This window comes from Prunus mume, linkage group LG2, assembly GCF_029339155.1.
Source record: "Prunus mume cultivar Tortuosa linkage group LG2, ASM2933915v1, whole genome shotgun sequence".
Classification (NCBI taxonomy): Eukaryota; Viridiplantae; Streptophyta; class Magnoliopsida; order Rosales; family Rosaceae; genus Prunus; species Prunus mume.
Window position 1 is genome coordinate 10,872,827 of NC_142699.1, and position 134,331 is coordinate 11,007,157.

Consider the following 134,331-nt stretch of genomic DNA (forward strand, 5'->3'; position numbering starts at 1 on the left):
GATCATTAGCATCCACAATAGGTTGAACATTGTCCACTCTTGTGGCATTTGAAGACGAAGCATGTTCTAATTGTTCCCCGTGAAGGTTCCAAATGCTATATGTTTCAATCATTTCATTCCTTACTAAATGAAATCCAACATTTTCAATTGTCTCCCATAACGTGTTGTTGCACCTCCTACAAGGACAACGGATTCTAGTTGCACCCGGGTTGTGTCTACGTGCTAACTCAATAAAATCCTCGATTCCATCCAAGTATTCGTTTGCGCATCTGTTCGGGTTCTGTATCCACCTTCTCCATAATTCCTGAAACCAGAATCACAACACAACAATCACAACAACTTCATACGAAGTTATAATGTCACCTTATGCCTCCGGTAAGGGTCCTATCCCATTCGGGAATACATACTCCTGCCACGTAACCTACGACTACATGAGATTAGATTTCGACATGGATGAATTTGCAAGATCTCGCCATAGTTCTTGAGGTGGCCATAGGTATAAATACCTACATACCACCCGAAGAACGTACCGAGATGACAACGAAATATCCACAATCGAAAGCTAATCCTGTAGCCATAGATTACGTGACAATACTATGCATTACCAAACTGTCCAAATAATGGGACAATTCAAGAATTAATTGGACCGCAGTCATGCATTACGCATCCATGCACGAAATCCAACTAATCTCGAACGGGAAACTAAGTGTTACTAAACATAAAAATAAAAGCACGAAGTTAATTTCAATTAACTTCGTACATCACAACAGATTGTACTACGTTACACACAATTTAACAACATAATATAAATATAACTTCACAAGAACATTTTAAACATAACAAATTAACATTATTAATATATAAAACGAATAAAATACATTCTCAATCGTTCTCCACCAATCGCTAATTACAAATATCCCTAACGAAAACAAACTAAAAAACCTTAGTACGAACTTAAATTAATACTTTTAAACTAATGACGAAAAATACTTACCCAATCAATGTATTGAAATCCCAGCAGCGGCAGAGAGGTTGAGAGAGAGGCGAGGCAGAATGCTTTGTTTTTGCATTCTGCCTCTGCAATGGCAGATTTCTAATATGAAGAAGAAGGACTTTGCGCGACAAATACATACATTCGTCGCGCAAACTTCCGTTGCAAAAAACCAAATCGTCCGTCGCGCAAACCGTTTTTCGTCGCGCAAACACCTGCCGACATCTAACTTTTGCGCGACGCTGGTACTTTCCATCGCACAACCTTTCGTTGCGCAATATTGTCGCGCAAAAACAAAATTCCGTCGCGCAAAACATGTATTCGTCGCGCAAACGTGGAACTTTATGCGACGAAGAGTACTTACGTCGCGCAAAAAAAATATCCCAACCAGGTCATTTTGGTGCCAAAAATAAAATATCCCTCGTTCTCTTACGCGACGAAACATCTTCCCGTCGCCTAAATAAGGGACCCACTGGTATCGTTTTTTGCGCGACGAACCAATGTTCCGTCGCGAATGTTGCCTTTAGCGAATGTTTCGTCGTGCAAATGTTTCGCGCAAAAAAAATTCCCCGCTTTTTAACTCTTTTGCGCGACGAAAAATTATTTTGTCGCGCATATACATTTTGTGCGACAAAAAGTTTTGATGGCGCAAATTTTCAGTGGATTGTGCGACGAATAATTTCTTTCGTCGCACGTATGGTTTGCGCGACGAATTATTCTTCGTCGCGCAAATGGTGAAACGTAGTAGTGAATATGGCAATCAAGGCAAGCGGTCATGCCCTTTATAACTTGGCATGTGGAAACCTCGATGTTTCCAAGAGCCAAGGAAAGTGTTGTGAGCTCCCGGTACTAGTCCTTTGAAAGCTCACTGTTGGTCTCACAGAAACAAATGCAAATTTAACTTTAAGAAAATATAGCCAAATTGCAGACTATAAATACAATGATATGAGATCACAATTCATGTGTGTGTGTGTGTGTGTATGTGTGAGAGAGAGTGAGAGAGAGAGAGAGAGAGAGAGAGAGAGAGAGAGCTTCAATTTCCATTAGGCTAGTTGGAAGTAAAGAAACTTTATTCTAGTTGCATTCTTATTCAACGCATTCAATCATCTAAACCGGAAAGAACTTTGGACCTTTGGTGGTGGTGGGGTGGGGGAGCTCTGACTTTAAACCATCTTGACATATTTAGTGCGTTTGTGCCATGACCACGACTCAGAAGGCGACTTGGGCAGAGGTGGAAGCAACGCAATCTTCCGGCGTTAAATAACTACGAATGACATAAAATAGGCTCTTTAGCTTCATTGGTTTTGTCTTCTCTTCTTCCTTTTTATTTCTCTTTATGATCAAAATAATCTCACAATCAGTTCTTCAATAAAATATCTTCACAATTAGCTTGAACTTGGACAAATATATATCTTCATCTTTTGACTTTCCAACTTCCTACAAAAGATAAATTCACCTAAGTTCACCAAATTAAATAAGGATTTCTGCAACTTACACACAACACCCTTCTTGGAGGTTACAGGAATACCAGGAGGAAGATCCATGTATATTTCTTCCTTGAGGTCACCATGTAGGACTGCAATTTTGACATCAAACTGCAACAAGGGTCAGTCACGATTAGCAGCCAGGGACAAGAGTACACGCACAATATTGAGCTTTGCTAGTGGAGTAAAGGTCTCCAAGTAATCCACTTCATAGGTCTGAGTAATCTGGCCTTGTAACGGTCAATGAAACCGTCAGCCTTATGCTGCAAAGTAAACACTCATCTGCACCCAACAACTTTCTTCCCTCTTGGAAAATGGACTAAATCCCAAGTTTCATTCTTGTTCAAAGCTTCCATTTTAACATTCATGGCATCCATAAATTTAGGTTCAAAAAGAGCATCCTGCAGTTTAGTTGGCAAACATACACTAGATAATTGACATAAATATAATGCATATGACTTAAATAAACGATGAGTTAACACATAATGGCTATGAGATATTTAGATTTAGCATGTATATCGGGTGAGTATTGTACTTTAGATTTCCCACGAATAGTACATGGGGGCAACTGGTAACTTAGCATAGATGATTCATCAGTGATTACCTCACTGGGCCTATTATCACTACTTGACAGGAGCAATAGTAGGGCAGAAGGGGGTCTTGCATCGAACTCATCTACCCAAGAGTCACAAGAATCACTATCACATTCTTCAACCATGGGCGACTGGTCTGTTCGTAAATGTCGACCGGTTGTTTCATCACAGAGAGCATTTTCTTCATCTTTAGCTACAGACGACCGATCGTTTCATCACTGAAAGCAATATCTTCACCTCTAGATCTTGGTAACCGATCCCTTTCTACAGCCTACTGGTCATTTGCTTCCCGAGAACAATATCTTCATATATAGTATTTTGGCCATCAAGTCCAAGATCATCCAATTCAAGACTCTCCAATTCACTCCCCATTCTTCCCCTGAATTGGAGAATAGAGAAAAACATAATATGACACTTCTTCATGGAAGGTTACGTCCAAAGTAACATGCACCTTCTGGGTATGAGGATGATAACACTTATAACCTTTCTGAGTAGAAGAGTAGCCAATAAAGACACAGCACAAAGCACAATGATCAAGTTTACTCCGTTGATGAGAGTAAATATGAACATAGGCAACACATCCAAAAACTTTTGGAGGTAACTTGAAGATGAAGACATGAGAAACATGGTCACCAAACACATCATGCGGAGTCTTGAAATCCACAACTTGGCTAGGAGTACGATTAATCAAATAGGCAGTAGATAGAACATCATGCCCCCAAAGATAATGGGGAATAGACATATCTAATATGAGTTAGTGGGCAATTTCAAAAAATTGTCGGTTCTTCCTTTTAGACACATCATCTTGTTGAGGGGTAAAAGAAGTTGTCGTTTGGTGAATAATACCTTGAGCATGGAAGAAACACATCAAAGTATTATTCACATATTATCCTCCGTTATCAATCCAGAATACTTTGATCAAAGCCTGAAACTGAGTAAACACCATAGTACAAAACTCTGGAATAATGGAAACAACATCATGTTTATTTTTCATCAAGAAAACCCAAGTGAATCAGGTACAATCATCAATAAATGTGACGAACCAACGAAATCCGTTGCAATAACTTGAGCCGGACCTCACACATCAAAATGCATTAAATCAAAAGGCTTTGCAGCTTTACTGTCACTTAAAAGAAACACAATGCGATGACTCTTGGCCAAAATACATGTCTCACACTTAAAACTTGACTCATCACAAAATCTGAATAAATATGGAAACAAATGCTTAAGGTAGCCAAACAACGGGTGTCTGAAACAACGATGCCATAACCAAATTTATTGTTTGTCTTTGACACTACAACTTTGAACATTATTAACAACATGATCACAAACTGGTGCGGCAGACAATGTCAAATAATATAACCCCCTATCCGTTTACCATGCCCAATTGTCTCGTGAGTCTTGAGATCCTGAAAAAAATGATGTGTGAGATAGAAAGTAACAAAAGCATTAAGTTTATCAAGTAATTGACCAACAGATAACAAGTTACAATGGATATTGGGAACTAGTAACGCACGAGACAAGGACATAGTATGAGTGAGGGAGATTGTGCCCTCGCCAGCAATTGAAATGGCAAGCCATTAGCACTAGTTATGTATAAGTCATGGGTGTTACTAGACAATTCATTAAAAAATTTAGCATCATAAGTCATATGATCAGTAACACCAGTGTCAATTATCCAAGTACATGAAATAGAGTCAGAAACACACAAATTTGCAGAAATAGCAGCAACAACACCAACAATAGAGTTATCACCCATGATTGCAGTGGAAACTCAACATATCTCGGCAGAGCACATAGTGGAACACAGCAGAGGCACAAATACGGTAGATGTATGAAGACGGAAATGGCATAAACATAGTACAGGGACGAGCACACAAACCCATGAGGACACACATGGCACAGGTAGAAAAAAAAATGGGGCTAGAACATGAGTGGGCACAACACACATGTCATCAGAAAGTCGGCTCTGATGCCAAGTCAAACAATATGGGTTATAATATTTTCTGATATATTTTCATTCTCCAAAAGGAAGTATTTATAATACAAGTATGTGAACCCTAATAGGGTTATACAAGGCAACAAATAAACTCCTAATTATACAAAATTTATACAAAAAAGAAAGAAATAAAATCGTAATAAAATAGAAAATAAATCTCCTAATCAAACTAAAATCTCGCAAACAAAAAAAATGCTCTTGGAATTAAAAGTTTCTGTTGAGTGTTGGTTTGTAAACGAGGGGACTAAAAGATATCTACAAAACTAGTGTTAAGTTGGACCACTTCTGTCAGACTTCTCTAATTAAACACTGCATTCGTGTGGACGTGATTGATTATCTGAAAACAACTCTACTGAATCTTCCCCGCCTACTATACACAATAATAGTCAACATATATGGAGACACCAAAATTTATTCATCGAAGACAAAGTCTCATTGATTCAAATTTGGACCCATTTTAAACCTTAACAAGTAAAATATTATTTGTTTTGTGAATAAATTTGGTGACTCAAACCTTAACAAGTAATGCTTATAAAATAAAGTATGAGGAGAAGAGGTTCCTTCAAATGAAATGAAGAAGCTTCTTTTTCTTTATGTTGAGATATAATTTAAATATATGTGAATCATTGAGACAGGGTCAAGACCTTTCACAATCAGTCCCAACCCAAGTCGTCCAAAATAGTAAACACCATGGAAACTTCAGGAGTGAAGTGACCCATCCCCTAGCTAATAATTCTCTCAAAAAAGGTTATTTGCAGCAATGGTCCCTCAACTATACTCGTAGTTACAGTTTGGTCACTCAATTCAATTATTAGTTGCAGAGGTCACTCAAGTAGGTGTTTTGTTGCACCATTAGTCCTTCCGCCAAACTCTGTTAAATTTTCTGTCAAAAGTGAGGGTAAATGCGGAAATTCATTCACAATCCTCCCTTTCCTCCACAACCCTCAATTGCCGCAACCCAATCCTTGGAAACACCAAAAAAGGTAGCCATGAAGGACTAATTCAAGAGCATTTGAGAGACAAATTCAAGAAGGTAGCCAGGAAGGGTTCCAGGGGAAATTAATGCTATTAATAATACATATATGATAAAATTAAAATTGTATTGTATGTATTTTTTCATCCAAATGGACAGGGGAATGTGTTCATTTATTCAATTTTAGTGGTCAGTTTTTCAGAAATTGGGCTTGAAATTTGTTTGGATTTCTATCAAGCCTTGATGTTTTTTTCTTGTAAGAAAAAAAGAAAGGAAAAAACGTGTTGAATATTTTGATGATATGTATGACGATGATCAAAAGTTTAAATCTATCGAAACTTTTGGGCAATCCTAAATTAATAATTAATCCCCAAACATAATACTAATTAACTCTAAAGCCGACCCATATAGCCAACCTTTATTGGTTATGTATAGTTAGTAAAATACGGAACGGGAAAAGTATGGATAAAATATATATGTGTTTTATTCGGCAAAGGATTTAAGTTGTTAGTTGATCTAGGTATTTTTTCAATTGATTTCCATGCATCACTTGAAGCCTAAAGTTTCTGATACTATAGGGATGGTTTGATAAGTATGAAGAGGCTCCTTCAAATGAAGATGCTTCTTTTTCTTAATTTTGATAAGAAAAATATGTGGTAAATTAATTCAGTCAAAACTGGTCCATAGTCAAGACCTGTCATAATCAATCATATTAACTTGTTTAATTAGTGGGACATTAGTGGTTCAAAATACTTGTTTAATTGTTTAATTAGTGTTTAATCAATCAATTTACAACGTGGGATATATGTTTAATTTGTTTCGAAGTTCATTGCAATGCTTCAAAAAGAAAAAGAAACACTCTGGTGCGTAATAGCCAAATAAATAAAGAATATGAAGGAAGGAACATATTATACGTACTGCTGATTATTAATTACATCACAACCAACCTGTTAATTGGTATTTATTGGGAGAAAAATAAATTAAACAATTTCTTGCTTACATTGGGAGAAAATAATTTCAGTACTGAATTACATGAAGAAATAAAATAAAATAATTGACTTAGCATTTCATCATGACTTTGATGGCCTTTTATTTTTCTTGAAGATTAAACATAATTAAAAGGAATTTTATATATATACGTATGAGAGCAGCATATTATTTCTTTGGTGGTGCTGCTGATCATGTCCTTTCACGAACGACCTTGCTCCTCTGAGCCCTCTCCTTAGAGAGAACGCTCGCTATCCTACACATGCAAATTAATTAACAAAACAAAAGTCATTAGTGTGTTAATTTATTGAATTTACATGATCATGCTACAACTTAATCATAATATATAATAGAGCAAATACCTCACAAGAGCCTCTGCGTTTGTAACCTCAGGACGAACAGGCTTGGATTTACCAGTATCAAAATTCAGTCTCGAAACCGGTTTCTTCAACAATGCCTCTCCAACTTTTACCAAATCATTCAAGTTTTGTTCTGTGGCAATATCCACAGAAGCCAATGTTCCACTTAGCGTATCATCCTGCATATTCATTTCCGAGTACTTGTGAGCTTAGTTTCTCTACGTAATACCTTTTTTTTCTTTTTCTTTTTTTCTTTTTTGTATATAAAACGGTCATTTGATCTAGTGATATTTATCTCAATTTTATTGCACATTCTTTTGTTACCTGAATTCGAAGGTAATTGTCATGAGACTGAAGGGCTTGAAAAATGGTAGCAAGGTGGAAATCAACCATGTCACTACCTGCGTGGGTGAATATATCCACCAATGGAGCCGAAAAATCGGATCCGATAAGCCACCCAAAAGCACCCCACTCAGCCGCTTCCTTGGCGTCATACTTCTCCTCAGACGTTGTACCAGTCCCTAGTGATATGACTAGGAACCGCCCATACAACTGTTCATTTTCACCCATAGGCAGGAAGTCAGGGTTGCCCTTGTGGATTTGTTTCGTCACTTCGCTCATAGCAACCAAGGCCTAGAAAGAAAGAAAAATTAATACACACATATTAATGATGATCATATATATGAAATAATTCAGATTATGCAAATTAGGTTTTTGCAATTTGATCAATGTATACCGGGTTATTGGCAGCAACTCCACCGTCGGTGAGATTGAATTCTCTTGATTCACCATTTGAATTTGTGGATTTAAATTGATAGGTTGGAAGATAGTATGGGGCTGCTGAAGTTCCAATGCATATATCCGAGAGCAAAGCATCCAAGCTGGGTTTCTTTTTCAACTGAAATCATGACAAACATATATATACAAAATCAAGAAATGTTCATAAAAAGAGCACCATTAGAATTAAATTATGTAAATATATGCATGTGTTTCAATTAAGAGATAATTAATAAACAAACCTCATAGTTGGAGAAGATAACTGGTTGCAGCCGCTTTATATCAAAAGTTGGGATTACAACGTTAGTTAATGTGTCGCGCAAATGTTTGTCTCCTAATTTTTCCTTCAATATTTTATGTAAATACTTCCCGTCATATTTTGGTCTCCCTAGACCTTTCAAATTCTCCTCGACATTGATGAGTGGAGAACTGTTTGTACGTGGATGAAAATTAATTATCGCGAACAATTATGTATACAAATGTGTAGTACAAAAATCTATGAAGAATTAACTATACCTGGATTGGGGGAAGATTTTAGGGCAGTTTTCGAGATAAAAAGGGTTGATATCTTTAGCAGCATACAAAGGACGGTTATTTTCATTTGGGGTAGTAAGCATGGCTGTCACAAGGCCACCTGTACTAGTCCCTGTAATCACATCAAAATAATCTGCTAGCCTTGCATCCTGACCATCCAGTTTCTGCATATAGCAAACAAGTAAAGCGAAAAGTTAGTTGCATTAGATTTTTTATTTTTTATTTTTTAAAAAAAGAATGAGAAACACCAACAAATTATAAGAAGTGGAGCAAACATGTTCGCTAGGTGTAACATCATGTGATGGCGTGACCAATCCACTTATATTATAACACGTGTATTTATTTAAAGTTTTGATTTGATCATTGTTTTACCTGAAGCTCAGACTCTAAGAAGTTGAGGATGGTTCCTGGGATAATCCCTCTTATTCCACCTCCATCAATACTAAGAACAGTAATGAGACTTCCATTTGTGGGAGAGTGAAGGGATGATCTTGTTTTCTCCATTAGTGATACAAGAGAAGGTTACGCACAAGACTTAGTTTAGGAACGAAAACTCAGAGAGAGAGAGAGAGAGAGAGAGAGATTAATTTGAAATTTGAAGAATCTCAAGAGGAAGGCGTTGTAGGTTGTAGGAATTAAGCTTTGGTTGTGGGGTTTATATAGAGCTCTTTTCCCCCAAATCTTGACCCCAAACTTATGTATATCTTGACCGAGTTGTTTCCGTTTACTTTGTCTTTTGAATAGTCCTTATATTGTTATTAGACATGCTTTCCTATCGTTTCAAAGTCCACGACATAACATTTGTATTGTGATTATTCATTTGAACATCCATGTTATACGTAGTTTGCCAGAATAAGTTTATGTTCTTCGCAGTGATCACATAAATCTTCCTACACAGAATTTTCTATTTTCTATTTTCTAACTTGTACTGCTGCAAATGCATTGATTCCTGCACGTGGAAATACTCATCACTATTTATACCTCACATGTTAAATAATAAACACACCTTATATATCCCACCATATTTACCTATATGTATCTGTGTACGTGTTATGTATATGTATGTGTGTAAATGTACTTACATGTGTCTATATGTATAAATAATAATATTATTATTATTATCATCATCATCATCAATATTGTTGTTACTTGTTAGTGGATCGCTAGGGTTAGATAGACGACTATATACGTTAATATAGTTTTCAACACGTCTTTTCAATGCATTGTATGTATCGACAAGTTGCAATGTCTTTAGTGTGAAATTTCATATTTAAATGTAACTCACGATGTTAAAATGTAATATTGATTTAAAATCCCATATTTCAATTCACTTCCGTTGAGATTCACACATATGCATGTACGTCATCGTTTTGAAGCTTGAACATTCAAACCACGATGAATTGTTCATCCTGCTTTCCTGTGTTTTGAATTTTATTTACCAATACCAGGTCCTCTGGTCTGGCCCAGCTTCTTAATTTGTCTTGTACAAGCTCTGGCTCACTTGATTGCGATGGTCCAGCATGGCTGCCTCCTCCTCGTGGGAAATGCTTACTTATGCCAACAAATTTATCAGATAAACCCAATCTTTAATGGCATGTTTATAACAAGTAATGACAGCCGCTCCCATTGAAGGATATTTCAGTATTTAATAATGTGATTGCTGATAAGACTCACTCCGATTACAAATTAGTCGACATATTTAGTAATGTAAACGAAAAACCAACAAGGTCTATCCCGATAAAAAAGGGTCTTGACTTGCAGACTCTTATGTTCAAACTCCAACAACACCTTAGTAGTGTGTGTGTGTGTATCACAAACCCCCGTCCCCATCGCACCTTAAAAACTCTCACAAATTTATTAGATAAGATTAAAATGAAACCATCACTATCTCTATGGTCGGCCTTAAATGTATCGTGTATAATGTTACAACTTACAACAAAGTCAGCCCCAAAACAAAACATTTATTACAGGAAAGATTTTGGTTGAACAAGATATTGCACAACTGGACAGTACGTACACTAGAAAGAGTGATGCATACAGCTTTGGGATTGTCTTGCTAGAGCTTATAACTGGCAGACCAGCAATAATAACAGATTTAGAACCTGTACATGTTAATGTATCTGATTGGGTGAGGGCCAAAGTTGAGAGAATGGAAGTTGAAAGCATTCTGGATTCGAGTGTACAAGGGACATACAAGGATTCTTCTGGAAAAACTGCCCAGGCTTGTTGTCTAAAACACCAACCGAAAGGCCAAAAATAAGTTGTGTATGACAGATTGAAGGAATGCTTGGAAATTGAGAAGGCCTCTGAAGAATCAGCGATTGCGAGTGGCGATGGGGAAGATTGAGCAGTTCAAATCAAATGAACACCATTTAACAGATGTACCGTTTAGTACTAGTCCTTTGAGTGTTGGCGTTCTTCTTAGGCTTCAGGTTTGGTTTCAGTTTGTCGCTCTGGGAGTGTTTTCTTTTGGCTTGCTGGGTTCTTTGGGGTTTCTGCTTTGCGTTTAGTTTTTTCTTTCTTTTTTGCTTTTTCCTGTTAAGTTGTTTGCTCTTGGACAGGGCCAGTCCTAGAACTTAAAAGATGTGTAAAAATAAAAGTTTACGATATAAAGTTAGAAATTGGGTGTTATACATTTAACCTTTCAATATGAGAAAACCATAATATGGCAATCAAGGCAAGCGGTCTTGCCCTTTATAACTTGGCATGTGGAAACCTCGATGTTTGCAAGAGCCAATGAAAGTGTTATGAGCTCCCGGTACTAGTCCTTTGAAAGCTCACTGTTGGTCTCACTGCAGAAACAAAGGCAAATTTAACTTTAAGAAAATATAGCCAAATTGCAGATAATAAATACAATGATATGAGATCACAATTCGTGTGTGTGTGTGTGTGAGAGAGAGAGAGAGAGAGAGAGAGCTTCAATTTCCATTAGGCTAGTTGGAAGTAAAGAAACTTTATTCTAGTTGCATTCTTATTCAACGCATTCAATCATCTAAACCGGAAAGAACTTTGGACCTTTGGTGGTGGTGGGGTGGGGGAGCTCCGACTTTAAACCATCTTGACATATTTAGTGCGTTTGTGCCATGACCACGACTCAGAAGGCGACTTGGGCAGAGGTGGAAGCAACGCAGTCTTCCGGCGTTAAATGACTACGAATGACATGAAATAGGCTCTTTAGTTTTATTGGTTTTGTCTTCTCTTCTTTCTTTTTATTTCTCTTTATGATCAAAATAATCTCACAATTAGTTCTTCAATAAAATATCTTCACAATTAGCTTGAACTTAGACAAATATATATCTTCATCTTTTGAATTTCCAACTTCCTACGAAGGATAAATTCACCTAAGTTCACCAAATTAAATACATAAAATTCATAAATTCAATTGGTGAGAATGAAATGTAATAATAAGTGAAATTATCTTTATTAAACCAAATTTATATAATAAAGTCTCCAAAATAATATTAAAAAAACTACGTAATTTGAGACTCTCATCAGCCAGCCCTCACAACGACAGAATTGCTGAATTATGGACTGCCAAAATCTTTAAACTCAATCCCATTAAAGCTCGAACAACGGGACAAGCTTGTCTTGACAGAAAGAAACACATCTCTACTTGTGGCAGCAGTTGAGCAGCAAGAGATGCAACTTTTAACATATAAAAATTCTTCTACACCATTATCCTTTTTGTTTTGTATTCCTTTCTGGCTTATGAATAAATCTCCTGATTTTGAAGAGTAGACAAATGAAAAGCTATCTGTCCAACTGCTAGGCTTCCGTCTCAGCTTTTCCATTGCAGAGCTTCGAATTGCTGATACAATTACCTGAGAAAAAACACCAAAAAACTAAAAGCAACCTACAAACTCTCATGGATTTAACAAGAGAATGAAAAGATCATATCTAAATATTCATTTGGGTGGTTAGTGAGTACTTCCTGATCAAAGTCACTTGTTAGGTACTGATCCTCAGCTGCTGGGCTCGAAGTTAGAAGCCATCTGCCAATATGGCAATTGGAAAATGCTTCCGTGAGACAAGCAACAAGAAATTTGCATCTTTTGGAAGGATTTGGTGGCTCTTCTTCGTTAAAAAAAAGTCCAACAATATAGGGTAGAATATTTTCTGATATATTTTCATTCTCCAAAAAGGGGTATTTATAATACAAGTGTGTAAACCCTAGTAGGGTTATCCAAGGAAACAAATAAACTCCTAATTACACAAGATAGAAAAGAGAAATAAATAAAATCCTAATAGAATAGAAAATAAATCTCATAATCAAATTAGAATCTCGCCAACACTCCCTCTAAATTTGAAGCAAAGATGTCACTTATTTCTGACTTGTCAAGCGAGTTGAGAAAGATGATAGTAGACACAACTTTCGTAAAAATATTTGCTAGAATATTTGCTAGCTGATACTCGGATGATATGAACGGAAAATAAATAATCTCAGCATCCAACTTCTCTTTAATAAAATGTCGATCAACCGCCACATGCTTTGTACAATCATGTTGCATAGGATTATGAGCAATCGCAATTGCAGCTTTATTATCACAATACAAATCCATAGGTTTCTGGGGCTCAAACCCAAAATCTCCCAACAATCTCCTCAACCAAAGTAGCTCACACACACCTTAAGCCATCCCATGATACTCGGCTTCAGCACTAGACCGAGACACCACTTTTTACTTTGTAATCCTCCAAGTAACAAGATTATCACCAACAAATGTGAAATACCTAGACGTAGAACGTCTATCAGTGATTGAATCAGCCCAATCGGCATCTATATACCCTTCCACATCCATATGACCATACTTGGAAAACATTAACCCATTTCCATAAGTTATTTTCAGATACCTCAAAATATGCATCACAACACCTATATGATCTTCACTAGGAGAATGCATACACTGACTCACTACACTCACTGCATATGCTATATCAGGACGTGTATAAGCCAAATAAATCAATTTTCCCACAAGCCATTAATAACGCTCCTTATCAGTAGGGGCTTGATTATGATATAACCCCAACTTATGATTTTGTTCATTAAGAGTATCAATTGATTTACAAAAACATTCCAATCTCTGCAAATAAATCCAAAACATACTTCATTTGGGACAAAAAGATACCATGCTTAAATTTGGAAACTTCAATCCCAAGAAAGTATCTCAAGTCACCTAATGACTTCATCTCAAATTCGGAAGCCAGATACTTTTGAAGATTTTGCATTTTTGTCTGATCATTTCCAATCACAATCATATCATCAACATAAATAATTAAAGTTGTCAATTTACTTTTATGATGCTTTTGAAACAAAGTATAGTCCGAATTAATTTGTGCAAACCCAAATTTCTTCATTGACGCAGCAAATCTCCCAAACCATGCTCTTGGAGACTGCTCTAATCCATATAAGGATTTCTGCAACTTACACACAATACCCTTCTTGGAGGTTACAGGAATACCAGGAGGAAGATCCTTGTATATTTCTTCCTTGAGGTCACCATGTAAGACTGCAATTTTGACATCAAACTGCAAAAAAGGTCAGTCACGATTAGCAGCCAGGGACAAGAGTAAATGCACAGTATTGAGCTTTGCTAGTGGAGCAAAGGTCTCCAAGTAATCCACTCCATAGGTATGAGTAATCTGGCCTTGTAACAGTCAATGAAACCGTCAGCCTTATGCTTCAAAGTAAACACTCATCTGCACCCAACAACTTTCTTTCCTCTTGGCAAATGGACTAAATCCCAAGTTTCATTCTTGTTCAAAGCTTCCATTTTAACATTCATGGCATCCACAAATTTAGGTTCAAAAAGAGCATCCTGCAGTTTAGTTGGCAAACATACATTAGATAATTGACATAAATATAATGCATATGACTTAAATAAACAATGAGTTAACACATAGTCGCTATGAGATATTTAGATTTAGCATGTATATCGGATGAGTATTGTACTTTAGATTTCCCACGAATAGTACATGGGGGCAACTGGTAACTTAGCATAGATGATTCATCAGTGATTACCTCACTGGGCCTATTATCACTACTTGACAGGAGCAATGGTAGGGCAGAAGGGGATCTTGCATCGAACTCATCTACCCAAGAGTCACAAGAATCACTATCACATTCTTCAACCATGGGCGACTGGTCAGTTCCTAAATGTCGACCGATTGTTTCATCACAGAGAGCATTTTCTTCATCTTTAGCGACAGGTGACCGATCGTTTCTGTGAACGTATGGTTTTTGTAATTTTCTTTTGGCTTCCCTTGACAACTTTGTAATAGGATTTGTATTGTTATTTATCAAGCTCAAGTTTAGATTAAGAAAAGCTTCTCTTGGTGTTCTTATCTAACTTCTGTTCTATGGAGGTTCAAGCAAATTGATAAAGGTAAATTGTGCATTGCATATCATTACATTAAAGAGTCTTCATAAAATGATGACTAGTCATCCGTTTCTCATTTGACTAGTCATCCTTGTTCTGTAGGATTTCTAGCTGGATAACAAACTGTTTTGTCCTATTCTTTTTTCTCTCTCTCTCTGCTGCCATGTGGGTTTCTGACCTAAGGAATTTTTTGGTCTGTAAAGGCTACGATTTTGCTCATTTGGTGTCTGTCTTTTTTGGGTGGAAGTTTTGGAAAGTTTGGCTTGCCATCTTTCGCTTCTTCTTTCTCGAGAGAACCATCTTATTTCATCTATGAGTTTTTCCAATTGATTTCTTTTTGAAAAACTGCATTTGAAACACGAATCTACATCTAGCTACTTAAATCATTCTCTCATTTATATGTAGGTCAGATTCAAGACTGATTTCTTCAAGAGTATGGTTTCTTGAAGAAATTGGTCATTCTCCTTTGAATCCAAATTTTGGTTTCGGTTTGTGTTGGAGCTTGCAAGCTAGTGCCATGGGATGAAAGAGCTGGAGAAGGAGCTGCCATTGCCATGAAGAACTGAGCTTCAAGCTTTGCTAAGTTGGAGAAGAAGATTGCACAAAGGAGGTATAGCTCATCTTCCTAAATAGATTTAGGTTTTTCTTGAGCTTGCTTGTGTTCCTTTGTAAGAATCTTTTTCTACTTAGTGGATTGCCTGGTCGGTTGATGACCCCCAGTTTTTCCCAATGGTGGGTTTCTGGGTAAACAGTTTCTGATTTCCATCTCTGTAAATTTTCTGGGTTTGTGTTCTTGATAGTTGACTAGTCATCTGGGTTTGTGCGGTTGACTAGTCATCTTTTTCTGCTGTTTAGTGTTTGCTTGATTATGTTGTCTTCACACACTTTCACCAAAGTTGTTGCTAGCACAGGGGATGCCTAGATTGACGGGTCCTTCTAAGTGCCTAGGTTGTCACTAATAATTCTCTAGGCTTTAGGTTCATCTTGGTATGCTCTGTGTATGTTATTGTTTGGTATAATTCATATCTGACAGTTGACTAGTCATAAGAGTATGAGTATTTGGTCAAGGTCTAGAGTGTGTGAAGTTTATTGCGTTCTTGGTTGAATATCTTTTAAATTTATCCATCGTCACCTAAGTACCAATTTCAGTTTCATCACTGAGAGCAATATCTTCACCTCTATATCTTGGTAATCGATCCCTTTCTACAGCCTACTGGTCATTTGCTTCCCGAGAACAATATCTTCATATACAGTATTTTGGCCATCAAGTCTAAGATCTTCCAATTCCAGACTCTCCAATTCACTCCCCATTCTTCCCCTGAATTGGAGAATAGAGAAAAACATAATCTGACATTTCTTCATAGAAGGTTACGTCCAAAGTAACATGCACCTTCTGGGTATGAGGATGATAACACTTATAACCCTTCTGAGTAGAAGAGTAGCCAATAAAGACACAGCACAAAACGCAATGATCAAGTTTACTCCGTTGATGAGAGTAAACATGAACATAGGTAACACATCCAAAAACTTTTGGAGGTAACTTGGAGATGAAGACATGGGAAACATGGTCACCAAACACATCATGCGGAGTCTTGAAATCCACAACTTGGCTAGGAGTACAATTAATCAAATAGGCAGTAGATAGAACATCATGCCCCCAAAGATAATGGGGAACAGACATATCTAATATGAGTTAGTGGGCAATTTCAAAAAATTGTCAGTTCTTCCTTTTAGACACATCATCTTGTTGAGAGGTAAAAGAGGTTGTCGTTTGGTGAATAATACCTTGAGCATGGAAGAAACACGTCAAAGTATTATTCACATATTATCCTCCATTATCAATCCAGAATACTTTGATCAAAGCCTGAAACTGAGTAAACACCATAGTACAAAACTCTGGAATAATGGAAACAACATCATGTTTATTTTTCATCAAGCAAACCCAAGTGAATCAGGTACAATCATCAATAAATGTGACGAACCAACGAAATCCGTTGAAATAACTTGAGTCGGACCCCACACATCAAAATGCACTAAATCAAAAGGCTTTGCAGCTTTACTGTCACTTAAAAGAAACACAATGCGATGAATCTTGGCCAAAATACATGTCTCACACTTAAAACTTGACTCATCACAAAATCTAAATAAATATGGAAACAAATGCTTAAGGTAGCCAAACAACGGGTGTCCGAAACGACGATGCCATAACCAAATTTATTGTTTGTCTTTAATACTGCAACTTTGAACATTATTAACAACATGATCACAAACTGGTGCGGCGGACAATGTCAAATAATATAACCCCCTATCCGTTTACCATGCCCAATCGTCTCGTGAGTCTTGAGATCCTGAAAAAAATGATGCATGAGATAGAAAGTAACAAAAGCATTAAGTTTATCAAGTAATTGACCAACAGATAACAAGTTACAATCGATATTGGGAACTAGTAACGCACGAGACAAGGACATAGTATGAGTGAGGGAGATTGTGCCCTCTCCAGTAATTGAAAATGGCAAGCCATTAGCACTAGTTATGTATAAGTCATGGGTGTTACTAGACAATTCATTAAAAAAATTAGCATCATAAGTCATATGATCAGTAACACCAGTGTCAATTATCCAAGTATTAGACCCAATACATGAAATAGAGTTAGAAACACTCAAATTTGCAGAAATAGCAGCAACCACACCAACAATAGAGTTATCACCCATTATTGCAGCGGAAACTCAACAGATCTCGACAGAGTACATAGTGGAACACAGCAGAGGCACAAATACGGTAGATGTATGAAGACGGGAATGGCATAAACATAGTACAGGGACGAACACACAAACCCATGAGGACACACACGACACAGGTAGGAAAAAAAATGGGGCTAGAACATGAGTGGGCACAACACACTTGTCATCAGAAAGTCGGCTCTGATGCCAAGTCAAAAAATATGGGTTATAATATTTTCTGATATATTTTCATTCTCGAAAAGGAAGTATTTATAATACAAGTATGTGAACCCTAATAGGGTTATACAAGGCAACAAATAAACTCCTAATTATACAAAATTTATACAAAAAAGAAAGAAATAAAATCGTAATAAAATAGAAAATAAATCTCCTAATCAAACTAAAATCTCGCAAACAAAAAAATGCTCTTGGAATTAAAAGTTTCTGTTGAGTGTTGGTTTGTAAACCGCGGGGACTAAAAGATATCTACAAAACTAGTGTTGTGTGTGTCATTCTTACTCGACTTTATGTCCAAATTGACCTGTTTATTAGAAATGGAGAATATTGCTTTATATCCTATGGGGTAAAGACAAAGCTAAAAAGAAAGCATTAGACGTTTTAACAAAAGTTCAAACCCCCCCTTTGATGTTGCAACGCTTACTTGTTCCATTGAAGACCCTTCACTTCATCCGTTTCTTTCGTTCTTCCTGCATTTGGTGCCTCTTCTGTAGTTTTCAATTTTACACTTAAAGTTGAAGCCATGGTGTCTTACCAAACTGAAATGGCTATATGTGAAATTTGCCAAAAGTGAGAAAGCCTGCCCCTTATTTCAATAGAAGACCATATAGGATCAAGTTAACACACCCAAATTTCATTTTCATTAAAAGCAATCAAACTAGTTAAATTTACAGTGATTGCCCAACAAAAAAAGAGGTAAAACAACATGACATTGAGTTCTGTGTTTTTTAAGATAAAGACAATATATTGTATTTATAATTCAAGCACAAAGGACCGTCAACCACAAGAGCCAATATAAATAGAGATAACCATACAAGGTTATTACAAATACAGTAACGCAGTAATCACAAAGGGTTTTTAAACCCTTTATGTGAAAATGGCACTTAAAACCCTGGAAAGTTCATATGGTGGCCACATTAATAAGCCTTTGTATTCATCAAATACTAATCAAACAATTACACCGAGGTTTAAACAAAAGTGAAGGAAATTATGTACCCAATAGGCTAATACTAGGAATTAACCTCATCTTCAGCTGTAAAGCTAAAAGCTATCACCTTACTTACCAACCAGCCTGATTGAATTTTGTCTCTCTTTTCAAAAGATTGACTTTCTTTTCTTTTGAATTCTTTTTTTGTTTTTTTGTTTTAAGAAAGTGTGGCAAGAAACTGGCAAGAGAAAAGGAGAAAAGTAAAAGAAAATTAAAATACTTTGATTTCTAACTCAAATAAAGAATGAACTAAATACTGCTGATCACAACCAACATGCTGGTTGGTATTTATTGGGAGAAAATAATTAAATAACAATATGAAATGAATTAATTATTAGCACTAATTTCACCATAAGTTGGAGTTGCTGGCAGCTATAGCCTTTCCATGTGGTGATCTCATTTCACGGACCTTCCTTTCCCTGGACAGAATTTGCGCCACCCTACATACGTGCAGATTAATTAAGAAAATTGTTTAATCAATATAACATATTTATGATCATGCTAAAAAACTCATATTAGATTGGTGAGTAATCAAATATACATACCTTATGAGAGCTTTTTCATTTGTTTCCTGATAAGCAGGCTCATAGATACCGGTTTGCAAATTCACCCTCGAAACTGCAGAGAGAATAAAGGTTGAACCCTAAAAGAAGGCTGATGATGATGGGATTAATTGAGTTTAGTAAACTTGAGCACCTAGCTATGCCTTATATAGAGATCTTTTCCCCTTCCAACTTTGACCCCAAATTTGTTTGCATGTCGCTATAACAAGTTTTAAGTTGGACCACTTCTGTCAGACTTCTCTAATTAAACACTGCATTCGTGTGGACGTGATTGATTATCTGAAAACAACTCTACTGAATTTAGTCTCGATTATATATATTTTATATATTTTATCAATCAATGAGCTACTGTCAGACTTTTCTAATTAAACACTGCATTCGTGTGGACATAATTGATTAAGTGCTTCGACCTAATTACTATTCACAATAATATTCAACATATTACATACGCGTACTGCTATATGGAGACACCAAAATTTTAAACCTTAACAAGTAAAATATTATTTGTTTTGTGAATAAATTTGGTGACTCAAACCTTAACAAGTAATGCTTATAAAATATTATAAGTATGAGGAGAAGAGGTTCCTTCAAATGAAATGAAGATGCTTCTTTTTCTTTATGTTGAGATATAATTTAAATATATGTGAATCATTGAGACTGGGTCAAGACCTTTCACAATCAGTCCCAACCCAAGTCGTCCAAAATAGTAAACACCATGGAAACTTCAGGAGTGAAGTGACCCATTCCCTAGCTAATAATTCTCTCAAAAAGGGTTATTTGCAGCAATGGTCTCTCAATTATACCCGTAGTTACGGTTTGGTTACTCAATTCAATTATTAGTTGCAGAGGTCACTCAAGTAGGTGTTTTGTTGCACCATTAGTCCTTCCGCCAAACTCAGTTAAATTTTCTGTCAAAAGTGAGGGTAAATTCGGAAATTCATTCACAATCCTCCCTTCCTCCACAACCCTCCATTGCCGCAACCCAATCCTTGGAAACACCCAAAAAGGTAGCCATGAAGGACTAATTCAAGAGCATTTGAGAGACAAATTCAAGAAGGTAGCCAGGAAGGGTTCCAGGGGAAATTAATGCTATTAATAATACATATATGATAAAATTAAAATTGTATTGTATGTATTTTTTCATCCAAATGGGCTGGGGAATGTGTTCATTTATTCAATTTTAGTGGTCAGTTTTTCAGAAATTGGGCTTGAAATTTGTTTGGATTTCTATCAAGCCTTGATGTTTTTTTTCTTGTAAGAAAAAAAGAAAGGAAAAAACGTGTTGAATATCTCGATGATATGTATGACGATGATCAAAAGTTTAAATCTATCGAAACTTTTGGGCAATCCTAAATTAATAATTAATCCCCAGACATAATACTAATTAACTCTAAGGGAGACTTATAAATAAACCCAAAATGGGTACAGTATTTATAAAGAAGGACAAAATTAAAGTGGTTGGACAATAATGCCCTTATTCATATCTAAATTTCCTAGGGAATCCTTCTGCTTCTGCTAGCCGGATGAAACCAAAATGTTTCTTCTTTTCATATGTTGCTTTGTACTGGCCGTATGGAGCCAAAAAGTTTTGCGACTATTCTGCTGGATGGATTCTTCACGTGGTCTTCATGCATCCATCATGTTATCTATGTTGTGTAGCTCTTCTTCTCCTAAGCTATTCCAATATGAGTTGTCATTATTTTCTGCTGTAATCTGTTCGCTATCCGATTGTAGATTTCATCAAAACTTTTGCTCTGTAGTGCTGATCCTGTATTCATATATATCATCTGGTCTCCTGGATGTGGATTCTGAATACACCTTGATAAATTTAGACTGGTACAGGAGGGTCAGACGATCATCATTAAATAACTGTTGCTCGGCTATTATTGCTCCTCTGTATTGTTGGATGTCTTGTTTGGTAGGCATTCCTGTTTGTGCTGATTCTCCCGGACTAAGTAATTCATCAAAAGAAATAATAATCCTATGTTGTGCTAAATCTGGGTAAATGCTATCTTTAAACCACTCTGGGGGTATACTAGTGAAATCTAATTTTATATTTTTCCAGAGAGGCAGATAAAAACTTATAATTTCTTTAAATTTTTCGGGGAATGAATCTAAATGCTTACTACTTTCAACATAAAGTTGATCTAGATAACCAAATTTTGCTAAAAATGCTGGAGTAACTATGATTGTTTTTTGTTTATGCTCTAAATGCAATTCTCTATATTCAATCATGTTAATCCTTGCTAAGTAAATAGTGTAATGGGAACAGTTTTTGGTAATAATGGTGATGCCAGGATGTGGATTACTTTTTAAATTGAAAAGAAAAGATTGAATGTACAGTTGAAGAGATGTATTTTGCTCATATTCTAATTCAATTATGTGACTCTTAACATCTACTGGTAAAAACTTATACCTTTCTCTAGCTAGAGTTTGAAGAAAATAAGGATTTTTAGATTTTTGCTCAAGAGAAAATTCACTATTATGCTCAAGTAAGTTGGGCTTCTTAGCCTCTTTTTCTTGTAAATTATGCTCAATTACGGTGGGCTTATTAGCCTCTTCTTGTAGAATTTGACATCTTATATTAATAGTTCTAAAATGCCTAACTATTGTATCCTATTCTCCTTTTTGCTCTGTATATTTTTCCTGCAAAAAAGAAAGGTGTTGTTTTGCTATTTTATAATCATAATTATATGCTAAAAACTCTTGCTCAAGTGCTCTAATAAGCTTTTCATGCCCTCTTCTCATGCTTTCAGTATTTGTTCTAATATTCCAAAAGTTATCTAAAAGAACTTTTTGTTTTTCTGCTAATGATGCTTGAGTACGATACTTTAAAGAAGGATTTCTAACTTCTTGTACTGATATTCCATTATAAAAATAAGTATTTGCTACTGATCGTGCTTGATTACTTATGCTTAATGGGTTACCACCAGGTGATGGTATACCATTATTTTTGCTGCCAGATGAGGATGGTCCAAAATACTGCATACCTGTTTAATGAATAATACGAGATAAGATATCCGCTAATGCATTATCCATACCTTTAATATGCTCAAATATTGGCCTAAATCCATTTCCTGTAATAGAATCAACAAAATTCACCCATCTTCGGGCTGCTTGTTTATTAGTAGTAATTTTATTATAATGAGAAACAATATTTTGACAATCTGTTCTAATAGTAAATATTTCATTATGTAAAAATAATGAAAATGCTTCAAGAGAATTAATGACTCCTAAAATTTCTAAGTCAGTGGCTGGAAGTCTAGCCTGTATATCATTAAATTTTCCTGATGCATATCTACAAATTTTTTCTTCTGATTTTGTTTCTTCTTTATGTTTCTTTTGATATAAAATTCCTGCCCATCCTATTGATGATGCATCTGTTTCAACTATTTTGTAATGATTATCTAATGGTAATGCTAACGGTTTAAGTTGAGTTATATCTTGTTTTATGCTTTGAACTAACTTAATATCTTCACTATTAAAATATTTCTGTCCTGTTTTACTAGTTTTGCTATGTAAAGCTGCAATTTTCCTTCCTAAATCAGGGACAAAACTTCTAGCATAATTTAATAAACTTAAGAATGCTTGTAATTGCTTTTTATCCTCTAACTTATCTGGAAATTCTAACACTTTTTTAGCTATGTGCTCCTGTAATTGTATAGTTCCTGATTTAATATACATACCTAAGAATTCTATATCTTGTTTTTCAAGTTCTACTTTATTTCTACTTATAATAATACCATTATCAATAAATTCTTTCAAAATAATTTCTAAGTGTTTTCTATGTTCATTTTTATTCTTACTATGAACTAATATATCATCTACATATACACTACAAAATTTATCATACTTCTTAAATATTTGATCCATCTTTCTTTGAAAGATTGATGGTGCATTTTTTAATCCAAATGGCATTACAAGCCATTCAAAATGTCCTTCTGGACAGGTAAATGCTGTCCAATGGATTGATTCTTCTGCTAATCTAATTTGCCAAAATCCTGATTTACAATCAAACTTACTAAAATATTTACTTTCTTGAATTTTATTCATAAGCTCATCTTTATTTGGTAATTTATAACTATCTTCATAAGTATTATCATTTAATCTCCTATAATTATATACTATTCTAGCTTTACCTCTCTTAAGTTCTGAATGTTTTCTAACTACAAAGGCTGCTGATCTATGTCTAGATTTTGAAGGTCTAATTACTTTTAAGTTTAAAAGTTCTTTTATTTGTTGTTCAAATTCTTGCTTATCTAACAAGTTACAAGGCATATCTGCTGTTTTAATTGTTAAGTCTGGATTGATAATGTCTAATTTTGCTAATATCTTATTCTTATTCCAATGTAATTGGGGATCTTCTCCTATAATTCTAGTTTGTTCAACTAATTGTAACAATTCTTCTAAATTTTTTGGTCTATCTATTTGCATAATTTCTAAAGGTTCTAGGTTTCCTATAAGTGGATACTCATGATCAAATATTATGTCATCATATTCTAGATTATTTTGTTCACTTATTTCTTCTTTACTTATTTCTTCTAATTCTTCCGTATTATATTTAAAATTTTGTTCGTCTATGTTAATACTATTGTAAGACTCTAATATATTACTTTGATCTGTTGTAGTTATACCTTTCTTAAAAAATGTGATGTCTGGAGGTGTATATAAAAATCCTCCTTGTAAACTTTTTAAGAAATTTAATCCTAAGATAAAGGGATATGATCCTACTGGGGATATAAAGGTTAAGGGTAAATTAAACTGTTGTCTTTCTATCCTAATTGGTATATTATTAATACAATGTGTTAAGTATACAGGCCTTGTATCAAACTGTATGATTCTTACTGGTCTAGCTAATTTTTGCCTATATTGTTCTGGCACTAACTCTTCTTTTATTACATTTTTTGTGCTTCCTGTATCTATCATGGCTGTTGTTTGAATTTTATTTTCTTTTGATAATTCTAACTCACAATTAATTGTTATTAATGAACTAGTCTTCTGTTTTTCTATACTAGGGCAATTATTCTTTTGACTATCTATTTCAACTGTATTTATTTCTATTGATCTATTATTGAAACAAGGTTTACAATAAACTATTGTCTTAGTGTAATATTTTTCTACCACTACTTTCTTACATTGATTACATTCTTGAGGCCATCCTAAATTAACATATTTAAATTCTTCATGCTCTGTTTGTTCTTCAAACATACACATATGTTCATCTAATTCACTATCGGAATTACTAGAGTAATCTAATTCTGATTCTGAGTCTAAGGCATTAACACTATAAATACTTTCATTATCACTTAAATTGTCATCTATACTATAGATTGATTCTAAGTCCTCATCATCTTCTAATTGAAATTGCTCAATTAATTGTATTTTTTCTCTAGGTTGTTTTCCTAATTTGGGACACTTAGGTCTAATATGTCCTACTTCACCACAAAGATAACATTTACATGTACTTTTATTAGGTACTTTGTACTTTCTAATCCATGGTTTATTTGTTCTTTTCCTAAATTGCTTAGGGATATATTTTCTTTTTCTAAATGTTTTGGAAGGTTGTATTCTAAAATTTTTATTTTGTTGTTTATAAGGTTTATATTTTCTATAGCTTTTTCTATATGGCTTCTTCTGCCTAAATTTCCTATGACATCCATATTGTTTTGGTAAATCTATGTTTTTACAACTCATGTAAAACTGTTTTCTAATTTATCTTTTTGCTTTTATTTGACTACATTCTGACCGTAATATATCATATACATGTTGTATTCTTGCACCTATAGATACATCTAATTTCCTAGGGTGCTTTTGCCATTCATTCCAAATTCTTTCTCCTATTGGTCCTTTAATTTTTGTCATATAAGTATCTAATATATTAAGGTCATCAATTCTACCTGTTCTACCTAAATACTTGAAAAAGTCTGAAGTATATTCACTAATATATTGTAAATCACAAATTTGTAATTGTTCTAAATTTCTTATAGCTCTAATTTGTTCTTGTTCATTTCTACCATCTAATCTATTATGGTCTAGAAATTCATATTTAATTAATTTAACAAAAGCATCTATATTAAACATTTCTTTTGCTGCTTGGTGTTCTATTGGATTTTTAGTTTTCCATGCTTGAAAATAATCAAAAACCATTCCATCTAAAGTATGCTCAAAGTAATCTAACATATCTTTATTATTACTAAAATCTAACATTAATGCTGCATGTACACATCCTTTTTCCCATCTTTCTATAGTTTTTTCCCAATCCTGTGGGTCTACATGATCTAAATTTAATATGTTTCCTGCTAAACTAATTTGTTCAATTCCTTTATAAGGGATTCTATTTTTTCTTATTCCAAATGCTTCTTGTTGAAAAGCATTTCTACCTGTTTCTTCATTATTTTCTCTATATGGTTCATTAGTTTGCCTAAGATTTTGCTGATCTGTTCTACTTGCAGGGGTTACAGATGGTCCGGATGAACTATATTGGTCTTCTACTGGCATGCATTCTACTTCAATTAACATATTTTGATATTCTTTTTCTCCTAAAATATGTTCTAATCCTATATTTAAAATTAAATCTTTCATTTCTTTATCTGATAATCTATGTAATCCTAACTCATAAGTTTTATATTTTTCTATATATTCTTCTTCATCTAGATTATCTATGTCATCTATGAGTTTATCAACTATATTATCAAAATTATGCTCAATCATGTTTATTTCTAAGTTATCAAATGCCATATGTATTTCTTCATCTAATTCACTTTCTAAGTCTTCTATATCATTTATTTGTTTATAATTAGTAAATCTTACTACTGCTTCACCTATATGATTTTCAAAAATTTGTGCCTTATCAGGTTGTTTATTTTTTGCTACTTGTAAATTAGGTAAAATCCATTCTGTTCCTTCTAAAAAACTATTATCTACTGGTTTTGCCTCTATCATATTAACGTGTTTACTACCAAAAGTTTGTACTAAATTTTGGAATTCTACATTAAATTTGTAATTATAAGTATCTGAAATTTTTCCTACATACATGAGACTGATGCTTAAATTTTTGTACTCTCCTTTCATATTATAATTTTTTGTCCTTATGCTAATTTTTATGTGTTTACTAAATTCTCTAATATTCATGACATAATTAGGAATACATCCTATGACTGCTAAGTTTGTACTAAGATCTACTTCTGCTGTAGCTATAGCTGCTTGCTGATGGTTATCCCATCTGTCATCATATATGTATACTAGTGCTTTGGTTCCTACTTGTGCTCTAGTGAGTCCAGCTATTCCTATCATAATTGTTCCTATATGGATTTGTTGATAGTGTGATTTTTTAAGGTGTTCTATTGCTGTGTTACTAAGTAAATTAAGAGTTACTTCTTTATCTATACAACTAACTTCATGTTGACTGATACTACTTACAATACGATGCCTATTTTCAAATCTTCCTAATTGATATAAATTATATTTATTTTTCTGTGATTTTTCAAAGCCTTTTCTAAGAAATTCTTGTGCTTCTTGTTCACTAGGGTATATATCTTATGTTCTAACTATTTCTTTTCCTTTTCTTCTAAAGAGTTCCATTTACTATTATCAAATGGATTTATTCTACTTTTTCTTTTATGAGGATTATTTCCTAAGGTTAAGTTTTCTAATTTATCAACTAAGTCTTTGGGTAGTGTAAAAGTGGTATTGTGTACTACTTGATTAATTTCTGTTATTTGTTCTTCTAATTGATCTACTTTTTCGGCTAAATTTAAAATTAATTGGATAAGTAAATTATTTTGTCTAATAGGGATATTACTACTTGCTACAGATGTTGTAAATTCTGTAAGACCTACTGGTTCCTTATCTAGTTGACCAACTTCTTCTAATGCCTTTATATATTTATTGTTAATTTTAGAATATGTCATTAAACTAAAAGTCTATCTATTTTACTATGTAACCTTTCTACTTGTTCAGTTAATGTTTTTTGTACTAATTGTATTTTTTGCACTTCTAATTTTAATTGTTCAATAATTTCTAATGACTGGAGTTCTATTTGTTTTGGCTTACTATCTATAAGATCTATGAGTTCTTTTATTTCTTTCTTACTAGGGAATCTTTGGATATTCCTATTATTATCTTCTAACTGGGATGTTATATAGTCTAAGTTTTGTCTAATTGTTTTCAAGGAATTTTTCTGAAAATATTCTAGTAACTGTTGAATTATTCTATTATTTTTGTTATGTTCACATTTTACACTTTCTGCTTGACTAATCAAAAGGTCAATAATACTATTTTCTAAGGGATTACTACTACTATGTAAAAGATGTTTGTGTTCTTTTTGTGGAAAATAACAAACTAATGTATTATTATCTAGAGTTAATTTTTTCTTTTGTTGTTCACTGATTTCTAAATTGAGGTATTCTATCATAAAATTTATCTAAGTCTACCTTTTTCTTTTAAGATGCCTAAATGCTCCTGAAAAGCTTCTATTGATTCTTTACAGATTTCTAAATGATATTGATTTCTTGTTATGCTATTCTGGACTTCTAACTTTCTTCTAGGATAATTATTTACTTCTGGTGATCTTATTAATTCTTCTAGATTCCTAATTTCTTTTTGGTATTCTACTTTCCGTTTCTTTAATTCCTGCAACCTTTCTTTTATTCTAATAGGTGTCCACCAAGGGCCAAACATGCAAACGGTTTACTGGTTTCAACTAGTGATTCTGGTAATTAACAAAATTTTAACAGGTTATAAAACGTTGGTTTTTATCAATTGTGTTGACTGACTTCTGTCCTCAAGGTACTTTACTGGTATAACTACTTGAGGTACTTTACTGGTATAACTATATTATTAAGGTGCTAAACTAAAGCTCTGATACCATTTCTCAGCGGAGTCTCGGTCACGGTTTTCTAAAGGCCAAAATAACAACCAGACACCATGCCTAGAACATGGAACTAGAACATGGAACTGCAAAGACGCCAACTTAAGGGCTATGGAGCAGAACTCAGAGGTCCTCTGAACTCAGAGGTTCCCTGACAGACATCCAATTATTGTTATGGCAAATATCAAACATGACCAAGTGCTCAAACACAGTACTGATCGTCAGTTTAGCAAGATAATAACATAATTATAAACAGCGTTTCCCTATTTTGGACAAGAAGTCTATTAAGAAAACCAAAAATAAACGAGAAAAATGACTTACTTAATTGCTTATGTTGCTTTGGAACTACTGTTATCACCGGGTATAAGCGATGTCGGAGATATTGTGATGATAGACGGTATTAACAGTGGTCGGAATATGTATAATAAATGGAAAAGAGAAAGTATATGAACAAAGGGAGTTTTATTGATTGAAGGAGGAAGTCTGAGATTTTTTCTTCTCTGGTGTTCTGTACTTCGTTCTTCGGAGTTACAAACTATATACACAAATTACACCGACCTCTACCATGGCTAAGGATGAAAAGAAAAGAAGAAGCTAAGGATGAGAAGATGAGTTCTTCTCTTTCTGAAACTTTCTATCTCTCTTACTCTCTGAAGTTTCATATGAACTTCACATGCACACACTATACAAGCCAAAGAATTCACATGACGATTGTACAAGCAAACAAAGTTTAAAATTATGGACTGCTACATTGTTGCTGCTGCTGCTCTTATTCTGCTGCTGCTGAAAAAGACAAGGACTTCACATGTTGCTGTTGTCTTTTGTGGAGAAGAGAGACCTAGGGCTTGCATGTCTTTGTTATTCAAGATAAAGGGCTTTCGTGCCATTTTGAAAATGTTTTGGATTTTTTTGAAAGCTGCTTGTTTCCTTTGGGTTTTTCTCTAAATTTCGATAACTCTAAAGCCGGGTATAGCCAACCCTTATTAGACTCATGAGATATTGGTCAGTTTGAAACCAAGTAAGATACTCAGGATTGGGTGTGGGAGCAGAAGAAGGAATGTCGGTTGCTTTGGTGGAATCAGAGGAAGTATCAGGAGAGAGGTAAGGGGAGGGGCAGACATAAGTGCCATCAACGAAACGCCACCAATTTTGCCCAATAAGAAAGGGCTTGAGTTGACTTTCCCAAAGTAAAAAGTTGGATTCTGAAAGTTTATAGGAGGCAAAGGAGGAGATGTTAAAGGGGAGAGTGGGACCAGTGAGAGAAGAAGACGAGGAGGCTATAGTAGAGGCCATGAGAGTAGAGGAAAAAAAAATGCCTAGGCTCTTGATACCATGTAGAAAAGAGATACTTTTTCATATATGCAATTCACGGGTACAGGCCTTATATACAGGCATAGGAGGTAGCTAAATGGTTTACAATGGTAGTGTAGTAATTACAATACAATAAAGCTATAATTAAGATACAATAACAATGTAACGGAAATACTCCTTGAATAGGTATAACTATGATTGAATGTCATGATGGTGGTGGTAACTCCCTAACAGTTATGTATAGTTAGTAAAATACGGAACGGGAAAAGTATGGATAAAATATGTATGTGTTTTATTCGGCAAAGGATTTAAGTTGTTAGTTGATCTAGGTATTTTTTTCAATTGATTTCCATGCATCACTTGAAGCCTAAAGTTTCTGATACTATAGGGATGGTTTGATAAGTATGAAGAGGCTCCTTCAAATGAAGATGCTTCTTTTTCTTAATTTTGATAAGAAAAATATGTGGTAAATTAATTCAGTCAAAACTGCTCCATATATAGTCAAGACCTATCATAATCAATCATATTAACTTGGTTCAAAATACTTGTTTAACTTGTTTAATTGTTTAATTAGTGTTTAATCAATCAAATTACAACGTGGGATATATGTTTAATTTGTTTCAAAGTTCATTGCAATGCTTCAAAAAGAAAAAGAAACACTCTGGTGCGTAATAGCCAAATAAATAAAGAATATGAAGGAATGAACATATTATACATATATACATACTGCTGATTATTACATCACAACCAACCTGTTAATTGGTATTTATTGGGAGAAAAATAAATTAAACAATTTCTTGCTTACATTGGGAGAAAATAATTTCAGTACTGAATTACATGAAGAAATAAAATAAAATAATTGACTTAGCATTTCATCATGACTTTGATGGCCTTTTATTTTTCTTGAAGATTAAACATAATTTAAAGGAATTTTATATATATACGTATGAGAGTAGCATATTATTTCTTTGGTGGTGCTGCTGATCATGTCCTTTCATGAACGACCTTGCTCCTCTGAGCCCTCTCCTTAGAGAGAACGCTCGCTATCCTACACATGCAAATTAATTAACAAAACAAAAGTAATTAGTATGTTAATTTATTGAATTTACATGATCATGCTACAACTTAATCATAATATATAATAGAGCAAATACCTCACAAGAGCCTCTGCGTTTGTAACCTCAGGACGAACAGGCTTGGATTTACCAGTATCAAAATTCAGTCTCGAAACCGGTTTCTTCAACAATGCCTCTCCAACTTTTACCAAATCATTCAAGTTTTGTTCTGTGGCAATATCCAGAAGCCAATGTTCCACTTAGCGTATCATCCTGCATATTCATTTTCGAGTACTTGTGAGCTTAGTTTGTCTACGTAATACCTTTTTTTTCTTTTTCTTTTTTTCTTTTTTTCTTTTTTGTATATAAAACGGTCATTTGATCTAGTGATATTTATCTCAATTTTATTGCACATTCTTTTGTTACCTGAATTCGAAGGTAATTGTCATGAGACTGAAGGGCTTGAAAAATGGTAGCAAGGTGGAAATCAACCATGTCACTACCTGCGTGGGTGAATATATCCACCAATGGAGCCGAAAAATCGGATCCGATAAGCCACCCAAAAGCACCCCACTCAGCCGCTTCCTTGGCGTCATACTTCTCCTCAGACGTTGTACCAGTCCCTAGTGATATGACTAGGAACCGCCCATACAACTGTTCATTTTCACCCATAGGCAGGAAGTCAGGGTTGCCCTTGTGGATTTGTTTCGTCACTTCGCTCATAGCAACCAAGGCCTAGAAAGAAAGAAAAATTAATACACACATATTAATGATGATCATATATATGAAATAATTCAGATTATGCAAATTAGGTTTTTGCAATTTGATCAATGTATACCGGGTTATTGGCAGCAACTCCACCGTCGGTGAGATTGAATTCTCTTGATTCACCATTTGAATTTGTGGATTTAAATTGATAGGTTGGAAGATAGTATGGGGCTGCTGAAGTTCCAATGCATATATCCGAGAGCAAAGCATCCAAGCTGGGTTTCTTTTTCAACTGAAATCATGACAAACATATATATACAAAATCAAGAAATGTTCATAAAAAGAGCACCATTAGAATTAAATTATGTAAATATATGCATGTGTTTCAATTAAGAGATAATTAATAAACAAACCTCATAGTTGGAGAAGATAACTGGTTGCAGCCGCTTTATATCAAAAGTTGGGATTACAACGTTAGTTAATGTGTCGCGCAAATGTTTGTCTCCTAATTTTTCCTTCAACATTTTATGTAAATACTTCCCGTCATATTTTGGTCTCCCTAGACCTTTCAAATTCTCCTCGACATTGATGAGTGGAGAACTGTTGTACATGGATGAAAATTAATTATCGCGAACAATTATGTATACAAATGTGTAGTACAAAAATCTATGAAGAATTAACTATACCTGGATTGGGGGAAGATTTTAGGGCAGTTTTCGAGATAAAAAGGGTTGATATCTTTAGCAGCATACAAAGGACGGTTATTTTCATTTGGGGTAGTAAGCATGGCTGTCACAAGGCCACCTGTACTAGTCCCTGTAATCACATCAAAATAATCTGCTAGCCTTGCATCCTGACCATCCAGTTTCTGCATATAGCAAACAAGTAAAGCGAAAAGTTAGTTGCATTAGATTTTTTATTTTTTATTTTTTAAAAAAAGAATGAGAAACACCAACAAATTATGAGAAGTGGAGCAAACATGTTCACTAGGTGTAACATCATGTGATAGCGTGACCAATTCACTTATATTATAACACGTATATTTATTTAAAGTTTTGATTTGATCATTGTTTTACCTGAAGCTCAGACTCTAAGAAGTTGAGGATGGTTCCTGGGATAATCCCTCTTATTCCACCTCCATCAATACTAAGAACAGTAATGAGACTTCCATTTGTGGGAGAGTGAAGGGATGATCTTGTTTTCTCCATTAGTGATACAAGAGAAGGTTACGCACAAGACTTAGTTTAGGAACGAAAACTCAGAGAGAGAGAGAGAGAGAGATTAATTTGAAATTTCAAGAATCTCAAGAGGAAGGCGTTGTAGGTTGTAGGAATTAAGCTTTGGTTGTGGGGTTTATATAGAGCTCTTTCCCCCCAAATCTTGACCCCAAACTTATGTATATCTTGACCGAGTTGTTTCCGTTTACTTTGTCTTTTGAATAGTCCTTATATTGTTATTAGACATGCTTTCCTATCGTTTCAAAGTCCACGACATAACATTTGTATTGTGATATTCATTTGAATATTCATGTTATACGTAGTTTGCCAGAATAAGTTTATGTTCTTCGCAGTGATCACATAAATCTTCCTACACAGAATTTTCTATTTTCTAACTTGTACTGCTGCAAATGCATTGATTCCTGCACGTGGAAATACTCATCACTATTTATACCTCACATGTTAAATAATAAACACACCTTATATATCCCACCATATTTACCTATGTATCTGTGTACGTGTATATGTATATGTACGTATATGTATGTGTGTGTAAATGTACTTACATGTGTCTATATGTATAAATAATAATAATAATAATAATATTATTATTATTATTATTATTATTATTATTATCATCATTATCAATATTGTTGTTACTTGTTAGTGGATCGCTAGGGTTAGATAGACGACTATATACGTTAATATAGTTTTCAACACGTCTTTTCAATGCATTGTATGTATCGACGATGTTAAATGTAACTCATATTTAAATGTAATATTGATGTAACTCACGATGTTAAAATGTAATATTGATTTAAAATCCCATATTTCAATTCACTTCCGTTGAGATTCACACATATGCATGTACGTCATCGTTTTGAAGCTTGAACATCCAAACCAAGATGAATTGTTCATCCTGCTTTCCTGTGTTTTGAATTTTATTTACCAATACCAGGTCCTCTGGTCTGGCCCAGCTTCTTAATTTGTCTTGTACAAGCTCTGGCTCACTTGATTGCGATGGTCCAGCATGGCTGCCTCCTTCTCTTGGGAAATGCTTACTTATGCCAACAAATTTATCAGATAAACCCAATCTTTAATGGCATGTCTATAACAAGTAATGATAGTCGCTCCCATTGAAGGATATTTCAGTATTTAATAATGTGATTGCTGATAAGACTCACACCAACACCGATTACAAATTAGTCGACATGTTTAGTAATGTAAACAAAAAACCAACAAGGTCTTGCTCGATAAAAAAGTGTGACTTGCAGACCGTAGTCTCATGTTCAAACTCCAATAACATTTTAGTAGTGTGTGCGTATGACAAACTCCTCTTCCCACCACACCTTAAAATCTCTCACAAATTTATTAGATAAGATTAAAACGAAACCATCACTATCTCTATTTTCAGCCTTAAATGTATCATGTATGAGCCCATATCCAACTTCCGGAGCAATGTTTTAAGCTGGACCGGTTACATTTGGGCTGGTTTTAAGCTGGACTGGTTATATTGGGCCGATTACATTTTAGTGTTCAGCCCAGAGTGAAATAAGTTGGAAATATTAGGAATTTAGAGAAACAAAAACAAAAACGATGTCAGACCAAAAAAAAAACAAAAACAAAAACGATGGAGAGGGATTATAATATAAAACAAAGCAGAGCTGTCTTGCTTGAAAAGAAAGCGGAGCTGCCCAACCCAAACACTGAAAGAGAAGAGAGAAAGAGAGAAGAGCGAAGAGAATGTCAGGCATGGAGAGGCTTCAGAGGATGTTCGCTGGTGCCGGAGGAGGTTTGGGCCACCCACCTCCCGACTCGCCGACTCTCGATTCTTCCGAGCAGGTTTACATCTCCTCCCTCGCCCTCCTCAAGATGCTGAAGCACGGTGAGCTCTCTCCTTCCTCTTCTTCTTTCTTTTACTTCGCATCTTGTCCAGTCTGATCGAATTTCAGTTCCTAACTTGGGGTTTGGGGGTTTTGTTGCTTTCTTAGCTATTGATTTGACGTATGGACTTCGAAACCCTAAGTAGGCGACGATGTTTGTAAATCTTGTCGAAATTGTGCATTACGGATCCTAATTAGGGTTTTGAAGCTTAATTGGAGCTTTTTGTAATGTGATTTATTTATTTAATGCTTACTTGTGGTTTGGGATTTGGTAATTATTAGGAAGGGCGGGAGTTCCAATGGAGGTTATGGGATTGATGCTCGGAGAGTTTGTGGATGAGTACACTGTACGTGTGGTCGATGTGTTTGCTATGCCGCAGAGTGGTACTGGTGTTAGTGTCGAAGCTGTTGATCATGTCTTCCAGACTAACATGCTTGATATGCTTAAGCAGACTGGACGGTATGCCTCTTTCTCACTTTGATTTATGAAATGTTGAGTAGTTGTTAAAAATGCATTAAGCAGGTTGTTTTAATTCAATAAACATGGCATTGCTACTTCTGGCTTGCAAATAGATTACATTCAATTTATTGTTTTCGGGAAATGACTGAATAAATAAGAACATTATGATTCGATTGGAGACTTTTCTGTAAGGAGCTCGTGCAAATATTTATCTTTGTGTTGCTGGTTTTTAAATTGTGTATCCCTTTGTGGGAGTTATAATCAGTATTTATATTTTTGTGTTTGCATTAATAATTATGAGTGAAAACTGAAGTTTGTGTGAGGTGATAAGTTAGAATAGCTTTTTAACACCTTCATTGTTAATACTTTTACGTTTGTGTCACAGTTCACTCTCTGTGTTCTCAAATTATGTGGTTATAAATGAGCATCTAAGCTGATGCCTTACTGTAACTTATGTTTTTCTTATTCGTAATGCAGACCAGAGATGGTTGTGGGGTGGTACCATTCACATCCTGGATTTGGCTGCTGGCTATCTGGTGTCGACATTAATACACAGCAGGTTGTGGTTTGATTTATATTTCCTATTTCATTGGACACAGGTTTATTTTTTCTCCTTGATGTCATATATATTTATGTATGTTGGTGCATGCATACTGATGTCTTTGTTATGATGAAGAAATTGGTGGTTGTAGGCTCTTTTTTCTTGACTACGGTTCCACATTGTCTGTTCACTTCTGTCTGTTTTATCATCATAGTCTTCTTCTTTGGCACCCTAATATTAGATTAACTATTACACCCAAAATTCTTTAAGTCCAAATCTAAATCTTACTTTTGCAGTCTATGATATGTCAAAAATCTTAATAGTTAATCAAGATCATGTTTATGTTTGTGTACAGCATTCTTGTTTATCCTACTTTCATCAACTAAGATTGAGTCTTCTGCAGCGTAGAATAGTTTGACTGTTCTCAATGGATGTTGTACTGTTATTGGTGATACCCTTGAGTAGAAACTTTGTTGTTGCTTAGCATGGTCAGAAAGAGGGGGCCAGGGGTTCTGGCAATTAATGTTCATTCTGTTATTTACCCAAATGCAATATTGTCTTACACCTTTAATCTTTTGTAGAGCTTTGAAGCATTGAATCAACGTGCTGTGGCTGTGGTGGTGGATCCAATTCAGAGTGTGAAGGGAAAGGTGGTCATTGATGCCTTCCGTCTTATCAACCCACAAACTATGATGCTTGGCCAAGAACCACGCCAGACTACATCTAATCTTGGACATCTTAATAAGCCATCCATTCAAGTGAGTCCTGAACAAGTAATTTTAACTCCATTCTTTGCAATCACAACTTTTTGACCTCTTGTGCAATTTCCTCTGCAGGCATTGATCCATGGGTTAAACCGGCATTATTACTCCATAGCAATTAATTACAGGAAGAATGAACTTGAGGAGAAAATGTTGCTTAACCTTCACAAGAAGAAATGGACTGATGGGTTGACACTTAGGCGCTTTGATAATCATTCAAAGACAAATGAGCAAACTGTTGAGGTAAGTGAAGGTTTCATGAACTTCAATTTATAGTGGTTTGCACTAGTGACTTCTTATAGCTGAAGTATAGACTACGATTATAGTTTAAGAAAAAACCATTAAGTTTCCATCTCAGTGTAGTTTTCCTGGTTAGAAGTCCATTTCTCACAAAATAAAAACTAAAACCATCTGCCTGAATTAATTTTCAAAAGGGTTAAAGGTTATGCCCCTTTGGACTATGGGTTTTATCCTCTCCCTCTAGAGTGACTGTTGGAATGTTTTTATCAGCAAGTTTAAAATGTGAGCTGGTTTTGATTTATTATAGGTCGACTAAATTTACTGCTTGAAGTCGTCATTAAATTCCTTTGCATCTGGATTTTGCAGGAGATGAAGAACTTGGCTGTCAAATACAACAAAGCAGTCCAGGAGGAGGACGAGTTACCTCCAGAGAAGCTCGCGATTGCAAACGTTGGAAGGCAGGATGCCAAGAAGCACCTTGAAGAACATGTCTCCAACCTGATGTCCTCAAACATAGTCCAGACCTTGGGAACAATGCTTGATACGGTTGTGTTCTAGAGAGTTCGAGGTCCAAGTCTGGAAACTGAGGTTGCATTGCTGTGTGAGTGGGGTCACTGATAATCTTTATTGCTTTGAAACAGTGTTGGTATGCAAGACTAGTTTTAGCTGAACTTAAAGATTTCCATGAAAGTTCAACCATGTGGACATAAATTTACTTATGGATTGTGTTTTACAGTAAATGAATATTCAACTACCACAAGATTGTATTCCATCACCATCACCATCACCCTCACCCGCAACCCACTTTCCTGTGATTTCTTGATCAAGTACTTGGTGCTGATCCATACGACTTTCACATCATCTCTACGACATTGCGGAACACAGCACACACACATGCAAAAGATATATATTTTAAAACTATTAAACATCACACACCACATCTCATTGTCGGAAATGAGTTGTCCTTATAGAGAGAGCCAAAGTCTGATCTATTTGGCGGAAAGCTAAAGTTCGATTTGGACCTGGTAAGGATTCCTCTGTGATACTAAGGCGATAATAATATTGGGTTAATAAACCCACTTACATTTGTGGTTATAAAAGGTTGTCCAATTTGCTTCAGTTTAAGCCGGTCTGATTTGGTTCGGTTCAAGCCCGCGGAGTATACAAGCTCGGCACTCTAGTATAATCCTACTGAAAATAGCTTTTGCCTATTCAAACAGCTTACATATGTAATGCAACCTAAAAAGTAAAGACAAGAAATAAGTACAATAACATTAATGACATTGAAAATGCCTAATACAAGATTGACAAAGGAAACCCACCACTTTGTCAATTTCCCCACATATAATATTGTCCAGAAAGCAACCTTTTTCATGGAATTTGCACTAATCTTGGTTTATGAAAGAAGCCAAATGCTTAATCAAGCTCTTAGCTTTTTCACAATTGGGATTAAAGATGTGAAACACATGGTCCTCGCCTTCTGTTTCAGTCAACTCCTTCCTCCCTCCCCAACTGCTCTTTACCAGTTCATCATAATAAAGCCTCCCTCTGTCCCTCAATATGTCTTTTCCCGCAACAAGAACAAGCACTTTCCCACAAGCCAACCCCTCAACACTCGGAGCTCCATCCCCAAAGGGGTTAATAAGCGGGTCATCCCCCGCTTTCTCTGACGGGCAAACGAACTGCCACCACTTGTCCACCATTGACTTCCTCACCAAATCCGTCACCTCTCCGCCAATTGGCTCCTTCCCCCAAAAATAAGGATGGACCAAACCAATCCCAGCAATCTTCACCTTCGGATCCGGGTCGGATGCCTTCACCCGTAAGGCCAAATGGTGCGCAATATTAGCCCCTGCACTGTCTCCAACCAAGAACACCCGCCCAAAATCTACATGCTCCTTAACCCACAAATCACCATCTTCTCCACCACCAAACACCCAATTGAGTGCAGCCCAAGAATCTTCATATGCAGTAGGGAGGGGGTGCTCAGGGGCCAACCTGTAATTTACTGAAACAGCGATGGCTTTTGCTTCAGCAACAAGCATGTTGAGGCTGTTGTGGTAAAGCGGGTCGGCGGCTGAAGATATGAAAAAGGCCCCGCCATGGAAGTAAACGATGAGGGGAAGCTTGTGATCAGTTTTGGTGATGTTGTTGGGTCGGTAGAGCCTGGCCGAGACTCCGGTTTCGGGTATGAGGACGATGTCTTTGGATAAAACTCCGGTCTGGGGGTCCAGGCCGGCCGGGACGACTTGGGTTCCGGCGATTCTGTCAATTGTTCCGTCTTTGAGCACTCGCAGGTAGGGCAAGACTTCAAGTGAGACTTCTGGTGATGTGGTTGAAGCCATTTGTATGGAAGAAGAAGCAGAAGCAGAAGAAGAAAAGGTCACGTATGACTTGAATTAGAGGGGCAAGAGATTTGGAGAATTGGCATGCAATTTATTTAGGGAGATGACATAAGTGTGGAATGCACCAAAATTAAGTTTTGTAAGGCTATGAAGTCAAAATCTAGCAACTATATTTTAATACCAAAAGTTATGGTGATTGGTTGGTACAGTTTTTTGAATTCCTGCAAGACTTTTTTGTTAAAGAAAATTGTTGTAGCATAATAAAGTAATGAAATGAAATAAAATAAAAATCTTCCTGCAGCACCTCCTAATCAAATCATATACAAATCATTTGTTTTGAAAGGAGGAGAATGAGCCAAGCAACATTTTCTATACGAATCATATTATATGAACAAGATAACTGAACACATAACTTCGATGTAAGGGAAAATACTCGTAACGAACTTTATTTCTTTTGATTTTGTTTTTTCATTTCACTATTCTTAATTCAAAAGAAAGAAGTCTCTTGCATGCTAGGTAACGCTGCTAAGCCATTCTTTTATTCAAAGTTTAGCAGGAAACTCCAGCAGCATTCGCTATCAAGTTGCTGGTGTGTGTGGATGTATACATTCTTTGCGGTACCAAAAATCTGTAATGATCCGATGAAAATTATAATAAGATGATTAAAAATCAGTTGAAAGTTAAGTAAAGTCTGTTATGTATATATATATATATAGCACCCAACAACAACATTCTTGATTGACAAAGTTAGACGTGTGTATTTCAGGAACGTGAAAACGTGCCAACCCTCGTGGTTGGAGGAGGGAAAAAATAATAATAATATTCAAAACACCAACTTTTTAAATTTATATTAATTGATACGGTAGAGATTCATTTGTTTCCTCTGAGCTTTACTCTCGGATTTATTTCTTCACAATAAATAAAAAATTGTTGAAACTGCATACATACATGCCTATCATTGTCCCAACAATTTTGACTTTTCACAGTTTGAATTTTGACTTTTCATGTAGATTATATAAAGTATGGTGTGGTGTGGATTAAGAAAGCTTTTATAAATCCTTAAACCAAAAGAAGCAGCTAGAAAAGCTAGAAGCTTCGCTAAAGGATAGTACACGCTCATATAGACTTAGCTTTGAAGAATTTCCTTCATCATTACAAGTATAAAATTGAAAAAATAATGATCAACATGTTGACATGTTTGAAATGGGAGAAGTCGTGTACGGGGAAGAAGGGAGAGAAGGAATGAGCATTGGATTACCAATTGTAATTGATATTCACATCCTTTTCTATTAGTAAACACATGTGAAGTTGTAAATCAAAATAATTCAAATGCAAGAACCACATTATTATAAAAACACATAACCAGAATTAAAAAGTAAAATCCTATTCTTATTTTCGTTTTTGTCACATCCTCCAAGTTCGATTCTCTCTTCGTCGTTAATAAAAAAGATTGGAATAGTTTTGTCCGAACGGGCCAAAGGCGATTCGGGTTGTCTGCCAATGATCACCCATCAAAGCCTTGTTTTGAGGATGCTGGCCCATCATTTACGGCTTCTTGTATTAACGTTGAAATGAAACCCAATCTTCATAGGCCCAACCCAATCTAACCCAGAAGCCCAAAAGTGATTTCCACCTGCGACGCTAACCGGCGTTGTCAAAGGTGTCACCTTTAGCATTTCACTGAATCAACTTCCCATTCTACGACCCGTCTCTCCTCTCCAGTTCTTCCCTGCCCACTGTTTTTGTGGTAAAAGTCCTTAATAATGGAGAAAATGGTAGCTCTGAGATCGCTGTATCGCTCACTCTCCTCCAGATCTTATCGAGTAGCAGCCCTCAACCAGCAGCTGCTATGTCAATCCCAGCCTCACCACCACAACGCTGGCGCTGCTCGAACCCTCTTCAGTTTCTCATCCCCCATGGCCAAGGACCTCTTTTCTGGTACTCCCTCTTATCCATTCGACCTCAATTTATTTTTCCAAATACATATGTTTCTTTTTCTTCAGACAAGCAGAAGCGTACTTTTGAAATTCAGATAGTTATGATGTAAAATTGAAATGGGTTATTATTTGAATCTCATTATCAGCACTATAAATGCATATTTGAATCTGTTTGATTTAAAAATATTTGGGTTTTGTGTCATATTGAAGTGGGTGCTTGGCACAATTTGTTTTTTTATTGTTTAAATCCCATGTTGGCATGTTGCAAATCCGCAGATGATTGCAGGTCCCCTCTTTCAACCGGTTTGGGAAGTAGGCGATTTTATAGTGATGATTTGAGTCACATGCCTCCCATTAAAGACCCTGAGCTGCTCAATGTTTTCAAAGATTTGATGGCTGCAAGTTGGGATAAGCTACCTGATAGTGTTGTCCATGATGCAAAGGCTGCAGTTTCTAAGAATACTGATGACCAGACTGGCAAGGAGTCTGTCACTAATGTTTTCCGTGCAGCCGAAGCTGTTGAGGAGTTCGGTGGGATGATTACAACATTGAAGATGGAACTCGATGACAGCATTGGTTTGAGTGGGGAGGTATTATAATTTGGTTGCTTAGGTAGGGACTTTGCAGTTTCAATCTCATTTGTCTCTGCAATTCTTTTGATATCATGTTTTACAATTGTCTGTAGAATGTTAAGCCCTTGTCAGATGAGTACGTGAATGCACTAAAGACAATTTTCAACCGCTATACTGCCTATTTGGATGCATTTGGGCCTGAGGAGACTTATTTGCGGAAGAAGGTGGAGACAGAGTTGGGAACCAAGCTGATATACTTGAAGATGAGATGCAGTGGCATAGGCTCTGAGTGGGGAAAGGTATTAATATTAACCTTGGACATGCTTACTTTAACATTATAGCTAGATGCGATTCTTCATGGATAATGATAATTTTTCTAATTCATGATATTACCCCATGAGAAAAGCCATAACAAGTCATCAGTGCAGTTCACATTTGGTACTTTTCTTATCTGTATAAGCAGCATTCAATTCAAGCAATATTATCCTCATCATTTGGCCCACTTAGGAGTTAGGAGAAAACAAGATCAAATTTGACCTGTGTGAGGCTATTTATTTGAAGTCTAGTGACTATATTCAGCCCTTGTTTTCTATCTCTCTCGCCACATGTTTTTATTTTTTGTATGTAATGGGAACTGGAAAGGGGCTGTCAGTATATAGGATGCTTTAGCCTCTCTAGCTTTTCATTTATGCATTCGTGGCACATGGTTTGTTATTATCCTGCAGTGTCCTAATGCACATTGACATTTGGTCTGTGAATGAATGCAAATCTATTTGCTTACTTGCTCATGTGGTCTTGTATCCTGATTGCAGATCACTGTTCTCGGAACTTCTGGACTTTCCGGGTCATATGTTGAGCAAAGAGCTTAGCCTCAGAATTTCAGAGAATGTTGATGTAATTGGAAACTTTCTGGTTTTAGAATCATGTTTGTTGGATATTTGAAAATAGGCCAATCAGCCTTCTCCTGGAAAACCTCGATGTGTAGGTTCTGCTGCTAGTTAATAAGAGGTGTATTTCTTGATCAATTAATGGAATAATGTAGCATCTTCTTGCTTTTGTGATAACATATAATGTTGTAAGTTCTGTTCCTTTCTGTAATTTCAGTTTGATATGTTTCATTTGCTTCTGTTGAGTTGACAATACATGGAGCCCTTGTCCACAGTATGCTACAATCATGTTTTGATCAAATGTTAATATCATCTTGATTATATTACTGGGGGGAAATCTAGCAGTCATCAATCAAATGTTGTAATTAAATGATTGATTTCCAGCCACAGGCATTCCTTTATGTAAAGGGGTTTTACTGATTCATATAACAAATTATGTCAAATGATTCCTACAACAGAGTTGCAACCAATGTTATTGCATCTCTTTTAAAGTTTGAAATTCGAGACACTTGAAAATGTTGTCTAATGTTGAAGCCGGACTCAATGAGGGTCCATTTCTTTCTAAGCCCAAGTCGTATTTAGCCACTCCATATCTCGAAAACAAGGTGTAATGTATTTTTTTTAAAGTACAAGCATAGTCTAAATTACATATGAGGGGGTTACTCAAGAGTCACATACACACAACTAAAATGTCATGGGGTTGAGCACCTGAGACTTGATATGTAAGTTTAGGTCCTTTTCCATGAGATTAGAGCATCTCCAAGAGAGTCTTCAAATTTTAGCCAACTTCTAACTAAAATAGCTAGAAAGCTATTATAGCAAACCACTTAAAAGGTGTTTTCTCTAGTAATGTTCTCTATTTTGGCTAACCTGAAATTTTGTATTATTATTTTCTCTCTCTCTTTCTTCTTTCTCTTGCAAATCCAATATATTAAATAAAAAAGTAGAAACCCAACCCCACCAACCTCCCAAATGTCTCTGTCTCTCTCTTCCTTTTTCTATCTCCTCCTAGCCAAATTCTCTCTCCTCCTTGATATGAGTGAGCCAAAAGTTGGTTCTCCAGAGAGCCAAGTAAGGATTCTGCTGAAGGAGAATTTTCCTTCTTTTTAGCCAAAGTAGTTAGGAATAAGAGGATAGAAGAGTCTGTTAGGAGATGCTCTTAGACCCTGTTGACAAGTGTAATGTTTTCAAAAAGACTATTTTTTTTACACAAAGGCGATAGTGTTCAAAAAGACTATTAATGTGTCAACATCATCCTCTTATTTATATCATATGAAGATTATGGGGACATTTTGGAAAATGCTAAAGGAGAGAGAAATATTTTTAAAAGAAGCCAAAATGGACAAAAATGCCCTTATTTATTTTTGGATTTCCTAAAAAATCATTTACATTTACATGTCTTTGATTTGAAAGTTGAAAGGTTTTTCTATCTTTTTCGTAAAAGTTTTGGCTTTTTCCAAAAGTGAAAGTTTTTGTGTGGCTAAAACCTAAATTTACTAAGATTATGTCAGGCTATTTGCTATCGATATAACGGAATACTAATACGAGATGAAAATTGACGCATATTTACCATTTCTTTATCCTTTTTGTAGGATGTTGTTAAACGTACCCTAAAATTAACTGAGTACAACATATGATCTAAGTGCACCATAATATTTAAATCAAAATGTAAAATTAACTAAGTACACTCTATTTAACTACCAAAAATATCCATGGTACACTCTTATCACACAACACAAAACTCATTCCACCTTTCATAGCCTTCAGTTTCTCAGTCCAAGCGATCGATTTAACTGTGAATTTGTAATTATTAGAGTAGGTCTTGCTGGTGTAAATAAAATGAATGGGTGGCTGGTAATGGTGAGGTACTGATTGCTGAGCTGATTCTGATGAAACGTTGACTGACTACTTGGTGGCATGTGTATATACCTGGAAAAGTTTAGGTAGTTGGGCAATCTTGGGGAGCTGTACAAAAGAAAGATGGTGAAGTTTAGATGGATGGTTTGCAGCACTTTAAACATGGAAGTAGTACAAAGCTGTGCACAGAGATCTTGGCTATTGCAGTTATGCTTTTGGTTGCAATGGAAAATAGTTTCCTCTTTGGGTTATGGAATTAGTTAATTAAATGGTCATCTCTTTCCAATCAATACTTGTTTTGCCAATTTCTGCCTTTTAATTTCCATCTTTAACACGTTTGCTTGGAAATTCTTCCTATTGTGATGTGATAAAACCACATTGTAAATGCATCTGGTTCTGCACCCAAAAAAAAAAATAGTGATCAAGATGTCTGTGAGGAAAACATTGTAAATTTGTATCAAATGGAAGAAATTTCGGTCGATTTGAATATGTTTCCAGTTTTGGGTCATTCCTGTTTAGTTTCAAAATCGACACTTCTTCGAGCCAAATTGAAAGACTTTGGTGCAATAAACAAATAAAATTTGAAAAAGTTTGACTCCATAAATATGAGGAGGAGCTTACATTTGATTAGTATTGAATATGGTGAGTATGGTGTACTTATAAAAATTACATTTATTTCACGATTCAGTATATATTTTTTTGGTCATTTTATATTAAGATAAATTAGTAATTCAATAAATAATTAGTAATAGGACTTACTCAATTAATTTTAGAATTCATTTAATAGCACCTTTTTTATACGTGGCTACGTCATTGTATCAATAAGAAGAAAGAGAGAAATGTAATATTGCAATCATTTTATACCATGTCAGGAAACTCTTTCGTTGAACTTTTTGTGGGAATGAGTGTGGAGGTTTGATCAAGTCCAATAACAAAAGAATTGTAGATATGGTAGTTTGATCAAGTCCAAGGATTGTGATGCGTGAGTTGACTTGGTTGTCAAGTTTGAAAGAGAGTGAATTTATATGTGGTTTCCATGAACCGGACAATTAAAAAAATTTAGACGGAAGATGACCTGAGTGGAATGGCTTTGTATGAAAAACCCATTATTAATAAATTACAAATTATTCCAAGCCAAAAAATAAATAAATTAATCATTTTCTTATTTTATTGTTTAAAAGAATAAATCAATAGTATGTAAAAAAATTCATTTTAGCACCATTGACCCACCTCAGTCATCAGCCATATATTTTGAGTTTGATAGTCTGATGTTGATCTGATCTGATGCAATATGCCGACTATAACTATATGTATGTGATTCGATGCTTCACAGAAAATACTTAAAATGATTAATTAGTTTAAAGAGTCTCCTTCAATGCTAGAACCAATAGAACATATGATCAAAGTCAATTGTATATATCAATTGAAAATGTACAGAAATTGTCATTTAACTTTTGTATTTTAAGGTAGACTAGCTAGCATGTTAGCCATGCATCCGAGGCTATGTGTTCGAATCTCCTCTCCTAATATCGCTTGTTTTGTGATTAATTAGTATTAGAAATAGAAGAGTGTATCAGAAGCTGCTGCTGCCACGTCTGCTAAAACTTTTCATCCTTTATAAAATGACATTCTTTGGAAAACAAATTTGCATCTTATTTGTTTGCTTCCCAAGTATAATTAATGATGTCGCATGCCCACAAGCAATTCCTCTTTGCAGTGCTTGTTGGTTTTGCTCTTGCGGCCTTAGTCCATTCCCAGAACCAATCAGGTATGAAATATGAATCACCAACACATAAAGCCAATTAGGCTTCTCTCTATTTAATTATTTTATTACGCGTTGGTCACACTGAAAAATTTCTCCTATGCGCCTCAGGCTTCATTAGCATAGATTGCGGTCTCCCGAATAATTCCGGCTACACTGAAACGACAACAGGCATTAATTACATTTCAGACTCGACCTTCATAGACACCGGTGAAAGCAAGTACTTATCGGCCAATCATGATTTGAACTATTATCAGCCATACTGGTACGTAAGGAGCTTTCCTCAAGGAGTGAGGAACTGCTACAAAATAAACGTCACATATGGCACCAAGTATTTGATCCGAGCTGGTTTTCAGTATGGGAATTATGACGGCGAAAATAAACCACCCGGATTCGAACTGCATCTCGGAGCTAATTTGTGGGATAAACTGAATTTCTCGACGGAGTTTAATCAGACAACCAGAGAGCTCATACATGTCACTCTGCAAGACTACATACATATTTGTTTGGTGAACACAAACAAAGGGGTTCCATTTATATCATCGATCGAACTAAGGCCTTTACTCAATACATCTTATAAACAAGGACCGGGGTTTTTGGCACTTGTCTCGCGGTATGACACTGGTTTGTCTACAACTAATGATACAGGATCCAGCAGGTAAGTTACATCTACGATAAGGCTCACAAATTAATGTTGATTAAGTATATATATTTATATATTGTAGAAGGGGGAATTTGCACTTAAAAAATGAGTGGCGGTGGTTGATAAATGTGTTAATGACGGTGATGATATCATGTTTGATGCTGGTGTTGGGGTTGCCAGTGCTAAGGTGGCGATGATGGTGGTGGGGCGGTGATGGCAGCGGGGGCTAGTGGTGGCCACGATAAGGTGGTAGTAGAAGAGGTTGTGGTCCAGGTGATGGTGGTAGAGGCAGTGGTGTTGACGGTCATGATAAGGTGGTTGTAGTAGATGTGGTGGTTGTGATGTCCATGGAAAGGTGGGGGTAGGCTGGTAGCTATTAGAGGGGGCGGCGATAGTGGTGGAGGTGGGGTGGTGATGGCCATGTCAAGGTGATGTTGTTGGTGATGGTGGTGGTGATATAGTCATGACAAGGTGATGGTGTGCTGAGGTGGTTCATGAATTATTCTTTTTCTCTTAAAACTTTCATTGTCTTCAATTTTAGAAATGACAATTATTTAAAAGGAATTTGAAGTTGGAAATTAGTATCGCCAAACTCCAAGTTTCCACCTGTTTATCTTTGTTTATGAAACAAAACAAGGAAATTGGTGTGTGTGAATTTAAAAATCATGATTCATGACATTTGTTCACTTATATATAGTCTAAAATTAATCTAAGTGAGGGGATTCAAATTTGGGTATAAGGAGAACAAGCTTATTACTCTGACTAATTAGGCCTAACCCACATCTTTGTTGTCTTTCAGTCTAAAAGCAATCAAATAAGCGCATTCCTTAAGGCTTAAGAGAGTTGTCCAATCTTTTTCTTCATTTTTTGGCTGGAATCTCTACATTAATGATTATGTTACTACTAATCACTAGTAGATTCAATATATTTGACTTAATTTTTTAATGAAAAACTGACGAAACATCTGTCCAAATTAATGTAGGTATCCAACCGATATTCATGATCGCATCTGGGAGCCCTATTACGTTTCTGATGAGACAGAGTTCCAATTAAGAACCTCAGCCATCATGAATGAATCTTATCAAAATGTCTTCGAAATACCATATGCTGTGATGAGCACTGCTGTGGCGCCAAAAAATGCAAGTCATGCCTTGGAATTTTACTGGGATTCTCCTGATAACAATTCGGAATATTATATCTACTTTCACTTTGCAGAAATTGAAAAGCTTCGGCCTCCCCAGCATAGAAATCTCTCTATGATTTGGAGCGGTGGATGGTTTCCAAGCCTATTTGTTCTCCCTGATTACTTGAAAGCGGTAACACGTTTCAACACCCGGCCCTTTAGTGGGTCCACAAAACATTCTTTTTCAATCCTCAAGACTGGCAACTCTACCCTTCCACCCATCCTCAATGCCTACGAGATTTACGAGGCTAAAAGGTTCCTAGAATTGGAGACAAACCAAGGAGATAGTGAGTAGCTAGCTAGCTTTTCACTCTCCATTTTTATGATTGATTGATTGATTGATTTTCATTATGGAAAATACTAGAGAGACCAACTTTAAATACCAACTTGTATACATCTCTCTAATAGAGCGTGGAACTCATTGTATTAGTAGGCTCCACCTCTATTAGAGAGATGGTACACAAGTTAGTATCAAAAGTTGGTATCCCTAGCATGACCCATTAAATATAAATGTTAAATAATTTGTTTGCATACGAAAATATCAATTAGTCGAAGCAATCGAAAACATCAAGCTACATTACAAAATCAGTAAGAACTGGCAAGGAGATCCATGCAGCCCCCAAGCTTACAAGTGGGAAGGACTAAATTGTAGCTATCCTGAATCCAGGCCCCCAAGAATCATATCTTTGTAAGTATATCTATGTCACTCTCAGACCAACTTATGGAGGGTTTCAGTATAATCCCATTTGAGTCTTGGCATTTGAAGTTACAAAAATTACATGCATTCGCGCAGGAATTTGTCCTCCAGTGACTTAAGAGGCCAGATATCTCCTTTTATAGCCAATCTCACAATGATACAAGCTTTGTAAGTGTGTTCGTACAGTATCAATGGTCAGAATTCCATTTGGCATAATTACTGTATAACCGATGAGTTGAGCTGCTCGAATATTTCAGGGATTTATCAAACAATGACTTGACAGGACCAATTCCAGACTTTTTGTCCCAAATGCCAGATTTATATGTCCTGTAAGTTATTATTTGGTTAGTTATGCATACAAATAAAACTAAACTACAAATCCTTTCGTTACAAGTTAAGCATGGCGATAGAGTATCATGACTTTACTTTTGCAGAAACTTGGGAAAGAACAAGCTCGCGGGCCCAGTTCCAGCAGGGCTTATTGACAGAAATAAATATGATGGGCTATCATTGAGGTGTGCTTTCTTCTTTTGGTTAGAGCTTAAACATTCACCCTAAACCCAGTTCGAGCTTGAATTAAGTGGTTAACACAGATGGCAGCACTTTTATATGTGTATTTTCAAGTTTGTTTCTTTAAAGGAAAATATCAATGATCAGGTAGCTCCCAAATTGAAAATATTATACAGGAATATACTATGTTGATGTCAATATAATTGATCATATTTTTACTATAGTTGCCATCAACCTTTTTATTTTTATTTTTCAGTCTGTGTGAAAATCCAAATATATCCAAATTAGGACACATTTCTTGCAAATCAAGAAAGAAGCAAAATGTCGTTATTCCTGTAGTAGTATCCATAATTGGAACTATGTTCCTCTTATTAACTGCAGCAGCTATCTGGTGGAGATGTAAAAGTGAAAAGAAAGACGGTAAGACTTCCAAATACTTGTTAAATGGCAGTTTTGTTCTTGTTCTATGTAAATATTCTTAATTATATTCATAGTGATGATATGAGTGTAGAGGAGATTAACAATTTTCATCCAAACAGAGCCATTCAAGATACAGGGTCGAAAATTTACAAAATCAGAGATCGACAAGATCACCAGCAATTCTACACTAATTGGAAGAGGTGGATTTGGAGAAGTCTACCATGGCACTCTGGAAAAGGATACTCAAGTTGCCGTGAAAATACTCAATTTATCATCAAGACAAGGGTCAGAAGAATTTCAAAATGAGGTAGATGCCGTCCAACTACATACATCTATATGTATTCAGTCATAGCCCTTTCTATTCAGTTTTCTAAAAATGTAGTAGCCACATGGGATTGCAGGTTAAACTATTGATGAGAGTTCATCATAGAAACTTGGTTTCTTTCATTGGTTACTGTGACGAAGGTGACACTATGGCACTTGTTTACGAATACGTTGGGAATGGAAATTTGCAACAGAAAATATCAGCTGCAGGTATATCGCTTACTCAACCAATAGTATGGATCATAAGGAGATAAAAAGAAACGTGAAGAGGGGGGGATATGAATTTGGGACATTCCCAACATTACAAAAAATAATAAGACTACCGACAGCTATAAACGTGTGATAGTTTTTCTAGCGCTTATAAACTTTGTTTCAATACAATTGGGATTAACTATATATTCACTAATCATTTTATCAAAACTTCACGATCCATCTATGATTCGGAATGTATGTTCCATTTGATTTACCTCATTTTTTTACAATTAAACACACAACACGGATAACTCTCTCTCAGGTGCAGATATAGGCTTGACTTGGAAGCAGAGACTTCAGATTGCAGTAGATACAGCACGAGGTAAACTCAGATCATCACCATCGTGTTCACAGACATAAACTTTTTTTGTGGAAAACATGTGTTAAATGAGACATTGCAGGATTGGAATATCTACATGATGGTTGCAAACCGCCGATACTACACAGAGATTTGAAGCCTTCCAACATCCTGTTAAATGAGACACTGCAAGCCAAGATAGCTGATTTTGGAATTTCTAAAGCTCTTGCAACTGAAACTGCTACTCATGCATTAACAGACCTCAGAGGAACATATGGGTACCTGGATCCTCAGTAAGTACTTTCAACAATTCATGATAGCCATTGTAATCTAAATATGATGTTACAACAAAGTGGTCAGTCTAAAAACAAAATATTAATTGCAAAGATAATTTTTTTTGTTGAACAGATATTGCACAACTGGACAGCTCACTAGAAAGAGTGATGCATACAGCTTTGGGATTGTCTTGCTGGAGCTTATAACTGGCAGACCAGCAATAATAACAGATGTAGAACCTGTCCATGTTAATGTCTCCGATTGGGTGAGGGCTAAGTTTGAGAGAATGGAAATTGAAAGCATAGTAGATTCAAGAGTACAAGGGACATACAAGTATTCTTCTGCACAGACAGCTATAGAAACTGCTCTGGCTTGTGTGTCAAAAACACCAACTGAAAGACCAGAAATAAGTTATGTGTATGACAGATTGAAGGAATGCTTGGAAATTGAGAATTTTAAGTAGCTTTAGTCAAATGAACTCCCAAGTTCAGTCTAAAAGATCAACTGTATATTATTACTAGTCCTTTGAATGTTGGTGTTCTTCTCAGGCTTCAGGTTTGGTTTCAGTTTGTTCCCTCTGCGGGTGTTTTCATTTGGTTTGCTGGGTTCTTTGGGTTTCTGCGTTGCTTTTAGTTTTGTTTCTCTTTTTTCTTTCTGTTCAGTTGTTTTTTTGCTCTTGGACAGGGCCAGTCCTAGAACTTTAAAGATGTGTAAAAATAAAAGTTGACCAGAATGAGTAATTTACATTCAACCTTTCAATCTGAGAAACCATATTTTATTGGTGGATTTAGCATTATGCTCATACACTCTAAATGTGAAGGGGGAATACAATGTAACAGATTAAAGAAATAATATAATTTTGGAGATGTGAAGCCCGAAGGCTACACAGAGCTCCTACACAAACTTACTTGAAACAAACTTCAATAAGATTGATACTCTTAGATTGATACTTCAAATGCTCCACTACAACACACACTCTTGATACACTTGATACACACGACATAGAGTCGATACAACACCTATTTATAGGCCATAATATTAACTCAACATTAAACATAATCATAACCATTATACCCACTAAAACTCACTTTTACTTCAACTCATAAACTAGACATAATAGCTAAACCCTTTATATTCTAACTCTTTATTTCCTTAACTCCTGACCTTTGAAATTACCCCAACATATTTGTTATGGCAATCAAGGCAAGTGTCTTGCCCTTTACAACTTGGCATGTGGAAGCTCAATGTTTGCAAGAGCCAAGGATAAGCCCTATGAAGCAAATCACTACTCACACATCACACTGTCTTAGAGGAACAAAGGCAAAACTTAATTTGAAGAAGATGGCCAAATTGCAGATTATAAATATACGATGTGAACACGAAAGAGTTTCAATTTCCATCAGGCTTTACTTCTCACAGTAATATGGCATTACAAAGAAACTTGATTCTAGCTGTATTCTTATTCAACGCATTCAATCATCTAAAGATAGGAAAGAGCTTTGGACCTTTAGTGGTGCTGGCACGGTGAATATTTTACGCAATGGGTTTGTAACTCAAGTGTTTTCCCTCTATCCCCGAGTTCATGTGTAACTGTGTTTGATCTTCCTCTCCCCATGTAATTCTTGTATATATATACAAACATAAAATAAAATTCCGCATTTTGCTCTTTCTTTGTGTAGTTTGTAAGTCTTCTCTTGTTTATTAATTATGACTTGTACAAGAAGGAAAGAGAACTGATCAATGCCTAAAAAAATATTGTCGAATGTAGATATAGTTTAATATCAAGTTGCCAACGATTGTGAGTTTGACTGGGTTGCAAAGTGAGAGGGACGGACGACAGTGATTTCCTCCAAATTAATTAATATTTTGATTTCTTTGGTATTATGTTTTTTCTCTGATCTTTCACTGAATATAACTTTTAATGTAATTAAGGTAGACTTACATGTTTTTAAAATTAATTTCCACCACCGTCTCTTAATAATAGTCTTTAATTATCATTGAAAACATTTTACTAAGGTTATTGAGTATCATGTCTCTTTGTATATACATTTCAGAGTCTTGCTTTTTCAAGATAATAAGGTTTAAAATAGGCAGGCAACTTGGTGAAAAAAGCTTGCCAAGTCTGCTAGGACGGTCAATGGTCATCATCTTGTATAAAATGTCATTCACTGGGAACAAATTAAATTTGCATTTGCTTCCCTCCCAAGTTTAATGATGTTCCCAGCATACAAGCAATTCCTCTTTGCAGTGCTTGTTGGTTTTGCTGTTGCGGTTTCAGTCGATTCTCAGAACCAAACAGGTATGAAATATGGATCCCTCAAAATATATCTCCCATCTACAATTTGACTAACACATGCATATCCAATTAGACGTCTCTCTGTTCATTATTTAATTATGTGTCCGCCACACTAAAAAATTACTCGTACATGTCTCAGGCTTCATTAGCATAGATTGCGGTCTACCGTATAATTATAGCTACACTGAAAGGACAACAGGCATTAACTATATTTCAGACTCGGCCTTCATAGACACCGGTGAAAGTGAGTACTTATTGGGTGAGTCGAAATTTTATCAGCAATACGGGTGCCTTAGGAGCTTCCCTCAAGGAGTGAGGAATTGCTACAAAATAAACATTACAAGTGGCACCAAATATTTGATCCGAGTGGGTTTTCAATATGGGAATTACGACGGAAAAAATGAAGCACCCGAATTCGAACTACATATCGGACCTAATTTGTGGGAAATAATGAATTTCTCAATGGTTGTTTATGAAACAACCAGAGAGCTTATACATACCCCTCCGCAAGACTACATACATATTTGTCTGGTGAACACAAACAGAGGGGTTCCATTTATATCGTTAATAGAACTAAGGCCTTTACTTAGTACATCTTATGCAGAAACAAATGTGTCCTTGGCACTTGTCTCCCGCAAAGACACTGGTTTATTAGCTAATGATACAACATACAACTTCAGGTGAGTCACGTCTACTATTTGAGTTAAATCAGAAATCTTTTAACCATTTGATTATTATATATAATGAAATGTTTTCATTATTTATAGAAAGTATTGTGCTCCTCTATTCATGTATTTACAATTAGATGACTAAATGTTGTTCTATCTGACTAATTGTGTTTGCTTGAGTACATATATTACTATCGATATTGGTCCTAAATTTTGCTACAAAAACTAATGAGAAATCTATACTAATTTTTAAGGTATCCAACCGATATTCATGATCGTGTGTGGGATACCGAATCCGTTAATGATGAGGAGTTGCAATTAAGTACCCCAGCCTTGGTGAACAAATCTTATTCTCATGCTGATTTCCAAATACCTTCTGCTATCATGAGCACTGCTGTCGCCACAAAAAATGCAAGCGATCCTTTGGATGTTTACTTGGATGCTGTTGATAACAATCCAGAATATCATGTTTACTTGCATTTTGCAGAAATTCAAAAGCTCCCATCCCACCAGCAGCCCAGAAATTTATATATTGTTTTGAACGGACGGCCTCAAGAGCCGTCATTTGTTCTACCTTACTTGTCCACATATACACTTCACACCACCTGGCCCAGTACAATATTTTCTTCTATGTCAATCCTCAAGACTGACAACTCTACCCTTCCACCCATCCTCAATGCCTATGAGACTTACAAGGCTAAAAAGTTCTTACAATTGGAAACAAACCAAGGAGATAGTAAGTAGCTATAGCTAAATATCATCACTAACTGTCAATTTAATGCCTTGTATAATCGATTGATTTTGATGATATATATATATGTTAACTAATTTGTTGCATATGAAAATATCAATTAGTTGATGCAATTGAAAACATCAAGTTAAGTTACAAAATCAGTAAGAACTGGCAAGGAGATCCATGCAGCCCTCAAGCTTACAAGTGGGGAGGACTAAATTGTAGCTATCATGAATCCAGGCCCCCAAGAATCATATCTTTGTAAGTATATCAATGTCACTCTCAGACCGGGGTTTCAGTTTAATCCCATTTGAGTCTTGGCATTTGAAGTTACAATGCACTTGCGCAGGGACTTGTCCTCCAGTGGATTAAGAGGCCAGATATCTCCTTCTATAGCCAATCTCTCAATGATACAAGCTTTGTAAGTATGCAGAGTCTCAAATGAGTTACTAATACGGTCAGAATTTCATTTAGAATAATTAGTAATTAGATGAGTTGACCTGCTTTGACATTTCAGGGATTTATCAAACAACAACTTGACAGGACCAATTCCAGACTTTTTGTCTCACATGCCAAATTTAACCGTCCTGTAAGTTATTATTTGGTTAGTCATATAATCCTAATATATTCGTTACAAGTTAAGCATGGTGATAGAGCATCATGACTTTACTTTTGCAGAAACTTGGGGCAAAACAAGCTCAGAGGCCAAGTTCCAGCAGGGCTCATTGATAGAAATAAAACTGATGGCCTATCATTGAGGTGTGCTTTCTTCTTTTACTTAGAGCATAAATTAATTGGATAACAGATATGCCACCACTTTACAAAGATGCCACCATTCTTCCATCTGGTTATTTGAAAATATTATATAGGGATACTTTATATTTTTTCATGTCAATATGATTTATCAAAATCTTACTACAGTTGCCATCAACCACTCTGTGTTTTGTTTCAGTCTGTGTGAAAATCCAAATCTACCCAAATTCGGACATGTTTCTTGCAAATCAAGGAAGAAGCACAATGTTGTTATCCCCGTGGTAGTACCCAGTGTTGGAACTATCATCCTCTTATTAACTGTAGCAGCTATCTGGTGGAGATGTAAAAGTGAAGAAATAGATGGTAAGACTTCCGATACTTGTTAATGTTTTTCTTTTTGCTTTTGGGAAATTGATTCCGGTTCTATATAAATATTCTTAATTAAATTCATAAACAATTTCGTCCAAACAGAGCCAATCGAGCCACGGGGTAGAAAATTTACAAAATCAGAGATCGACAAGATTACCAGCAATTCTACACTAATTGGACGAGGCGGATTTGGAGAAGTCTACCATGGCACTCTGGAAAATGATACTCAAGTTGCTGTGAAAATACTTTATTTATCATCAAGTCAAGGCTCAGAAGAATTTCAAAATGAGGTAGATGTTGCCGAACTACATACATCTATATATGTATTCAGTCAGAGTTCTTTCTATCTTTTGCTGAAAGTATGGTAGCCACATTGGATTGCAGGTTAAGTTATTGATGAGAGTTCATCATAGAAACTTGGTTTCTCTAATTGGCTACTGTGACGAAGGTGACACTATGGCGCTTATTTACGAATACATCATGAATGGAAATTTGCAACAGCATATATCAGCTGCAGGTACATCCCTTACTCAACCAGTAGTGGATCTTAAAAAGAAAAGAAGAAACAGGATGAGGTGATACGAATTTGGGTCATTTTCCAATGTTACAAAAAAGAATAAGACTAGACGGATAGCCATACATCTGATCATTTTTCTAGTATTTATATATACACTTTGCTTCAATGCAATTGGGATTGACTATATAGTGTACTTCACTAATATATGATTCGGATGTATGTTCCATTTGATTAATCACACTCATGTGCAGATATACCTTACAAGGGCTTGACTTGGAAGCAGAGACTTCAGGTTGGAGTAGATGCAGCACGAGGTAAACACAAATCATCATCATCACATTAATAAACATATATAAACTCTTGTGAAAAACATATTTCGTTAGACGATGGTTGCTGTCTTGAAATTTTGCAGGATTGGAATATCTGCATGATGGTTGCAAACCGCCGATACTGCACAGAGATTTGAAGCCTTCCAACATCTTGTTAACTGAGACGTTGCAAGCCAAGATAGCGGACTTCGGAATTTCTAAAGCTCTTGCAACTGATTCTGCCACTCATGCATTAACAGACCTCAGAGGAACATATGGGTACCTGGATCCTGAGTAAGTACTTTCAACAATTCCTGCTAGCCATTGTGGTGATATTTGTTACATATAAATATAATGTTAGAACAAAGAGTCAGTCCAAAAACAAAATATTAATACAACATAGATTTTTTTTTGTAACAGATATTGCACAACTGGACAGCTCACTAGAAAGAGTGATTCATACAGCTTTGGGATTGTGTTGCTAGAGCTTATAACTGGCAGACCAGCAATAATAACAGAATTAGAAACTGTACCTGTTAATGTATCTGATTGGGTGAGGGCTAAATTTGAGAGAATGGAAATTGAAAGCATAGTGGATTCGAGAGTACAAGGGACATACAAGTATTCTTCTGCACAGAAAGCTATAGAAACTGCCTTGGCTTGTGTATCTAAAACACCAACAGAAAGGCCAGAAATAAGTCATGTGTATGACAGATTGAAGGAATGCTTTGAGATTGAGAAGGTTTCTGAGGAATTAGAGATTGGGAGTGGCGATGAGGGACGATTAATAACTCAAATCAGAGATTGCTTGGAAATGAACTCCCAGGTTCAGTCTAAAGGACTTACTGTTTAGGACTAGTCCTTTGAGTGTTGGGGTTCTTCTTAGGCTACTGGTTTGGTTGCAGTTTGTCCCTCTGGGGCAGTTTTTTTCTTCTTCTTTTTTGGGCTTGTTGGGACTAATCCTTATGTTAAGTTGTTTGTTGCTCTTGGAGATGGCCAGTCCTAGAACTTAAAAGTTTAAAACATATGTAAAAATAAAAGTTGACGATATAAAGTTAGACATAATTGTTACATTCAACCTTCCAATCTGAGAAACCATAATTGCTATGGCAATCAAGGCAAGTGGTCTTTCCCTTTACAACTTGGCATGTGGAAAGCTCAATGTTTGCAAGAGCCAAATTGCAGATGATAAAATATACGATGTGATCATGATTCATGTGAGTGAGAGAGAGAGAGAGAGAGAGAGAGTTTCAATTCCCATTAGGCTTTACTTCTCACGGTGATATGGCATTACAAAGAAACTTTATTCTAGTTGCTTTCTTATTCAACGCATTCAATCATCTAAACAGGACAGAACTTTGGACCTTTGGTGGTGGTGGTGGGGTTGGGGAGCTCTGCCTTTAAACCATCTTCACATATTTAGTGCCTTTGCGCCATGACCACGACTCAGACGGCGACTTGGGCAGAGGTGGAAGCAACACAGCCTTCCGGCAAAGACCAAAGGGCCAGCCCTCACAATGACGGAATTGCTGAATTATAGACTGCCTCGGAAAATCTTTAAAATCAATCCCATTAAGGCTCGAACAGCGGGACAAACTTGTCTTGACAGAAAGAAACACATCTCTACTTGTGGCAGCAGTTGAGCAGCAAGAGAAGCAACTTTTAACAGATAAAAATTCTTCTTTCTCATCATCTTCTTCACCATGATCCTTTTTGTTTTGTACTCCTTTCTGGCTTATGAATAAATCTCCTGACTTTGAAGAGTAGACAAATGAAAAACTATCTGTCAAACTGCTAGGCTTGCGCCTCAGCTTTTCCATTGCAGCACTTCGAATTGCTGATACAATTACCTGAGAAAAAACACCAAAAAACTATAAAAGCAACCTACAAAACTCTCATAAGGGAATGAAAAGATCATATCTAAATATTCATTCGGGTGCTTAGTGAATACTTCCTGTTCCTCATCAAAGTCACTTGTTATGTACTGATCCTCTGCTTCTGGGCTAGAAGTTGGAAGCCGTCTGCCAATATGGCAATTGGAAAACGCATCTGTGAGACAAGCAGCAAGAAATTTGCATCTTTTGGAAGGATTTGGTGGCTCTTCTTCATGATAAAAGATGCTCATGTTGGAGTTAAAAGTTTCTGTTGAGTGTTGGTTTGCAAACCACAGGGACTAAAAGATATCTACAAAGCTAGCGTCGGTGTGTGTTATTCTTACTCGACTTGATGTCCAAATTGACCTGCATATGTGATAGTGGCCTCTCAGCTTATTAGAAATGGAGAATATTGCTTTATATCCTTTGGGGTAAAGAAAAAGCTAAAGAGAAAGCATTAGACGTTTTAACAAAATCCAAACCCCCCCTTTGAGGTTGCAACGCTTACTTGTTCCATTGAAGACCCTTCATCCGTTTCTTTCGTTTTTCCTACATTAAGTGCCTCTCCTGTAGTTTTCAAATTTACACTTAAAGTTGAAGCCATGGTGAACTAGGACATCTTACCAAACTGCGCTACATGTCAAATTTGCCAAAAGTGAGAAAGCCTGCCCCCGATTTCAATGGAAGATACAGAAACAAGTTAACACACCCAAATTTCATTTTTATTGAAAGCAATCAAACTAGTTAAATTTAAAAGTGCGGTTGCCCAACCAAAAAAGTAAAACAATAAGACATGGAGTTCTTTAAAAACCCTTTGGCTGCGTTTGGTTCATGGTGAAGGAAGCTTGCAAATGGGGAAATCAATTGCCCATAATTGGTAAGCCAGGCATAGAAAATGGGTACCCGGCAGATAGGAAAATAGGGAAGAAAATGTAACCCTCCTCCCCTTTGGGTTTCATTTTCCCTTCCCATGGGAAACTTTGATGTAATCAAACAACTACACCAAGGTTAAAACAAAAATGAAGGAAATTATGTACACAATAGGCTCATACTAGGAATTAACCTTATCTTCAGCTTTAAAGCTTAAACCTATCACCTACCAACCATCCTCGTGAAATCTGCTTCAAAACAATAATGTCAACATGTCCTCGTGTTTCCTAATTAATTGTTCCATTCAATAGCTCCCAATTCTTGTTGCCGAAATCCACATTGCATGATGAAAACATAGAAACAGAAACCTCAACTTTTTCTTCACCAAAAAGCAAGTTGTCATAAGAAGTTCAAGTCAAAGTGCCATAAACACAAAGAACCAAAAACTGTGTTGTCGTAATAACTTCAGCTTGTGGACTTTCGGAGCTGCTGTGATGTGAGAGAGATAAGAGAATGAAGCTTAGACACAGCAGAAGTCTGATCAGGCGGGCATTTGGAGAGAGAAACGTTCAGAGATTGAAGAGCCTCATCAAGCTTGCCAGCTGCCAAGGCTGCACACCCTGCCTTGTAGGCTTGGTCCGCCATGCGAGCACTGTATTCAGGTTGAGGAGAGCTCTCAAACCTTGAGATTGAAGAAGAAGATGGAGAGTCGACCGGATCAGTGGCACGTGCATATTCAAGATTGCAAATTGCTGTGTTGATCTCTGCCATGAGTGCTTCCGGCATGGCTTTGATAGTCTTCAGTTTCACACCATCAAAGACACTCCTCCATTGGGAGATTTTTTCTGCAGAACCCATCTCAACAGTTTGACTCAGGACCTGTTTCCGATTATAAGAACGACCCAATTGTGAATTTTACTTGTTATTGCCCAAAAATACAACCTTTGATGAAATTAAATTTCTTTCATTTCACAAGAAGAACAGAGCCCTAATTTTCTTTTGTGGAGAACCCAAGAAGAAGAAGGAAGAAATTGTACCTGGAATGAGAGAAGTGGGCGTTCAATTTTCTTCAATTGGTGGCAGATCCTGAAACCTGATCAGAGCTCTGAGAACCGTAGACCCAATTTTTGATCTTCCAATTTTGTATATTTCTTGTTAGTTTTGTTAGTTTCATTTTTTCATTTTTCCTTTGGTTGGAAAGAAAAGAAACCAAAATGATGGACATATATGGACCTCTCAGATGGGCCAGTTCTTGATCCAAATCAAACATGTACAAAGGCCCATACAAGTACAACTACCCTTTCGTTCATCTTTGTTTCTGATCTCACTTGCTTTGCAGGCAAGAAAAACTTTCAAATCTCAAAATCAATTGTCCATTATATGATTTTAGATTGATAATATTCTAAGGCATATCTCTAAAATTTACATCTAATTTCACTCCATATCAAGTTGACTTCTCAAGCTACAAACTGTGACACCAAAAACTCTACTTCCATTCAATGGTGATCATCGATTGAAACAAAATGATCTGAATTGATCAATATCCGAACTTTCAAGGAACAAGAGCCACAAGGAAGGACAAGTGAAGCAGGCAAAGCATTTTGTGCCTCGAAGGATATCTTGCTTCCATCTCTTAACAAAGCATACCCCATCTTCTCCAACTCCAAAGAATCAACAAAGAAATAATCACCGCATCGACACTGGTAATAGAGTTGAATGACCTCTCCTGCATCCTCAGCCATCACATCTTCTAAGCTGATGTCTTCTGCAACTATAGCATCATGTCTGGAAGCTCGAAGGGCAATGTCATAAAGTGCACGAGCCCTCGAATCACCAAGGATTTCCCAAGCCTTTTGCACCTTCAAGAACCTATCTCCTGACCCAGATGTATTTTGTGATTTATCAGGATGACTATTAAGGATGGCAGATCGGTAGCTTGCTCGGATATCTTCATAGCTGGCATCTTGTTTCACAGATAGTATGTCATAGTGAGTTTCCTGAATGGAGTAGGTGTCAAGAACCATGGTTGTAGCTACTTGTTATCAGCTTAGCTTCACTGCATATGAAATCAAAAAAAACATTATGAGAAAACCTAATAAACCATCAAGTTCATCTCACTCATCCGATGCTTGTGTTCAAATTGCCACACCCACATACAAAATTAAGGTTTGAGATCTTTGCCTATCCAAAATATATAAACAAACCAAAAGACATAAGATCAGGCATTAAAGACAGTTCCAAAGGATAACAAGGAAATTGACATTGAGCAAGAAAATACAATCGAATACAAACATCGTTGACCCATAGAAATATTTTTTCAACTCAATAAACATTAGCCCCTCTCCATCCTTCTCGATTTTAAACCGGGAAAAACAATGGTGCCGGCCAATGCAGTGCATGAATGTGGACCAAAGTTCAGAGCTGAGGCCTTTTTTCTTTTTCTTTCATATTTAATTTCTGTAAACTCCGTGACAACAAGAGCTTGAATTCATCTGTGAAACAAAGTTCTGAGCTAAAAATGTTCGAAAAATCGCTAGGTGGTAGGCGGACAGCAGCGGCCTAGCTTCTAGAGAAGAAACGGGGCCCAGGTGCGCATTTCTTTTTTAATAATTATTTTGTATTATAAATTATAAATTTATAAATTTATAAATAAAAAATCATGCAAAATAAAAGGATATATAAAAGAAAACTTTAACATTTTCGAAACTGGATATAATCTGACTTGTACTTTTGTATTTTCTGTAACCTTGATATTAAAAAAAAAAAACTGCAAAAAAAACGTATGTTTCAAAAAAGGCCCATTTCAATACAAGCAGCGCCTCCTTCGTCGCCACCTCCTGCGCGCTTCAACCGCGCCTCGTCGGAGCCTCAACGGCAAAACGCCCGCCCAGGCGCCGCCTAACTCCCTGGCGCCTACCCCCAACGATTAGGGTGAAATCGCGGCGGTGTCCTCCCGCCTAGCGCCTAGGCCGATTTTTCGAACACTCTAAAATCTGAGCTTCGTTTTGGAAACCAATGCAGCAAACTAACTAAAATTTCAATTTCAAAGATCGAAGCTTTAAATCAGATATAATAGCACAGATTCGAAATTCCAGAATCGCTAAACAAAAAAGTATGAAATCAAAGCGCCAAACTTCAGAACCAGATTGAACCAAATTGTTTTTTTTCATGAACCAACGATGCACAAATTCAACCAAAAGGAAAATTAAAAATACAAAGACCAAAGAGAAACACAGAAATAAGCTCACCTCGAAGTTCATCTGGTGGGCCAAGCGAAATCCAATCTAACAAAAAATAGGCATCATCCGAGGGAGCAGATGCAAATTAAGTGCAGCAGGCAGATGCAGTCGAGAAGAAAGATAAAGAATTTAAATTAAATTAAAAACTTCGGGGAGCAAATGCCGAAACTTTACAGTGGAAAACCTAGCCTCTGTCGAGAAGAAAGGCTTGGTGTGATTAAATCAAGTTTTGAAATTTATGTTTTGACCCCAAAGTTTCTACAATTTTCATTAAGACCCCAAATTTTTCCCTTTTTTTTTTTTTTTTGTTGCGATTTTTCTTTTTCTCTTTGTTGGTTTTCCTATCAACACTTTGTTCTGGTCTGCGTTTTCCTATCAACACTAGACATATTGATCCTGTTACCCAAAAAACAAAAGATGGATTGATCGTGTTATATTTCTGGGTTTGCTGATTTCCCAAAAACTTCAGAATTTAGTACATGTTGTTGATAGGAAAAACAAAAAAGGAAACAAAACTTTCCTTGTTTGTTTTGCTGGAATTGAGTTTCCCATTCTGTCAACATTTCCTATTGTGTCAAGGAATTGATTTTAAATTTCTACAGTTGACAATTCCCTTTCCAAACAGGTCTTATCTATGTATATATAGGACCAAAACCTTACAACATACAACAAATTGTCAAAGACACTAGGAGAAGCAATGCCTAGGATGATGATGCTTCCACTTGTTGTCCTCCTAGTTTTTCATGTTTCTGCTTCTTGGGCAGCCTCAGCTTCTGTCTATGACAACTTTCTTCAATGCCTAAACACCAACACAAACCCATCATCAACCCAATTGTCCAACATTATCTATGCCCAAAACAACCCTTCATACTCATCTGTTCTAAGAGCCTACATCAGAAACTCAAGGTTCAACACCACTTCGACTCCGAAACCAGTCCTCATTGTCACACCCTCTGCTGCATCTCATGTTCAAGCCTCTGTTGTTTGTGCCAAACAGCTTGGCATACAGCTGAGAATCCGAAGCGGCGGGCACGATTATGAGGGCCTTTCTTACTGGTCTGATAAGACCTTTATTGTCCTTGACATGTTTAACCTCAGGTCTGTGACTGTAGACATTGAGGACAGCTCGGTTTGGGTTCAGGCTGGAGCCACACTTGGAGAATTGTACTATAGGATTTCGGAGAAGAGCAAAGTTCATGGCTTTCCTGCTGGTGTTTGTCCCACAGTTGGTATTGGAGGGCACATTAGTGGTGGTGGCTATGGAAATATGTTGAGGAAGTTTGGCCTTGCTGTTGACAATGTCCTTGATGCTCAGATTGTTGATGCTAAGGGGAGACTTCTTGATAGAAAAGCAATGGGAGAAGACCTGTTTTGGGCTATTAAAGGAGGGGGTGGAGGAAGCTTTGGTATCATTGTTGCATACAAACTGAAGCTGGTTTCTGTCCCAGAAACTGTTACAGTTTTCCAGGCTGCGAGAACGTTGGAAGAGAATGCAACCGACTTTGTTTCAAAGTGGCAAGAGGTGGCACCAACCACAGATGACGGTCTGTTTATGAGGATGCTATTGCAGCCAGGGAGCAACACAGTTAAAGCCACAATCATCGCAGAGTTTCTAGGTAATGCTGACCAACTTGTGTCATTGCTGGGGAAGCAGTTTCCTGAGTTGGGTTTGAAGAAGGAGGACTGTAAGGAGATGAGCTGGATTGAGTCTGTGCTTTGGTGGGATAACTATGATAATGGGACCTCCCCTGATGTGTTGCTTGATAGAAATCCTGATCATGCAAATTTCCTGAAAAGAAAGTCTGATTATGTTCAAACCCCAATTTCCAAAAGTAGGTTGGAGTTACTGTGGAAGAAGATGATTGAAATAGGCAAAATAGGTTTGGTTTTCAATCCATATGGTGGGATGATGAGTCGGATTCCGGCCTCTGCCACGCCTTTTCCACACCGTGCCGGTAACTTGTTCAAAGTTCAGTACTCAGTGAGCTGGGGAGAAGCAGGGGCTGAAGCAGAGAATAATTATACCACAGACACCAGGAGGCTTTTCAGGTTCTTGACCCCATTTGTGTCCAAGAACCCAAGGAGTGCTTTCTTGAATTACAGGGACCTTGACATTGGTGTCAATAAATTTGGTAACAGAAGCTATGAACAAGGGAAGGTGTATGGCTTGAAGTACTTCAATGACAATTTTGATAGGTTGGTGAAGGTGAAGACTGCTGTTGATCCAGAAAATTTCTTCAGGAACGAGCAGAGCATCCCACCTAATCCAAGTTTCCACTCAGAGCCACCTAATCCAAGTTTCCACTCACAGCCGCCTTTTTCAAGCTTGCACTTAGATGTGAATGGGGGGTCAAGTTCCAAACTATCAATGGGGAAGCTGAAGCTAGTACTGGTGTTCTTGTTTATTTCGTTTTCATTTTGTATTTAGTCAGTTCTTTTCCTTTCAATTTTGTATTTAGTCAGATATTAGTAGCAGATTGGCAACCCCTCAATTTTGTACTGTGGTAACACTTAATAAGAGTTGGTTGAAAGTATTTTTGTTCTCTGGAAAATAAATTTGTTCAAGTGTATTTGTCCCCTTAAGAAAAGACAGAGAGTGTTGCACAATGTTCAGAGACGGAAATTCATATTCCCCATTAATTAATCAATCATTCCAGGGAAAGTTTCAATGTCTAACAACAAAGCTCACTTTGCCTCCGACCAAGACTTCTTCACCTTGAACCGTCGGCACCCGTACGATGACAATCCGTATTACAAAAAAATGACTTGTGAACAAACAACAAGCATGGGGCATACCTTAACCTTCAGTGACTCCACCCCACTCTCTCTTACAAAGAATTTCTCCCTATTTCTTCTATTTTTCACAAAACAATTTGATAGGAACAAAAATATATAAACCCAGGGAGACCATGATTAGAGATTCCAGTGAAGCTATATATGCGTGTGTTTTGTGATATTTCCAGAACATGGTTAGCCTTTGCAGATCACATTACAATGACAAGGGTTTGTCCTTTTTCTTTTTTCTTTTTTCTGGATAAATCCTATCATGCACCAACAATGCCAGAGGCCCAAGGAACAACAAGTGGTGCAGATGGATGGTTGTTTCTGTATGATTCAGGATACTTGCCCTTAAAATTGAGTTTGGGCGCTTCTGCCTGCATTTTGAGAAATGAAAACAACAAATATTAGACTGGATTGGATCCACAAAATCAAGACTAATCTGGACGAAACTTAAACCAGATTAAAAGAAAAATAAACAAAATGTGTCATTGTAGTGAAGAGGTTGTTTCATTCTTACGTATTTCAGCCAGCACTCTCCAAGTTTATGCTCATAGATATCTGGAGAATGGCAACCGCTTTCAGACGGGCAGTATACCCATATATTACATCTCTTTTCGTTAGGCTTAGCACGTTTAGCTTGATCCAAGCATGCCTGACAACAGTCAGCTGCACTATCTTTGTGGTGGTTAAGCCCCCATCTTACAGCAACACCATCATAATCTGTGTGAACTTCCGCATGGCATTCGGGTGGAAGTGGCCTTCCCGGCAAAATTTGATCTTCTAGAGAGAAAAAGGAATACATACATCAACACATGGAATAAGTCTCTACCAGACAATAGAGTTAATCTCTCAACACTAGCAGATAAGTATCATGACTTTTGTATTCTTGTAAAGGAAAATAAAATGTGAATTGGAGGTTTATTTACGATAGAGAGAAGGGCAAGGAGCATAAACTAATGAATTACCTAACTCCTCCTCCTCTTCACCCTCAGGTTTATCGTGATGTTCTGTGTTAACAATTTCAGCAGGTATCCAAAGGCCCATGTCTCCCAACAGCACTGTCCAATCAGACTCCAAAGCTTTTACTAGCATTTCTATGGAGAGAAAAAATCAGAATACAAAACACCAGAGTTCGGTCAAAACAATAATTATTACCGTCAATAGACTACTGCATCATAGACAAATAAGATTATTTTGACCAAAAAAGAAACATACACAGTTCACAGATAATGACCACACCTGCTTCCTCATGAAGAATTGTTGAATTTGAAGCGTCTGTCTCAAGAGCCAACTGCTTAGCTTCCTTCAGTTTTTCTTTGCACCATCTTTCGACAAATTCTGTTTATTTAAGCAAACAGCATCAATAAGAGAAGTTGATAACCACCAGCAACAAACCAATAACATAACGAATTATATGACTCTTTGGTCAGTTTAATTATTAACAGCTGATAAGTGCTTCTAAAGAACTTAGTATGGACATGTGAGTTTAAATTAAAGTTTATAGATTAGAAAAAGGTCAAGCTAATTAGTGGGAACAGCAGTTTACAAAGAGAATATGGGTGGGTTTACATGCAATTAAGTTCCAGAATGAGTTGAATTAAAGATTTACCAGCATTTCATTGTTAAACAGAAAATGTTATAAACTTGTTAGGTACAAGTGAAAGAAGCACTGAATACTAGAACAAAGTGTAAGCACTTTACACTCTGGAGCATATCTAAGTACTAAACACAAATGTGCACATATCTAAATTATGGCCAATCTTGCTGAAAAATAAAATTATATCAATATTGTATTTTCTAAGTTAACTGAAACAAGAATTATCCAGGCCACCACGCACTGCCCACCCCAAAAGAGAAACATGGCACTGAAAAAGCCACATTAACCTTGAAGTTTCTGCTGTAATCTGTTATAATTATTTGTAGTGCCTAGAGAAATACAGGGTGTGCCTAAAATAAGCCTTTTGCACTAAAATCCTTTTCTTCCAATGATCTGTCATAATATATAGAGAAAATGTACACGCTACCAGAATACCAGAAAGCCATTTGTTCCTTGAGACAAAACAAACAGCGGGATTTTCCTTCTACATCCCTTTCATACGAAATCTACCTCAACCTCATTTTAATTCTTTTTCTTCCTTCAATCCTAAAATTCTAGTTCTATTTCTGAAAAGAATACAGAAATGGGATAATTTTGCTAAGAAAGCTGAATCGATTTCGAGAATTTTAGTTTAAGATTTCATAGACGAAAACTCGACAGAGAAGAAAACATAAATTCATAATCTTATCAATTTCAAGGACAGAGTTGTCAGTCACTGTAAGATGATCTATGGTTTAAACCATTTACGCGCAATTGCATGACGATTAACTATTCTAGTGCAAAATAAAGATTGCCTTGAAATTCAGATAACAAAAAGAGATGAGCTAAAAAAAGGCGCACTAACCTCTCTGCTCAGTAACATTTGCTTTGGGCCTCAAGGTTTTCAACCTCTCAACTATCTCATTGGTTATCTTCAGTTTCAAAGGCTGTGGCAATTCAACCACTACCTCTCTGGAAAGCTCCTTCTTTAGTGCCTTTACCTTTTGAGCATAACAAAGAGTCCTCCGTTAAATTAAAAAAGTTACAGCAAACCGCTCTGCCGATTCAATCCAACAGATCTACCACCCAAACACTCAAAATGCATCTTACCAATCTAATGAGCTCAACCGGTTCAGCTGCTTTTCGAATCCGAACTGATTCCTCCATTTTCCTAATCTGATCTGGAGTGTACTCAAGAGCTGAACCAATATATTAACAGAACATTTCCTTAATTAAACAAGCATTCAACATTGAGAAACCTCATAATTTGCAACTGGGTTCTCCCAAAAAGACCTCAAACAGCAAGTGGGCCATTCAAAGCAACAAGATTTGAACAAAGCTTATAAAATCACAAGCTAGAGAGAGAGAGAAACGTACTGGGACGTGAATCTCTATCGGAGTAGATGTACAGAGAAGCGTAGAGAGAACGAAGAACATATAGAGCAACAACAATGTTAATGGAGCAAACGATGAGAGTGGTCTTCTTGTACGAACAGCCCCATTTCGCTCTACCTTTAAATCCCCATTCTCCTACCCGAGCCATTCCTTCGTGTCTTCTCCTTCATCCCACCATATCCACTTACCTCGTCACAGATCGATCACCATCAGAGACAGATCAAAACCCAAAAGCCTTAAACTTTCGAAACGTGGCTCCTGTTGAGGACACAACCCAGGTCTTCTTTTGCTCAGGCTATTCGTACGGAGCAGTGAAATGAGTGTTTTTGGGCTTCTGGGTTTTTCTTGTCGTGCCTAATTTGCTGCGATTTTGTGGAATTAATGCTAAGCCGTCGTTATGCAGTGATTATAAACAAATAAAAAAAAATTACTGGGGATGGAAAGCTATTAAAATAATGATTAAAATTAATGAACAATGAGGTGCCCAGGGGAATTATTAGGAAGATAGGTATTGATTATGGTGTTTTCTCAGATGATTCCGTGATTGTTGCTGTTCGCTCGGTAGTGGTGGAAGCCTAATCAACCTATTTGCCTTGCCTCCTCTGCCTTCTGCTAACGTGCGCTTTGGGTGTAGGTCCTGTGTTTTCCTTTTAAAAAAGGTAACATTTTACTATTTACCTCCTTTTTTTTTTTGGTACAAACATTTACCCTCCATTTCATCCCATTCAATAATTTGTGTGTACAAACTTTATCATTAAAGTGACCCAAAAAAAAAACCTTTATCATCATACAAAGCTACTTTGTAAGCAACATTTTAATTGAAAAAAGTACACAGAAATTTCTGATGGGCTTGATCAAATCTAATTGTGACCACGGTAGCAATAAGATTCTAGTCCATTTCATGAGTTAGAGATAATACAAAGTGAAGTTTAAGTAGCTCGCTCTTTCTTTTTTATGGAGATGTGATCGATATCGAGCGCAATTCTTAGTCCACTTAAATCCCTAACCTAATCCAATATTTGAAATTCATTGTGGATTATTTTCTAACTTAGTTGACTAATTTGGATCCCGCAAATTGAAGAGCCTTGGGTTAAAATCTTCAACATTGAATATCCTACATAAAATAGGCAAACCATTATTCATTGCTTGATGTAACTTTATAATTAAACGCGTATTGAATTACTTATTTCGTGATTAAAGGATTGCATCATAGTTTTGGACTCTATATGAGATATACCTATCACGTGATTTATACATTTATGTATTTATTTTGTGTGCAAGAATGAAAGATGTGATGTGCCACATGCAAATTATTATTTTATTTAAATAGGATGAGGATATGATACATATGTTTGTCGCCGTTCTTTGATTAATAGTAGCATCTAAAATCTTGTTTTCTATATGTTGAGTTGGATGGTTTTAAATCATGACAAATTTACCATTAATAGAATATTATCTTATATTGTATAACTATAACACAAAATCTAGTTATTTATTTTCCACAAATGGTTTTGTTTTATGAAGAATTCGATTTTCCAACTATATCACAATCCAATAAAGCATAAAGCTTACCCACTTAAGGTAAAAAAATTGTGATGTAGGAAAGTCAACTATTTTTTGGTAATTGTAAGAAAGTCAACCATCACAGTATAAAGCCCACTGACTTAACTATGCAGTGTTTCAATTTTATCGAAGGGCAAATAAATTGTTTAATGACATAGGATCAAATAGCAGTTGCAATCCCATTTAGAGAAGGGAAAAAAAAAAGAGTAAAAGCAAATATGGGTGAATTAGGCGAGTTGGTCAGGGCAGTTTGCCGCTAGCACCCAAGTTTGAGTATCCCTCCATATAGATTTATTTTTTTATTTTATAAGCCCCCTCCCATATATTAGATGAGTTTTATCAATTGTATTAGAAAAAGAAAAAAAAAAAAAAAAAGTAAACTTTCAGAAAAAATAATTAAAATTGAAACAAACTCAATACAATGAATGGGCCTCACAAATAAAATAGTTAATAAGGCTTAATGGGCAGATGCTCAGCCCAAGCCCAGTTTTCGCACCGAAAGGGAAAAATCGCGGGAAAATGCCGAACTGGAGAAGCAGCTTTTATTAGGGCACGCCCCCTTGAGTTGAGACTTGGGGTGATTTGGGGGCTACCATCAAATCGAAATCAAAGCCATGGAGATGAACGATGGCGATAACGAAGAGTTTGGGTTCTCCAGAAATTACTTTCTGGCAAAGGAGCTCCGTGGCTCCGGCAAGAGATCTCATTCTAAGCTCTCTGATATTGACGTCGTTGACGAACAGGTAATGCTGGGTCGCCTTCAATTCCTTCAAAATCTCCCATTTCTTTTGTTGTTTTAGTTAAACCTTGAAACTTTGGCTGATTGGTTATTGTTTGTTTTCTTCTAATGTGCAGGAACTGATTGCAGCAGCATCTAAAATCGAACCAAAACATGAGAAGGAGGTCAAGGAATTGATGAACAGTTATAAGAGTTCGTACCCTGAATGGGCTTTTGAGCTAAGGTATTCTCCTACCTTGTGATTAATCAGCAATGTCTCAAATGCTCTTCTCTTAAATTATCATTTGTGTAGATTGGGATCTAATGTAGGAAGGTTGCTTTCAAGTTAATTTTTGTGCCAATAGAGAAAATCAATTATCTTTCTGGCTTCTTATGCTACAAATTGTAGTGTTTTTTGTACTTGAGTATTGCCTATGGCAATTGGTGCCCTGATGCATTTATTAGGTGGGCAATGGGACTAGTATTTTTGTACCAGAAGGAATTGCATTGTTTCCTTTTAGCACTTGATTGACTTCTGGACTTGATGCCTGTTATTTATGAATCAGTTTCGACATAAATTGTAGTTTAAAGTTTTGAGATTTCCCTTTGATTTATTGTTTCTTAGTTATTAATTTGTGGGCAGGTGGTTTTGTCTTACACTTATCTCTTTGCTTATACTATTTGTATTGTTGTTGAACATCTATTTTGTATGTTCTTATTCACCCATTTTATTGTTCTTAGATGTGGTCTTGGCCTTCTTATGTATGGATTTGGATCGAAGAAGGCCTTGCTTGAAGATTTTGCTTCAACATCATTGACCGAGTATTCTGTGGTTGTTGTCAATGGATATCTTCCGGGAATAAATATAAAACAGGTATTAATTACTTGGGATACAAAATAGTCATAATTCATTTACCCATAATATCATGCTTACACATAAGAGCTTGTGCCCATTCCAAAGCAATATGCGAGTTTTCTGGATTTGCCAATTGTGTGGTTTATTCTTATTGGCAATATGATTTTTGATTCCTGCCCTACCATGTCATACGCAAGCTACAATGAACGTTGTGAACAATGTGCTGATCACCTTGAGTGCACTTAAGTTGTTCCGAGGTGGCCAAGCCCATCTTCCTTGTATGAAAATATGACAAAACCTGGAAGAGAAGAAATGGAAATAGACCCAAACCCAGGACAGGCATATGCCCTCAAGGCTAATTTGTGAACGGCAACATTCAACATTATCATTTCTGTTAACATGCTATCTAATGTTTGAAATATAGGTTGTGGCAGCCTTAGCTGAACTTCTGTGGGATCAACTGAAATCCAAAAGAAAGAATCCTGGGAGCTCTTCCAAAGTTCAACAGCCATTTAGTTCTAGATCCATGGATGATCTTCTTGCATTTTTGGATGAGGATAGGACAAACGAATGTTTTGTATGCGTTGTCATTCATAACATTGATGGGCCTGGATTAAGGGACTCTGAAACCCAACAAGTTCTTGCACAAGTTGCTTCTTGTTCCCATATTCGCATGGTGGCCTCTATTGATCATGTGAATGCACCTCTTTGTAAGTCTATTCTTGCTATAATTTGTTATATAATTGATAACAAACTGTCTGCATGAAACAAATGCTGCATCAAAGGATTGCATATGCCATCAAGTTTAATCACACCTTCTTTGCCTTTAATAGTGTGGGACAAGAAGATGGTTCACACACAGTTCAACTGGTGCTGGCATCATGTTCCTACCTTTGCGCCATACAAGGTTGAAGGAATGCTCATTCCCCTGATTCTTGCACATGGAAATACCACCCAAAGTGCCAAAAGTGCTACAATAGTTTTGCAGAGTTTGACATCCAATGCCCAGAGTGTGTTCAAAGTTCTTGCCGAATATCAACTATCTCATTCTAATGAAGAAGGTAAGTAGCTATAAAAGCCTACATGAACTCTTCGAAGCTTTAACCTTTCTAATCCATTGATCATACATTATCATTCATGTATCGATTTCTCAGGTATGCCCGTTGATAATCTGTATGCAAGCTGTCGAGAGCGCTTCCTAGTGAGCAGCCAGCTTACGCTTAACTCCCATTTGACAGAATTCAAAGATCATGAGTTGGTCAAGACCAAAAGGAATTCTGATGGCCAGGATTGCTTGCACATCCCTCTCACAAATGAGGCACTTGAAAAACTCATAGCGGAGCTCAGTCAGTGACTTGTTAAATTATTCGGGCCTCAAAGATTATGTAGATTTGAAGTCCTCCTGATAGTAGTGGCAATGATCCAAATTTCTCACTGCCTCCTTAGAAAGCTAGATAACTTGCTAAGATAAATCACGTGCGTGTTATTTTCACCTAAGGTTGTAAATATGAGAAATGACCATGTACGTTTTCAACATATTAAAGGCTATGGAATAAACGTGAAAGGATAGACATAAGCAATCTAAAATAGAGTATGATATTAGCACGTTATTGACTTTTAGCCTCTTCCTCTCCCTCTGGTCTTGCTTTTAAGCCGACGACTCATTGACCAATGCTCGAACCCTTGACCAGTGCTCGAACCTCTCAACAAGGGCTCGACCATCCTTAAGAAATTCTCAGATTCTCTCCAACGTGGTCGAGACTCCCGGGTGGTTGAAATTCTAAGAATCAAAGTCTAAAATGTCTTTATATCGTCCAATGTTTGGATATATTTCAAAATTTGCCGAGTAACAATGAGAGCTAGGGCTAGCTTTTCTCTTGCCTATCGTAGACCGAAATACATGGAAGCGTAACTCAACTGGAAAGACAAGGCGATTTGTTTGCGTTTACGTCTATAGCAAACCAACCAAACCGGATTTAGATGGACTTCTAACAGTGCGAGAAAACGACAAGAAGTCAACAACATTCAACCACCCGATTAATCTCCCCCAAACAAATCGAACAAAAAAGGGAAATAAGATATCGACTTTTCGTTTCAGAAGAAAAAAACACAAATTTGGCAATTTGGTTGTATATACCTCTATCCCGAGTCCTTTAAATCTCCATCCAATCAAGCATCGACACGTTTGATACAAGGGTAATTGCGCAATTCAATTGCAGGCATAAGTTCAATGGCTCATACAGAATTTGGCCCGCTTTTTGTGGCGAAGTGTGGCCGAGTGTCGAGACAAATCAGATGAAGCTCTCTCTCTCTCTCTCTCTCTCTCTCTCTCTCTCTCTCTCTCTCTTTCTCTAATTGCAGGAGAAAGTCCAAAAGGGTCCAAGCTGGCCTCTCCCATTCCCCTGTATAAAAAAACTGTGAATTTTTACTTGGTGTGAAAACCAGAGAAGCAGACCCGCTTCTCATCCATTTGATTGAATTGAACCCAATTAGTTCTCTGCAAATTCCAAAGAAACCCAGATAAGAAAGTAAGCTTCTTGAAGCTCAATCTCAAGCAATTGTGCAAAAAGTTTGGTTCTTGGGTGCAGGAGGAGGAGATGTGGGGATTTGGGGGTAGGTATTATTGGGGAAGAAAGAAGAGGAGTGATGAAATTGAAGGGATAGTGGTGGTGTTTGCATGGATGTCGAGCCAAGAGCGGCACTTGAAGAGCTATGTGGAGCTTTACTCGTCTATGGGTTGGAACACACTCGTCTGCCACGCCCAATTTCTCAATATGTGAGTTCCAATTTTTTGCCAGTTTTGATGTTTTTCTCTTCAAGGTTTTTGCTTTGCTTTTTTCCCAATTGGAAAATACAAGGTTTTTTTTTTTTTTTTTTTTAATATTTTAAGTAAGGGCGTTGTTTGTTGTTTACCTTTCTGGGTTTGACTAGTTTGCTATAATTGGGTTGCTCTTGCTTTTTGGGTCGTTGGAGGAACTTGGTTGCTTAGCATTTTGAGTGTTGCTGAGTTATTCTTTCCTTATTTGATTGATTTTGGGTGGGAAATGCATTTGAGCCCCCCTTTTCCTTGTTTGATGAAATCAGGAACTTGCAGTTGCCATTGCTGACTTTTGTAGTTTTATGATTGAGGTGGAGAGCCTATCCGGAATTGCAGTCCTTCTCCTCTAAATTTAATGTGAAGCTCCCAAAATAGAATCATTGACACAGTGCAATTTATATGTCGTTGATGAATGGACAATTCATAGAAATAGTATTTTTTTCACGGTCTGCAACTTTTTTTTTTTTTTTTTTTTAATATACTTTTTGGCACTATGGAAACATTCTTGCTATCAATAGCAATCATGTTACAAATGAAGGACTGCCGTGAAGTAAATTGACAAAATTAAGCTTTTGTACAAGCATATCTGAGTGTCTGAGGACACTTTCTTCCCCTTTTCCTGGAGATACATGGTTGTTTTATATCTTCCTCCCTGTGGTATAAAAATTCGCCTCAATCTTCAAATGTTCCAAAGCTCAACTTAATTTGTAGCTTTGATGGCTTGAATTCCTCAATATACTTTTGCAGAACATGAGTTATTATGCGTGGATCTGTCTGTTATAATGGCTGCAATCATTCAATTATGTACAATTGCTGCCTCTAGAATAGAAGGGCATCTTGTACTCATCCTTTTGATGTTGGACTAAGGTTTGATTTACATAATTCCTGCAGGTTCTTTCCTGAGAAGGCTACAACTTTAGCGACTGATATTCTGAATGAACTTCTTGAGGTTAGTTCTGTTATAGTTCTCCAACTGTAGCTTCACAGGGACTAAAGGTTCTGTTTATTGATTAACCTACCCTTAGAACTTGTGTTTGGGATATGATATTGAGGAACCTGTCTGAGATCCAAAACCATATTCATTTAAGTAGAAGTTTCACAATTCCTGAAAGTGAAAATGACTGCCATAGTTGTATGATCTGTTTCCATAAAAAAATTGGCATTTGTAAACAAACATCCTGAATTTTTGTCATGGTATGATTTTCCGGGTAAAGCTAATTGCTTTATTTTATATCTTAAATGCAGGAGTTGAAGATTAAGCCTTGCCCTGTGGTCTTTGCCTCTTTTTCTGGTGGTCCAAAAGCCTGTATGTTCAAAGTTATTCAGGTAAACTCCTTTTAGTATTGTATGTTCCTATTTTTTCATATGTTCTATGTTGAAAGGATTTCTCTGGTTCATGTAAAGTAGCATCCTATTGATTGAGGCGATGACTGCATGTTTCGTTTGTGCAGATAATTGAGGGAACTTGTGAAGCAAAACTGAATCTGGTGTGTAAATTTTTTCTTTTGCATTCCGTTAAGGATAATTTAACTAATCAAAAGAATAAATAATGTAATTTTGTTATGGATTATAAATTTAAAAGACATTGATGCATCAAATAAGGGGACCAAAAAGAATATGTTGTCATTCTCATTGTTTGTCCATCAATAGATTTTAGGTAATTGTTTATGTTTTTATGTTAAGGGCAATATAGTGTGTTCCATTTCATAATCTTATTAATTTTCATTTTTGGCTGTGAAGGATGATTGTCGACTGGTTAGGGACTGTATTTCTGGCCACATCTATGATTCCAGTCCAGTGGACTTTACTAGTGATCTGGGTACTAAATTTGTTCTTCACCCAACTGTCCTGAAAATATCCCATCCACCGAGATTCGCATCCTGGATTGCGAATGGCATTGCTTCTGGCCTTGATGCCCTCTTCCTCAACAGGTTTGAGTCACACCGTGCCGAGTATTGGCAGACTCTCTACTCCACTGTTGTAAGTTACTAGTTACACTCCAGGTTATATTCTATTCTATTTTAAAAAAATTCATATTTGTTTCTCTTCCATTTATTCAGTATCATTCTTATTCAGGGCATGCAGGCCCCGTATCTAATCTTATGCTCAGAGAACGACGATCTCGCTCCATTTCAAGTTATATATAATTTTTCTCAACACTTACGAGAACTTGGGGCTGATGTTAAACTAGTAAAATGGAATGGCTCTCCTCACGTAGGTCCGCTTCTAAACCTAAACTTAAAGACCAAGTAACAAATGCTATTCACTGTATTTAGAGCTTTCTTACTAGTAAAATGCTTATTTAGAGTAAATATACTAAATCCTACAACTTGATTCAATGCTGTGACTCACAGGCCATTACAAGCATTATCCAATTGATTACAAGGCTGCTGTAACTGAGCTCCTTGGTAAAGCAGCTGGAGTTTATTCTCAAAGAATTCGACGACTGGAAGGAGAAACATTGGGTATGCAGGCAGCACACGATGAGATTATTGACAATGAACCGATGAGTAGTCTCAGAAAAGCTGCTGGTGGCTCAAATGGGTTTCGAGGAGTCACTCTGGCATCCAGTGATCACTTCTTAACGCCCAGCTCGATGGAGTATGATGGAGGCAGAGATGTTGGGTCCATGCAAGACGAGCGCAAGGAAGGTTTGATTCACCTGCCTAACCCGCCAACGCCAACCATGAATGCCCACGGTGTCCTTGGTCAGATCCTTTTTGACGTCTGTGTTCCAAAAACTGTTGAGGATTGGGATATAAAATCATCGTCGGGCTCTTTGAATGGGAACCGCCGTTCATTGGCTTCAAGAAGAAGGCATGCCCCTTTTAATCCAATCAAGTGCATACGTCGGTCAAGATTATAGAATGGTATAATTGGGAAAATTTTCTTATTTCTTTTTGTAATAAGGAGGATGATGATCTCTTTCTCCTACGTAAAAATGTACAGTGGCTTCACTGAAGAACCTTAGGTGGGTGATGAGAATCATTGTAATGAAAATTAGAGGAACTTGTAAATGTACAAAAAGAAAAAATAGATAAATTAATAGTAGTAATAATAATAATAATCTTCTGGCCTTTGTTGAATCCTATTCACTTTGTGTAATTTAAATTCCAATCTACCTCTTCATGTCAAAATATAGGGAGCTTTCATTTTTAGAATACTATTTCAAAACACAAAACAAATAAAAATAAATAAATAAATAACAGAAAATAAAAGAAAATATGTTTTTGTTTCTTCAGGCAAATGAACTTCCTTGAATATCAACTCTCCTTCGAAAGTCAAAACAATTCTGAATCGGTGAATTTTGCTTGAAGGAGGGATGAAGATACTGTTGACCGGCGCCTCCGGTTACTTAGGAGGCAGATTGTGCCACGAGCTGCTGAAACAAGGCTATTCCGTTCGCGCCTTGGTCCGCCCAACCAGCGACCTCTCCTCCCTGCCTCCACCGTCACCAACCGGTAACGGTGGCCTCGAACTCGTCTACGGCGACGTCACCGACTACAACTCCCTCCTCTCCGCCTTCTCCGGCTGCGACGTCGTTTTCCACGCAGCCGCCGTGGTTGAGCCCTGGCTTCCCGACCCCTCCAAGTTCTTCTCCGTAAGCTCCGGCTTCTCCCAAAATCTAATCAAAATTCAAGTTTTCACGTTTTTGTGTATTTGATTCGTAAAGTTCGTTCCTTTTCAATCTCCGATCCCGTTAGGTCAACGTCGGGGGTTTGAAGAACGTGCTGCGAGCGGTTCGAGAGACGAAAACCGTACAGAAGGTCATCTACACGTCGTCGTTTTTCGCGCTCGGACCGACCGATGGCCACGTCGCCGACGAGGCTCAGGTCCATCACGAGAAGTTCTTCTGTACGGAGTACGAGAAATCGAAAGCTGCCGCCGATAAAATCGCGCTACAGGCCGCGCAGCAAGAGGAGCTGCCGTTGGTGCTGCTTTATCCCGGAGTAATTTACGGGCCCGGAAAGCTCACCGCTGGAAACGTCGTCGCTCGGATGATCGTCGAGCGGTTCAACGGCCGATTGCCTGGATATATAGGCCCCGGTAACGATAGGTATTCGTTTAGCCATGTCGATGATGTTGTGGAGGGCCATATCAGAGCTATGGAAAAAGGTCGAACAGGTGAGAGGTATCTGCTAACAGGTGAAAACGCATCGTTTAAGCACGTTTTCGATGTAGCAGCTGTGATCACTCAGACGCAGAGGCCTAAATTTGGGATCCCATTGTGGTTGATTGAGGTGTACGGATGGGCGTCTGTTCTTTTCTCTCGAATTACAGGGAAGCTCCCTCTGATTAGTCCTCCGGTATGTAATGTGGTGTTTGATCTTGTTGTTTATGATAATGTTTGTGTTGTGCTCGAATTTTAGGGTTTTGATTTTGTTGTGGTTGGTTCATCTGGTTTGCAGACTGTTTATGTTTTGAGGCATCAATGGGCATATTCATGTGACAAGGCCAAGCAGGAGCTGGATTATAGTCCCAGAGGATTGAAAGAAGGATTGGGGGAGGTGTTGCCTTGGCTCAAGAACTCGGGCTTGATCAAATATTGATCACATAAACTTTGACGAGGGTGTGGTTTGTTGTTTGCTTTATGTGACTCCAGTTAACTAGTAAACATTTTCAATTTGATGGGATGTGGCGCTAAAGAAAGATCATCAGTTTATTGATATCAAGTTGGGTGTTTTTGGTGTGTTAACTTCTCTTTCAATAAGCATGCATTCCATGTATTCGTCGTGGTGAAATGATGCCACCATTGGTAGTTTATGTGCACGTGGATGAATTTTGACCCTTAATATGTCGTGAGTTTTACATGCATTGACGGTCGAAAATTGCTTAGTTACATAAGCGATTCACCTATTCTCAAAAACAGTTTCACCAGTTGTAGAAGTTACAAAATCATTGGGCAGCTCAAAACAATTGCAACAGTGGTAAATTTTGAAAATTTGAATTTGACCCGTTGGATCGGATTTGAAGCTTAATTGATTGAGTCGTACAGTACAGCAATGAAAGGAACACAAGCAAGCAGGCCCTTTGATTGATGTATCACAAATTCGCAATTAATAAGCGTAACTTTATTTTAAATGATAGGAACTGTACATGAAAATAAAAAGAGATATTTAAACAATGAATCTTTTCAATTTCCGAAAATTGAGAAGAACATTACAATGAAACCCCAAATTGCTGCTGCTGACCGATAGGAAGGAGGGTGTTTTAAATAAGGACTTTGCCACCATTTCACTTTCCTTCCTCCACCAAAAACAAAAAAAAAAAACAAAAAAAAAACAGAGAGCAAGAGAGATAGGAGAAATTTTCTGTTTGGTTCTAGGGAAAAATGGTGGCCGCCAAGTTATCATACGAGGAGTCTCGACGGCAGAGGATGGAAGAAAACAAGAAGAGAATGGAGGCACTGAATCTGCCCCAGCTTGCTCAGGCTCTAAAAGCCCCATCCTTTCCTAAACCCTCCCCTGTAAGTGAGCCTAAACCTTAAACCCCTCCTTCTCTCAGCATCTATCTCTGTTATGCAAAAACATCTCACTCTGCTTTATCTTCCATTCTCAGATGAAGCGAGCAAAGCCTCAGACAGTCGAGAAGCAGATGGTTGTGGTGAGGAGGTCCTCTCGCGTCGCAAACCTGCCTACCCCTGTTTACAAAGAAGTGGGTTCTTTCATTTTCCATCTAGTAATTGTTCAAAGTTTCTTTCTTTTTGGGTTTTGAGTAACAAAGTTACAATCTTTAGTGATGTTATGAATTGTGACAGATTGCTGTGGATCCATTGAGGATGCCCAGAAGGCATTCTAATTCGAAGCATAGGGATTTTTCGAACCGGATATATGCTTCAGATGAAGCAAGAGCTGAGGCGACAGAGAGAGCCGAGGAATTAGAGTCGGGTTTGGGATCCGATCACCCGACCTTTGTGAAACCCATGCTCCAATCACATGTCACTGGTGGATTCTGGCTGGTAAACAAGTCGCTTTTCTTTAGATGCTCAAAATGTCACCTTTCCATTGTATGCTTCTTATGTATTGGTATGAGCATGATATTGTTTGTCAAAAGGGCACATGATTTTGAACAGCATATTCATCCTGTTTGGCTTCTATAATGGCCATAATCTCGTACCTGCCCTGCTCTGTAACTGATTTAAGGACCAATTTACTCAGTAATGGATGTTCTGTCATATTCGAAATTGTAAACTATGTCTTTCTAGGTGAATGGTTATCACCTACTTGATTAGCCAGGTCTGGTTAGAGGGATCCCATTATGCTGATCACCCGTTATCTATGGATATGCTGCCTGCTTCATATTGTGCTTGAAGAGTCAATTTGATTCACCAGTAGAGGGGTACTTGTAAATGTTGTGTCTAATTTTGGCAACAGGGTCTTCCAATCCATTTCTGCAACAAGAACCTCCCAAAGCGCGATGAATCTGTGATATTGGTAGATGAAGATGGCGACGAGTACCAGACTGTATACTTGGCCAATAAACGAGGACTCAGTGGTGGGTGGAGAGGGTTTGCAATTGCGCATGAATTGGTGGATGGGGATGCATTGGTTTTTCAACTAATCCGGCCTAAAACATTCAAGGTGATTGATTGCTAAATTTTGATTTGGGGACTCAGGGATACATGAGAAATGGTGTTTGAGCCAATGGTGGAAATAAGTATATTGCCTTCAACAGATACAAATTATTCTAACTAGATAAGTGCCAGACGAATCATGTGCTGCGTTTATCAGACCATCCCATTACTTTGTTTTCAGCTTTCAGTTTCTATTTTTGACTTTATGTGCTTGTATCATCATTTCAGGTGTACATTATAAGGGTGGAAAGAACTTAAGAGGGCAACAAGATTACTATTGAACTTTTGGCTCAATGTTGGGGATTGTTTTGTGATCATTCTTGGAGAGAGGTAGAATTTACGTATTGGTTCTCTCTTTCTTTTGCAGCTTATGCATTGACCAAAGAAATAGCAATTTGTGACCTGATTTCTATCGCTTCGTCGTCATTTAGACCACGAATGGCACTAAGAATTGTAAATGTACATTTCTTATGTACTTCCTTGACCTAGTCATAGATTTACCCTTTGGCTTATGGATTCCAAATTCCATACGCTAGATATTGTCTAAAACTCTATTGACATACCAATCACATGGTTCCTTCTGCTGTGAGATTGAGATAGGTTAAACAATCATATCAAAAGAAAGGCTTGATTGAAATAATTGCAAAACCACCATCTATATATATATATATATATATATGTATGCCAGTTCTGGTTCTTTGTACATGTTTTGTGAAAAATAAACAAAAACAATTTTATGTGAAAAAGGAAAAAAGAACCAAGACAGCTATATGTGCTTCAGAACCTGAGGTCTTTCCATTGAAAATGGCAATCACAGCCACCCCAATTCTTTACAATCGTTCTTCCAGCAGTTTTACAAGTTACCGGAATACTACGTTTTTTTGTGGAACCAAGTTACTAGACCCGGACTAGAGAGGGTAAATTTGAAAGTTTGAATTTGAATCGTCTGATACGATTTGACGCCAACCGATTGACTGCTACAGCAGTAAAAGGATAAAACTACGTCCGTACATTGGATCACAAGTCACAAGCATAATTTAAGGATAATAATAATAATAAACTTCAAAATGCGATTCGTCTATTTCTCAAACCAGTGGGAACTTAACGGTCGACTCGCAAGGGGTTATTTTAAATGTAGACTTTGCCACCATTTTCCTTCCTTCTTCCACTCAAAACTGAAACAAAAATCAGAGACAGAGAGAGACAGAAATATTTCTGCTTGGTTATGGGGAAAATGGTGATGGCCAAGTCCAAGCTGTCCTACGAGGAGTCTCGTAGGCAGAGATTGGAGGAAAACAAGAAGAGAATGGAAGCACTGAATCTGTCTCAGCTTGCTCAGGCTCTAAAACCACATCTTCTCCCAAACCCTCCCCTGTAAGTAAGCCTAAACCCTAAACCCCTCCTTCTCTCAGCACCTATCTCCATTATGCAAAAACATCTCACTCTGCTTTATCTTTCATTCTCAGATGAAGCGGACGAAGCCTCGTACCGTCGAGAAGCAGATGGTTGTGGTGAGGAGGTCCTCTCGCGTCGCAAACCTGCCTACCCCTGTTTACAAAGAAGTGGGTTCTTTCATTTTCCCTCCACTACTTGTTCAAAGTTTTTGTTTTTTAAAAAACATATGAAAGTTTCAATCTTTTGTGATCTTACAATTTGTGACAGGTTGTTGTTGATCGAGTGATGATACCTAGAAAGTCCTACTCTAGTAGGCACAGGGATTTGTCGAACCGGGTATATGCTTCGGATGAAGCCAGAGCTGAAGCCATGGAGAGAGCTGAGAATTTAGAGTCTGGTTTGGGATCCGATCACCCGATCTTTGTAAAAACAATGCTCCCATCTCATGTTTCTGGTGGATTCTGGCTGGTAATCAAGTCGCTTTATTTGCTCACAATCTCACCTTTTTCACTTTATCATGTTACTTTTCTGTGTTCTTTTGGTGTGGCATTGTCTGTTTTGCTAAAATCCCACATGTTTTGAACACTGTAGTTTACTTTATTTGTGCAATGTACTGCTCCATAACCAATTGAAGGACCAATTTACTCCTTAATGGATGTTCTATCCGGTTCCAAATTGTAAACTAAGTTTTTCTATGGCAATGTACTGCTTCATATTGTTAATGGATATTCTATAGGTATGTTATAGGGCAACGTACTGCTTCATGTTTTTGGTTACAGTGTGCTGCTTCATATTGTGTAACTATGTAGGAATAGTCAATTTGATTCAACAGTAGATGGCAACTAGTAATGACTCTATCTAATTTTGGCAACAGGGTCTTCAAGTCCAGTTCTGCAAGGAGCACCTCCCAAAGGGTGATGAAGTTATGACATTGATAGATGAAGATGGTGACGAGTACCCAACAATATACTTGGCCCGGAAGACAGGACTCAGTGGTGGATGGAAGGGATTTGCAGTTGCTCATGATTTGGTTGATGGGGATGCATTGGTTTTTCAGTTGATTCGCCGTACAGCATTCAAGGTAAATTATGAAGATACATACCATTTCCTACATTTATTAAGACCTTCCTCCTCCGGTTTTACTTTTAATCTTATGTACTTGTATTGTCTTTTCAGGTGTACATTTTAAGGGTGGGAAGGCCTGAAGATGGCAACAAGCTTTAACTATTGTGAAGTTGGGTCAATGTTGGCGATTGTTTTGTGATCATTCTTGTAGAGCTTACGCATTGACCACAAATTACATTTTCTTCGAATTGTAAATGCATATTTCTTATGTACTCTCTTGACCCTCGGCTTATGGATTCACAAATGATCATATATATCTGAAGAAAAGCTTGTAATTTCTCATACCGTAAGCTAGGCTTCAGCTTCAGTGTTGATTATATATGCAGACCATGAAACGAGGCAGTCAAATTCTGTATGCATTTCACCACTTTTACCAGTTACTGGACCAATAGACCATGTTCAAAGTCACAAAGTGGAATGTTGGGCCAAATTGTGCAGACCAGCCCAAATCTTTCATCATGTTTATGAAATAAAATATTTATTATCATCGGAAAATCGAAAAATTTTACTTGCTTAAATTTATTTTTCTCCCTCCACAATTCTCTGCTTGGTTCTTGGGAAAATGGTGATGGCCAAGCCCAAGTTGTTATACGAGGAGTCTCGGCAGCAGAGCTTGGAGGAAAATAGGAAGAAAATGGCAGCACTCAATCTGCCTCAGCTTGCCCAGCTGGCTCATCCAGCCCCTGTACGCCAACCCCTCCTTCCCTCATCACCTCTCTCTCTCTCTCTCTCAAAACATCTCTCACTCTGCTCTCTCTTGTACGATCACTTTCTCAGGTGGGGCTCGCGAGGCCTCGTACGTTCGAGAAGCATCTTGTTCAGGTCCGGAGATCCACTCGCGTCTCGAATCATTCTTCCCTGGTTTACAAAGAGGTGGGCCGATTTCATTTTTCCCTCTACTAATTGTTCAAAGTTTCAATCTTTATGTCTTCCGAATGAAGAAAAAAGGAAAAAAGAAAGTTGCAATCTTTGGTTTTTCACAGGTTTTGATGAACGAGTAAGAATGCCCAGAAGGTCTTACCGCTCTAGTTGGCAGAAGGGTTTGTGGAACCGAACAAACGCTTCTGCTTCAGATGAAGCCAGAGCTGCCGCATTGCATGAAGCCCAGGAATTAGTGTCGGGTTTGGGATCCGATAACCCGACCATTGTGAAAACGATAATCCCATCTTATATCAGTGGTGGATTCTTTCTGGTAAAACATTAAGCAAGTCAAGTTGGTGAACCAGTAGAGTGTAATTGTAAGGAGTAATTTATCTATCTGATTTTGACAACAGTGTCTTAAAAGACAGTTCTGCATGGAGAACCTCTCAAAGGGTGATGAAGTTATGACATTGGTAGATTTGGACTCTCTGCTGGATGGAAAGAATTTGCATTTGCTCATGATTTGGTGGAAGGGGATGCATTGGTTTTTCAATTGATCCGGCCTACTGCATTTAAGGTGATTGATTATTATCACATTTTGATTTGGGGGCTCAGGGATGCATGACTTTTATTTTATTTTTTATTTTATATAATTTCATTGATTATGTTGTCTGTTTAGGTGTACATTGTAAGAGTAAAAAGATCCGAAGGCAGCTCAGCTGGATCAGCTTAGGTAATTGGTTTCTGATCATTCTTGTAGAGGTTGAATTTATTTATTGTTTCTCTCTTATTTTTCTCCAACATGAAAATAACAATTTATGATCTGGGTTTTGTGCCTTGACCTAGTCATAGAATTACTTATGGATACAGAAATTCTATACTTAAGATATTGTCTCAAACTCTTTAAGTATTCTATAAAGCACATAGCTTGTTCTGCTGAAGTAAAATGGAACAATATTGCCACCTGAGACCAGATTTAGTATCAGAATTACTCGGCCTTCAAGATATACGTCTGCCATGATCACATGTAGAGTGGCAGTTAGTTACTACATCTATAAATAAAACAACTTGCGTAGGCAAAGGACCACAAATGAGGGCATAGGGCATGCATCTGTCTGTATTTATGTAGAAAACATGTAGCTTCTATTGGCTTGACTGACATACTGTGATGCGAGTACACAAAGTTGTCTTCACAAGTGACAAGTGAACGAATTTTTGGTTGATAGGTCTCTTTCAAAAATCCCTAAGCGGCCTATTTTGTCTTCAAATGGGTTTTCTTCCTTGTAGAGATTTTGTTGATCTTGATTCTCTCATCTCTCTCATTTCCCATTCTCTTACAACCCTTTATTTTTTGCAGGTAAAAAGAAGTTTGGGGATTAGGATAAGACTTGCATATGTTTTGCAGTGAGCTCTATTTGTTCCTAGAAAGGTACATGTTTTGTCTAATAGCAAACACTACATTGATGCTAATTTCCACTGGTGTCCCTGAAGAGATATATGACCCCATGATGAGCAAATATGAGTGGAGAGGACAGCTAGGACAACTATATTGCATGTTATGAGCATGTGGGTTCAAAGCCTAAAACTTTATCGTTGCAAATGGCAATCAGTGCAAGTAATTGATTTAATTGCCAATCACAACAACCCAATTCACTATATGCAGGACTTTTCCTTTTCACCACAAAGTCATAGTACTTTCACTCTTTGGCTTATGGTTTCCCAAACTCTATACGCTATATATTGTCTAAAACTCTATCAACATATCAAGGACATGGTGTGTTCTACTGTGAAAAAATACTTTAAAAAAGTAAATTAAAAAAAAAAAAAAGAGAGGATACAAAACTGTAATTTATTAATGCGAGCTTCCTGGGACCATATGTGATGTCTTTATATGAACCCATAAGTAAAGGGCAGCTACTACATCTCTAACCGAAATAACCTTCGTATACAACGGAACACAAATGAGGGCACAAGATCATGCATCCGTCTCTGTTTATAATGTAACAATGCATGTTGTAATGGCTTGATTGACATGCTGGGATGCATTGGCACGAAGTTGCTTTTCACGTAAGTGAACAAGCTTATGGTTTTAGGTCTCTTTCAAAATTCCAGAAGCAACCTATTTTGTCTTGCAATGGCTTTCTTCGTTGTTTACCTCAAAAAATTTGAAGCCATGATCAAATACGAATATATGTTGTCTATTTTAGAAGATTCATGTGCTTCAGAACCTGGCAACGAGGACAAGCAAATGAGCAATTGACTTGATGCCAATCACAGCTTTGCTTTTTCAAAATTCAAATAACCTGTCACAAATTCCGGCGGCATTAACACATTTCACCAGTTTTACAAGTTAATAGGCCACTACAGACGTAAATTTTGAAAGTTAGAATTTGAACCCTTTGAGATTTGATGATAATTAATTGATGAGTGCTCTAGCATCAGTTTTACAGCAGTTAAAGCAAAAACTAATTGCACGTAATCAGTTTGAGGATAAAGATAATATATAGAAATTCTCATTCCCTATAGTTTTGACTATCGTTTGTATTGAAAGAAAAAAAAAGGTAATACATGAAAATGAATAATTAACAAAAAGGAAAAAAGAATGTCTGCTGCTGACTAATCCGCTTCCAACTGTGATGCCTCCATTACTCAATGCAGTGGAAAGGAACTTAACGGTCGACTACCAAAGAGGGTTTTTTATTTTTTATTTTGCCTCCATTTCCCTTCTTTCTTCCATCCAAAGAAAAATAGAAGAAGAGACAGAGATCTTCCGTTTGGTTCTCGGGAAAAATGGTGGCGGCTAACTCTAAGTTATCATACGAGAGCTATTTTCAGCAGTGTTTGGTGGAGGAAAACAGGAAGAAAATGGAAGCACTCAATCTGCCTCAGATTGCTCTGCAGGCTCATCGATCCCCTGTAAGCCAAAACCCAGCACCTCTTTCCCTCTTCACCTATCTCTCTCAATCGACGTGTCTCCCTCAAAACTTAGTTCAAGACAGCTCTCATCCCACTCTGCTTTCTTTTGTATTCTCACTTTCTCAGGCCATGGCATTAAAAATTGTATTTTTGAGTTGGGTTCTTCTGGGCCTCTGAAATTAAAAGACAAAAACCAAAAAAGCTGCAAATCTCTAGTGTCAGTGATGTTATGATTTCTCACAGGTTTTTGTTGAGGGAGTATTGATGCCTGGAAAGACCTACCACTCTAACAGGCACAAGGATCAGAAGCTTAGGTAATTTATTTCAGATCATTCTTGTAGTGGTTGAATTTACTTACTGTTTCTTTCTTGTTTTTCTCCAACATAAAAATAACAATTTATGATATGGTTTGTTTCTGTCTCTTGACCTAGTCAACTTATGGAAACCCAAAATTCTATACTTAAGATACTGTCTCAAACTCTCTTAATATTTCTACCAAGCACATGGCCTGTCCTGCTGTGATCAGATTGGGATAAGTGAGAATTCGGGTGCAGAGTGGGTCACATCTATTCTAGCTAATTTGGCTATGTACATTGCATAAAAACAACATATTTGTCCAGTGAGGTCTCAGAATTGCTCAGCCATCAAGATCCACCTATGCCATGAGCCTATGTGATGTCTTTATCTATAAATGAAACAACTTGCGTACGCATAGAAACCGTGTGCCTTGTATTGGCTTGACTGAAACTGTGATGCAAATGCACCAAAGTGGCCTTCACGTTAGTGAACCAAATTGTGGTTTATAGGTCTCTTTCCAAAATCCATATGTATCCTATTTTGTCTTCGAATGGCTTTCTTCCTTGTTTAATCCTCCTATCTCCTCCCTCCCTTCTTTGTATTTCCCTTTTCTCACTCAACCGTTTTACCTTTTACAGGTAAAACAGTTTGTCTTGAGATAAGACTTATGTTGAGGTCAGTCGCACACGCGTTCATGGACTGATACTAGCCATGAGGTACATGTTTTGTTTAACTGGAAATTCTACATAGATACCAATTTCAGGTTCTATGGACAGTTGTAGTTTGAGCAGATGAGTCAATCATCCCCAATGGTATTTTGTGTCACTCTAGGGATATGTATGAACACATGATGAGCAAATATGAATGGACAGGAGCTAATTCTTATCTTTAATTTCCCCCTTTTCTCCATGTATTCATAAAAAGAAAGACAGCTATATGGCATGTTATGGGCATGTGGGTATTCAGAGCCTAAAACTTTTCAATAGCAATCAATACAAGCAATTGACTTCATTGCCAATCACAGCACACCCCATTTTCCTTAAAGCCAAGATTTTTTCCCATTTCACATCATATATATATTATTTATTTATTTATTTTCTGTTTTTAATCCAATTCTTCAACATGGGCAAGCAATGACTAATCTAAGCCAAGTGGTGAGCTGTTGCCGTGGGTGAAGGTTTTATTTTTGTTGTTTTTATATATTTTTCTTGCGGGACAGACAAATGGACACACAATACTACTTTGCCTGCCAAAAGGGCTTTTAGCTTTTCCAGCTTGCAAAAAAGCAAATAAATCGAACATGTCTTCTACGTCTGTGACATGTCATGTATGTATGAATATTGAATATGAATGAACGAGCTCTGATTGTTTACAGCACTGCCTATTTTATGTGAATTTCGGTGGGGTCACCCTGGGTGGGTCACAGACCAGACCAAGTCGATGAGCCATTGAAATCCCGAGCCTTTCGAGCTTCTGAGCCGCTCATTAATATTTAATTAGCGCGACTGATTAATTGACTTCACTAACGCTGAGTTGGTTGTTTAGATAATTGGCGCCGAGAATTCCGCACTCTCCAGGTGGAGGACAAGGGGTTAGGTTTCAAGCCAAAAAATGGTGCCCCGAAATAAATGTGTCAGTGGGCCCGGGCCCTATGGGCCCCACATTTAATTAAAATCCCTCTATGTTCAACTACGTGACATTAACGTAGTGCTTCTTGCTTATACTCGGTGAACGATGGATATTTCTGTAAGAAAAGTTTTTTTTTTCCAACCAATATAAAAAAATAACTTAATATAAACAAACCATTTATTAAAGTACACAGCTCATATAAGTGAGTGATATTGAAAGAAAGAGATTCGAACTTATAATTTTGGTGTATAAGTAATTGCTCGTAACAATTTAATTACAGACTAAAATATTCATTGTGCAAATTCTCACTTGAGTTACAATCTCCGTACAGCGGCTAAATCGTCCATTGTGTAAATTGTTTATTTATTTTTCACTTTTATGATTTTTTGCTTGTCCTCCGGTCCGTGAGGGGTTGTTTTGCTTGACCGAGTCCTCACTGAAGTTGAGGTCTCCTCTTTGCTTTAGAAAAAATCACATTATATTTTGTCCTAACTGGTCGACCACATCAGATTCCTTACAATCAAGGGGCCCACTGGAGCCCACACCTCATTGTGGGCCCATACAGAATTAGAGAGAGATCCATGAAGAAGTCACGAACACGTCCTTTTGCTCTTGACTCTTGCGCACCATACAAGTCAAACGGCTTGCTACAACAACGTCAAACGCGGCTCGGAGCGCCGAAAAGAGAAACGGCGCGTTTTTTGCCACGTCAGCGCCAGGAAATTTGGTAATTTAGTAATTTATTTTAATTAAATTTGTTTCTTTCCTTTTTTTCTTAAAAAGAAGAAAGAAAAGGAGAAGAACAGCTTCATTTGCGCTTTTTCATTTCATATATTCGCTCTCTTTTTTTCTCTTTCTCTCTTCCTTTTGAAGAGAATGGAATTTCTGCAGGGCGCCGGGATCCGCGTTTCTCGATCAGAGCGACTCACCTCCACCACCTTCATCTTCCTCGCGCCTTACGCTTATCTTCTTCGCGCGTAATCACCATTTGCCATTTGCTAATCATTCCCTCTTCCCTGTAATTTTTCTTTTCTTTTCTCCTCTTTTCCTTTCTCGAATTCGTGTTCATATCGACATTGCTATTGTTTAACTGTCTCTTCATTTGCTGTTACGATTTTTGAGATGATAAAAATCGCTTGATGCGTTTTTGTGAGTGCCGTTTCGTTTGAAGATCTCGCTGATTTCGTTGTCGTCGTGGCCGTTTTAGCCACTGATGTCGACGATTTCTTATTAAGATTAACGAGATCGATTATTAGATTGGAGAATGCGCGAAACGCAGCGTTTGATTTACGTGCGTTTATTTTTGCTGTCTTTTGTTTTGCAGGATTTGGTTTGAGAATCGGAGATGGAAGATTAGAGGTTGTAGGAGGAGGAGGATATTGAGACTGTGTTGAGGTGTTTGGGTGTGGGGGAACAATGTCCAACAAGAATGAGAATCATCAGACGGTTCCGCTCTCGGTGCTGCTGAAGCGAGAATTGGCCAATGAGAAGATTGAGAGACCCGAGATTGTGCACGGTCAGGCGAGTCAGAGCAAGAAGGGGGAGGATTTTACGCTGGTCAAGACGGAATGTCAAAGAGTTGTGGGAGATGGAGTTTCTACGTATTCAGTTTTTGGGGTATTTTTCTGTCTTTCTCCGTTTTTCCTGTTTTTATCATTTTTACCTGGTCTGCCATTTATATTGAAGAAAATGTAGAATTGGCTAAGAAGTTAATATTGATGTTAATCAAAGGGGAAAATACTGTTACCCAATGGTTTGCTTGAGTTTGTTGATCGGCTGGTTTTGGTGGATTTTTGTTGACATGCTTTCCCTCTTTTGTCTTTTGATATATGGAGTTTTCTAATTTATGATGCTATCACTTAGCATAAGCTCTATTTCATGTTTAGATAAACTAGATGTATTTGAATATGCAGTTGATAGCGGTGATTGTTAGACTAGCTATTGCTCAAGGATGTGGGAATAATGCTGGGAATATTAAACTTGTGCTTATGTTTTGTAAACAAGTTCTTTTAAGCCATTTTAAGACTTGTGCTGCTAGGTCTGCCAAAACAACTATTGTTACATTTTGTAGGATCTCTTAGGTAGATGTTTTATTTTGATTGCCCCTTCTACCTAATCTTGGGAACTCTTTTTACTTCTATTTCCAAGTTTTACTGATACTACCGAAACCACTATTGAAGCATGGGTATCCTCTACTAATGAATTGATAATCATTCAAAGCTTGATGGTTACTGCTTAAGTGCTCTGGATTGCTCTTACTGAACCATGTCTTGCAGCTATTTGATGGGCATAACGGGTCTGCTGCTGCTATTTACTCAAAGGAGAATCTTCTAAATAATGTTTTAGCTGCTATGCCTTCAGATCTTAACAGAGATGAATGGGTAGCAGCATTGCCAAGGGCTTTCGTAGCAGGATTTGTCAAGACAGACAAAGAGTTTCAAGAGAGAGGTATGGTTAATTTCAATCTGCTTTTACTTTGACCCTATGATATTGAATTGATAACCTTAAGATTGATTAAGTCTTAATGTTTTTCTTCTGATATTGCTTTTTTATTCTCATCTCGCAGCTCAAACTTCAGGAACAACTGTCACCTTTGTGATTATAGAAGGATGGGTAATATCTGTTGCATCTGTTGGCGATTCTCGTTGCATACTTGAACCTGCTGAAGGTGGAGTTTATTATCTATCAGCAGACCATAGGCTTGAAATCAATGAAGAGGAGTAAGTTATTTGTATAACGTGTTTTTAACTTACTTAATAATCGATATCTTTATTAACCCTCCACCCCAACTATATGTGAATAGGCGGTTGCGTATCACTGCAAGTGGGGGTGAGGTTGGTCGGCTTAACACTGGTGGTGGGGCTGAGGTACCTTTTCTTCACGCCTTACTTATGCTTATTGTTTTTAAGTTGTTGAGTATTTTCCAGGGAGTCAATTTTTACAAGCACAAATTTAGATGTTAAGATAGCGATATCAAATCCTGGTGGATGACATGGACAAGTGTGCTTAAAGATAGGTTGAATCTATTGTCAGGCCCTGATAATAAGATTATGAACTTGAAGAAATTGTGCTCTAAATATTGCTCTTGAGATGAAAATTTTAAGTGTTGATATCAGTCTGCCATTTGTTATAATTTATTGGTTTTCCACGTGTTGAATTCTGGGTATTTTTTAATGCACAGCCTAACTAATTTACGAAATGATTTGTTTATTTCTTTTTTTGTAGATCGGTCCTTTGAGGTGTTGGCCTGGTGGCTTGTGTCTGTCACGATCTATTGGTGATATGGATGTTGGGGAGTTCATTGTCCCCGTTCCGTACGTAAAGCAAATGAAGGTATGTTTCTACTGTTGTCACATTTTACAACATTCAGCGTCCATGTTTTAATCTCCATATGCTTGATTCCCCCTTAGATGTTAGTGCCAAAACATTCAGCAGACATTTGTAAAAGCGACCCCTATACTATTATGAAAATTTTATTTTATTAGCTATTGCTTTTCATTGTTGGAACAATAATTTTCTATGATGTCTTCACTTTGAAATCATTATTTTAAAGAATTTTTTTCATTGTTTTTCCTACAGTTGTCTTCAGCAGGTGGTAGACTTATCATTTCGAGTGATGGAGTCTGGGATGCCTTGTCTGCAGAAACAGCTCTTGACTGTTGTCGTGGGATGGCACCAGATGCTGCAGCTGCACAGATTGTTAAGGTATAATAGCAGTTATAAGTTTCAGTTTCCTGTAAGTTATGTTATATAGTTTATAGCTTTTGCACCTTGACTGCACTCTGCCAGAACTATTGTGCTGGGAGGGCTCTTTCTTGTTTACTTCAATACTATGTCTGACTTTTTGTTCTATTTCCAGGATGCCGTAGGCCACAAGGGACTTCGGGATGATACAACATGCATTGTGATTGATATTTTACCACATGAGAAGCCACTCCCGTTGTCGCAACCAAAGAAGCAGGGAAAAGGAGTGTTGTTTAAATCCATGTTTCGGAAAAAGCCCTGTGACTCATCTTCTAATGTTGAAAAAGAGTATATTGAGCCAGACATGGTGGAGGAATTATTTGAGGAAGGTTCTGCTACGCTTTCTGAGAGGTTTGTGCTTAAAAAATCATATTCATGGCCAAAACTTGATTTTTGATCTCTGGGTCAGGCAGAAGTGTTTGTTGCTTACTTAGTATTTTATTTTATTTTCCTTTTCTGTTCCCTTTTCTAACTTTGAGTTTTTCTTTTGGGAACATTCTTTCGTTATTACTTGAACTTGGTATGATGGGTTTTTTTCATTATTGGTGGAATATGGAGGGGGTTTGTGTAGGTTTACTGGTTTTTGACAGTATCTTCATGTGGAATGCAGGTTAGATTCAAAATACCCGCTCTGCAACATGTTCAAGTTGTTTATGTGTGCAGTTTGTCAAGTAGAAATTAAACCGGGAGAGGGTATTTCGATACACAGTGGATCATCTAACCCAGGAAAATTGCGACCCTGGGATGGCCCATTCCTTTGCTCGAGTTGCCAAGAGAAGAGAGAGGCTATGGAGGGAAAAAGACCTTCAGGAAGTATGACAACCTTCCCCACTCTCTCCCAAATTGTTCTTAATTTTATTTCTATTTTTCCAAATTTCTGGCACAATCTTTAATTTATTCTTGGCTTGTTTCTTTCAGGAAGACATGATAGCGATAGTGATTAGCCAACCCTCCTGAGCGTTATTTGAAGTTGAGAGCACTAACAATTACTTTGAAGTTGTTCATGAAGTGGGAAGGTGGTGCTTCTCTTGATATTAGTTCCCTTCAATTTCTCAATGGGGATTTACGATCAGTTTTGGCACTCAACTTAGGAGGAGGAACCAACCTATCTGGATCTCTCTCTTTCTCTCTCATGTTTTCATGTTTCAAATCAGAAGATCCCAGATAGAGCTGCATGCTTTCTTTTAAGTTATGTTTTCTAACTTCAGAGTGACGTAAAATCAGTGCCTGCCTCCCTTGAAAAGGTTCATGGAAGGGCTGGACGAACTTACTTGTGCATAACTATGCATCGGAGGTAATTTTCTCTCTGGATCCATGCCCTTCTATTTTACAGAGCTAACATTGAAACAAACCACTCTTCAATGTAATATTATTATATAGGTGAAATTGATGAAACCTCAGGCAGATTCATTACACATTAGGAGATTTAAAAAAACCTGTCTTCTCGGTTTTTCTGTATTTGTTCAAAGAAGCTATCCTTCCATATAACTAGGAAGGTAACTATTAAATAGAAAGATTGACAATTATTTTTTTTGAAGAAATTTATCTTTTCATTCTTTTCTAATGATGTTTCCTTTCCCCTGTTTGTAATAATTTAGTATCTCAGTTAAATTACTGGATAGCTGCCCATTTTATCTCTGTACAATTCCATGGTCTCGTGCCTTTGTTCTTCAAATGGTCAAAAGGGTTGCTATAATTGTAATTTATAAATGGAAAAAGAGGCATCATTTAACGGTAATTTATGACTTGGCACCCATACGTTATCTATATTTCCAATGTATAATTTAATTAATCATTTTGTTATCAAAGTGACAAGGTTGCTTGTTTAGAGTTGGCATTGTCAACTCAATTGGTAGTGTAGTTTCCTTGAGCACGGCTGTGCTCGTCAGCAAGTAGGGACCATTTTGCTCTTGGTTTCAAGGAGCCGAGTTACACTTACATGTGAGCTTCGCTTGGTTCCTGTTTCAAGGAGCCAAGAAGGGACCATTTTTACATATAAATAATAAATAAAACTTATGCTGAGAGAACTATAGTCCCATACAAGACATTCTATTGTCCATAATTTACCGTTGATAGGCGTAATCAGTTATATACAATCGTTCATAGGGCAGTTTTTCGCTCAGTGTAGGGATGAACACCGAAACATGAAGTTATATATAGTGATGGACTCTTTTGATCTTAATTGTTGTAACCAAAAGAAAGATCGTCTTCGTTGTTTATGTGAACTACGGTCAAAACAAAATAAATAAATTTTGAAAAAAGGGGATGCAAAAGCGAAAATCTTACACGCTGGCTTCTGTTTGTTAGTTGTTATCCTTTTGCTGCTGCTTTTTTATGGCTTGGGTTCCTTCTATGACCCCCGTGCAAAGTCTCTGAAAGAAAGAAAGAAAGAAAGAAAGAGTGGCTGCTGGCAAAAGCATAAAAGGAAAGGGAAACTCCAAGCCTAATAAGATCTCTCTCTCTCTCTCTCTCTCTCTCTCTCTCTCATATGGACTGAGTGCGAAATCTTTGTTTCATGCCATGTTTGCTTCTTAAGTCTTATCCTTTAGAGAAAATTACATTATGATTTTTGAATGGTTAAGTGGTGAGGATGAGTCAGTCCACCACAATAATGCTTGCATGATTGAGATGTTGACCTGAACTATAAGAACAAAATTCCCCTACTATGGATGTATCATCTGGACCACTATGTGCACGTGTGTTTGGGTCTACCTTCACCACCTAACCTTTGTTTATCACTTATGCCACCCGTTATCTAGTTGTTGTGTGTGTTCATCATCGTCCGATGTATCCGTCTAAAGGGCTTGACCACATGATCATATGGAAAGTCAGTCTTCCAAAGGAGAAAAACTTACCTATTCCGACTTCACACACTTCATTTCTCTATTTTTTTCATCACATGTTAATCATCATTAGGACCGTTCTAATTAGTTACTTACATAATCATATAAGAAAAACTTACATCTTCCTGTTTTATATATCCTTATTCTATCTCGTACATTATGTGGCATGTCTAATTCATGTCATCGGTTGTGTACAATAATTTTTCTCAACTAGGGCTTCTACTCTTTTCAATTGATTGGTGGGGTGAACCATGTGAATCCGATATTGGACTTGTTTTATGTCATGGATCATGGATTCATGGTTAATGTTACTCCTCAACATAGTTTTAAATAATTATGACAAAATATCCATGATGGGTCCCTTTTTTCTCCGACAATGAATAATCAATCATTTGCATTAAAATTATGTAGACATTTTACACAAATGTACATATATATCTTAATCCTACATGGTATCCGTGTATACAAAGACCACTCTTCTGTCTCTCCACGCAACTTGGTTTTAGACAATTTGATTGTTATACAAAAACCTCGAATAAAAAGATCACAGTATCACTTGGAAGTAGACAACTTGGGTGATCACACAACTCAGATGATGAAGATGATATGAACCCGTGAGGTTTAGATTTAAGAATCAGAAAATGGTCAAGAAGATTGTTTGAAATTGGATTTTTTATTTTATTTTAATCAACACAGGACAACAATCTAAACTACAAGGAAATGAGGGTTTCTCACACACACTATCAATTTGTCATGGGGGTTCAAACTATTGAAACTACTAATTTGTAAATTAAGGCTGATTTTCATTAAATTAGGATAATCAAACTTACGTGTAAAAGGATAAACTCATTACCCTAACCAATTAGGTTAACTCACTTATGTCAACTTCTTTGAAATTGAATTTGAGAGAGATAAGACAGAGACTTTCTTTAATTTTTTTTTGCTTGGTTTGAAATCTTATCTTCTCGATCAAAAGGCCTTCAATTTTCCATTTGAGTGGTATCTGACATCACAACATAGAAATACTAAAAATCATAAAAACTCACAATGGGAAAAGCTAAAGGAAGGAGAATATAAGTGCCTGGTTTAAAAATTCAAAGATTCTTCTTGATATGGGGGGCTCTAGGGGTTTTGCATTTTTGAGTGTGTACGTGAACATGACTGAACTGCTTCGCTTGGGGTGGGGAGGACCAGTCTCACTGGCAAAACAACTAAATACAAATAGACGCATACCCAAAATGAAGTCTGCCTTCCCAATCCCATCTGCCTTTTTAGAGAAAATTTGGATCTTTCTGACCTCATTTCCCAAAATCACAACTCTCTCCCGGTAGCTGTTGGATTTGACAAGGACCCACTAGCCTATAACAATACAGCTAAATTTATCATCTCATTCTAGTGTCATTGGCCACCACAACCTTTCTCTCTTTCTCTATCCAAAGAGAAATAATGCATGGCAATATGGATTGTTGTTTTGCATAAAAGACGCTGGAAGCCCAACTGCACAGGACTGACAAAACTCTCTCTCTCTCTCTCTCTCTCTCTCACTGCTTCCTTATCTCTCTCTCCCCAGAGGTTTGGTACAATCCAAAGAACCAAAATTTAGAAAAGTGAGAGAAAAACCAGACACTGGTTCTGATCCCTTTATCAGGGTTGAACAAAAAAATCATTGGAGTTATGGGCACCCATCAGCAGGAAAAGACCAGAGAAAAAGCTGTAGGAACCAGGCATGAAGAAGAGAGGCTAAAAGTGGAAGGAATTGGAAAAGAATTAAGGCAAGCAGCAGCAAAGCAAGTGCAGCAACCAAGTACAGCTCCTGCCTCACCACCTTCAGCTTCCTCCTCTCCCTCTCATGAATTCTCCTTCACAATCTCTCTCCATTCTTCTTCCACATCAATCCCTGATCATCATAACAAGGCCAAATCCACTCCACCTTCCTTTGCCATTGATTTGTCCCCTGCAGATGACATTTTCTTCCATGGCCACTTGCTTCCTCTCCAATTGCTCTCTCACCTTCCTGTCTCTCCTCGCTCATCAACCAACTCCCTGGACAGCTTCACTCTTCCCATCAAAGACTTATCAGATGATGATCAGAGACCAACCAAAGAAAGCAGCAACAATGCCAACAACTGCAGCACCAGCATTGGCAGGAACAAGAATATCATCAACAACAAGAACAACAGCTGCAGCAGCATAAACCAGAGAAGCCCACATCACAGCAACAAAAGTGAGGCAAGGAGAAGTACAAAGTCCAAGTCTTTCTCATTATTCGGGTTACCGAAGTGGCGAAAAGATTGTGAAGACAGAGAAAAAGAAGACAAGGAGATGAAGCACAGGAGGAAGATGAGGTTTGATGTGAGCCATATACTAAAGAGGTATGTGAGAATGGTCAGGCCACTATTGTTATTCAGAGGAAGAAAAGAGAAGGGCCAATTCCGGAGGCAACCTTATTCGTTTTCGGGCAATCTAAGCTTGAGAAATAAGCATGAGCTGAGAGGAAGGAGAGGAGAGCTTTCAGCCCCAGCATCAATGAGAACATCTCCAACAAATAGTGGCCTTCTTGTTGCAACATCAGCAACTAATCTTCCTTCTTCCACCATTGACAGCACCATGGAAGAGTTGCAGGCAGCAATTCAAGCTGCAATTGCTCATTGCAAGAATTCCATTGCTAGTGCCACAGAAGAGAAGATCAAATGCTAAGATTAGATAGGAGGGGGAAACAGGGGAAATTTTTTATGTTTTACATATTATTTGCAAATTAGGTGGATTTCATATATATATGAAGAAGATGTATTTAATGAGTTGAAAGAATATTTCAATATATTACTGCATCTGGAAGTTCAAGGTTGAATCATTTGATTTAATTCATTGTCTTTTGTGTAGGTTATAATTAATTTGTCCTGTTACTATTAAGCAATATGTAATAATCCTTTCTGTCATTCTTTCTACAGGATGTTGTATATTATTAGCTTCTTCTTTTGAGAGGAGAGACATTTTTAGCATTTGACCACAAAATGACATTTTAGCTCTAGAAACACCAGCTCTCTCTCTCTCTCTCTCTCTCTCTCTCTCTCTCTCTCTCTCTCCTGTGGCATTCTAGGCATTACCAACTCATGAAAGTAGGCTCTCTCTCTCTCTCTCTCTCTCTCTCTCTCCTGTGACATTCTAGGCATTACCAACTCATGAAAGTAGGCTCATTATCAATTTCCATCTTCCAAAGTCTTGGAAAAAATTTACAAATACAATTATTAAGTCTGTAATATATATGATGACTATAAAATCATCACACGAGGGGAAGACTGACATGAAAAGAAACAAGTGAGCTTTAATCAGTTCCTCGTCCCCACAAAAAAAGAGGCAATGAGAAACGACTGAAACTCCTTTATTCTAAGAAAAGTGTACTGAAACATAATTGAAGGGGCTAGAGATGAAAAAGAGAAGGGGCTCAATGTGGAGAGAGACTTTTATGCAACGGAGATAACACTTTTTGCTATCTCAGCCAATAATACAGTGATACGTAAGATAACTTTTTCACATATCGTTGTATTATTGACCAAAGATAACAAATTAGTGCTATCCTCATTACATGAAAGTTTTTCTCCTCAAAGTGGTTGTTTTGTGGGTCTAAATTCTAAGGAGTTGATGGCCGCAGAACTTTTACTACCAAAAAAAAAAAAGCAACAAACAAGTACAATGATGACACAAGATAACAATAATGCAGAAGGGACTTGATGATACTCTCTGGTTTGACACATCAAAAACACATGAGTGAATCAGGTGTGTTTATGGCTGTAATTAAAACCATGATACTTTGAGTTTAAACATGTGGTGCAGAAAGTGACTGAAAGACTAATTATAGTTTTGAGGTTCAATTTAATCTGTTATGACTGTTATATTCACAATCACAAACCCACCAAACTGTTTGAAAGTTGAAAGTGCATGCGTTCTTAATCATTTTAAGCCTACAAAAAGAGAGAGGGGCACAACAACTAAACCCTTTTTTTTTCTAACCGGAAGTTACACATATATGCACTGTGAGAGTGCAATGTGTGTCGGTGCACGCTATGGTTGAGAGAGAATCTTGGTCTCAGCTGCAGATGATGGCTGATATGAGTTTTGAAAAGCATTTCAGATTTGACCACTTCTTGTGTTTTTTTTTTTTTCCCAACCATCAAGTAAGACAGCATGAAAGTTTTTGTTGCTGGGCTCAAGGGAGAGCTCACTGTCATGATTAAACCTCCATAAATTGACGTTAAAAGCATACAAGGTGGTCCTTTTTTTTTTTTTTTTTTTTTTTTTTTTTGTGCCGCCTCTTTTGTAAGAGAGACTCTCATGTTATGGTAATAATATTTTTTAGGGCTTCTCTAATATAGATCCTTACATTTTTTATTTTCTAGATATATATCCATCATTCTATAAATCTATGTGTAAAACCCAATTTCAAATTTAAATGACCAGTATGATATAAAAGGTCGTAGTATTTCTATGTTTTTACATTGTTGCCACCAAAGTTCATATTTTATTTATAATTTATTTCAAGCATTTCATTAACTACGATAATTGTAATTAATACCCCCTATTAATAGCATACCAATCACCCCATTTATTTTGGTTGTCATTCCCTTTCACATATTGCCCCCTAAAACTGCAAACCAAAAAAAATAAAATAAAAAAAATCTGTAAATTACATATCCAATAATGTACCTATGAAAAATATAAATATAAACATATTATTTAAATAAAATATATATATATTATTTATCAAAAAAATTTTAGAAAAAACTAAATCAGTTACTTTGTAATTGGAATTTTTGTACATTTTTCATAAATTAAAAATAGGTACACAATAATTTATAGAAAATATAGGTACATTATTTACCCATAGGTAAATTATTTTACAATATACCTATAAATGTGTATAGGTACATTATTTGGAGAGGAAAAATAAGTTCATTTAGAAAAATACATACATTGTTTTACTAGGTACATTATTAGAGAAAAAAATAGGTACATTATTTGAGAGAGAAAATAGGTTCATTAAAAAAAATTTATTTTTCATAAAACAAATAATAGGTACTTTATTCAAAGAAAAAGGGGTACATTATTTAGAAAAAAAAAGGTACATTATTTAGAGGAAAAATAGGTTCATTTAAAAAAATTGTTTTTCATAAAACAAACAATAAATAGATTATCAAAATACTTTTCAACATAATTAGAATGTACACTATTATTCATAAAACTATAATAAAATAGATTACTAGTAGTATAATTCATAAAAGGAAAACAACAACAAAAAATTTATTAAATAAACCAAAACATTAATCACATGTAGATTAGTTGAATTTAATTTTAAATAAGTTTCCAAATTAATTCCTACATCCATTGCAACCTTTTGAAAATATTTCTAAATTCAATATATGTCACTGTTACACCCCCACATAACACGTTAACTTATAAATAGGGGTAGTTTTGGAATCTGAAAAATAAAATAAATCATATTTTAAGCTAGATTAGGTAACTTGCTTATTTGGATCATAGTTATCGTGTTTGATTTGAAAAAATTGGGTATTTTAAATAGAAAAATAAAGGAATGGATTGTAAGTGATTAAAAATGAATTTTATGGGTCTAAGCTCAATTTACTATATTTTTTATTATCTCCGGTCAATAATGTAATAACACTAAATATAACTTTTTCACATGTCATTGCGTTATTGATGGTTGATGATAGCAAAACAATGTTATTCTCGTTATGTGCAAGTTTTTTTTGCTTTTGTAGAGAACCCTTTTCAGCTGATCAGAGCTGGCTTCCTCTGGTTTATTTATTTATTTTTTCTTTCTCTGATTTACTACACAGCTCAAAGCCTAAGAAGTTGGCCTGAGAACGTCACAAGCCCAAATGTTGTAGAATATGGATCCTAAATATATCAACGATTTCAATGATTGGATTTGGAACTAAAGCATTGGGCATGTGGTTAGTGGTGGTGCCTTCCCTCGGCCAAACTTTCAGAATGTATACCAAAACGACATGGTTTTGATTGGAAACGGAGGAGGCTTGCTTGTGCAAGAGTGAGTGAGGTCCATCTTGTACAATCAAGAAGGACCATTTGGTCTTATCTGGGACTCAGCCCAATTCCATTATTGCCTTTTGACGGTTTGATTAACCTACCAACATAAGCCCTAGTCTCTACGGCTCTATCTCTCTGGTTGAAACTCGAACGACCCTTGTTGCATGCTGTAGCAAAATCAGAAATTTGAAAGAAATATCTTAGAAACATAAACCGACTTGCATGTTGTGGTCAACACCTAACAGCCAACAGATGATTTCCATCTTATGATTAATAAAATGGGACATCCTCTTATATGCAACACAACAGCTGTGTTGATGTGTGTGTTGCCGGTGAGGTCGAATATGCTGTCTTCAAAATTCTGTGCGTTCATTAAGGTAATTCAAACGCTGTTAACTACTATCACTAAATTCATTGTATTCACATAAAATGCTTAAGAGTTTTTTTTCTTCAACTATACGAGAATAACAGTATTAAGATAGGACAATCGCTCACTCGCTCGTAAGTAAATTTCGAACATTATAACACATGTAAGATCCAAAATACAATAACTATCAGAAAGTAGGATGTGGTACTAATTGAAGCGCTTCGAAGATTTTGAGGTACATAGGTAAGTAATAGGGAATTCATATTTTCTGTTGTAAAAGACAAAGCCCACATGGCGGCAAAAGTGACGTAATAAAGAAAAGAAGGGGAGGCTTTCATGGGCCTACGTAATTCAAATATCCACCTAACTCAATTGCTAACTCAAACCCAGAAAATAAAAATATAAATAAACATGAACTTGCCACTTCAATCATATCTCCAAATGCAACAACTCAGATTGCCAAGAAAACAAGAAGCTCTCAATATCTTTCTCTCTCTCGCTCGCTCTCCCTCCCCGTTGAGATAGAGCGAGACTGTAGGCCCCTGGCCATTTCTTTCTCTCTCCAACCTGACCTTCTTCTTTCAGGTTAGTTCCATTTCTCAATTCTCAATTCTAATATTATTATTTCAGTTGGATAAATCAATTAATGTTTTCTTTTTTCTTTTTAGGTTTTGATCAACCAGCCCTGCGGTCAGAAGAAGAAGAAGGAAAAAGAGAGATAAGGAAGGAAATGCGTTGCTTTTATTTGTTGCAATTTTAATGTTGATTGGTGGTTTGGCACATTCGGATAATTAAAACCGAAAATGCTTTCATTGCGCCAACCGCTATTTTCTTGCTTGGCGGTTCCGTGAGTTCATTTTATTTTGCTCCTCAGACAGGCACGCACTTTCTTCAATTGGGTTTGTCTTTGATAGTGGCAGAGAGACAGCCTCTTGACCCATCTTTTGGTCTTTGATTGATGCTTTCTTGTTTGTTTCTCAATTTTTTACTTGTTGGGTATCTAAAAACCAATGGTTTGTGGGGCTTCGTATTAAAGAATGGGATCCTAGAGATAAATCTTGTTCCCTTCTGATCCATGCAATAACTGCTTTGAGCTAAAACCGTAATAAATTTTGGGTTTTGATCCATTGGGTTCTTAAATTATACTGTAATCTTGTTTATTGATCATCTCGGTGGTGTCAAAATTGAATTTTGAGGTAGTTTTGGTGGTTGTGTGGACGTACTTGGGATAAAGTTCGTTGCTTTAAGCTATAAAGCCTGGAGATTTCCTGAGGTAATCAACAGGGGTCGTAAATTATGATTGAGTGTTGAGATTTTTGTTAATTGGGTGGTCTGAGAAATCAAATATTGGAAGATGTATGCGGTTGGGAGGCTAGGGAGCTACATATCCAGAGGCGTGTACACCGTCTCTGGCCCCTTTCACCCTTTTGGCGGGGCTATAGATATTATTGTAGTTGAGCAAGAAGATGGGAGCTTCAAATCGTCAGCATGGAATGTCAAGTTTGGGAAATTTCAAGGGGTTTTGAAGACAAAAGAGAAGGTGGTCAACATTAATGTGAATGGGGAGGATGCTAATTTCCACATGTATTTGAATCATAAAGGGGAAGCTTACTTTCTTAGGGAGGTAGAAGAAGGGGAAGCTGTATTGTATCCTTCGTCTTCCAGTGATGAGAATGATGACCGATCTCAAGAAAAGAGGCAGCCGTTGAAGACCCCAAGTTGCAATTATGGTGCTGAAAGTTTAGCAACAGTTGATCAGATTGATACATCCAATGGGAAGATATTGGCCAGGACTAATTCCCGCAAGTCACGAATTCTTGGGCTATTTGGAAGCAGGTCAATGAAGGAGCGCAAGTGTAAGCAGGAAGAGGATGATGTTAGCACGGTAAGTAAGGTGGATTCTTTGGAGCGTGCAGAGTTTGCAGCCAACCTTTTGGAGGTGAACTGGTCCACTAGTCTTGCCACTAATAAACCCAGGAGGAATAGTGCTTCCCGTTTTTCTTCTCCCAATATGTTGGTTAATGAAGAAATGCGGATTGATTCTGAGCAAACCAGGGCGAGCTCCTCTCTGCCTTTGTCTAGAGTATCTAGTGATGTTGATGAATCTATGATTGAGGCAACTGAACATGATGGGAAGGCAATTGCAGTCATATCTAATATCACAGGATCTGATCCACAAATTGTACATTCAGTTGAGCTGGAAGCATGTCCTGGCAAGCATTCTGCTGAACAAGAAGATGTTCTGTTACCTGGATGTGACATTTCCGAGAAGGCGGATGGGATAGATAGAGTTCACTCTTTTATTTACTGTGAATCATCAGAGAGCTCAGTAGTGGGAATGGATGGTTCCAGCGAACAAACTCATGAAAGACTGTACATTGCTAGAGGAGGAAGTGGGCAAGTTCATGTTCATGCTGAAACAGTGCATGCCATAGCTGAATTTCTATCAAAGGTAATCTCCCTATCAAATCTGTGGCAATGGTAACTAGAAGAATTTAAACCTATTTAGGAATTTTAAGATGGAATGTTTATTATGACTTATTAAGCGATGTAAAACATATAAATTGGTTAGAAATTATCAATTAGCTAATATTGTTCTCAACAAAGCATGTACCTGGGTTTTAATAGTCGTTGAGACTGAGGTGTTTAGTGTTCTTCATCAGGATATAGATGCTGAGAAACTTGTTGAAGATATTGCCATGAAGGTGCAACCAGTGGAGGGTCCTGAAACTTATTCTCCAGAAACAGCTGCTCATTCATGCACAGGTAACTATAATATGGACCTTGAAGGGCCAGTGAAAGTTCCAGAATGCTATGAGCAAATGGTCCATAAAAATCCATTACCTGATTCAGTCGAAGAAGTTGAGTCACAGAGCATATCTAGTTTAAACGACTCTGGCCATCAAGTTCAAGATGATAAAGATAGAAAAGATGAAGATATCACTTGTGATTTACAAACCCCTTCTGGGTCTATTAATGGTGGTGTTGTGACAGAAGCAGCAGGTGTGCTGCCACCACTGAAATTAGAGGAACAACAGTTCCTCTTCAGTGATGACGAAATCAGAATGACCGAAGTTCAGTGCATCAAGTCATGTTCTCCATCATGTGTAGATGGAGAAAATAGTCTCTCATGTAGTCCAAAAGACAATAAAGAATCGGTCACTACAAATTATGAATCATATTCATCTCCAGAAAAGTTTGTTCAAGAAAACACCTCTAATGATTTTGAGAAATCAATTGAAAATCTGAGGGCAACATCTGCTGCAATTGGTATTCCTAGAAGACATAAAGCAGCTGATAAGGAAGTTGGGAGGCTGGTAGAGTCATTACCCAATATGAGGCCTCAGACTGACAAGTTGAGTGTACTTGATCTTCAGAATCCTTTAAGCCGTTCTCTGGATTCAAGTGCCAACCCCTTGAAGTGGATATGTCAAGGTAAACATGATTTGAGCTGTAGAAAGTTGGAAGGAGACGAAGAGCAACAGTTTGCACTAGAAATACCTGATATTGAGAATGCTCAGGGTTCAGCAGAGCTCAAAGATGTTCCTGTCAGTCCAGTTGGTAAGAAACTTGGATTTTGACTTTTATGATATTTTACATTTTGGGTATTTTCATGCATTGGAATGAAATATATCCTTTTTCTGGCAATTGAACAGACTCTTTTTTTTTTCCTTGGTAAAGATTATATTATGGTGCTAAGAAATGATATATTCCATGTCAGAGTGAATTTCTTTTTCACTGCCATTGGAGTCTGGTTGGTGACGACTCAACTCACTAACCAGTTTCCTTCACTTCATTCTGAGTTAGACTTATTGCCTGAGTTTGCAAGGTGATGCAAATTGCGATGATCTCATTTATTTTTTTGGTGCATAAATATTCCTAAAGTTGCAAACTGTAGAAAGCTGCATAAGTTCTGCTTTATGGAAAGATACCTCTCTGCAAACATTTGTTATAGGAAGGGATGGGAGCTGACACTGCTTCTCAAGCATTTGACACCAAAATCCTGGATTTCATAAATTTACTTTATCTACATGATAGGCTTGTTGTAAGAATTAGTGGTCATTGATTTCCATGGGTTGTGGCTGCTTCGATTGTTTTAGGGATGATTTCAGTTGGGAAAGAGCAAATATTTGATCGAAAAAGTATAACAGCTGTTCACCCAATTGAGAAAATTGTTACAGGAGATCCATTGAATGCAAGTGTTGCCTCCACTGGAAGCTGGATACTCTGGCCATTCGCTTTCAGGAGATCAAATTCCAGTAAGGCTATACAGCCAGATTTGAATGACAGTAGAAATCCTGATGCCGAGAATGCTTCAGAGAGCACCGTTGGAATGGATGGAGATAAGGATATGCTTTCACCCAAGGGGATGAAGAAAACAGAAAGGGTACTCACTCCAACATCTGAGCAGCTGGCGTCCTTGAACCTGAAGGAAGGGAGGAATACAGTAACCTTCAGATTTTCTACTGCAATGCTAGGGAAGCAGGAGGTAGTTTGTTGTTATTTTTATTTGGGTTCACGTTCTGGCTGTAGGTTTTCATTTTTATTTGATTAATTTGTTAGCTTTTTTCCCCCATAAATAGGTTACTGTGCTTTCTTCTCATTTTTGAAACTCAACAGGTTGATGCCAGAATTTATCTCTGGAAATGGAACACTCGTATAGTGATCTCAGATGTGGATGGGACAATAACCAAGTAAGCTGTTCTTAAAAGAACAAATCTTTTTTTTTTTTTTTTTTTTTTGGGTTCAAAATTGTACACTGAGAAAATTATTAACAAGATAAGATCGAAGTATGACAATAGGTTTTCTACAATGGTCCAGTTCTTCTCCTGATTTGTCTGATCCCATTTGATTTGCATCGGTTTTGTAGATCAGATGTTCTAGGTCAATTCATGCCCATGGTTGGGGTAGATTGGTCACAAACAGGTGTTACGCATTTGTTTTCAGCGATTAAGGTTTGTTTTGTTCCCATCTTATGTTAATTTCAGGATTGTCAAATTGTGTTTATTGACTGATTGCAATATGAATATTGCATTCATCACTCCTTGATATGCATTATTAAGCACTCTGGTGGGTTGGGTGAATTGGCTCCATACCATTTGATGGGATGGCCAGTTCATTTAGCCACCGTATTTAGTTAAAATTTCATTCGGCGAGTTCCCACAACCTAATCTGTTGGCCCCATCTCTGGCCCACTTATTCAGTTGTATTGTGTCATCACGCTAAAAATTACAAGGCTCATGTTTTGTTATAATGTTCCTTTTGTCTCATCTCACCTTTCATTGTGCTTTCTGTATGAACTCATGACTACACTCACTACACTGACATTGAAACTTCCAAGGATCTGATTATTCTTTTCCACATACTGCAGGAGAATGGATATCAATTACTTTTTTTGAGTGCACGTGCCATTTCTCAGGCCTATCACACCAGACAATTTTTGTTCAACCTTAAGCAGGTGTTATATAATTAATTCATGCTAAATCCTCGACTTGCATTTGATAAATCAATATCAAGAAACCAAAACCTCATGTTTATTTATTTCTTGGTTTTCAAATTTGCAGGATGGAAAGGCTTTACCAGATGGGCCCGTTGTTATTTCCCCAGATGGACTTTTTCCTTCTCTATTTCGGGAAGGTAAGTGGTCTCTAATGCACTTCTTTTTCTATAAATTAAAGAGAGGTTGAATTTATTTGCAATATGTGCCATTTAGTTTTCAAGCATCTTATATGTTTGTTCCATTTTTCATTTTGCACTTATCTTGACAATAAACTGAAATGGTAAACTGCCTTCCGTAGAGTTTAGGAGCATTCTTATCTTGTTGAATAATGCATTAGTGGAGAAAAATATTTCAATGGCTGTGATATAAATGTTTTCCATGCTAAGAAATTATTTCATTTGATCACCAGGAATGTAATTTTCTGGTCACTATATCCTATCTAATTTCTAATGCATCGACTGACGTTCTGTTTTCCTCAGTTATCAGGAGAGCTCCTCATGAATTCAAGATTTCGTGCTTAGAGGTTAGTTTCTGTTACATATTTATCTTGATATATTCACCTATTTTTCTGTTTTTAAAATAAAAAACAGTACTTTAATATCTTACGTTTCTGTTTTCCAGGATATAAAATCACTCTTCCCTTCTGATTGCAATCCATTCTATGCTGGTTTTGGAAACAGAGATACTGATGAATTCAGCTACCTTAAGGTTGGAATCCCTAAAGGAAAAATATTCATTATTAATCCCAAGGTAATTAAGATCTTCATCATACCTTAGCAGCAATCTAAATATTTCTAATTTAGTTATGCCAAATGCCAACTTTTCTTTGTGATATTTGGGTATGCAGGGTGAGGTTGCTGTGAACCGCAGTATTGACACGAAGTCATATACCTCCCTTCATGCTCTTGTGAATGGCATGTTTCCACCCACAAACTCATCCGAGCAGGTTTTGGTTCTGTATTACTTTTTCATTTTAAGTTTGTTATAGTTGGGGAGCCTTCTTTCAAAAGCAAGAGCCGGCAAGTTTGAATATCTAATTTCTTTCCGGCATGTTCATTACAGGAGGACTATAATTCGTGGAATTTCTGGAAACTCCCACCGCCTAATATCGATGTTTGAGGTGTTGAAGAGAGTTCATTGCTTTCTCTATCCCTCTCTAGATATGGAGACAGATGACTTTTGTCATATGGTTAGTTCTAAAATTAGTGAGGTAAATCCTGATTTCTCATTTTCTTATAATCTGTCAGAAACTCTGCATGTGATTTTGAGTTGTAGAATGACAATGCTTTATGAAGACATTTTGGTGGCAAATCTCACAGGTCGTATGTAGCTTGGAACTAATGGCTAAATGTCTTCTTTGTTGCGTTATTGCTGGGCTGGCTTATCTATTGGCGACCTGAAACAATATATGGAAGATATGCAAGGAAGAGTTGGATAATCTGTCTCACCTCCTGTTAAATCCAATTTTGTATAGTTTGCCCATGAACACTTCAATCTGTAAGTCTTATTGGAAGTCGCATGGGTAAAATGGGCACGCATATTTGGTGTGGAAGGTTTTTGTTTCCGAATGTAATATCATTTTCTCACATGGGTTCCAAGTAAGCATCAATACACCCGAGGTCCTATGTTTGATTTCACTTGTATCCCAATAACGCTTCAAAAAAAAGGAAAATGATGACACAACTGGAGCTACACAAATGGCATTTATATGTCAAGAGCTACCATATCCACGTCACCAGCACCTTTCTTTTATTTAAGCTTATTTACATATTTTGCATCTCAATTTATACCCCAGTCAGTCAAAAACTCTGTTAAAAAGTTGACATGGCATGTATGAGACTCACAAGTTTGTTGAATTGGATACCATGTGTAAAAATAGAAAAAATAAAGATGTTATTTTAAAAAAACTTAACTCAATTATTAATAAAAAAAGAAAAGAAAAATAACCATAAAAATACAGAAAAAAGAAAAAGAAAAAATTAACAGGAAATTTAAAAAACCAGCAACACCGTCTTCCCCACACCCCTCCACCATCGCCACTAACAAATCTCCTCCCTCACCCCACCCCCACCCTTCGTACCTAGCCAACCCCTTTTTTTTTTTTTTAATTTTTTTATTTATTTATTTTATAAATCCAGTTTATATAAAATCATATCTATAAAATGTGATCTCTTTGTAATAAAGAATTGCCTTAAAATATTGCCCACGATTGTTGTGATTTTGATGATGGTGAGGAGGATACTAGTGTAACAGGCTCGGCTGAGAGGAGGGACCTCCATCCCAACGTCTCCCCACCCCAAGACAACCTCTCTCTCTCTCTCTCTCTCTCTCTCTCTCTCTCAGATCGAACGAGCCAGATACTCCAGATTCACCGAGGACTCAACCCAATCACCATCCTAGATCTTTCACAGATTGAATCTAACCACAATACCAGATCGAACCCTTGAAGACCAAGGCCACGCCACCATCTTCTTCACCAAGCTTTTTGCCCCCGCAACCCACAAACCCATCCCAGCCGCAAATGTATTCGTTGTTCTTGTATTGCTTTTTTTTTTGGCGGTGGGTATGACTTGTGGTGGGTTTGGGTGGTTATGGATGATGGTGGGGTGGTGGTGGTTGCAGAGGGAAAGATGATAGGGGCATGGCTTGTGGTGGGTTTGGGTGGTTATGTATGATGGTGGGGTGGTTGTTGGTTGCAAAGGGAGGAGAAAGGATGATGGGGGCATATTTTGGGATACAAAGAGGTTGGGTATGCCTAACTGGGTTTGTAACTTTGTAGGAGGGGATTGGAAATTTTTTTTTAATTATAAATAAATATTATTATTAATAATTGAGTTAAGTTTTTTAAAAGAAAATCTTTATTTTATTTATTTATTTTACACATCTCACCTAGGTGGCATCTAATTCAACCAACATGTGGGTCTTATTTGTGCCACGTCGGCATTTTTAACAGAATTTTTGACTGACTTATGGTGGTTGGTAAATTGATATGCAAGACATTGGTCAAAGGGGTAAAGTGGATCACTTAACTTTCAAAGGGTAAAGTGAGATTTGACCCTAGTTTTAGGGGGTACTATAGTAAATAAGCCTTTTATTTATGAATTCACTCTATAGAGTGCATGTACACTAGATTAGATAGAGGTGATCAGAAGTGTATGATCTTGACACCCAAATGCTTCTGTGCAAATCTACAAGGTTGTTGAGTTCATCCTCATCAATGAAGCCATTGCGATCCGCGTCTGCAGACCGTAACCCAAGCCTACTCTTGAACATGGCGAAGCCTCCTCTAGTGGTGCGGATAGCCTGGCGGAGTTCTTCTTTGCTGATACGGCCATCTTTGTCCATATCAAATTTCTTTAGTCACTGTTTCAACTCCTCGGTTGTCATAACATGCTTGCCATCGCTGGTGATGCATCGACTTTTAATCGCCATATTATGATAACCATTTTTTGTTTGTGAAAGCCTGAAAATCTTCCACTTCTCATTCATATATTTATAACCTGTCCTTGTATTCACTCTCACTCTTTCTTCTTAGTTTAGTCTTTTCTTAGGGTATTAGATTCTGAGTAATCATGAAATAAACATGAACTTTGTGGAAAGTTTTGACGTATGGCTTATGCGCCTTCAATTTTAATACCTTCTAGAATGGTTACTAAAAGAAAATAGAAAATAGAAAAAAAAAAATCGTTGCTGCTCTCTCTCTACATTGCTAATTAAGAGTGAGAGATGTTTATACTAAGATAAATAGCTGAAACTGTGGGTGGAGGCAAAATAATTAGAATAATTGTGTTTTTTTTAAATAAAATGAATTATGTGTATTCAACTCACCACAAATATATACAGTCTGCCTATTTGGATTAGTCAAATTTTTTTCTTCGAGTTAAATAAAGATAATTACCACTAAACCAAAAGTTAATTAGCTAGAATAATTTGGTATTTATAAATCTATTTCCGAATGAAAAGAAAGAAAATTAGTGTTGTTGCGACCTAATAATCTCTTTCCCACATTAAAAAGAGATTCCTTTTAAAAAGACACAGATTCCATGCACTTTCGGCTGTGTTGTGTAGGTGGCATATGGCATATGTTGGCATGTGGATGTGGTACACGTTGGGACCTCCATGACAGTATAAAAGAATGTCTGGCCTTTTCCTCCTAACTTGGTATTTGGTGTGTGTATGTGTGTGTGACTTTATCCATTTATAAAGTGTATTTTTCTTCATTAACGAAAAAATAAGAGTAACATTTTTCACCCCTTTCCTTTGTTATATACATATACAGTATTTATGTCTAAGGATGGCAACGGGCCAGTTAGGAGTTGTGCATGGCAACATCATCCCCGATAAGAAATTTTCGAGAATCCTTGTCCTCATTCCCGTTGGAAAAATGTCTCCCAAACCCGCCCTAAATCCCCAATTTCTTTATAAAATAACCAACACATATACACACATTGAATATTTTCTTAATGTTGGTTCGGTAATTAAAAACCTCTATCGATACAAACAAAATGCAGCCTAACAAATTGGTTGGATGTCGATCATTATTGTGGTATTAAGGTATCCTATGCAACTTACAATTTTTATTTTGAAAGTAAGAGATGGGCATGAAATTAAATTGAATGCCATATACAAAAAAGAAAGAATATGACCCCCTAATACTATAATCCCATTTAGGCAAAATCAATTGTAACCAAGTCATATCCAAGGTACAAAAATGTATGATTTTTATTGAACTTGAAGGAAAGTCCCAGTGCGAAAGTAATCAATACCAAAAACAACCTTGTTATCACTGTATCCTTGCCCAAGTTAAAACTTAAAAGTCAGTGAGGTGCAACATTTCAATTTGGTATTTACCACAAAGAAAACACATTTTCTTTTGGAATAGCAGATTTATAATTGATTATCCGTTCAAGACTTAATACAACAAGTATCTTAGAGGAAAGAAATGAAAAGAAGTTAATTGTTATAGTATATTATATATTTATTTATTTTAATTTAAAATAAATTTATTACTTATCGGGCCGGGTTCAGAAATAGGGATAACAATACCATCCCCGCCCCATATCCAATAGGAGATTTTTAAAATTCGGGGATCCTTGTACCTACCCCCAAATTTCCCCGAAAACTCCCCTCATTAGGGTTGGGGATCCCTAATTCCGTCTTCTTGTACCTAAGTTCAAACCACATTCTTATAATTTAGATTAATTTAGACTATCGTAAGTATTTAAAAAATTAAATTTATTTATAAATCCAACTATATTTTGTAAATAATATGAATGCAATAATTACATTAGACTTTTTTGGGCACTTTAAAATGTGGTTCAAGGATATGAAATGTCTAGTTTTTAGATCACTATTTAAGAATCATCATTTAAGAGCATTTTCCCCATTTGTCATGGCAAAAGGTAAGGGATGTTACTATTCACATGAAAAATGCCAGCCCTAGCAATTTTTTTGTTGGTTTTCCACCCATTACCATGGCAACCCAAGGACAACCACTATTCACATGAAATATGAAGAGAAGAATTTGTATAGAATTTTAGTGTGGAAAGTGAAGAATATGGCTAGGTATTTATTTATTTAAAAAAATCTAAATTTTTTGGTTTTTTTTCCCTTTTATTTATTTATTTTTTTTGTTATTTAAATTGGTTATTGACGTTAACATTAGGTCAGCTTTCCCATGCATTAAATCTCTATGCTACTTGAGCAAGATATTGATATGGATGGATGCATGTGAAATTGCTCTAGATCTGCTCATATCACAATCTTTCCACATGTGGTGGTGAGTGGATTGTAATAATCTCCATAACATGGAACTTTATCAGTGTGAGTTGTGTATGTATATAAGTATGTACTACAACATATATATATATATACATATATGTATATATATATATATAACATACATAAATATATAGACACACATACATATACCTAATAGATGTCACTACACAAAGTTTGTTACTTTATTTTTGTTAATCACTACATATTATACATAATCAGGGTTCAAATTCATCTTTCCAGGAAACGAGAGGCACAGAAAGGTCACCTTCTTCGTTTCCTCTACCCTGTACACATACATAGTAACATAGGTAATATGAATTACAAGTAACTACATATGCTTACACACGAACGAAGTCATATATAAGCCTGAAGTGATTGTGACCCCCGAAGATACCAAGTCTAGCTCCGCCACTACGTTATATATCCACACACATATATAGAGCTTCAGTTCACAGCATAGTCAACAAGCTTGCTGAGAATTAGTTATCCTATATATATATATATAATATCTATAACAAGCACGTACGAGAACTAGTTACCCACTAATACTATAATTAATGAAGTGTATAGTTCAATTTTAGGACATACTTGACGAGCTTGCTGAGCTCCTTGTCTATAGAAATGAAGCCATCGCGGTCGTCATCTGCATAATTTTTAGCAAACCAAGCTCTTAAAGGAGGAGATTTCGAGCCAAGTTCTTTGAAGGCTTCTTTCAGCTCCTCTTTGGAAAGTTGACCATCTCCATTCTTGTCATGACTTTTGAAGACTTTCATTATCTGCTCCTCGGTGTAGGGAACGTTGGTCGCGACCTTATGATTTGTATCGAAAACCATCTTCTTCTAATTTATTAACTGCAAAACTACCAAGGATAAGGAATTAACTAGGGCTTGAATGACTTGCACTATGAATTCAATCCCATTTATACAGGGCTCTGTCTGGTCCAATGCGCACGTGTTGGCCCTTAAAAATATATTCTAATATTCTTCAAGTCACATGCCTCAGGGGTCTTTATTCTAGAAAAGAATTTGTTGGTATCGAGAACTAACATGTCTACAGTATATGGTACATTGTCAATACTTTAGCTAATAATTTGTTGATATATAGTTTGGCATTGAGCAGATCACTCTCCTTAAAAATAATACTTGATTCCGATGGATGAAATATCTAACAAATCCTTGTTCTTTTTGTTTTTGAGTTATGTTTCTCTTGTTCTTTTTTTTTTTTTTTGGTTGTTGAGAAATTCTAGGATTGCATTCATAATTCAAAAAAAGTCATTAGCCACAAGGCCAAAACAAACTAGTCACAAAGGGCGATTACAATAACGGAGCGGTCAAACAACAAAATTAAGACAATCTGGTGCACCTCCACTAACGATCACGCAGGATCGAATAAACTCTAGCATAGGCATCCCAACTAAGATTGCAAACTCAGAATAATTTCATCTAACTACAGTTGAGTCAAACAATCGATAATACTAATATACATGGACCAGATTTGTGCGTGCAAATAAAGCATGGAATTTTGCAAGTGATGATAGTAAAAATGCTTCATCTGCCAGTGTTGTTATGGACAGTGATCGAAAGGAATAATTCAACTTTTCCGTTTGTGTTTTTATTCCATCTATAATTCAACTTTTCCGCTGGCCAACGTGGTGAATCATTTTTTAACAATAAGAATTAAAATCCCTAAATTCATGTTGGAAATAGAATCCTCAGACCAAAGGCATATATACAAACACGAAGGTCACAGGTTTGTCCTTATAAGAATCAAACCGAAGACTATTGAGAACAATTATATGTGAGATTTGGCCTATGACTATTGGGAAATCAAAAAAGCAACAATTACTATAATAATAGTGGCTGTTGCTATTTTTTTTTTGGTAGTGACCCCATTATGGATAGATACCATATGGATAACCAGCATGGATATCAAACTCGACAGCGATAGCCTTCATCCAAATAGGTGGGGGGAGGGGTGTGATTTTCTTGTAAATTATGAAAAGGTTTTGGGTGTACAGTGTCTTGATATGCTATTAATATGGGTGGAGAAACTTTAATCTGAACTCGAATTCGAACCTGCCTATCTGTAGGTTGGAGTAATTTAGAACATCGTTTTTGTCATATATATAGATGAACAATATAATTGATATTTTATGAATCTAGAGTATAATATTAATAAATAAACATAAGTGTAATATCGGGACCTCCATGCCAGTTGAAATGTCTGCCTTTTTGCCCCTAACTTATGTGACTTGGTATTTGGTGTGTGTGTGACTTTATCCATTTATAAATTGTAACATTTTTCTTCATTAAAGAAAAAAAAAGAGTAACATTTTTCATCCCTTTCATTTGTTCGTTAAGCGACATGTATATATGTGTATACATATATACCATAATTCTTTCTAATTTTTTTGTCTCATATTTTGTTTATGCTCTTTTATTTAATTTATTAATAAGAATGATTTGTAGATGTGGATTATGCAAATTGGCCAGTAAAGTGAGCCCGCCTTCTTACACCTAAGTTCAAACCTCCCTTCCCGTAAATTTAATTAATTTAGAATAATTCAGACATCACTTGTATAAAAAATTGAAATTTATTTACAAATTGAACTCTTTTGTAGATTATATGCATGAAATAATTACTTTTTTGGGCACTTCCACATGTGGTTTAAGGCTATGAACTGTCTAATTTTTCAATCTCGATTTAAGAAAATCAACAAATTTGAAATCCTTTGAGCATTTGATTATCCTCATGAATATTTCTATGTTTTATTGAAAAAAATTTATGCATTTAGTTGTGCTATGTTTTAAGAGATCGTGACGTATAATGTAAATGCTCACCAAAGGAAACAGTAGGGGTGTGCAAGATCCAATTTAATTCCCCTAAACTGAACAATCCAATCCAATTTTAATATGTTTCGATGATTTTGTGGAGTGGATTGGATTCCTAATTTTCAAAACCGACATATGATTGGATCGGATGACGGATTTGCTTGTGAGAATCCAATCAAATTCAATCCAATCCAATCTAGTTAGTTTCATGCTCATTTTTTTATTAGGCAATTTTCATTTAGAAAGTTATAAATATTTTAAGTAATTTGTTGAAGTTATGTTTAATATATATTATAAAATCAAAATAATTCTCTCTAGCATTTCATTGATACTTTAAATTTACATTCTATTAAAGTGTTTGATTATATTAAAATTGAAGATGAATGTTTCATATTTTTCGTTATTATCTTTTTTCATTATGAAAATCGATCATCCAATCTAGTCTAATATCCAATATAAATTGGATCAAATCGGATTGGATTTATACCTCTCTAATGTGATCGGATTGGATTAGAAAATTATAATCCGATCTATATTAGATCAAATGTGGATTTGTGAAATTATATTGGTTTGGAACCAATGTACACCCCTAGGAAATAGTTCTATAGAAAAGAGTTATAACAATCAAAAGTTGTGTGAGAGTTCTTTCTTTTTTTCTTTTTCTTTTTTGATATACTTATATGAAGATTTTAAATTTAAATCTCCATGCCACTTGAACAAGATATTGATATGGAATCATATTTAGTTGCTCTGCTCATGTCCATGCTTCCACATGTGGTGTTGAGTGGATTTTAGTAATTAATCTCTATAACATGGAGCCTTTATCAGCGTAAGTTGTGTATGTATACTGATGTAATACAATATATATGTACATACATAAATATATAGACACACTTACGTACACATAAATAGATATCAATACACAAAGTAAGTTACTTTATTCTTGTTAATCACTATATATTATACATAATCAGGGTTCAAATTCATCTTCCCTGGTAAGACACTACAAAAAAAAGTGTCATTATCGACCAACTTTTTCCGAGGGTCCCGAAACTCCCTCGGTAAAAGTGTTTTTTCCGACCAAAAAATGTTATCCGTTGGAAATATTTCATGGGGCTGAAATTTATTTCCGACAAAGGAACTACCCTCGGAAAAAGTCTATAAGGTCGTCGGAAATGTAATTTATTTGGAGGGAAAACTTGGCGCCAATTTTATTAACGACAAAAACTATTTTTGTCGGAAATAAGACGATTATTTCCGAGGGGTTTCTCATTCCGTCGGAATTGTTTGCCTATTTCCTAGGAGCTTCTTATTCCCTCGGAATTGTTTGACTATTTCTGAGCAACTTCTCATTCGGTCGGAATTGTTCGACTATTTTTTTAGAGGCTTCTCATTCCGTCGGATTTGTCTATAAACAAAATTGAGTTTTTGTTATTACTTTGTATTTTATAATTCAAAATTAGATTTTTTGAGCTTTAAGGCTAAGAGAATGTCACAAGGAGTTTCTAGGAATTTTCGGTATATTTTTTTATTTTAAATTTATTTATTATGAATCATAAAAGTTAAATCTTAAAGAAATACTATGAAATAGAATGGATTGACATGTGTTAGCCTCTTAAAGGAACTATGTCAGTGTTTCTGATAGGAGGCCTATAATATGGCGACATGTGTTATTTTCTGACTATTTATTGTTTTTATCTTAAACAATTAATAAAAAAAATTAAATAAAAATAGTAAAAATGCACCGAAAATTGCTACAAACTCTTTTATCTTTAGCCTACTATCTCATAGCCACATATATCACTTTTTTTTTAAATTCTCAGCCAACAGAAAGGGACAAGATCAAACAAACACAACTTACAAAAAGATTTTAAAAAGGAACAGTAAAACATTATGACATTAAAATAACACAACTTACACTTATTTTCATGCTCCATTATTGTTTGTGGTTGGTCAAACTCAAATACAACATCAATATATTAGAACATCATTAAATCAATGGTACTAAGCTCCGAATCTTCCCCAATTTGCATACAATCTAAGGTTATTACCTCACCTTTATTTCTCAAGTTTCTGATCTTTATTCAATGGTTGTTTGTTTGCTAATTAATTGGCTCCAATTTTTAGTTCTATTGATTTGTGTTTTTTTGGGTTTGGTTGTACTTATTTGTGTAGTGTTTGGAAAACAAATTTCTAAATTTAACTAAACTATAGTCCTCGTTCGCGTTTAGTTATGCTATTTTCGGGCTTTAGCGTCCTTATCAAAAAATAAATTTATAGACAATTTGAATCATTTTATATTATATTATAGAAGAAGCCAAGAAAAAAGAATATAGTCAGGCCCTAAATAAATTCTTGGTTCCACCATTGATTCCACATGTTTCAGTTAATGAGAATCATTGGATCCAATAAACAAGAGTGTTACGTGACAGAATGTTTTGATTTGTTTATGAATAAAGTTGAGTTTTGTTATTACTTTGTATTTTTATAATTCAAAAATTAGATTTTTAGAGTTTTAAGGTGAAGAGGATGTCACAAGGAGTTCATAGGATTTTTTAGTGTATTTTTCTTATTTTTCAATTTATTTGTTATGAAATTAAAAGTTAATTAACTATATAAAAAAAAACATATTTGCGATTGCGACGACGTTTTTCCGAGGGACGCCAAATACCCTCGGTAATAAATTAGTAAATTTAAGTTTTGCGCTCGCTTTCCCCCAAATTTTTTCTCCTGCCGCCCTTTTTTTTGGCTCCATTTAAATTTTGTGCCTAACACTTTGCCTAAAAAAAAAAACCAAAGAAACACAAAAAAAACTCTAACTCGCTCTATCTCAAGCTTTTTCTGACCCAAACCCTCACTTCCTCCTTCTCATCTACAAACTCTCCAGTTCTCACAAATATCACTTTGAGTTGAACCCACACCCACCATCGCTCCATTTTTGCCGTCGTTGCTCCAATCGAAGGAGTCACTCGCCATCGCCGTCTCCTCTCATCATCTCGTCGCCGCTGCCTCTATCTCAATTTCAGGTAAGTTCCATCTCGTCTCATCTCACCTCAGTTATTTAGATACAAATTTATGAAAGGTAGAAGGAAGATCTAGGTAGATCCGCCATCATATGGTATTGTGGGATCATGAGTTCCATGATAGGTAGAAGGAAGATTTTTATTAGGGTAATTTCTGGAATTGGTCTCTTCTTTGGTTTCCATTATATTTCCTTGATAATACTGATGGGTTTTCCATGTCTGCCTTTTGGTTTAGTAATCTTTTTGATCTGATGAAACCAGACCTCATCTTTGGTTTTCAGATTCTCGCTCCTCCCTGCCTTTCAATCTTACAAGGTTGTTTGCTCTTCCAATCAAGGTAATAATCTCAACCTATCCTTGCTCTTTATTTTAATTTTTTTATATAGCAATTTATGATTTCAGATTATACATGGTGGGAACCAGACCTCATCTTTGGTTCCTTCTGTATATTTGTCATCACTCTGTATCTTGTAATTTTGGTCTATATTTGAGAAGAGGAATTGGGTCTGAATGCTTCATCAACTATTTAGAGAGGAGTGCTGCAGAGAACATTATAGCCGTGTTTGCAGAGAACATTATATAGTCTTTATATATTTGATTTTTCATTTTCATTTGGGTCTATTGGTTGATTTTGAGTTATAGACAATAAAAAAAAAAAGAGAGATAAAAAACAGAGAACATAAAAGATTTTATAGAAATAATAAGATTAGAAAAAGAGACCAAAACATAGAATAGAAGCATACATGGTCATCCTACAAGTTAATAATAGTCAAATTGTACATGGTCATCCTATAAGGTAATAATAGGATACAGTAAATTCTTCTGATTTGTTCTTTTTCATTACTGTGTGTTTGATTAGGCATAATGACATATCATGAGTTTAGACTGTTGTATGTGGTCTATTTATGTCAATTGCCTGTGGGTCAATGGAGATTGTTCCATCACTTTTTTTCTCTCTTTCTCTCATATGTAAATGGGGCAAATTAACTTTCTTTTGTGTTTACACAGCATTGAAGATTCTTTTCAGATTGGACATGAGATTGCATCTGAAATTACTGCTATGAAACCAAATCCAATTGTTTGGAAGATGGAAAAAGTTTATAGCCCGTGCTTCCTCCTTATTAAGAAGCGTTATGTTGGTTACAGTTATGAAAGCCCTGAACAGATTGCCCATGACAGTTCGCAGGGATACATGTGGGGCTGTTGCCAAGACAATGGAGCAGTCTTTGAGACTTTTTTTTGAACATCAGGATATGTATGAGGTACAAAAGCATGTGCTATTCCTTTTGATTGTACTTGAACTGGTTTGATAAAATCAAGGGTGAAGAGCAAAAGATAGGACGTCCATTGGTTGTAAGTCAATCCATGTTCCCATGTTACCTCTTTAGTTTCATAGATATCTTGTATTTGCCCTGAGTTTTTTTTCCTTAATATAGCTTTTACTGGTGGTTGACTTGATTTCCACGGTTAGATGATGACCTTTGTTTTTTTTACACAGGTTAGAGCATACTTACAGCGTCAATGGAAGCGGATTCTATCTGGAAGGGTGTCTCTTCAGGATTTTGTATTTGCAAAGGAGGTTCGCCTAGGCACCTACCGTGCTTGTATCTATTTTTCTGTTCTTATTTCATTACTGTCTGTCATGTATTGCCTTCTTGATATATTTGATTTAACACATTGACTAAAACTTTGTTTTGGAAACAGAACTAGCTCTGTTCTTGTTTTGGCAGGATAAACAAACAATGTTATTATTAATGGGAAGTAGCAGCAGCCCAGCATTAGTGAAGATTCAAAGGAAGCTATGAAGCATGCATTCGAACTCTTTAATGTTCGATTGGAAGTAGACTTTGGGACTAGTGATATAGGACATAGCTTAGGATTGTAATGAATATTTGTAATTTATTACATTTGTCTTTTATTAATGATGATATATACTATTCTTCGAACAACAATTTCTCAATTGAAATATTATTTATATTTTTTGACAAAATATTTGTACGTTTAATGCTTATAAATGTAGTCGGAAAAACTTTTTTTCGACAAGCTTCCATGTCAAAAAAGCACAATTCCAACGAATTATATTTATCACAAATAGTAATCTAGGGTCGGAAATACTATTTTCGACAAATAGTCATTGGTCGAAAAAATAGTATGGCAAGAACAAAAGATCTCGATAAAAAATTATTTCCGATAGGTTCGCAAGTATTTGCGACCACATTTATTGTTGGAAATGAATTTGTATGGTCGTTTTGAAAATCTATTTCTGATAAAAAAAATTAGCAATATCGACGAAATATGGGTGTCGAAAATACATTATTTCCGACGGAATGGTCGGAAAAAAAGTATTTCCAACCGGCGTTTTAGCGACGACTTCCGACGAACCTTTGCCGTCGAAAAAGCGAATTTCCGACGGCAAAAGGCTTTTTGCGACCACAAAATACCCTCACTAAAGGCATTCTATTTTGTAGTGAGAGGGGAAACAAAAGGTCACCTCTTTCGTTCCCTCAACCTTGCACACATATATAGGTACTACAGTTGCTTACAAGTAATTAAAGACGCTTACACACTGACGGAGTTACATATAAACTTGAAGTGGTTGTGGCCACTAAGATACCAAGTCTAGCTCCACCACTACGATTACATATATAGAGAGCTTTAATTGAGGGTATAGTCAATAAGCTTGCTGAGAATATATCTATAGCAAGCACATACAAGAACTAGTTACCCACTAATTAATACTATAATTAATGAAGAGTATACTTCAATTCTAGGGCATACTCGACGAGCTTGCTGAGCTCCTTCTCTATAGAAATGAAGCCATCGCCGTTGTCATCTGCATACTGTCGAGCAAACCAAGCTCTAAAAGGAGGCCATTTTGCGCCAAGTTCGTCGAAGGCTGCGTCCAGCTCTTCTTTGGAAAGTTGACCATCTCCATTCGTCTCATGACGTTTGAAGACGTCCCTTATCTGCTCCTTTGTGTAGGGAACCTTGCTCGGGGTCTTATACCTATTTGTTTCCCAAACCATCTTCTACTAATTTATGAACTGCAAAAACTACCAAGGAATTAACTAAGGCTTGAATTGGGTGACTTGCACACTATGAAGAGCCCATTTATATATGCATGGCTCTGCCTGGTCCCCTGCGCGCATGTTGGACCTACAAAAGTATTCTAATATTCTTCAAGTCACATGCCTCAAGGATCTCTATTTTCTGAAAGACCCTTTGGTATCGGGTACCAATATATTTACAGTATATGATACATTATCGATAATTTATTCAATATTTTTTTGATACTCCAGTCTGTTATTTTGTTGCTATATACATACTATAGTTTGGCATCGAGCCGATCCCGATCACTGTCCTTAAAAATAATACTTGATTCCAATGGATGAGATATCAAACAAATTCTTGTTCTTCTTGTTTTTGAGTTAGGTTTCTCTTGTTCTAAGTGTTGCCTGTTGTGGTTCATTTTCTAGTTTGTATTGTTTGTAATTTCCGCAGATGAAATTGGTAAACTACAGTTGATTATTAAAAAAAATCGGGTAACATATATGGACTAGATTTTGCATGCACATAAAGCATGGAACTTTGCAAATAGTGATAATAGATGCTAAATTGTTTGGTCTAAAACGGTTTGTGAGCTTTTCTTTGGTAGTAAAGTTGATAACAGTAAAATGCTTCATCTGCCAACTGTTGAAAGGAATAATTCAACTTTTCGGTTTGTGAAACCTTTTTTCTTTCTAAAGGGTGCCCAACTTTTCGGTTGTTGAAATGAATAATTCAACTACACAGATGCTAGAACTCAAACTCATCATGACGTTGTCTGAGAGAGCAATTGCTCTAAACCACTATACTAGTGGATCCTTTGCACGTGGTGTTTTAATATAACATATAAAATCATTTTAACTATAAATTAATCATAAGTATTAAAACCCAATTCATGTTGGAAATATAATTCTCAGACTCAGAGTACTTGAGATCTCCATCTTATATTCTTTAAGTTGGATCGAGATTCATTATGTGAGATTTGGGCTATGACTATTGGGACAAGCATCCCCATTGTAGATGCCATATGGATAACACACAGCGTGGTGGATATGAAACTGGAAAGCAATATCCGATATGTGGGGTAATTTTTCTGTAAATTATGCAAAGGTTTAGGGTGGACAACATTTTGAACAGAACCACCACAAGAACACTACAAGAGAGAAGGTTTGGACTTGCAGATAAAGATTAAGATAGGTTTGGACTTGCTATATGCATGAGATTGGAAGATCGTGGTTCATTCAAAAAACCAAAACCAATAGCAATATCCAACAATATATTGATCACTACACGTGCCGAAAGCGTATAATGGATCACAGTAAAATGCTTTATAATATCTGCCGATCGATAATTCCCACTAGTTGTTGAAAGGAAAGGAATCAATAGATTCTTTGATCGGCACACCGACATATGCTGTATGTTGTGTTGTAGATGCCATATGGATAAGAGGGTCGCTCTGAAACCAAAAGTACTTCAACGCGATAGCTAGCTATATATGCCTAACATCCAAAAAGCTTGGGGTCAATCACCTACTCTATAAATTGGTGTTACTCTTACGAGTCCAATTTTCCTCTTACCAATCCCTTGTGCCTCTTTATTTCTTCATTGGTTTTGTGACACATGGCACACTATTTAACAACATTTTAACTCTATTAACTCTTCAACACATTTCTTTTTTATTTTAAAAAAAATTATTAAAATATACGTTTGACACAAACATGTTCTCTCGCCTCTTCATCTTCTATCCTACGTATCATTAGACTCAACCCTTGCATCATCTCTGCCATGCAAAACTCAGCCCCTGTATCTGTTCGATAAATTTTTTCGCTCATTCGAAGCTTTCGTTGGGTAAGCTAGGTTCTACTTCATAATTTTTCTCCCCTTCTTTGGCTTCTGGTTTTGGAGCCATCGTATGAGAAACACTTCAACAAATAACTTGCGACAATCATATACCCATTATGCAATTCATGTGAGTCAAACTCATTTGGTTTCAATTTTTTTTTCTTTCCATAAAAGAAAATGAAAATTGTGATTTCAATAGAACTTGTGTGGGGCCTTTTCGTTCAGCAGCTACAAAAGGGTTGGGGTGCCGTAAAGAGCAAATGGGTGAAATTACCCCCTGTGTCTGAGTTCAAGAATTAGACCCTAAGAATGTTTCGAAATGGTAGTGAAGCCTTAGGAAGCACCCTGATTATCTTCACCAACAAAAACAACAGCCGCTTACAGATAGATTCTTAGCTTGGCATGAGAAGCTTGTGGCATGGAAGCAAAGCAGTCATGAGTTTAGCATTAAAGAGAGAAAGGGTTGTGAGTTCTTATGAGAAACAGGGGGTTTAAGGCAAGGAGGAAGGGGTTCTAAGAGGGTTCGTTGAAGAGAGAGATATGGGGGAATAACAATGAGTATGTTGAGTAGTTTCTGGCAGCTTGACGAAAATGGGAGGAGATAGAGGAATGAGGATCGAAATTGCAGATATTTTAGGGATGAGAGATGAAGCTTGCTCTCTGGATCTGTGTTGTGAGATTATGGGTAGGAAATGCCTCTTTCTATAGGCGTTGGAAGCTCCTTTTTCCCAAGAAACCTTAAATAGTTCCTAGCCAATCTGCCAAGTCTCTCCCTCTCTTTCTCTTCTCTTCCTTTGATTCATCCATATTTTGTGAAATCTTCCTTAGTCCAAGTACTCAAAGACAAGATTTTTGGATGCTCTAGAGCCATCCCGCAGCTGTTCCAGTGGCAATCTCCTATCTTTGGTTACCATATCTCTTTCTTTCCTCCCATATTCATGGCAAGAGTTGGTAGGAGAAAGAGATGGATAACAGAGTTGGTTTGAAGGGTGCTACGTGCGCTAATATCCTTTGGTTCTTCGAGTGGTTTACCTTGGGTTTGTTTCTTGGCCATGTGCTGGAGACTCCCAGCAGTCCACCTTCGTGAGTGGCTTTTGGCTTCTGTCGTTGTTTTGTCTCTAGCCATGTGCTGGAGACTTTAAGATATTTTCTTGGTCATTTGGGCCTTCCTAAGGTGATGGGTTAGTGTACAAAGGAATGTGCCAACCTCCTAAAGTGATGGACCATTTTTATTAGGGTAATAGGCTAATTTTCTAAAGTAATGGGCTTCCTATTTCTCTCCTTATGATTACCCACATATTTGGGCTCAAGAAATGAGCTCGAGTTTTGGAGCTCCCAAGCAGCCCAAAACTTCCATTTCTCGGCTCATCAATGGGCCTCATGAATACTAGTTACCATTTATACCACAACCCACTTAGCAAGCCCCGAGCATTTGCGTGGCTTGGGCCCACTTAAGCTTGTAGTGTGGCTAGGTGTAAAAATAATAATTTTTCACTTGGCATTGCATGTCGATTGGTGTGCTTGAATTTTATCGTCTTTGAAAAGGGATATGATGCTTGACGGGATAATTAGCATGAGCTTTGTAGAGCCAATGTCTTTTATAGACTCATTTCAATTCTTAGCGTGACAGATTACATATTTATTTGGCATGGCACATGGTCGTGGCTTGTGCAAGCATGCATGACGAATTTCGAGTGCTCCGAACAGAGTCTTTTCTTAATAAGGTGTCGCACTAGGCCGAGAATTTATTTGGGTCCAACCTTGAATTTTTTAGGCCTCAATAACTTGCATACTGCAAATTTACATGAAAACCAGCCAGTGCTAATGCTGAGCAGATGATTCACGGGCTTTTGTCAATTCTTTTAGCCTCTTAAGTCTTTCTCTCTCACTCCTCTCAATTCACAATCACCACTGGAAGGAAAATTGCTTCAGAATTTTTTTCCATTTTTGGCTACTGGTTTTATATGAAAGAGATATTTACACTAACACCACTCAAATAGAATTTAGGGTGAAGAATAATTCAGTATGTTTGTATTCTTCTCACAATGAGGTATTTATAGTGATACAAATACAAGTCTATCTAATAAGTAATTATAATAAGGAAAAAGGAAATAAATACAATCCAGGTCAAACCGGTATTCCTATAATTACAAATCAATTATAATAAAGGCGATTGTCTATAATTCCTATTGTGATTCACGCCAACATTCCCCTCAAGATGGTGCATAGATGTCGCAGATACCCAGCTTGATAAGTGAATCTGTAAAGGCCCGATTTGATACAGCCATGGTCAACATATCCTCCAATTGTTCAATAGTCTCAACATACGGAACTTCAATAATCTTCTCTTCCAATTCCTCATAAATAAAGTTTCGATCAATCTCTACATGTTTCATTTTATCATGTTGAATTGGATTTTCAGCAATCTTAATTGCTGACTGATTATCACAATACAACTTCATACAATCCTTAGTAGGAAAACTCAACTCCCCCATAAGGCTTTTTAACCATAGCACTTCACAAACACCTTTTACCATAGCCCGATACTCGGCATCTGCACTCAACAAATAGACAACCTTCAGCTTTTTACTCCTCCAAGTAACCAAGTTACCACCTAAACAAACGTGAAATAACCAGATGTCGACCTCCTCTTATCCCCCTTTCCTGCCCGATTTGAGGTCGTATACCCCACAACCTTTACATGCCCATGCTTTAAGAACATCATACCTTTTCCTGGTGCAGACTTCAAATACCCCCAAATTCGGACTACTGCATCCATATATCATAGACTTGGATTATGCATGAACCTACTTACAACACTTACTGCATATGCAATATCAAGTCTAGTGTGCGACAAATAAATCAAACGACCAACCAACCTTTGACATCGTCCCTTATTAGTTGGAACTTGATCTGGATATTCTTCCAAACCATGATTTTGTTCTATAGGAGTACCAATCGGTTCACACCCAAGCATACCTATTTCCTTTAGCAAATCAAGAACATATTTTCTTTGTGACAAGAAAATTCCATGTTCAGAACGAGTTGCCTCAATACCCAAAAAACATTTTAATCCACTAAGATCCTTCATATCGAACTTAGAAGCTAAATAGCCTTTTAATTTGTCAATTTCATCAAGATGATCACTAGTCAAGATCATATCATCCGCATAAATAATAAAAGCTGTTAACTTAGCATTCTTCCTTTTAAGAAATAAAGTATGATGAGCATTGCTCTGCTCATAACTATATTTTTCATGGCACGACGCAATCTCCTAAACCAAGGTCGCAGAGACTGCTTCAATCCATACAGTGCATTCTTCAATTTACACATAACACTGGCATCAGTAAGAGCATTATAACCTGGCGGCAATTATGTAGACTTCCTCCTATAAGTCTTCATGTAAAAAGACATTTTTTACAACATAATGCTGCAATGATCAGTTAAAGTTTGCAGCTAAAGATAATATAATTCGAATGGTATTGATCTTGGCCACTGGTGTAAATGTCTCTTGATAATCAATGCCATAAGTCTGGGTAAAACCTCAGGCAACAAGTCTGGCTTTATACTTGTTAATAGAACCATCCGGTTTAAGTTTTATGGTATAACACATCTGCAACCAACTGGTTTATTCCCTTCTGGCTGTTGCACCAATTCCTAGGTTTTATTTTTCTAAAGAGTTTGGATCTCTTCACTCATAGCACTGGCCCATTTTGAATCAAATAATGCATCTTGTACTTTACTAGAAATAGCCACAGTAGACATTTGATTTACAAATGTCTGACAAGCTTCAAATAATCTGTGAGTAGACATATAATGAGAAATAAGGTACTTTACCTTTGTCGCAAGCTCTGGTGAATATCCATATGGTGGCTTCCGATGATTACTCATTGGTGGTTACCGATAGACACTACGCTCAATAATTTCACAATCATTTTTAGTATTAATCAAAGATTCTATACTTACCTCAAGAATGTCAGCATGAGGAGACTCAGGGCCGGGTACTAGAAAGGTAGTAAAGAGAGGGGCAGCACAGATGTTATCAACAGAGAGTGCGGCGGTGCATGTAGGTTCAGTCACAGGTGTGGTACTAGCCGGTACTGTGAAGGTTGGTTCGTTACTAGCTGTCAAGTCATGCATAGCTAGCCAATTAACTCCACTATTATCCTGAAATAACTCCATCCATTTCAACTCTTCAACTCTACTCTCCCCTATGAGAGAAGAATGGGATACTGGGTGAGCAAAATACATCTCATACTCGGAAAGCGTAACATTCATAGTAACATAAAAATGTCGACTCGGTGGATGAAAGTACCGATAACCCTTCTGATGGGGGTGATAACCAATAAGCACACACTTCATAGCACACGGATTGAATTTCATACGTTGGTGTTTGTGCAAGTGCACAAAAGCAATGCACCCAAAAACACGAGGTAGAAGAGTGAGATGAGATGGGAGGGAAACATAAGCCTCTAATTTGTCCAATGGTGTCTTAAACTATAGGACACTAGCAAGAACACGACTAAGAAGATAAACTGCAGAGGTGATTGCCTCCTCCCAGAACTGTGGGGTCATGTGGGCACCTATAAGACTAGCATGAGTAATTTCAAAATTTTGGTGATTCTTCCTTTCATCCACACCATTCTGCTGAGATGTGTAGGGACAAGTAGTCTCATGTAGAATTCCATGTTCCTGAAACTAACTGTGTAAGACTTGATTGACATATTCACCACCATTATCTGAACAAAGCACCTTTAAAGTAGCAGAAAATTGAGTTTTAATCATCTGGTGAAAAGTCTAAAAGCAAGCTAAAACATCACTCTTATTTTTCATCAGGTACAACCATGACATACGGGTGCAATCATCCACAAAAATAACAAATCAACGGAAGCGAGAAGTAGTAGTAACTGGAGCAATGCCCCAAACATCAGAACGTACCAAAGCAAAAGGCAAGATATTGATATGGAATCATATTAAGTTGCTCTGGTCATGTCCATGTTTCCACATCTGGTGTTGAGTGGATTGTAGTAATCTCTATAACATGGAGTCTTTATCAGTGTAAGTTGTGCATGTATACGTATGTAATACAATATATATGTACATACATAAATGTATAGACACACCTACGTACACATATATACGTAATATATATATATCAATACAAAGTTTGTTACTTTATTCTTGTTAATCACTATATATTATACATAATCACGGTTCAAATTCATCTTCCCAGGTCACGAGGGGAAACAAAAGGTCACCTCTTTCGTTCCCTCAACCTTGCACACATATATAGGTACTACGGCTGCTTACAAGTAATTAAAGACACTTACACACGGACGGAGTTACATATAAACTTGAAGTGGTAGTGGTCACTAAGACACCAAGTTTAGCTCCACCACTACAATTACATATATAGAGAGCTTCAATTGAGGGCATAGTCAACAAGCTTGCTGAGAATATATCTATAGCAAACACATACAAGAACCAGTTACCCACTAATACTATAATTACTGAAGTGTATACTTCAATTCTAGGGCATACTGGACGAGCTTGCTGAGCTCCTTGTCTATAGAAATGAAGCCATCGCCGTCTTCATCTGCATACCGTTGAGCAAACCAAGCTCTAGCAGGAGGCCATATCGAGCCAAGTTCTTTGAAGGCTGCGTCCAGCTCATTTTTGGAAAGTTGACCATCTCCATTCTTGTCATGACGTTTGAAGACGTTCCTTATCTGCTCCTTTGTGTAGGGAACCTTGGCCCTCTTATTATGGACCTTATCAAGATTACTGTGATAACCCATCTTCTACTAATTTATGAACTGCAAAAACTACCAAGGAATTAACTAAGGCTTGAATTGGGTGACTTGCACACTATGAAGAGCCCATTTATATATGCATGGCTCTGCCTGGTCCCCTGCGCGCATGTTGGACCTACAAAAGTATTCTAATATTCTTCAAGTCACATGCCTCAAGGATCTCTATTTTCTGAAAGACCCTTTGGTATCGGGTACCAATATATTTACAGTATATGATACATTATCAATAATTTATTCAATATTTTTTTGATACTCCAGTCTGTTATTTTGTTGCTATATACATACTATAGTTTGGCATCGAGCCGATCCCGATCACTCTCCTTAAAAATAATACTTGATTCCAATGGATGAAATATCAAACAAATTCTTGTTCTTCTTGTTTTTGAGTTAGGTTTCTCTTGTTCTAAGTGTTGCCTGTTGTAATTCATTTTCTAGTTTGTATTGTATGTAATTTCCGCAGATGAAATTGCTAAACTACAGTTGATTATTACAAACAGTCGAGTAACATATATGTGTTAGAAAAAACAATTATCAATGACTGATTAAAACAATTATATAAACAGAATTTATAACAATCATTACTGTAATACGATATATGTCTGAATAAATAAAACTGACTTGAATTTGAGATAGAGGCTGCATTTGATGCAATGTCCTAAAGACAGTAATTTCACCCTTCTGCTTGAAGTTCTACAGTGTGCCTCCAGGATTCAACTATCTGTATTCTAAGCCCTAGACTTGGACTTAGAATCTGCGAACGTTGTTTGTTTTCCTCTCAGACAATATGAAATGCTTGTAGAATGCTTTTTCTGTGTTCAACGTATGAGGCCTTATTTGATTTAAATAAACTTCAAACCTTATCGAAGAGTCACAATCATAGAAAACAGTTAATAAAACTAATCCGAATTAATAAAAATTATTAATTCAAACCAAAAGTAATTTTAAATCAAAGTGCCCATCTTTTTGACTATTAAATATTATATATTTTATATAATATTCAAAGCCCAAATCGATTTTGAAGCTCAAATCGCTTCCACTTACTTTCCATTTACTAAGTGACTTCCACACTTATAAGACCTCACTCTTTCTACTTTCTATCAATGTGGGACAAAGGTTCTTGAATTTAATTCAAACTTCCAACAATATGGACTAGATTTTGCGTGCACATAAAGCATGGAACTTTGCAAGTAGTGATCATAGATGCTTAATTGTTTGGTCAAAAACGGTTTGTGATCTTTTCTTTGGTAGTAAAGTTGATAACAGAAAAATGCCTCATTTGCCAATTGTTAAAAGGAATAATTCAACTTTTCGGTTTGTGAAACCTTTTTTTTTTTTCTCTTTCTTTTCTTTCGAAAAGGTGCCCAAGTTTTCGGTTTGTAAGGGATAATTCAACTACACAGATGCTAGGATAACACACAGCAATATCCGTTGTGGATATGAAAACTCGAAAGCAATATCCTTTGTGTGCGGGTGGGGGTGGATGGTGTAATTTTTCTGTAAATTATGAAAAGAAAAGGAGTCAAAAGATTCCCTGATCGGTGTTGTAGATGCCATATGGATAAGTTTGTCGCTCCGAAACCAAAAACACTTGGTGTTACTCTTACGAGTCCAATTTTCATCTTATCAAATTCCTGGTGCCTTTTTATTTTTTCATTGGTTTTGTGACATGTGGCACACCATTTAACAATATTTTAACTCTATAAATTCTTTAACCCATTTATTTTTCTTTAAAAAAAATTACTAAAATACGCGTTTAACACAAACATGTTCTCTCGCCTCTTCATCTTCTACCCTACGTATCATCAGACTCAACCATTGCATCATCTCTGCCATACAAAACTCAGCCTCTGTATCTAGTTCGATAAATTTTTTCGCTCCTTGGATGCTGGTTTGTCTGGTAAGTCAGGTTTTGCTTCATAATATCATATGAGAAACACTTCAACAAATAACTTGCAACAATCATATACCCCTTATGCAATTCTTGTGAATCAAACTCATTTGGTTTCAATTTTTTTTTTACCATAAAAGAAAATGAAAAGGGTGATTGTAACAGAACTTGCATACTGCAAATTTACATGAAAACCAGCCAGCGCCAATGTCGAGCAGATGATTCACGAGCTTTTGTCAATTCTTTCAGCCTCTTAAGTCTTTCTCTCTCACTCGTCTCAATTCACAATCACCATTGGAAAGAAAATTGCTTCATAATTTTTTCCCCCTCTTTGGCTGCTGGTTTTAAATGGAAGAGTTATTTACACTAGCATCACTCAAAAATTATGAAGTTGAGTGTAGGGGTTGAGTCTAATAATAGGTAACATAGAAGATGAAGATGTGATAACGCGTTTGTATGGCAGCTGATGTGGACATCCACATCATTTAAAGTGTTTTGAATTATTTTTAATTAACAAAAAATTTAAAAACAAAAACAAAAACTACCGAGAAAATGCCCCTACACTCCACTCCCTCCATCTTCGGCACAAACAACAATCCAAATCTCAATATATTGAACCAAAAGAGATCTAAACAAATTTTATCAATCTACTGTTATGAACCAAAGTAAAGGGGACAACTCCTTGGAAGTGTCAAAGGGCTCCATTCAAAACAATGATACCCTACCTTGAAGCCAGCCGCCAGCCTCTTACATCACCAAGGAAAAATCTTTTGGGTGTTACCTTCTATTGTTTCCATCTGAATTCTCAACTTCTCTAGTTCAGATCTTCTCTTCCCTCTATTCTAGATCTGAAAATTTCCTCCGATGGATGGATGGGTTGGTGGGAGAGAGAGGGTGAGTAAGAAGAGGTGATAATTTTTTAGTAACGTAATTACATTTTGAAAAATAGAAAGAAATTTTAGTATAGCTGGCTATTTAATTGGCACGAGAATAACACCTAAGTTGCCACATAAGGTGGTATATAATTGTGGTATAAAAGATGTGGTAAGAGTAGCATTAGGGATATAAGAACTCGTTAGTTATACTCTCCTTTTCTTTTTTGTGCTTCGTAAATTATACTTAACTTGAATAAAGAAGAAATTAAGATATGTCTATTTCTATCCACATCCAGATTGAATATTAGTATCACATGGTATCACTGAAATATAGATTAGACATTAACAAGAAACCAACATAACCATTAACTAATGCCCTTCGCATATTTGCTAATTTTTGTGCTTATCCATTTTATGAAACAAAGCTATGGCTGCTCACTGGTCATTAATTCATTAACATACGCATATATGTACAGACACAGAGACATTATATTACATGATCACAGACTACTCAGTAAGCAAGCACAAAAACTAAGCCTGCCGTACGTCCTACATGAAGAATTCTAATTCTTCATAGTTTATACCCACATTTCAAGGCATAGTTGACGATATCGGTGAACTCCTCCTTAGAAATGTACCCGTCCTTGTTGGCATCTGCGTGGCAGAGGGCTCTCCAAGCTCTGAAAGAACTCCAACGCGACCCGAACTTGTCGAAGGCTGCCTTCAGCTCTTCCTTGGAAATCCTGCCATCTCCATCTTTGTCCAATCTTTTGAACTCAGCCATTACCTGCTCCTTTGTCCATGGAATTTGGACCTTCCTATAAACAACCGCGTCCTCCATGTTGTTCCACACCGGAACAAGGGCCTCCCTAACCATATTTATCTTCAAATTCTAGCTTCTGTGAAAAACTTGGGTTACTTAAACCTAATAAAAACCAAATTTTCCGGGCTTGGATCGAAAGACCGGTAAAAGAAACACCACAAGAAAAGGGTTTCCTTGAAAAAAAAACACTACAAGAAAGGGTGCCTTAAACACTGCAAGAGAGAAGGTTTGGACTTGCAGTGTAAGATAGGTTAGAGAGGCTGCTTATATAGCAATATTGTGCTTGCTAGGGGCCCCCTTAGCTATCTGTTTTGAATGAAATAAAAGTTAACAATTCCCATCCGTCCATGAATTTGGAAGATTACGGTTCATTCAAAAAACCAATAGCATATATCCATTAATTTTGTGCGTGCACGGAAAGCATGGAACTTTATTGCAGAGATAATAGATTCTTTTGCTTGACTTGGGTCAACTAGCTAGGTCTTCGCTTTGGTTTCTACAACCATACTGATCACAGTAAAAACATTCACACAGTTTGCCGTTTATCCTTCACTTGCATTGCAAGGACAAATCAATAGATTCTTTCATCGGCACACCGACATAATGTATGGATAAGATAAGAGTGTCGCTCTGAAACCAAAACCACTTCAACGTACGCGACAGCTAGCTATATATGCCCAACATCCAAAAAGGTTGGGGTCAATCACCTACACTCTATAAATTATTGACTTTGTAACTACTAACTCATGTAATATATATAATTTGGTTTTTCTATATTTGGTATGGATGATAATTCTTTTCCTCTTCAAACTATACATACGATGTTTACAAAGCAGGTTATGTTGTATTCATATGAATCGGATCTAAGACGACTTTATTCAATTAAGTGGAGACAATTATTACTAAATTAAAGGCTAGTTGGTGTGGATTATAAAATTATATTAAATCGGTGATACTTAATAAGGGATATCTAAAATATAAGCAATTTTAATTATTAAATCACATTGCGAAATGAGCCGAAAAACAAAAACAACTACAAAAGTTTCCACACAAATCATAATTCTGATTCATCAAACCCTGCAAAAGAGGGGGAAACAAAAGCTCACCTCCTTCCTTCGCTAGCATACACACATATATGTATATACGGCTGGAACTCTCAGATAAGTAATTAAATA

General features: G+C 36.6%; 18 protein-coding genes, 3 long non-coding RNA genes and 2 pseudogenes across 29 annotated transcripts; 16 read left to right on the forward strand and 7 right to left on the reverse strand.

Annotated features, from left to right (window-relative positions):
• Positions 1-6,923: 6,923 nt before the first annotated feature.
• On the reverse strand, positions 6,924-9,310 carry LOC148919609 (patatin-like protein 2). Its single transcript, XM_089045900.1, has 7 exons — positions 9,070-9,310; positions 8,680-8,861; positions 8,406-8,592; positions 8,123-8,284; positions 7,711-8,019; positions 7,390-7,565; positions 6,924-7,283 (listed from the first exon to the last, which is right to left on the reverse strand). The coding sequence occupies exons 1-7, from the start codon at positions 9,199-9,201 to the stop codon at positions 7,220-7,222; spliced, it is 1,212 nt and encodes a 403-aa protein (XP_088902026.1). The 5' UTR covers positions 9,202-9,310; the 3' UTR covers positions 6,924-7,219.
• Positions 9,311-17,100: 7,790 nt separating this feature from the next.
• LOC107880262 (uncharacterized) lies at positions 17,101-19,703 on the reverse strand. The gene is made up of 2 exons (XR_016124734.1): positions 19,562-19,703; positions 17,101-19,456 (listed from the first exon to the last, which is right to left on the reverse strand). It is a non-coding gene; the product is annotated as an uncharacterized LOC107880262 (long non-coding RNA).
• A 10,749-nt stretch (positions 19,704-30,452) lies between these two features.
• LOC103320311 (patatin-like protein 2) lies at positions 30,453-32,791 on the reverse strand (annotated as a pseudogene). Its single transcript, XR_016124733.1, has 7 exons — positions 32,599-32,791; positions 32,209-32,390; positions 31,936-32,122; positions 31,653-31,814; positions 31,241-31,549; positions 30,914-31,087; positions 30,453-30,807 (listed from the first exon to the last, which is right to left on the reverse strand). The product of XR_016124733.1 is annotated as a patatin-like protein 2 (transcript).
• A 1,590-nt stretch (positions 32,792-34,381) lies between these two features.
• On the forward strand, positions 34,382-37,384 carry LOC103320312 (Mov34/MPN/PAD-1 family protein). Its single transcript, XM_008221977.2, has 6 exons — positions 34,382-34,624; positions 34,905-35,082; positions 35,560-35,641; positions 36,205-36,381; positions 36,460-36,627; positions 36,991-37,384. The coding sequence occupies exons 1-6, from the start codon at positions 34,483-34,485 to the stop codon at positions 37,180-37,182; spliced, it is 939 nt and encodes a 312-aa protein (XP_008220199.1). The 5' UTR covers positions 34,382-34,482; the 3' UTR covers positions 37,183-37,384.
• Positions 37,385-37,807: 423 nt separating this feature from the next.
• Positions 37,808-39,112, reverse strand: LOC103320313 (alpha/beta-Hydrolases superfamily protein). Its single transcript, XM_008221978.3, has one exon. The coding sequence runs from the start codon at positions 38,967-38,969 to the stop codon at positions 38,010-38,012; it is 960 nt and encodes a 319-aa protein (XP_008220200.1). The 5' UTR covers positions 38,970-39,112; the 3' UTR covers positions 37,808-38,009.
• A 1,531-nt stretch (positions 39,113-40,643) lies between these two features.
• SDH5 (succinate dehydrogenase 5) lies at positions 40,644-42,599 on the forward strand. The gene is made up of 4 exons (XM_008221979.2): positions 40,644-40,907; positions 41,183-41,496; positions 41,592-41,777; positions 42,291-42,599. The coding sequence occupies exons 1-4, from the start codon at positions 40,733-40,735 to the stop codon at positions 42,345-42,347; spliced, it is 732 nt and encodes a 243-aa protein (XP_008220201.2). The 5' UTR covers positions 40,644-40,732; the 3' UTR covers positions 42,348-42,599.
• A 3,261-nt stretch (positions 42,600-45,860) lies between these two features.
• LOC103320431 (putative LRR receptor-like serine/threonine-protein kinase At1g51880) lies at positions 45,861-51,331 on the forward strand. Its single transcript, XM_089046442.1, has 13 exons — positions 45,861-45,990; positions 46,096-46,642; positions 47,610-48,097; positions 48,360-48,498; positions 48,604-48,675; positions 48,765-48,836; positions 48,942-49,022; positions 49,274-49,437; positions 49,557-49,744; positions 49,839-49,971; positions 50,276-50,335; positions 50,415-50,604; positions 50,720-51,331. The coding sequence occupies exons 1-13, from the start codon at positions 45,903-45,905 to the stop codon at positions 51,048-51,050; spliced, it is 2,553 nt and encodes an 850-aa protein (XP_088902568.1). The 5' UTR covers positions 45,861-45,902; the 3' UTR covers positions 51,051-51,331.
• Positions 51,332-52,801: 1,470 nt separating this feature from the next.
• On the forward strand, positions 52,802-57,084 carry LOC103320433 (putative LRR receptor-like serine/threonine-protein kinase At1g05700). The gene is made up of 13 exons (XM_089044398.1): positions 52,802-52,886; positions 53,023-53,563; positions 53,806-54,287; positions 54,407-54,545; positions 54,634-54,705; positions 54,802-54,873; positions 54,963-55,043; positions 55,237-55,400; positions 55,509-55,696; positions 55,791-55,923; positions 56,175-56,237; positions 56,336-56,525; positions 56,652-57,084. Exons 1-13 carry the CDS (start codon positions 52,802-52,804, stop codon positions 57,082-57,084), a joined length of 2,643 nt encoding a protein of 880 aa, XP_088900524.1.
• Positions 57,085-57,476: 392 nt separating this feature from the next.
• LOC103320317 (uncharacterized) lies at positions 57,477-58,733 on the reverse strand. The gene is made up of 3 exons (XM_089045126.1): positions 58,614-58,733; positions 58,183-58,471; positions 57,477-58,081 (listed from the first exon to the last, which is right to left on the reverse strand). Exons 2-3 carry the CDS (start codon positions 58,354-58,356, stop codon positions 57,632-57,634), a joined length of 624 nt encoding a protein of 207 aa, XP_088901252.1. The 5' UTR covers positions 58,357-58,471; positions 58,614-58,733; the 3' UTR covers positions 57,477-57,631.
• Positions 58,734-60,123: 1,390 nt separating this feature from the next.
• Positions 60,124-62,414, reverse strand: LOC103320315 (DNAJ heat shock N-terminal domain-containing protein). The gene is made up of 2 exons (XM_008221980.2): positions 62,224-62,414; positions 60,124-61,031 (listed from the first exon to the last, which is right to left on the reverse strand). Exon 2 carries the CDS (start codon positions 60,997-60,999, stop codon positions 60,472-60,474), a length of 528 nt encoding a protein of 175 aa, XP_008220202.1. The 5' UTR covers positions 61,000-61,031; positions 62,224-62,414; the 3' UTR covers positions 60,124-60,471.
• A 465-nt stretch (positions 62,415-62,879) lies between these two features.
• Positions 62,880-64,740, forward strand: LOC103320434 (berberine bridge enzyme-like 21 pseudogene; annotated as a pseudogene).
• Positions 64,741-64,827: 87 nt separating this feature from the next.
• LOC103320318 (dimethylallyl, adenosine tRNA methylthiotransferase) lies at positions 64,828-68,562 on the reverse strand. Of its 2 annotated transcripts, none has more exons than XM_008221983.3 (7): positions 67,949-68,562; positions 67,682-67,770; positions 67,437-67,572; positions 66,235-66,333; positions 65,961-66,089; positions 65,513-65,772; positions 64,828-65,369 (listed from the first exon to the last, which is right to left on the reverse strand). In XM_008221983.3, the coding sequence occupies exons 1-7, from the start codon at positions 68,112-68,114 to the stop codon at positions 65,259-65,261; spliced, it is 990 nt and encodes a 329-aa protein (XP_008220205.2). In that variant the 5' UTR covers positions 68,115-68,562; the 3' UTR covers positions 64,828-65,258. The 2 variants fall into 2 exon arrangements, with proteins under 2 accessions (XP_008220205.2, XP_088901251.1); XM_089045125.1 differs by having other exon boundaries at positions 65,513-65,775.
• A 1,500-nt stretch (positions 68,563-70,062) lies between these two features.
• ORC2 (origin recognition complex second largest subunit 2) lies at positions 70,063-72,646 on the forward strand. The gene is made up of 6 exons (XM_008221985.3): positions 70,063-70,272; positions 70,385-70,491; positions 70,989-71,121; positions 71,528-71,813; positions 71,937-72,164; positions 72,258-72,646. The coding sequence occupies exons 1-6, from the start codon at positions 70,144-70,146 to the stop codon at positions 72,455-72,457; spliced, it is 1,083 nt and encodes a 360-aa protein (XP_008220207.1). The 5' UTR covers positions 70,063-70,143; the 3' UTR covers positions 72,458-72,646.
• Positions 72,647-73,352: 706 nt separating this feature from the next.
• On the forward strand, positions 73,353-77,012 carry LOC103320320 (peptidase, S9A/B/C family, catalytic domain protein (Protein of unknown function DUF829, transmembrane 53)). 2 transcript variants are annotated; one of them, XM_008221986.3, is made up of 7 exons: positions 73,353-73,879; positions 74,813-74,870; positions 75,167-75,247; positions 75,373-75,408; positions 75,662-75,901; positions 75,998-76,139; positions 76,276-77,012. In XM_008221986.3, the coding sequence occupies exons 1-7, from the start codon at positions 73,701-73,703 to the stop codon at positions 76,785-76,787; spliced, it is 1,248 nt and encodes a 415-aa protein (XP_008220208.2). In that variant the 5' UTR covers positions 73,353-73,700; the 3' UTR covers positions 76,788-77,012. The 2 variants fall into 2 exon arrangements, with proteins under 2 accessions (XP_008220208.2, XP_008220209.2); XM_008221987.3 differs by having other exon boundaries at positions 73,357-73,879; positions 76,007-76,139.
• Positions 77,013-77,104: 92 nt separating this feature from the next.
• FLDH (NAD(P)-binding Rossmann-fold superfamily protein) lies at positions 77,105-78,617 on the forward strand. Its single transcript, XM_089045232.1, has 3 exons — positions 77,105-77,522; positions 77,626-78,228; positions 78,331-78,617. The coding sequence occupies exons 1-3, from the start codon at positions 77,244-77,246 to the stop codon at positions 78,469-78,471; spliced, it is 1,023 nt and encodes a 340-aa protein (XP_088901358.1). The 5' UTR covers positions 77,105-77,243; the 3' UTR covers positions 78,472-78,617.
• A 486-nt stretch (positions 78,618-79,103) lies between these two features.
• Positions 79,104-80,921, forward strand: LOC103320322 (B3 domain-containing protein Os06g0194400-like). Its single transcript, XM_008221990.2, has 5 exons — positions 79,104-79,388; positions 79,481-79,576; positions 79,680-79,880; positions 80,296-80,502; positions 80,724-80,921. Exons 1-5 carry the CDS (start codon positions 79,254-79,256, stop codon positions 80,751-80,753), a joined length of 669 nt encoding a protein of 222 aa, XP_008220212.2. The 5' UTR covers positions 79,104-79,253; the 3' UTR covers positions 80,754-80,921.
• Positions 80,922-81,216: 295 nt separating this feature from the next.
• On the forward strand, positions 81,217-83,297 carry LOC103320323 (B3 domain-containing protein Os06g0194400-like). Its single transcript, XM_008221991.2, has 5 exons — positions 81,217-81,869; positions 81,962-82,057; positions 82,158-82,358; positions 82,765-82,971; positions 83,067-83,297. The coding sequence occupies exons 2-5, from the start codon at positions 81,962-81,964 to the stop codon at positions 83,112-83,114; spliced, it is 552 nt and encodes a 183-aa protein (XP_008220213.2). The 5' UTR covers positions 81,217-81,869; the 3' UTR covers positions 83,115-83,297.
• A 146-nt stretch (positions 83,298-83,443) lies between these two features.
• On the forward strand, positions 83,444-84,613 carry LOC103320324 (B3 domain-containing protein Os03g0184500-like). The gene is made up of 5 exons (XM_089046961.1): positions 83,444-83,700; positions 83,793-83,890; positions 84,000-84,207; positions 84,290-84,453; positions 84,556-84,613. Exons 1-4 carry the CDS (start codon positions 83,578-83,580, stop codon positions 84,431-84,433), a joined length of 573 nt encoding a protein of 190 aa, XP_088903087.1. The 5' UTR covers positions 83,444-83,577; the 3' UTR covers positions 84,434-84,453; positions 84,556-84,613.
• A 621-nt stretch (positions 84,614-85,234) lies between these two features.
• LOC148919610 (uncharacterized) lies at positions 85,235-87,981 on the forward strand. The gene is made up of 2 exons (XR_016124500.1): positions 85,235-87,106; positions 87,728-87,981. It is a non-coding gene; the product is annotated as an uncharacterized LOC148919610 (long non-coding RNA).
• A 1,514-nt stretch (positions 87,982-89,495) lies between these two features.
• On the forward strand, positions 89,496-94,026 carry LOC103320325 (Protein phosphatase 2C family protein). The gene is made up of 10 exons (XM_008221993.2): positions 89,496-89,736; positions 90,043-90,335; positions 90,995-91,166; positions 91,285-91,438; positions 91,522-91,585; positions 91,944-92,051; positions 92,298-92,423; positions 92,578-92,813; positions 93,073-93,275; positions 93,381-94,026. Exons 2-10 carry the CDS (start codon positions 90,135-90,137, stop codon positions 93,404-93,406), a joined length of 1,290 nt encoding a protein of 429 aa, XP_008220215.2. The 5' UTR covers positions 89,496-89,736; positions 90,043-90,134; the 3' UTR covers positions 93,407-94,026.
• Positions 94,027-96,815: 2,789 nt separating this feature from the next.
• Positions 96,816-98,153, forward strand: BKI1 (BRI1 kinase inhibitor 1). Its single transcript, XM_008222118.2, has one exon. It carries the CDS (start codon positions 96,980-96,982, stop codon positions 98,000-98,002), a length of 1,023 nt encoding a protein of 340 aa, XP_008220340.2. The 5' UTR covers positions 96,816-96,979; the 3' UTR covers positions 98,003-98,153.
• Positions 98,154-102,166: 4,013 nt separating this feature from the next.
• PAH2 (phosphatidic acid phosphohydrolase 2) lies at positions 102,167-108,872 on the forward strand. 4 transcript variants are annotated; one of them, XM_089045730.1, is made up of 13 exons: positions 102,167-102,320; positions 102,419-104,187; positions 104,399-105,296; positions 105,836-106,224; positions 106,356-106,429; positions 106,606-106,690; positions 107,107-107,193; positions 107,300-107,372; positions 107,715-107,758; positions 107,857-107,985; positions 108,083-108,181; positions 108,298-108,445; positions 108,555-108,872. In XM_089045730.1, the coding sequence occupies exons 2-12, from the start codon at positions 103,090-103,092 to the stop codon at positions 108,352-108,354; spliced, it is 3,033 nt and encodes a 1,010-aa protein (XP_088901856.1). In that variant the 5' UTR covers positions 102,167-102,320; positions 102,419-103,089; the 3' UTR covers positions 108,355-108,445; positions 108,555-108,872. The 4 variants fall into 4 exon arrangements, with proteins under 4 accessions (XP_088901856.1, XP_088901858.1, XP_088901857.1 ...); XM_089045732.1 differs by having other exon boundaries at positions 105,917-106,224; XM_089045731.1 differs by having other exon boundaries at positions 108,531-108,670.
• A 9,774-nt stretch (positions 108,873-118,646) lies between these two features.
• Positions 118,647-120,822, forward strand: LOC103343585 (uncharacterized). 3 transcript variants are annotated; one of them, XR_016124714.1, is made up of 4 exons: positions 118,647-118,873; positions 119,106-119,207; positions 119,879-120,223; positions 120,369-120,822. It is a non-coding gene; the product is annotated as an uncharacterized LOC103343585 (long non-coding RNA). The 3 variants fall into 3 exon arrangements; XR_016124715.1 differs by having other exon boundaries at positions 119,132-119,207; XR_016124713.1 differs by having other exon boundaries at positions 118,649-118,873; positions 119,152-119,207.
• Positions 120,823-134,331: the final 13,509 nt, after the last annotated feature.

Excerpts from the sequence above, each read along its gene's own strand:
- LOC103320312 (XM_008221977.2), top strand. The coding sequence starts at position 34,483 with ATGTCAGGCATGGAGAGGCTTCAGAGGATGTTCGCTGGTGCCGGAGGA. Across the intron at positions 34,625-34,904 it reads CCTCAAGATGCTGAAGCACG|GAAGGGCGGGAGTTCCAATG; the intron begins GTGAGCTCTCTC and ends GGTAATTATTAG. Across the intron at positions 35,083-35,559 it reads ATGCTTAAGCAGACTGGACG|ACCAGAGATGGTTGTGGGGT; the intron begins GTATGCCTCTTT and ends TTCGTAATGCAG.
- ORC2 (XM_008221985.3), top strand. The coding sequence starts at position 70,144 with ATGGAGATGAACGATGGCGATAACGAAGAGTTTGGGTTCTCCAGAAAT. Across the intron at positions 70,492-70,988 it reads GAATGGGCTTTTGAGCTAAG|ATGTGGTCTTGGCCTTCTTA; the intron begins GTATTCTCCTAC and ends TATTGTTCTTAG. Across the intron at positions 71,122-71,527 it reads CGGGAATAAATATAAAACAG|GTTGTGGCAGCCTTAGCTGA; the intron begins GTATTAATTACT and ends TTTGAAATATAG.
- LOC103320317 (XM_089045126.1), bottom strand. The coding sequence starts at position 58,356 with ATGAGCATCTTTTATCATGAAGAAGAGCCACCAAATCCTTCCAAAAGA. Across the intron at positions 58,082-58,182 it reads ACTTTGATGAGGAACAGGAA|GTAATTGTATCAGCAATTCG; the intron begins GTATTCACTAAG and ends GTTTTTTCTCAG.
- PAH2 (XM_089045730.1), top strand. The coding sequence starts at position 103,090 with ATGTATGCGGTTGGGAGGCTAGGGAGCTACATATCCAGAGGCGTGTAC. Across the intron at positions 104,188-104,398 it reads TAGCTGAATTTCTATCAAAG|GATATAGATGCTGAGAAACT; the intron begins GTAATCTCCCTA and ends GTTCTTCATCAG. Across the intron at positions 107,194-107,299 it reads TTTTGTTCAACCTTAAGCAG|GATGGAAAGGCTTTACCAGA; the intron begins GTGTTATATAAT and ends TCAAATTTGCAG.
- LOC103320323 (XM_008221991.2), top strand. The coding sequence starts at position 81,962 with ATGAAGCGGACGAAGCCTCGTACCGTCGAGAAGCAGATGGTTGTGGTG. Across the intron at positions 82,058-82,157 it reads CTACCCCTGTTTACAAAGAA|GTTGTTGTTGATCGAGTGAT; the intron begins GTGGGTTCTTTC and ends AATTTGTGACAG. Across the intron at positions 82,359-82,764 it reads TTTCTGGTGGATTCTGGCTG|GGTCTTCAAGTCCAGTTCTG; the intron begins GTAATCAAGTCG and ends TTTTGGCAACAG.
- LOC103320320 (XM_008221986.3), top strand. The coding sequence starts at position 73,701 with ATGTGGGGATTTGGGGGTAGGTATTATTGGGGAAGAAAGAAGAGGAGT. Across the intron at positions 73,880-74,812 it reads CACGCCCAATTTCTCAATAT|GTTCTTTCCTGAGAAGGCTA; the intron begins GTGAGTTCCAAT and ends TAATTCCTGCAG. Across the intron at positions 75,409-75,661 it reads GTGAAGCAAAACTGAATCTG|GATGATTGTCGACTGGTTAG; the intron begins GTGTGTAAATTT and ends TTGGCTGTGAAG.
- FLDH (XM_089045232.1), top strand. The coding sequence starts at position 77,244 with ATGAAGATACTGTTGACCGGCGCCTCCGGTTACTTAGGAGGCAGATTG. Across the intron at positions 77,523-77,625 it reads ACCCCTCCAAGTTCTTCTCC|GTCAACGTCGGGGGTTTGAA; the intron begins GTAAGCTCCGGC and ends CGATCCCGTTAG. Across the intron at positions 78,229-78,330 it reads TCCCTCTGATTAGTCCTCCG|ACTGTTTATGTTTTGAGGCA; the intron begins GTATGTAATGTG and ends TCTGGTTTGCAG.
- LOC103320433 (XM_089044398.1), top strand. The coding sequence starts at position 52,802 with ATGTTCCCAGCATACAAGCAATTCCTCTTTGCAGTGCTTGTTGGTTTT. Across the intron at positions 54,874-54,962 it reads ATGCCAAATTTAACCGTCCT|AAACTTGGGGCAAAACAAGC; the intron begins GTAAGTTATTAT and ends TTACTTTTGCAG. Across the intron at positions 56,238-56,335 it reads TGGAGTAGATGCAGCACGAG|GATTGGAATATCTGCATGAT; the intron begins GTAAACACAAAT and ends GAAATTTTGCAG.
- LOC103320324 (XM_089046961.1), top strand. The coding sequence starts at position 83,578 with ATGGTGATGGCCAAGCCCAAGTTGTTATACGAGGAGTCTCGGCAGCAG. Across the intron at positions 83,701-83,792 it reads AGCTGGCTCATCCAGCCCCT|GTGGGGCTCGCGAGGCCTCG; the intron begins GTACGCCAACCC and ends TCACTTTCTCAG. Across the intron at positions 84,208-84,289 it reads TCAGTGGTGGATTCTTTCTG|TGTCTTAAAAGACAGTTCTG; the intron begins GTAAAACATTAA and ends TTTTGACAACAG.
- SDH5 (XM_008221979.2), top strand. The coding sequence starts at position 40,733 with ATGGAGAAAATGGTAGCTCTGAGATCGCTGTATCGCTCACTCTCCTCC. Across the intron at positions 40,908-41,182 it reads GGCCAAGGACCTCTTTTCTG|ATGATTGCAGGTCCCCTCTT; the intron begins GTACTCCCTCTT and ends GCAAATCCGCAG. Across the intron at positions 41,497-41,591 it reads GCATTGGTTTGAGTGGGGAG|AATGTTAAGCCCTTGTCAGA; the intron begins GTATTATAATTT and ends AATTGTCTGTAG.
- LOC103320325 (XM_008221993.2), top strand. The coding sequence starts at position 90,135 with ATGTCCAACAAGAATGAGAATCATCAGACGGTTCCGCTCTCGGTGCTG. Across the intron at positions 92,052-92,297 it reads CGTACGTAAAGCAAATGAAG|TTGTCTTCAGCAGGTGGTAG; the intron begins GTATGTTTCTAC and ends TTTTTCCTACAG. Across the intron at positions 93,276-93,380 it reads GGGAAAAAGACCTTCAGGAA|GAAGACATGATAGCGATAGT; the intron begins GTATGACAACCT and ends TGTTTCTTTCAG.
- LOC103320315 (XM_008221980.2), bottom strand. The coding sequence starts at position 60,999 with ATGGTTCTTGACACCTACTCCATTCAGGAAACTCACTATGACATACTA.
- LOC148919609 (XM_089045900.1), bottom strand. The coding sequence starts at position 9,201 with ATGGAGAAAACAAGATCATCCCTTCACTCTCCCACAAATGGAAGTCTC. Across the intron at positions 8,593-8,679 it reads AAAATCTTCCCCCAATCCAG|TTCTCCACTCATCAATGTCG; the intron begins GTATAGTTAATT and ends ACGTACAAACAG. Across the intron at positions 8,020-8,122 it reads GAGTTGCTGCCAATAACCCG|GCCTTGGTTGCTATGAGCGA; the intron begins GTATACATTGAT and ends CTTTCTTTCTAG.
- LOC103320318 (XM_089045125.1), bottom strand. The coding sequence starts at position 68,114 with ATGGCTCGGGTAGGAGAATGGGGATTTAAAGGTAGAGCGAAATGGGGC. Across the intron at positions 66,090-66,234 it reads AATTCTTCATGAGGAAGCAG|AAATGCTAGTAAAAGCTTTG; the intron begins GTGTGGTCATTA and ends TTCTCTCCATAG. Across the intron at positions 65,370-65,512 it reads GAGAGTGCTGGCTGAAATAC|GCAGAAGCGCCCAAACTCAA; the intron begins GTAAGAATGAAA and ends CTCAAAATGCAG.
- BKI1 (XM_008222118.2), top strand. The coding sequence starts at position 96,980 with ATGGGCACCCATCAGCAGGAAAAGACCAGAGAAAAAGCTGTAGGAACC.
- LOC103320431 (XM_089046442.1), top strand. The coding sequence starts at position 45,903 with ATGATGTCGCATGCCCACAAGCAATTCCTCTTTGCAGTGCTTGTTGGT. Across the intron at positions 46,643-47,609 it reads AATGATACAGGATCCAGCAG|GTATCCAACCGATATTCATG; the intron begins GTAAGTTACATC and ends AAATTAATGTAG. Across the intron at positions 48,098-48,359 it reads GGAGACAAACCAAGGAGATA|TCGAAGCAATCGAAAACATC; the intron begins GTGAGTAGCTAG and ends AATATCAATTAG.
- LOC103320322 (XM_008221990.2), top strand. The coding sequence starts at position 79,254 with ATGGTGGCCGCCAAGTTATCATACGAGGAGTCTCGACGGCAGAGGATG. Across the intron at positions 79,389-79,480 it reads CCTTTCCTAAACCCTCCCCT|ATGAAGCGAGCAAAGCCTCA; the intron begins GTAAGTGAGCCT and ends TTCCATTCTCAG. Across the intron at positions 79,881-80,295 it reads TCACTGGTGGATTCTGGCTG|GGTCTTCCAATCCATTTCTG; the intron begins GTAAACAAGTCG and ends TTTTGGCAACAG.
- LOC103320313 (XM_008221978.3), bottom strand. The coding sequence starts at position 38,969 with ATGGCTTCAACCACATCACCAGAAGTCTCACTTGAAGTCTTGCCCTAC.